At 46.4% G+C, this 141,348-nt stretch overlaps 5 protein-coding genes and 2 long non-coding RNA genes across 10 annotated transcripts; 3 read left to right on the top strand and 4 right to left on the bottom strand.

The window, feature by feature from the left end:
- Positions 1 to 341: 341 nt before the first annotated feature.
- On the bottom strand, positions 342 to 3,400 carry LOC139562445 (golgin subfamily A member 6-like protein 26). The gene is made up of 3 exons (XM_071380162.1): positions 3,298 to 3,400; positions 2,842 to 3,072; positions 342 to 2,364 (listed from the first exon to the last, which is right to left on the bottom strand). The coding sequence occupies exons 2-3, from the start codon at positions 2,977 to 2,979 to the stop codon at positions 373 to 375; spliced, it is 2,130 nt and encodes a 709-aa protein (XP_071236263.1). The 5' UTR covers positions 2,980 to 3,072; positions 3,298 to 3,400; the 3' UTR covers positions 342 to 372.
- A 20,530-nt stretch (positions 3,401 to 23,930) lies between these two features.
- On the top strand, positions 23,931 to 29,298 carry LOC139562585 (myb/SANT-like DNA-binding domain-containing protein 4). The gene is made up of 4 exons (XM_071380379.1): positions 23,931 to 25,575; positions 25,867 to 25,937; positions 26,025 to 26,201; positions 26,292 to 29,298. The coding sequence occupies exons 1-4, from the start codon at positions 25,418 to 25,420 to the stop codon at positions 26,384 to 26,386; spliced, it is 501 nt and encodes a 166-aa protein (XP_071236480.1). The 5' UTR covers positions 23,931 to 25,417; the 3' UTR covers positions 26,387 to 29,298.
- Positions 29,299 to 29,390: 92 nt separating this feature from the next.
- Positions 29,391 to 39,450, top strand: LOC139562584 (low choriolytic enzyme-like). The gene is made up of 11 exons (XM_071380378.1): positions 29,391 to 29,538; positions 29,719 to 29,784; positions 29,943 to 29,999; positions 30,146 to 30,214; positions 30,350 to 30,399; positions 33,572 to 33,653; positions 33,763 to 33,877; positions 34,064 to 34,236; positions 38,582 to 38,663; positions 38,952 to 39,073; positions 39,183 to 39,450. The coding sequence occupies exons 1-11, from the start codon at positions 29,502 to 29,504 to the stop codon at positions 39,185 to 39,187; spliced, it is 858 nt and encodes a 285-aa protein (XP_071236479.1). The 5' UTR covers positions 29,391 to 29,501; the 3' UTR covers positions 39,188 to 39,450.
- A 3,342-nt stretch (positions 39,451 to 42,792) lies between these two features.
- LOC139562156 (golgin subfamily A member 6-like protein 24) lies at positions 42,793 to 64,045 on the bottom strand. The gene is made up of 3 exons (XM_071379556.1): positions 61,381 to 64,045; positions 61,122 to 61,218; positions 42,793 to 42,981 (listed from the first exon to the last, which is right to left on the bottom strand). The coding sequence occupies exon 1, from the start codon at positions 64,043 to 64,045 to the stop codon at positions 62,000 to 62,002; it is 2,046 nt and encodes a 681-aa protein (XP_071235657.1). The 3' UTR covers positions 42,793 to 42,981; positions 61,122 to 61,218; positions 61,381 to 61,999.
- LOC139562539 (uncharacterized) lies at positions 45,900 to 47,010 on the bottom strand. The gene is made up of 3 exons (XR_011672400.1): positions 46,799 to 47,010; positions 46,531 to 46,638; positions 45,900 to 46,305 (listed from the first exon to the last, which is right to left on the bottom strand). It is a non-coding gene; the product is annotated as an uncharacterized lncRNA (long non-coding RNA).
- Positions 64,046 to 66,809: 2,764 nt separating the features above from the next.
- Positions 66,810 to 112,548, top strand: LOC139562583 (high choriolytic enzyme 1-like). Of its 3 annotated transcripts, XM_071380374.1 has the most exons (12): positions 67,022 to 67,269; positions 67,389 to 67,454; positions 67,615 to 67,671; positions 67,818 to 67,886; positions 68,022 to 68,071; positions 110,021 to 110,102; positions 110,212 to 110,326; positions 110,506 to 110,678; positions 111,430 to 111,519; positions 111,694 to 111,775; positions 112,048 to 112,169; positions 112,281 to 112,548. In XM_071380374.1, the coding sequence occupies exons 1-12, from the start codon at positions 67,233 to 67,235 to the stop codon at positions 112,283 to 112,285; spliced, it is 948 nt and encodes a 315-aa protein (XP_071236475.1). In that variant the 5' UTR covers positions 67,022 to 67,232; the 3' UTR covers positions 112,286 to 112,548. The 3 variants fall into 3 exon arrangements, with proteins under 3 accessions (XP_071236476.1, XP_071236475.1, XP_071236477.1); XM_071380375.1 differs by lacking the exon at positions 67,389 to 67,454 and having other exon boundaries at positions 66,810 to 67,269; XM_071380376.1 differs by lacking the exon at positions 111,430 to 111,519 and having other exon boundaries at positions 67,026 to 67,269.
- Positions 112,549 to 131,988: 19,440 nt separating this feature from the next.
- LOC139562482 (uncharacterized) lies at positions 131,989 to 135,473 on the bottom strand. Of its 2 annotated transcripts, XR_011672368.1 has the most exons (4): positions 135,247 to 135,473; positions 132,937 to 132,997; positions 132,664 to 132,771; positions 131,989 to 132,438 (listed from the first exon to the last, which is right to left on the bottom strand). It is a non-coding gene; the product is annotated as an uncharacterized lncRNA (long non-coding RNA). The 2 variants fall into 2 exon arrangements; XR_011672367.1 differs by having other exon boundaries at positions 131,989 to 132,771.
- Between the last annotated feature and the right edge of the window lie 5,875 nt (positions 135,474 to 141,348).

Here is a 141,348-nt window from a genome sequence, read left to right as displayed (position 1 = left end):
GCTCAAGATGCAAAGAAACCTTCACCAGAGTCTGATGACTCAGGGAAATCATGACTAACTCTCTGTGGGTGTGTGTGCGCGCATACATGCATTTGTCGATGGACTGATCACAACAAGGACACCATTCTCTATGAGGGAGAAATAGCTATTACTAAGTAAATGCAACACTTCTTTTGATATTTCTATTTCCATATTGTTTTCATAAGATGTTGATCATTTCTTATCACACTATTTTATACCAACTGAACACTACTGCCAGAATATTCATTGGGTTTACACCAATCTTATTACTACTGCACTGATCACAATCAAACAGAAAAGGCTGATGCTTGCAATTCATTTTTATTGTAAATATTTTCTTTTGTCATCTACTCAAAAGTTGTCAATACCTCGTCCGCCGCTTTCTTCTGCTTCTTCCTTGTTCTCCTCTTCGCAGACTGCGTGAGCGGTCTCTGGACGCTGCTCCCTCTCTTCCCTCCGCACAGAGGCGTCAGATGTAGACGCTGTGACCTCGTATGCCACCACCTGTTTTGCTCTCTGTGTCTGCCCTTTTTTCTGACACAGCGCACGCCTCTTTTCTCTTTCAATCTGTGCATTCCTCTCTTCTCTCTCATACAGTTTCTCCATCTCCATCTTGAACCTGGCCTCGTGATCTTTTATTCTTTGAAGCTCTGCTCTCTTCTTATCCTCGTCCCGTATCCTTGTCTGCCTTTTCTGTTCCTCCTTCTCTTGTTCCTGCTGTATCTTCAATCTCCTTTTCTGTTCCTCTTTCCTCCTCTTCTCTTCTTTCTCTCGTGCCTGATGCTGCATCTCCAACACCTTCATTCTCTCCTTTTCCCTGTTCCTCTCCTCCTCCATCCTCTGTTTCTCAATCTTTTTCAACATCTCTGCCCTCTTTTTCTCCATCTTTTTCTCTTCCTCTGCCCTCTTTTTCTCTTCTTTTGCACGGGCCTTCTGTTGCATCTCCTGCTTGTTTCTTTCTTTTTTCTCTCTTTTTTTCTCTTGCTCTTGTCTCTTTTTCTCATGTTCGATCTTTAGTTTCATCTCTGCCTTCTCCCTTTTCCTCTGCTCCTCTAACTTGTTTTTTTCCATATTTTCTGTCCTTTTCCTTTCCTCCTCATTCAATTTCTTCAATTTCTTCTGTCTCTTTTCCCACTTTTTGAGCTCTTCGTCCCTGGCTTTTTCCTTCCTCCTTTCAATCTTCATCATCTCTTCATTTCTCTTAGCCTCGTCCTTGAAATATTTGATCCTGTCTGCGTAGCTCATGGCATTAAGTTCTTCTTTCCCTCGGCTTGCCATCATAGACAATGCATTGGCGGTTGCATATCTGCCTTCCATTTTACCACTATCAATCTCCTTCCTGTCCCTCTCACCATAAGGTTCCCCGTGTAAACATCTCTGCTGTTGTCCACTCATGCTCTCCTCACTTTCACTACTCCCCTCCTGACTTGTGACCTCACTCACACTCTGAGACACATCATCCTCAGACGAGCACGAGGGAGTCACAGCCTTCTCAGTGATGACGCGGAGCGCCTTGATGTAGTCAGCTTCTGTGTTCACCCTGTGAGCGAGCGGGCACAGCTCCTCGTAAATGGACTTCCATGTGAGTGACTCCTCACAAACGTCGTCAGGCAGGTATAGATCAGATGATTGCCTCTTGAGCACATTCACAACGTCTGCCAGGTCCTGCTGGGTTTCCCCCTGAGTGTCCTCTCGGGCGGCCACTGGCGTATCGTCTGGGCTGGCCGGGCGCTCGGGGGCTGTGGCAGGGGTATTGGATTGTTCTACTGCAGAGGAGCAGGAGGCCTCAGTGTCATCGTTCTTGTCATCGTTGTTTACCCTTTTCTTCAGAATCTCTTCCTTTCTCTTTTGGGCCATCCTCTCTTTCAGCTGTGCTTTATACATATTCGCAATTTCTGCGCCTCTCCGTTGAACTTCCTCAGACATTTCCTCAGACGATGTAATTTCTGGCCTATAGACCTCTTCCTTGACCTTTGCCTGGCCAGTCAATGAGGATCTGGGGTGGACATGCGGATGGGTCTGTCTCATCCGGGCAGGAGGGCCGGAAGCCAGGGGGTGGGATGGGACAGCAAATCGGTGTGAAGCGTGTGGGTGTGACTTCTTGGACTGAGAATGAGGCCATTTATCAGGGGAGGTGCAGCTCTGTGTGTCCAGAGGTGGAAAGATTGAGTGTTTCTTAGATGGGTCCTTCTGGGTGCCGGCAGCATGCTGGTCAGGCTCCGATTGGCTGTTGGCGAGGTACCTGTGGAGGTTGTACCAGGGGAAAGCTGGCAGTGTCGGGGAGACGGGACAAAGAATGGAGGAGGTGGAGCGCTGCTTGATCACCCCTTTATCCACCCCAATCTGTATGATGACAGACACATTTTTATTACTTAATAGCTTGATGGTCATTGATATTACTATCTAAAAACATTTACATGTGTATGGGTAATAAATATCATAGAGAAAACATGTTTTATTACTGTATATTAGCCTATTAGGAAAATGAACTTTTGGAATCATTCCAATTCAGAAATTCTTCCATTCTTTTTCAACTTTTGTCTAAGAATGCAGACCTTCCTAAGAACACTACCATTGCAGAATGCAGACCTTCTTAAGAATACTACCAGTGCAGAATGCAGACCTTCCTGAGAATACTACCAGTGCAGAATGCAGACCTTCCTCTGAATACTTCCAGTGTTCAGTTTTTAACTTGCCTTCTTATTCAACTATTCTATCTATTTAGATCTCATTTCTGTGTATCAGGATTGGGAACATCTAAAGCAACTACAGTATATCTACTTATATGAAAGTCTGATTAAAGAAAACTGCTCTTGTTACCTCCTCCAAGAGTTGGTGCAGCCTAAATATTTCTCCATACAGCGCCTTAATCTCCCTTATGTTTCCTCGCTCAGTTCTCCATGTCTCTCTAGCCAATCTCCAATGGGCGAGGTCAAGGTTATGGATATCCTCCCGCATGCCTAGTTCAACCTGGGTTCCCTTCTCATTTAGCCTCTTCTTTTTCCTCTTCTTCTGGGTTGAATCGGTGTTCTCCTTGCCCTGCCTACACACCTTTAGGGCAGTAGGGATATTGAGAATAGAACATGGTATATTTTATTATACTCATTGGATTATTATGTGCCTTCCATTGTATTTCATTGATATACAATATCAATAAGGTATAATGTTGACACTAGATCAAGCCGTAGTTAGTACAAAGTTTACACTGATTGGCCATACATGATTAGTCTGGACCACTTTAGTGGGTCGTAGATTTAGCCTGCAGATGGGCCTTACATTAAGGCTGGGGAGTTGTGAGGAGTTGTGAGGCTGGTGTGTTCTGGGCCTGTGGAGTTCAGTAGTTTCTGTGCAGAAATCGTCCTGTGCAGTCCGATTTGCCCATGGCTAGAAATGAAAATGATGACAAACATGCAGTCAGTAATGAGGTTATCGTGATACAAGTTTGTTATTTTCAATCCTAGAAAAGCTCATAGGCCTATATGTCAAAGTGATGATTTTAAATCACTGGAGTTTTGACTATGAGGGTGGTGAGAGAAAAGAGATTCTAACCATTCTTATGATGATCCTTGGGAAGGAGAACTTTCCCATAGTTCCTTCAATTACAGTAATCCTGAAAAAGATACAATATGGCTTCAAAATATTATTATTTAAATCATCTAAATTAAATTGTGTCACAAAGTAGGCCTTTTCACACTAAATCACAAGTGGTCACAGCTACTTACCACCAATCACTTCAAAAATAACCATCCAAAATATAGAAATGATTTTGACCCTGAATTGAACTTGTAAGTGTTGCCGTAATATGAGAGTAACGCTATGTCAAACCATTTAGGCTGTCATCATATCAGAATACAATCATTTATGACATCACAATTGTGATGTAATGTGGTGCCATGGGAGACCACACCCACCCTGACAGACAGCAAACACCAGAGCCACATAGGCCTATAAACCAATTTATCCATTTCTATGTTTGAAATACAGTATATTTAGTACTAGTCAGCTCATAAACATAGTAAAAACCACACTGTAGCAATGTGTATCACTTCACAGCTACTGTACATGATGCATCATGAGTGGTTGTCCTCTGATGGGACCCTATTCCCTACATAGTGTACTACTTTTGACCATGGCCGATAATGTACTTTATAGGGTTGATTTGGGATGCACATAGGACTATGTAAAAAGTACCTTTGTTCGTCCTCACAATCAATTTTGCGTTGACATTAAGTCATTTTTGCTAAGTGAAAATTATGGGACAACAACAAAGAAATGTATTCATAAGAAAAACTGTACATGTTGTAAATTCAATGTAGATTCCAGTAGTAAATGGTAGACATTGTACAACAAGGTAACTCTTCAGGATGTGGCAGAGTATGAAAACCTTTGCACTGTCTCTGATGCAGGTGTTTTTTCTCCACTCATTATGACATCACTGTGACGTCATATGGGGGGCACTTTGCCCGAGTTTGGCATCTCCGGGGATAATGTGCAGACCACTTTCACGCATATGCACTAGCGCAATCATTGCATTTCCTCCTGCATGAATGCATAATTGCAACATTACAGAATTTTTACAATTGTCACCCAATGGGACTCCCAATCACAGCCGAATGTGATACAGCCTGGAATCAAACCAGGGACTGTAGTGACGCCTCTTGCACTGGGATGCAGTGCTTTAGACCGCTGCGCCAATCGGAAGGCCAATATGAACGCAACTTCAAAGAATTTACTGAGTTACAGTCCATATAAGGAGGTCAATTGAAATGAATTCATTAGTCCCTAATCTATGGATTTCACATGACTGTACAGGGGTGCAGCCATTGGGTGGGCCTTGGAGGGCTCACCCACTTGCAGCCAGGCCCAGCCAAGGTAGCCTAGCGGTTAAGAGCGTTGGGCCAGTAATAGAAAGGTTTCTGGTTAGAATCAGCCGACTAGGTGAAAAATCTGTCTGTGCCCTTTGAGCAAGGCACTTTACCCTAATTGCTCATGTAAGTCACTCTGGATGAGAACGTCTGCTAAATTACTAAAATATAAATACAATCGCAATGGAGGCAATGACTATGTATCCAAATTAGTGACTCTGGCTGCGTTTAGACAGGCAGCCCAGTTCTTTTGACCAATCAGATCAGTTCTGAAAAAGATCTGATGTGAAAAGATCAATTAGTAAACACAGCCTTGTTGGTGGTGAAAGGAGTCTCTGGAAAGACTCCAGGCTCTGGTCTGATGACAATATTTTCAGTGGCTTTCTGCTCTTCCCATGTAAGGATAACGTACCACAAAGCTGTTATGAATTTTCATTTTTCTTGAATCCGTGGAAAACTCTGCATGTGCGTTCCTGAATTGTATAATAAAGGCTTGTCAAGTCTCTTTCTATCATGCACAGAAACAGGCACTGACACACAATCATCCAAACTGAAAGCTACAGACTGGGATTTTGGAAACTATTCAATTGTCATTTCAATTCTTGATATTTACTCATTGATTCTAGAAGAATATAACGTATCAATGCCTCATGTGCTCAGCACAACTGTCGGTTTATCCTTACCCAACATATTCACTTGCTTGATTTTGGGCATCAGGAGACTGAAAGCAATATATACTGAAAGCATGAATGTTGACATGCAGAATGTTTTGGGACTATATCAAAAAGTAGACTAATGAAACAATAGTCAGTAAAATGCCCCTTTAAACAAGTGTTTCAAAGAGGGTGCATACAAACTGTTCATAAATTGCATTGAAAACATACAGCTACCACCACAAGCCCCAATGGCCTTATCTCAGAAGACAATCCAAATATCTGATGAATAGGTGGGAATGATGGAGTGCAGCACAGCCTTCTCACCAGCAGGTTGACCAGGTCTATGTTGCTGTAGTGTTCCTCTGCGATGACCTGAGCCATGACGGCATGGATGGTTTTCTCTGTGGGGAAGAAGCGCCTCAGCGGCGGCGGGGTCGTGTCTCGGAACAGCTCCGTCCACACGTACTGGACCATCTGGTTCTTTACCTCCTTCACCTTCCTCACCCCCTGCTGCACCAACGCTCGGATGTAACCTTTGACCCTGTCGTCCATCTGATCTGCACCCTGAGGGAACGAGGAGAGAGTGGCTTTTGTTAAGTAGGGAGAAAATACCCCTAACCACTGTTACAGGGTCAGATACTTGTATTCCACAGGGAATTTTAAGAGATCAAGGTTTTATTACATCTGTCTACCGAACAGACATACAGACACTAGTTATGTAGCCTAAAGAGAGTCCAATGCAATAGATCCCATGGTCATAGTATAGTAATAACATAGCAATACCTTTCCAATAGGATGGCCCTTGTGGTCAGTGACACTGGGTATTTTGAGGAAATACTGTATCTTCCACTGCACCGAGGCTGGGTCTGTCTGGAGAGCTTGTTTGATGGAAATAGACATAACCCTCCTCAACCGTGTGTGCAAGGGTACGAGGTTATTGAGGTAGATATGTACATATAGGTAGGGGTAAAGTGACTAGGCAACAGGATAGATAATAAACAGTAGCGGCAGCGTATGTGATGAGTCAAAAGAGTTAGTGCAAAAAGGGTCAATGCAGATAGTCTGGGTAGCTATTTGATTAACTATTTAGCAGTTTTAAGGCTTGGGGGTAGACGCGGTTCAAAGTCCTGTTGGTTCAAGACTTGTTGCATTGGTACCGCTTGCCGTGCTGTAGCATAGAGAACAGTCTATGGCATGGGTGGCTGGAGTCTGATCATTTTAGGGGCTTCTTTTGACACCGCCTGGTATATCAAATCAAGTTTATTTTATATAGCCCTTCGTACATCAGCTAATATCTCGAAGTGCTGTACAGAAACCCAGCCTAAAACCCCAAACAGCAAGCAATGCAGGTGTAGAAGCACGGTGGCTAGGAAAAACTCCCTAGAAAGGCCAAAACCTAGGAAGAAAGTCGCTCTGGATAAGAGCGTCTGCTAAATGACTTAAATGTAAATGTAAAGAAACCTAGAGAGGAACCAGGCTATGAGGGGTGGCCAGTCCTCTTCTGGCTGTGCCGGGTGGAGATTATAACAGAACATGGCCAAGATGTTCAAAATGTTCATAAGTGACAAGCATGGTCAAATAATAATCAGGAATAAATGTCAGTTAGCTTTTCATAGCCGATTATTAAGAGTTGAAAACAGCAGGTCTGGGACAGGTTCCATAACCGCAGGCAGAACAGTTGAAACTGGAATAGCAGCAAGGCCAGGTGGACTGGGGACAGCAAGGAGTCATCATGCCCGGTAGTCCTGACGTATGGTCCTAGGGCTCAGGTCCTCCGAGAGAGAGAAAGAAAGAGAGAAGGAGAGAATTAGAGAGAGCCAAGATTTTCAAAATGTTCATAAATGACAAGCATGGTCAAATAATAATCAGGAATAAATGTCAGTTGGCTTTTCATAGCCGATCATTAAGAGTTGAAAGCAGCAGGTCTGGGACAGGTAGGGGTTCCATAACCGCAGGCAGAACAGTTGAAACTGGAACAGCAGCAAGGCCAGGTGGACTGGGGACAGCAAGGAGTCATCATGCCCGGTAGTCCTGACGTATGGTCCTAGGGCTCAGGTTCTCCGAGAGAGAGAAAGAAAGAGAGAAGGAGAGAATTAGAGAGAGCATACTTAAATTCACACAGAACACTGGATAAGACAGGAGAAGTACTCCAGATATAACCAACTGACCCTAGCCCCCCGACACATAATCTACTGCAGCATAAATACTGGAGGCTGAGACAGGAGGGGTCAGGAGACACTGTGGCCCCATCCGATGATACCCCCGGACAGGGCCAAACAGGAAGGATATAACCCCACCCACTTTGCCAAAGCACAGCCCCCACACCACTAGAGGGATATCTTCAACCACCAACTTACAATCCTGAGACAAGGCCGAGTATAGCCCACAAAGATCTCCACCACAGCACAAACCAAGGGGGGGCGCCAACCCGGACAGGAAGATCACGTCAGTAACTCAACCCACTCAAGTGACGCACCCCTCCTAGGGACGGCATGAAAGAGCACCAGTAAGCCAGTGACTCAGCCCCTGTAATAGGGTTAGAGGCAGAGAATCCCAGTGGAGAGAGGGGATATAGTATAGAAGTCCTGGATGGCAGGTAGCACTGCTCCAGTGATGTACTGGGCCGTACGCACTACCCTCTGTAGCGCCTTGCGGATACAAAGCTGATGCCATACCAAGCTGTGATGCAGCCAGTCAGGATGCTCTCAATGGTGCAGCTGTAGAACTTTTTGAGGATTTTGGAGAAAATTAGTGGTAGGTAAGAATGGAATTGTTGAGATTGGTTGTGGTTGTTGAGATTGGTCAACCACCTAGAAGCATTGATGGAACCAGGGTCGTATTCATTAGGCACCATATGGAAGAACATGTAATGAAATAGGGAGGGACAACCTCTACTCCAATAACAAAAGCTCCTTTACGTTTTCAGTTGCACAATGCTTTTTAACGCTTTTCCATAGTGTGCCCTAATGAATTCGATTCAGGTTTAGATGCAAAATACATCCTAGCTACAGATTGTTACACCTGATAATGTGATCTAACCAAAGACTTAAGGATGAAGACAGCATTGCCAATATAAGGTTGGTGGAAAATTCTCTGTGCTACACCAAACGGTATCTAACCTGTAACTCCCAGTAATGGATACCAAAAATATTTTGTTAGATCACATTATCTGGTGTAACAATCTGTAGCTACATGGAACACTTAAAAGCCATTTCAGAATATCATAAATAGTAGCACCCTTTGATCCTCAAGTTCCTGCCTCTTCTTGAATCCACACTTTGCCTGGCCCCTGTGGCATCCCATCAGTTTGTGTCCGATAAACATGAAGGGTACGCTGTCAAAGGGGATAGAGGGAGTACCCTTGCCGTACTTCCATTCCCAGAATAACAGGTTCTTGTCGTCCTGTGGTGTCCAACCTGTTTAGCAGAACACATTGAAAGAGCCATTAGTCCAGAGGTGTATTCATTAGTCTGATTTGCAGCAAAATATTTTCTGTTGCAAACGTTTTGTCAACGGAAGCCGTTTACTTTCTAGGAACCAAACGGAACTAAAACGGGGAGGGACTTACCTGAATGTGTCCTTGCAAAGCGTTTTATGTTTGGAGTAAACTGTTTCCGTTGCAAACTGCAACACAAAAACGTTTGCAACGGAATCCGACTAATGAATACACCAGTAGTTTGTGGAGGTTACATCACTACATAAGAATATTAATCAATCAATGTAGGTAGCTAAATAGTATTGTAGCGACCTGCACAGACAGCGGTATGTTATGTGGTAGGCTATTAGTGGGTTGTGTTGTACTTGCCAGTGTTCGCGGGGTCCGACATGCCAATCAACCTGCTATCTGCCAATCACGGGGATGCTTGGAATGTTCTGATGCCGGGCATCCTGGTGGTTGGCGGAGTGGCGTGGAGGGGGGTTGGGCAGGGGGATGGAGCATTGGAAGTTAAGACCAGGTTTAGCCATTGTTCTCTCTCTTACGTCTGGGCTTCACAAGAGAAGGTCACGGTTGGCTTGTGGGGTATCTTTCGTTTATTTGGCGTGGGCTACGGCCAAACAGTAGCCTGTGTAAAGTTGGGTTGATAACCCGTCAATTCGTAAACTCAACCCTCTGTCTGGACAATTGTTCCTTTATGATCTAGTCAGGTCATTACATTGGTGTCAGAAGTAAAAACGTTGATAAAAGTTAGCCAGCTAGCTAGCGGACTTCTATGGCTAGCTACCGTAGGTGAGAACGGGGGTTGAAAATGCTTTGAGGAAACCCGAAAGTGAAGGTGGAGGTAGGGGACAATTATGGCCAAGGAGGTGCGTATGCATGGACGTCGGAGGAGCTGGCTGAGGAGATCGCCAGGGCATCGGAGCCCAGAGGCCGCTTGAGGGAGGACGTTAGAGTGATGGCGGCTGAAGCCGGCATGAGTCCTTCGTCAACTGTGCTTCGCGTGGATTCTGGTTGGCGGACCGAAGGGGTGACGTCAACCCGGCGGGACGAGGAATCTGGGGCTCAGGATGTAAACAAACATGGCGGCGCCCAGTTCCCGGCTGCGTCCGTATCTGTTAAGACCCCGAAGTATTCCGGTAAGGCGGATTGGGAAGCTTTTCATGCTCAGTTTGAACTGTTAGCTCATTTTAGGGGGTGGTCGAATGAAGATAGGGCACTGCAGTTGGCTTTATGCCTCACTAATGAAGCTCTGGCCTGTTTGATATTGATTAGCCCCGAGGACAGACGTGATTATGGTGCTTTAGTGGGAGCACTGAGGAGGCGCTATGGACAGTGTGTACAGCCCGGGCTACTGTGCTCCGAAACTGAGTAATAGATGCAGGCAGCCTGGAGAGCCTCTACGGGTGCTAGCTAATGACATTGAGAGCCTCTCTCGGCGGGCACATGCCCCCCTCCGTGCAGAGCGAGCTAGCACGGGACCAGTTCATACAGGCGCTCTCTCCTACGGAGCGGCGCATACAGACCCAGCTGGCTCATCTTGAGTCATTGCAGATAGCCTTGGAGATGGCTTTGGAGAGGGAGCTGGTGTGGGCTGGGGCTTCAGCTGGGGCTTCAGCTGGGGGTGCAGGGAGACTGACCCTCTGTGCGAGCTGGGGGGCAGAGCAGCCCGGAGCCGGAAAAGCCTGCATGGGTGGCTGAAATGACAGAACTCATTCGTGCTGTGTCGCTACAGGCGGCACGAAACACACGCCCTGGTCCCAGGGTCTGCTGGGGTTGTGGCCAGCCAGGCCATCTGCGCCGGGATTGCCCCATGTCCCCCAGAGCTCAGGGAAACGGCTCGGGGTCCACATAGACCGGGTAGTGCGGACCCCTGGCTTTCTATCCCAGCCACCATCTTCTTCAGGAGGAGCCCACCGGCACAGACGGTGGAAGCAAGGCTCCACTTCCCCCAGAAGCAGACGAGGGCAAGCGGATGGAGCCTGTTGTTGTGGTGGGCCGGACCTGTGTTGTTGACTTTTGTCATGTCCCTGTCATTGTGGAGGGGGTGCCCTGCTCTGCCCTGGTGGACACTGGGTCCACAGTAACCCTGGTGAGGCCAGATATTGTGCCAGGTTGGACTCAGTGTGAGCCCACAACTGTGCAGCTCCGCACAGTCACAGGTGAGCTGGCACCCATGAAAGGGAAGGGAATAATGACTCTGACAATAGGGGGCAGGTCTGTGCGTCCTCCTGTGTGGGTGGCGGCTGTGCAGGACCCTTGCATACTGGGGTTGGACTTTCTTAGGAGCACAGGCTGCCAGTTAGACCTAAATGGGGGCACACTGAGCTTCCAGGGAGGGCCGGCAGTCACCATGCCCCCCCCTAATGTCACATTCACTCAACCCAACATACCCTTTACTCCAACAGTTAAAGCAGCAGAGACTCATGGCTGAGGCTGTGCGGACTACAGGCGGCTGAATGAGGTAACCAAGAAGGACTCATACCCCATACCACGTATCGATGAGTCGCTGGACCTGGTTAGGGGGTCCTCCTGGTTCTCTTCACTAGACCTCAGCAGTTGCTACTGGCAGGTGCCCCTCTCCCCAGAGGCCAGAGCCAAAACTGGGTTCTCCACTAACAGAGGACACTGGCAGTTCAAGGTCCTGTGCTTCGGCCTGTGCAACGCTCCAGCTACTTTTGAGCGTTTGATTGACAGGGTGCTGGATGGCATCCCCCGACAGCAGTGTGTGGTGTACCTTGATGACATCCTGGCCCATGGCAGCTCCTTCCAGTCAGCCCTGGTGGCGCAACGGCGTGTGCTGGAGCGGGTGGCTGCCGCAGGTCTGAAGCTCCACCCCGACAAGTGCCACTTCATGAGGAGAGCGGTGTCCTTCTTGGGCCACCGAGTGGGGAAGGAGGGGATCAGCACCATGGAGGACAATGTGGGGGCTGTCCGAGACTGGCCCACCCCCACCGACCAGCGTCAGCTGAAGAGCTTCCTGGGCCTGGCCTCGTACTACAGGAGGTTTGTACAGGGCTTCTCAGGCGTCGCTGCTCCCCTGAACCGCCTGCTGCCGAAGGACAAGGCTTTCACTTGGACAGTGGAGTGTGAGGAGGCCTTCAACACCCTCAAACGTGCACTGATCGAGGCCCCCGTGCTCGCCCCCCCTGACCTCACCTTGCCCTTTATCCTGGACACAGACACGAGCAATGTGGGCATGGGTGGGTGTTATGGGATTTTTATGAATAAATGACTAAAATATGTATACATTTGACTTAGATGTTACTGTATGAATGTTACTGTTAGAAAGAATGGGTTTATCTTCAGACAGGCTTGAATGATGTATCTACCCAGGGAGGGGAAAGACCTTGGGTTGGTTGCAGATAGTTTAACAGGTGGCAGACAGTAATGAGAACGCTAACTATACTGCCATTGTATCCGAGAGGAGGATGGACATTAAAACCTATGACATCATCTTTATTATATAACCTGATGTTAAATGTATTATGATCAGTACTCTCGAGAATAAACGCTATTGATTGATTGATTTTAAGACTGGTTTCTGTCCATTTTATGCTGATAAGTATCTTACAAATTCTTATGTATGGGCAAAGTGTTTTAATTGAATTGGTTGATAAACATAGGAATTAAATTCCTTTAACAGTGGGGTGCTGGCCCAGGTGGGGCCAGAGGGGGAGAGAGTGGTGGCGTACTTCAGCAAAACATTTGACAAACATGAGCGCCGCTACTGTGTCACCCGGCGGGAGCTCTTGGCTGTTGCGGCTTCCGTAAAACACTTCAAGTACTACCTGGGTGGCCTGCCCTTTACTGTAAGGACTGACCACTCTGCTCTCCAGTGGCTCATGTCTTTCAGAGAGCCAGAGGGGCAGGTGGCACGCTGGTTGGAGGAGCTTCAGCCGTATGACTTTACAGCGGTGCACAGGGCAGGGGCACGCCACTCCAACGCCCTGTACTGTAGACGGCTGCCGCCACTGTGAGCGGAGAGAGGGACGGGAGAGAGAGCTGTGTGCAGAGGAGGGGGTCTGTGCCACACAGTGGCGTGGAGGGGGGTTGGGCAGGGGGATGGAGCATTGGAAGAGCATTGGAAGTTAAGACCAGGTTTAGCCATTGTTCTCTCTCTTATGTCTGGCCTTCACAAGAGAAGGTCACGGTTGGCTTGTGGGGTATCTTTCGTTTATTTGGCGTGGGCTACGGCCAAACAGTAGCCGCCTGTGTAAAGTTGGGTTAATAAACCGTCAATTCGTAAACTCAACCCTCTGTCTGAACAATTGTTCCTTTATGATCTAGTCAGGTCATTATAGTATGGAACTGCTGAAAGATAGCCATGTTACTCTGGTGATTGTTTGCACTGTCTGCAGCTTGATCAATGCACGTTTCCTACAGGCAGCACACTCTTTGGCTAACGTCCATAGCTAGTTTACCTTGGTCATTGAATCGCTTGTCCACACGGTAAGACATATATTTCACACAGGTTGACTCTTCGACGTGTGAGATATGCTTATTGACCTCTTCGATTGTTTCAAAGACAGCTTCGTCGCTCTTTTTTGTTTATAATCTGCTACCAATGCATATAAACAGTCATATAAACATTCAAAGATGTCGGTAGCTAAACTAAAGCGGTAATGTTTGCGATTATTTAATTGGTTCACGTGACCCGCCTTCTTCAAATTGTGGTTTCTCATTGATGTAACGCGAGATCCGTCACTAAAATGGAAACAAACGATTGGCTTCTATTCGAAACTAATCAACAATTTTCTTACACGTTATTAGATTGCGACTCAACCACGTTGAGGACAACAGACGCTTGACGGTACCGAATTTTAAAAAAAAATTGTAGCAATTTTCATCAATGTTTCAACAGAATACAATTCGGGTTACAAATCGTATATTTTGCCACTGGCATAGAAGTTATACTTTGTCGAGATCATGGACTCAGTTATCAAGGACAAGACTACTGCACGTACAACCGCTTGCATCAGGGACCAGTCAATGGTCCTCTTCACAGTCAAGACACAGCAGTGGTCCGATTTAGCCAGTTGCTTTCAGGCAGTATCGAAGAGATGTACCTCTAGATCAACAATTCTCTACCACAAATCACGTCTGCAGCGATTCCATTGGGAAGATTCAGTCAAAGCATTACCACTTGGTTTACACATGCAAGGTAATGGATGAGATTTTAAATGGAAGATCAGTTCTTTTTCACATCATGTATCTACAGTGACAGTCATAGCATGATTTGGCAATCAAGATTTGGTTGGTGAGGTGATCAAAACACTGGTACTCAGGGCCCGTATCCACAAAACATCTCAGAGTAGGAGTGTGATGGATTTTTATTTGTATTTAACTTTTATTTAACTAGGCAAGTCAGTTAAGAACAAATTCTTATTTACAATGACAGCCTAGGGTCAGTGGCCAAAGCCCGGGAACAGGAATATTCCAAGTTTAGACAGAAGGGGGGAGTCAGATCGCTATGATCGACAGGAACTTTACTTTTGGTGTCTATTTTTAATTGTTGCGCTACTGGTGCTGCCTGTTGATGTTAGGTAGGCAGCTACAGTAGCTGAATGATGTTAACATCTTCGGGTTTTGTTTCATTACATGTATTTTATTTCATCTGGGTGCTTGTGTCACCTACTAACACCCTGGTACTACCCGTAGCTCCCGTTCTCCTCAGTCCGAGAAAACAGTGAGACAAAGGTATGTGTTGCTGATTACTCCTTTGTAGAAGTCCATAACGTGAAATAAATAAAACATCCCAAGGTTAATGCTGTATATATTGTTATAAGGGAGTGTGAGACTATTGAAACATGTAACTTTCAGAGTGTTATTGTTGTTATTAATATAGTTGACAGAGTGCTAAAAGTGCTGCTGTTGCTAGCTAGCATGCCTTTCTGTGATGCAGACGGTTAGATGAGCTGGTGCTGGCATTGCATTATGGGAGATGTAGTTTGATCCTTTACGGTATGAATGGAATAGAGGCGATTTCACACGTTTTAACTTGTTTATGTTGCAGTGTTTTTGTACATGAGTTGTTGTATTTTGGTACTGTCAACACTGAAAGCACCAAGCAATGTATTGGGGATGTGAGACAGGATATGTGTTTTACCTTTCTTCATGCTCCTGTGTAGAACAACTTGTCAGATGGTGCATTGGAGACTGATGTGTTCCTGTCCTGTCTTTTCACAATACTATTGCAGGTATGGTTCTATTGTCTAAGAATTAAGATGATACATTCTTTGTATTAAGGACTGGTTATTATTTTATAGTATACATTATGGCTTTATGTATGAGTGTGATTGTGTGAGTCTGAGAAAACACAGAGAGAAAGAACAACTTGTCAGATGGTGCATTGGAGACTGATGTGTTCCTGTCCTGTCTTTTCACAATACTATTGCAGATCAACATAAAAGCCTAAAAGAGAGCCGTGGTGTCGCTCTTCATTTCTTGGTTCTCCTGTGGTACATAAGAGACCCGCTACATATATATATGTACATGTATGGTTGTCGTTATTGTGATGTGTGTTTTGTCCTATATTTATATATATATTGTAATGAAACAGGCAGGGAGCAGGTCTCGAACCCTCGACCTTCTAACCCGAAGTGCAGCACGCTATCGTCCAGCACGCTCGTCCGGCAGAGTCGATTTCCGCGCCTATAAACCCAGGGTCGTTACAATATATATATATATAAATAAATATAGGACAAAACACACATCACAATAACAATACATCACGCAAAGCTGCCACGACTGTCAGTAAGAGTGTCCATGATTGAATCTTTGAATGAAGAGATTGAGATAAAACTGTCCAGGTTGAGTGTTTATTTGCAGCTTGTTTCTGTCTCCTGCTGCAGCAAACTGAAAAGATCAGTTTAGCCTTTTAGATAATAATGAATACGATTATATGGATAGTTTATAAAGTTCAGATTCACCCTGACTCTTCTAATAAACTGTATCATTATTTGACTGTAAATGATCTGTATGCAGGTGTGCTCAACCAGGTCAACGAAGAGGATATCTAAGGTAGCCTATCATAAAGGTGTCCTAGTGACCTGCCCAGGATGTGAAAAACACCACATTATTGCTGACAACTTGGGTTGGTTCTCTGATCTGAAGGGAAAGAGGTTGGTGGCCAAGTTAATGTTGGTCTGAACATTTTACATTTATCGGATCATCAAGAACTTCAAGGATAGCGGTTCAATTGTTGTGAAGAAGGCTTCAGGGCGCCCAAGAAAGTCCAGCAAGCGCCAGGACCGTCTCCTAAAGTTGATTCAGCTGCGGGATCGGGGCACCACCAGTGCAGAGCTTGCTCAGGAATGGCAGCAGGCAGGTGTGAGTGCATCTGCACGAACAGTGAGGCGAAGACTTTTGGAGGATGGCCTGGTGTCAAGAAGGGCAGCAAAGAAGCCACTTCTCTCCAGGAAAAACATCAGGGACAGACTAATATTCTGCAAAAGGTACAGGGATTGGACTGCTGAGGACTGGGGTAAAGTCATTTTCTCTGATGAATCCCCTTTCCGATTGTTTGGGGAATACGGAAAAAAGCTTGTCCGGAGAAGACAAGGTGAGCGCTACCATCAGTCCTGTGTCATGCCAACACTAAAGCATCCTGAGACCATTCATGTGTGGGGTTGCTTCTCAGCCAAGGGAGTGGGCTCACTCACAATTTTGCCTAAGAGCACAGCCATGAATAAAGAATGGTACCAACACATCCTTCGAGAGCAACTTCTCCCAACCATCCAGGAACAGTTTGCTGACGAACAATACCTTTTCCAGCATAATGGACCACCTTGCCATAAGGCAAAAGTGATAACTAAGTGGCTCGGGGAACAAAACATCGATATTTTGGGTCCATGGCCAGGAAACTCCCCAGACCTTAATCCCATTGAGAACTTGTGGTCAATCCTCAAGAGGCGGGTGGACAAACAAAACCCCACAAATTCTGACAAACTCCAAGCATTGATTATGAGAGAATGGGCTGCCATCAGCCAGGATGTGGCCCAGAAGTTAATTGACAGCATGCCAGGGCAGATTGCAGAGGTCTTGAAAAGAAGGGTCAACACTGCCACTATTGACTCTTTGCATCAACTTCATGTAATTGTCAATAAAAGTCTTTGACACTTATGAAATGCTTGTAATTATACTGCAGTATTCCATAGTAACATCTGACAAAAATATCTAAAGACACTGAAGCAGCAAACTTTGTGGAAATTAATATTTGTGTCATTCTCAGAACTTTTGGCCACAAGGATATGTATTATCCCTATTGATAGTGATTTGCACAGAAGAGAAATGGAACTGCAGTCATAAGTGAATCCCGTATTAATAGGCTGTAACGTTTGTGTGGACTAAATGGCCCTACACACTTCATGCAAATGCAGCATCATTTTCTCACACAGTTGTAGGTACTTGAGTTTTGGAACAAACTATATACGATGCTCCTTCGCTCTGTTTGCATGAAGTGTGTAGCCTCCTTAAGACGAGTATTATTCCTGAATATTTTTTTTTAATGAGTCATGTTGTTTTTTCCCCTTACAGGAACATTGAGGAAATCCTTGCAACGAAAGGGGAGAAAGTGAAGAGGGTAGAAGAAGAGGCGGCCGAGATTGTTATAGATGAGTCCGGCAAGGATACAACACAGACTGCTCAAGATGCAAAGAAACCTTCACCAGAGTCTGATGACTCAGGGAAATCCTGACTAACTCTCTGTGGGTGTGTGTGCGCGCATACATGCATTTGACGATGGACTGATCACAACAAGGACACCATTCTCTATGAGGGAGAAATAGCTATTACTAAGTAAATGCAACACTTCTTTTGATATTTCTATCTCCATATTGTTTTCATAAGATATTGATCATTTCTTATCACACTACTGCCAGAATATTCCTTGGGTTTACAGCAATCTTACTACTACTGCACTGATCACAATCAAACAGAAAAGGCTGATGCGTGCAATTCATTTTTATTGTAAAGTTGTATGATATAAAGCAGGAAGAATTAACATCCAAAAGCCCATTTAGGGCCATGGCAAACTGCCTATCATAAACCCTCTCCCTCTTCCTCCATGGTGTCCTCCAGGAGCTCATGAAAGCAATGCTGTCAATCCACATGGAAGCAGAACATAGAGTGCTCCTGTAAAACAATTATATCCCGTCAGGAATGAATCAAACAGTCATTGAACGAATGGGATTCACAGTAATACATTTGTCTGAGAATTGTCAATCATGAACCCCAGTTCTGGAGCCCCTATCCTCTCATCACAAGCCCAAGCACTTACCTCATCTGCTCTTCTGTGTTTTCCTCTTCCTGCCTCCCTCCCTTTCATCCTTTCCTATTGATGCTTCAACAGATAAAGTGACCTAATATGCCACAATCTGTTTCAGGAAAAAAACATCCGAAAGCCCAATCACATGAGGTGAATAATCACATGAGATCAGGAATTGTAGTGTTTGAGTTGAAAGACATTGCATAAATGCACGTCTATCAAAACTAATACAGTTGTCTACAGAGAACAGGCGTTGATAGTAAACACTTACCTAATGTAGTCATCCAGCTGTGCTCCTCCTCCAACCCTCCCATCCTTTCCAATTGATGCTTCAACAGATCTGTTTCTTTGGCTGCTCTTTTCATCTATCTCACACTTGAGCAGGCTTGGAAAGAGGACAAAAGGAAACCAAAGCAACTTTAAAAGAGAAGTAGAAGAGGCAGACTTCAGATCTTTTTGACATGTCTGTTGGCTCTTTTTCCTGTGCTCTTGGTCTTCTCCTTTTCTGCTCATCCTTAGTTATTTAGATAGTTATTTTGGCCATATGTCCATCGGAATTCTAGTTCAATCTCCTCTCTTTTACTCTTATAAAATGTTTTCACCTCTTTTTTCTGGGTCTCTGTTTATCTTGCCTCCCCCCTTGTGTTTTCCATTACTTTCTTTTGATCCACTCAGCTCTTTACTGCTAATCTCATTTACCTTTTATCCCATGGTCCTTCCTGATTCTGTCCATCAGAACTTGAATTCTGTATCTTCTACTGACCTCCTGATAAACCACTCTGGTCTCCCTTCCTCCTCTCTCATGTTTCCTCCTCTTCACCCTCATGCCTGGCTTCCTTATAATATTTTCCTCCTTTTGCTTATTTTCTCATTTTTTTTGTTCGTATTTTCTTTTGTCATCTACTCAAAAGTTGTCAATGCCTCGTCCGCCGCTTTCTTCTGCTTCTTCCTTGTTCTCCTCTTCGCAGACTGTGTGTGAGCGGTCTCTGGACGCTGCTCCCTCTCTTCCCTCCGCACAGAGGCGTCAGATGTAGACGCTGTGACCTCGTATGCCACCACCTGTTTTGCTCTCTGTGTCTGCCCTTTTTTCTGACACAGCGCACGCCTCTTTTCTCTTTCAATCTGTGCATTCCTCTCTTCTCTCTCATACAGTTTCTCCATCTCCATCTTGAACCTGGCCTCGTGATCTTTTATTCTTTGAAGCTCTGCTCTCTTCTTATCCTCGTCCCGTATCCTTGTCTGCCTTTTCTGTTCCTCCTTCTCTTGTTCCTGCTGTATCTTCAATCTCCTTTTCTGTTCCTCTTTCCTCCTCTTCTCTTCTTTCTCTCGTGCCTTTTGCTGCATCTCCAACACCCTCATTCTCTCCTTTTCCCTGTTCCTCTCCTCCTCCATCCTCTGTTTCTCAATCTTTTTCAACATCTCTGCCCTCTTTTTCTCCATCTTTTTCTCTTCCTCTGCCCTCTTTTTCTCTTCTTTTGCACGGGCCTTCTGTTGCATCTCCTGCTTGTTTCTTTCTTTTTTCTCTCTTTTTTTCTCTTGCTCTTGTCTCTTTTTCTCATGTTCGATCTTTAGTTTCATCTCTGCCTTCTCCCTTTTCCTCTGCTCCTCTAACTTGTTTTTTTCCATATTTTCTGTCCTTTTCCTTTCCTCCTCATTCAATTTCTTCAATTTCTTCTGTCTCTTTTCCCACTTTTTGAGCTCTTCGTCCCTGGCTTTTTCCTTCCTCCTTTCAATCTTCATCATCTCTTCATTTCTCTTAGCCTCGTCCTTGAAATATTTGATCCTGTCTGCGTAGCTCATGGCATTAAGTTCTTCTTTCCCTCGGCTTGCCATCATAGACAATGCATTGGCGGTTGCATATCTCCCTTCCATTTTACCACTATCAATCTCCTTCCTGTCCCTCTCACCATAAGGTTCCCGGTGTAGACATCTCTGCTGTTGTCCACTCATGCTCTCCTCACTTTCACTACTCCCCTCCTGACTTGTGACCTCACTCACACTCTGAGACACATCATCCTGAGGCGAGCACGAGGGAGTCACAGCCTTCTCAGTGATGACGCGGAGCGCCTTGATGTAGTCAGCTTCTGTGTTCACCCTGTGAGCGAGCGGGCACAGCTCCTCGTAAATGTACTGCCATGTGAGTGACTCCTCACAAACGTCGTCAGGCAGGTATAGATCAGATGATTGCCTCTTGAGCACATTCACAACGTCTGCCAGGTCCTGCTGGGTGTCCCCCTGAGTGTCCTCTCGGGCGGCCACTGGCGTGGAGTCTGGGCTGGCCGGGCACTCGGGGGCTGTGGCAGAGGTTTTGGATTGTTTTACTGCAGAGGAGCAGGAGACCTCAGTGTCATCGTTCTTGTCATCGTTGTTTACCCTTTTCTTCAGAATCTCTTCCTTTCTCTTTTGGGCCATCCTCTCTTTCAGCTGTGCTTTATACATATTCGCAATTTCTGCGCCTCTCCGTTGAACTTCCTCAGACAATTCCTCAGGCGATGCAATCTCTGGCCTGTTGACCTCATCCTTAACCTTTTCCTGGCCAGTCAATGAGGACCTGGGGTGGACGTGCGGATGGGTCTGTCTCATCCGGGCAGGAGGGCCGGAAGCCAGGAGGTGGGATGGGACAGCAAATCGGTGTGAAGCGTGTGGGTGTGACGTCTTGAACTGAGAAGGAGGCCATTTATCAGGGGAGGTGCAGCTCTGTGTGTCCAGAGGGGGAAAGATTGAGTGTTTCTTAGATGGGTCCTTCTGGGTGCCGGCAGCATGCTGGTCAGGCTCCGATTGGCTGTTGGCGAGGTACCTGTGGAGGTTGTACCAGGGGAAAGCTGGCAGCGTCGGGGAGACGGGACAAAGAATGGAGGAGGTGGAGCGCTGCTTGATCACCCCTTTATCCACCCCAATCTGTATGATGACAGACACATTTGTATTCCTTAAAAGCTTGATGGTGATTGTTATTACCATCTTAAAACAATTACATGTGTATGGGTAATAAATATCATAGAGAAAACATGTTTTATTACTGTAAATTAGCCTATTAGGAAAATGAACTTTTGGAATCATTCCAATTCAGAAATTCTTCCATTCTTTTTCAACTTTTGTCTAAGAATGCAGACCTTCCTAAGAATACTACCATTGCAGAATGCAGACCTTCTTAAGAATACTACCAGTGCAGAATGCAGACCTTCCTGAGAATACTACCAGTGCAGAATGCAGACCTTCCTCTGAATACTTCCAGTGTTCAGTTTTTAACTTGCCTTCTTATTCAACTATTCTATCTATTTAGATCTAATTTCTGTGTATCAGGATTGGGAACATCTAAAGCAACTACAGTATATCTACTTATATGAAAGTCTGATTAAAGAAAACTGCTCTTGTTACCTCCTCCAAGAGTTGGTGCAGCCTAAATATTTCTCCATACAGCGCCTTAATCTCCCTTATGTTTCCTCGCTCAGTTCTCCATGTCTCTCTAGCCAATCTCCAATGGGCGAGGTCAAGGTCATGGATATCCTCCCGCATGCCTAGTTCAACCTGGGTTCCCTTCTCATTTAGCCTCTTCTTTTTCCTCTTCTTCTGGGTTGAATCGGTGTTCTCCTTGCCCTGCCTACACACCTTTAGGGCAGTAGGGATATTGAGAATAGAACATGGTATATTTTATTTTACTCATTGGATTATTATGTGCCTTCCATTGTATTTCATTGATATACAATATCAATAAGGTATAATGTTGACACTAGATCAAGCCGTAGTTAGTACAAAGTTTACACTGATTGGCCATACATGATTAGTCTGGACCACTTTAGTGGGTCGTAGATTTAGCCTGCAGATGGGACTTACATTAAGGCTGGGGAGTTGTGAGGAGTTGTGAGGCTGGTGTGTTCTGGGCCTGTGGAGTTCAGTAGTTTCTGTGCAGAAATCGTCCTGTGCAGTCCGCTTTGCCCATGGCTAGAAATGAAAATGATGACAAACATGCAGTCAGTAATGAGGTTATCGTGATACAAGTTTGTTATTTTCAATCCTAGAAAAGCTCATAGGTCTATATTTACATTTACATTTAAGTCATTTAGCAGACGCTCTTATCCAGAGCGACTTACAAATTGGTGCATTCACCTTATGATATCCAGTGGAACAACCACTTTACAATAGTGCATCTAACTCTTTTAAGGGGGGGGGTTAGAAGGATTACTTTATCCTATCCTAGGTATTCCTTAAAGAGGTGGGGTTTCAGGTGTCTCCGGAAGGTGGTGATTGACTCCGCTGACCTGGCGTCGTGAGGGAGTTTGTTCCACCATTGGGGTGCCAGAGCAGCGAACAGTTTTGACTGGGCTGAGCGGGAACTGTACTTCCTCAGAGGTAGGGAGGCGAGCAGGCCAGAGGTGGATGAACGCAGTGCCCTTGTTTGGGTGTAGGGCCTGATCAGAGCCTGAAGGTACGGAGGTGCCGTTCCCCTCACAGCTCCGTAGGCAAGCACCATGGTCTTGTAGCGGATGCGAGCTTCAACTGGAAGCCAGTGGAGAGAGCGGAGGAGCGGGGTGACGTGAGAGAACTTGGGAAAGTTGAACACCAGACGGGCTGCGGCGTTCTGGATGAGTTGTAGGGGTTTAATGGCACAGGCAGGGAGCCCAGCCAACAGCGAGTTGCAGTAATCCAGACGGGAGATGACAAGTGCCTGGATTAGGACCTGCGCCGCTTCCTGCGTGAGGCAGGGTCGTACTCTGCGAATGTTGTAGAGCATGAACCTACAGGAACGGGTCACCGCCTTGATGTTAGTTGAGAACGACAGGGTGTTGTCCAGGATCACGCCAAGGTTCTTAGCACTCTGGGAGGAGGACACAATGGAGTTGTCAACCGTGATGGCGAGATCATGGAACGGGCAGTCCTTCCCCGGGAGGAAGAGCAGCTCCGTCTTGCCGAGGTTCAGCTTGAGGTGGTGATCCGTCATCCACACTGATATGTCTGCCAGACATGCAGAGATGCGATTCACCACCTGGTTATCAGAGGGGGGAAAGGAGAAGATTAATTGTGTGTCGTCTGCATAGCAATGATAGGAGAGACCATGTGAGGATATGACAGAGCCAAGTGACTTGGTGTATAGCGAGAATAGGAGAGGGCCTAGAACAGAGCCCTGGGGGACACCAGTGGTGAGAGCACGTGGTGCGGAGACAGATTCTCGCCACGCCACCTGGTAGGAGCGACCTGTCAGGTAGGACGCAATCCAAGCGTGGGCCGCGCCGGAGATGCCCAGCTCGGAGAGGGTGGAGAGGAGGATCTGATGGTTCACAGTATCAAAGGCAGCCGATAGGTCTAGAAGGATGAGAGCAGAGGAGAGAGAGTTAGCTTTAGCAGTGCGGAGCGCCTCCGTGACACAGAGAAGAGCAGTCTCAGTTGAATGACTAGTCTTGAAACCTGACTGATTTGGATCAAGAAGGTCATTCTGAGAGAGATAGCAGGAGAGCTGGCCAAGGACGGCACGTTCAAGAGTTTAGGAGAGAAAAGAAAGAAGGGATACTGGTCTGTAGTTGTTGACATCGGAGGGATCGAGTGTAGGTTTTTTCAGAAGGGGTGCAACTCTCGCTCTCTTGAAGACGGAAGGGACGTAGCCAGCGGTCAAGGATGAGTTGATGAGCGAGGTGAGGTAAGGGAGAAGGTCTCCGGAAATGGTCTGGAGAAGAGAGGAGGGGATAGGGTCAAGCGGGCAGGTTGTTGGGCGGCCGGCCGTCACAAGACGCGAGATTTCATCTGGAGAATATATATGTCAAAGTGCTGATTTTAAATCACTGGAGTTTTGACTATGAGGGTGGTGAGAGAAAAGAGATTCTAACCATTCTTATGATGAGCCTTGGGAAGGAGAACTTTCCCATAGTTCCTTCAATTACAGTAATCCTGAAAAAGATACAATATGGCTTCAAAATATTATTATATTATTTAAATCATCTAAATTAAATTGTGTCACAAAGTAGGCCTTTTCACACTAAATCACAAGTGGTCACAACTACTTACCAATCACTTCAAAAATATAGAAATGATTTTGACCCTGAATTGAACTTGTAAGTGTTGCTGTAATGTGACAGTAACGCTATGTCAAACCATTTAGGCTGTCATCATAACAGTAAATACAATCATTTATGACATCACAATTGTGATGTAATGTGGTGCCATGGGAGACCACCCCCACCCTGACAGACAGCAAACACCAGAGCCACATAGGCCTGTTAACCAATTTATCCACTTCTATGTTTGAAATACAGTATATTTAGTACTAGTAAGCTCATAAACATAGTAAAAACCACACTGTAGCAATGTGTATCACTTCACAGCTACTGTCCATGATGCATCATGAGTGGTTGTCCTCTGATGGGACACTATTCCCTACATAGTGTACTACTTTTGACCATGGTTGATAATGTACTTTATAGGGTTGATTTGGGATGCACCTAGAACTATGTAAAAAGTACCTTTGTTCGTCCTCACAATCAATTTTGCGTTGACATTAAATAATTTTTACTAAGTGAAATTTATGGGACAACAAGAAAGAAATGTATTCATAAGAAAAACTGTACATCATTTTTTACGTTTTTGCAGAGGAGGTCTTAGTCGCACAATTACACATCAGTTTAGTGCAGTACTTCTCAAGGGAATGATAGCAAACACTTCATTGAAGAATCCCGTCTATAGTTCCCACCCCTACTGTGAACCAATCACTGATGAAGGGGTGTAGACTTCGACTACCAAACTTTGACTTGCCTCAAAAAAAAAATTGGTGCACGCGAACATCTGAAAAAAACCTACCGAACACCAAAATGAACAAAAACTTCACAAAATGTATAAGCTTAAACGGTTTCGACTGGGAAGCATGTGACAGCCTTTTAGGAAGGTGGACGAGCAAAATCCACCATCGTAGTACGGATGAAGCCTGAGCTGGAATGTGAAGCTAACTGAAGCTGTCACGTTCCTGACCTGGGGCCTGTTGCACAAAAGTAGAATTAAGACATCCGGGATAAATGACTCAGCTGAGCTCAATGAAGCCAAAACATGTGCGTCCAGGCTTAATTGGTTGCACAAAGACCAAGCCAGGATGAGCAGACACGGATTCATTAAGCCAGGTGAAACCAATCCTGGATAGGTGCGCGCTCACGGCTCACTCAAATAGACCCCGCCACAGATTAACTGATTTACCATGGCAACTAGAGCCGCGTACTTTTCCCCGTCGGAAGCACAAATCCTCATGGAGGCATACGAGGAGGTAAAAGATATAATTAAGAAGAAAGGCAACACCGCCACAGTGATAAAGCAAAGAGAAAAAGCGTGGCAAAGTATTGCAGACCGCCTGAATGCGTAAGTAGTGCACAATTACACACTCACCGCTCCGCTGAAACATCACAATTACAATTCAAATATTTAATTCACATCTCCAAAAATGCAGTTGTACTGTAATTATGAAACGGTTAAATTTTTAATTGAAATGCACTGCAGATATGAGTGAAATTGTGTAAAGTAACTCCATCACACTGTATAAAGCTATGATAAATTTTTTGATATTTTTACTGAAAACAAGACAAAAATACCAAGTAATTTTTTGCAGTGTGACTCCATTAAATGTGTGTGTGTGTGTGTGTGTGTGTGTAGATTAAACATGAACGGGCCAAAACGGACATGGCAGCAGGTCAAAATCAAATACAAGAACATTCTGCAGAATGGTATGGTCCCTGACTAATATTTAACAAAGCACAAGCATATATTGTACCCAGAAGGTGCCTGCTCACACATTGTCTGTACTGTTTTAGCAGTGAAAAAGAATACCCACAGACAAGGCACGGGTGGTGGGTCACCAAAGGCTGACCTTACCCCAGCAGAGGACATGGCCTTGGAGCTAAATAAAGGCAGGCCCGTCTTAGAGGGGATCCCTGGGGGGAAAGAGACGAGCATAGGTTCCTCCCAAGATGCCACCCGCTTCATTCAAGGTATGTCCTTCCATCTCTACATGGGATACAACCACATTCATATTGAATCAATTTGGACTGTCTGACTTTGGTTTACCTATTGCCTTGCAGTGTCTGGCAGCACTGTGTTCCTGTTAGAGCCACCAGCACAAGCACCAGACGATGCTGATCCAGTGAGTACTCCATCAAAGGCATACTGTGTGTAATACAAGGCTGCAGGGAGGCTACTGCATCCATTAATTTGTCTGTTCAGTTGATGTGTATGGATTTGTCCTGCATTTATTTTAGTGTGCAGACATGCAGGGTGTGTTATATACAGACCTTTGAATGTGTATGTATCATTTTGTATAATATGCTTGGATTCTGTGCTTTCCATCTTGTAGAGTCACTGTGACTTCAGTTTCGAAAGGAGCTGATGGTTTACCTGCTTTGTTTTGTCCTTATTCAATAAAGGAACATAATGTTACACATTGTGTTTTTATATTCATATGGAATGTGTATTTGTTTATATGACAGAGTACTAGGGCCACACTGAAGAAAAAGGATAAAGTCATAAATTTATGAGGCTGGTTCTTTCTGCAGAAAAGCTACATATTGTTTTTACAGTTTTGATACTTATGACAATGTGATACTTAATATTCTGGCACATCAGCATGTCTTTGTTTATGAAACCATACTGAAGTACAATTTCACGAAATGCCCCACATCTGTCATTTTAACAACTGTCCTCCTTTAAAACAACTGGTTACAATATTATGACTTGTGTTTTTTTCCCCTCTGTGGCCCTAATATTCTATCATTTTATATATAGCCTTATAGTCTATGGGAAACTGTAAATTATCTAATGATAGCAACATCATCTAAAAATCATTTTTTATCCAAAATCATTGAAATTAATGATCACAAACGTTTAAATAATAACAGTGGGTCTAGTTATATGTGATAACAATGTATAGTGAGCAGTGAAATAACTATTGGTTTCCATTTGTGGTGACTGCTGACTGACATTAGGGATGAGATTAAATAGATCCTGGAATTTAGCCTGGTCTGGAGCAGGCTAGCTCCACAGAATAAATCTCCATGGTAATTTATACCATAACATATCCTCCTGCCCCCTATCCATCTTTAGTGCAACCGGATTACGGATCAATTGAGCCAGGATCACCAAGATATCCTGGCTTAATCCCTTATCCTAGTTTTGTGCAACAGGCCCCTGTTTTCCCTTGTTTTGTATTTATTTAGTATGGTCAGGGCGTGAGTTGGGTGGGTTGTCTATGTGTGATTTTCTATGTTAGGTTTTTTGTGTTCGGCCTGGTATGATTCTCAATCAGAGGCAGCTGTCAATCGTTGTCCCTGATTGAGAATCATACTTAAGCAGCCGGGGTTTCACGTGTTGTTTGTGGGTGTTTGTCTACCGTGTTAGTGTTTTCACCACACGGTACTGTTTTTCTGCACTTCGTTTATTGTTTTGTATTTCAGTGTTCAGTTTCGGTTTTAATAAATCATCATGAGCACGAACCACTCTGCATATTGGTCCGATCCTTCTCGCCTCTCCTCGTCCGATGAGGAGGACGAAATAGACAATCGTTACAGAAGCTGGCTAGATTTAATAGACCCTGAGTAGATCTAGCTTGCTTCTTGGTATACCACTCTGGGAACACCCTGGACTTACGACATGGGCTCTATGCTACATTATGGACAGTACTGTTCACTACTCTATACTATGGATGCACATGACCACTGTCTATACTGCACTATACATGAACACTAACACTGTCTACATGGTTTCCCACAGCAGATATTTATTTTCTGTCATTGGGGAGCCCACCATCATAGCCAAGATCCACAACAAGATATCAGAGATGGGCCAGAGAACACATAGGACTGAACTAAACATCCAGAAAGTCTGACCGCTCTACAACTGTGGCTGTATGACATGCCATACTCTTTTTGACCAGACGGCATCAGATACATGGCCTACACATACTAAGACAGAGGAGCGCTGTTTTGCTGTCTCAGATGCTTTGTCTGAGGTTGATGTGTCTTTCTGTCAATAATGTACAACTGCAGCCCACAGTTCGGGGTGTTCCTGCATGAGGGCATTCCTGCATCTGCTACATTATGCACAGTACTGTTCACTATATACTATGGATGCACATGAACACTGTCCATACTGCACAATCTGTTGTTGAGGTTGATGACCTAAAAACAAGTGGTCACACCTGCATCTGTTCTGGTGACACAGGAGTTTGAAGTGGAGGGAGTACAGGGCTTAGCATGTCCCTCAAGGAGGCTAAAAAAAGATTTTGACTTGGAAAAGTTGAATATTTTCAGGAGTCGGGTAATTGGTTAAGGGAGGAGGATTGGAGGGAAAGAGAGAGGAGGTTGAATAGACTGAGGGAGGCAGAGTATGGGTTTGTATCTGTTGAAGATAGCAATGACAAGGGAGAGGGTATGACGAGGAAGATTGGTATCAAGTTCAAACAGAGTGGGCCGGACACCAGTTTGAGTTCTGGAGGTGAAATGGAAGGGGTAGAAGGTGTTGTGGAAGTTGGGTGGAAAAGATGGTGGGTGCTGTTGAGTCGGTGAAGGTAACCCTGAGTGGAGGTGTCTGGTGCGAGAGAGGCAGGTTTAGGTGGCCAGGGTCATTGTAGTGGAGAAGATGTTGTATGCAGAGGAAGTGGAGGGTGGATGAAGGGTGAGGGATTCTGAGAGGATCCCTGTGAATAGTAGATCTTTGCCAGAACAGAGGGATAGGCCAATGAGTGATATATGTTTCAGTGAGGTTGGCTTAGCATTCATAGCAATTGTTATCAGCTGTACCGCAGAGATGACACGTAAGTCATAGAAAATAGATGTTGTGGTGGCAGCTGCAGAGAAGTACTTGGGGGTACGAGATTCAATTTCAGAAGAGTTACAGGGTGTGTTGAGTAGTAGTGTCTCGCCCTCTCGGGTCATTGGCCTGGGGTAGGATAAGACAGGGTTAAAGTAGTGGAATAAGGTGATGGGTTTTAATGAGTGTAGGGTTAGTTAGTAGGGTCATTAAATATATATTTGTATGGATTTTTTCACGTTTCCCCTTATACCATTTTGTATAACAGAGTGTAATGGAGTCATACAATAGTTCAGTAGAGGGCGATAATGCAACATATTGGATGCCAACCGTCTTTAAACCTCACCGAAGAAGGAGAATGCACCTGTTATTTTGTGATTGCTGCCCTGCCCACTATTTGACTGGAAGGAGAGCTATTGCACACATTTGTTTGTGCTGTTTCTTTGGTTGTTTTCTCCCAAATCTTGGGGGACAATCGTTGTTGCAACATGGTTTGGTTTCTGATTCTCATCTGGTTTTTCCAAGGTAGGACCAGTCATTTTGATTTTGTGACATCCTGCTTTTGAGTGTTTTCCATTTGATGTAGGGCAGGCGAATCGGTTCTTCATGTTATGTAACATGTATTATGTTACATTTACATTTAAGTCATTTAGCAGACGCTCTTATCCAGAGCGACTTACAAATTGTTACCTTTGTGTATTTCAGTGGGCAGTGTTCCGATAACCAATTTCACAAATGTTACTACTTCAAATGCTACTATCCCTGCCACAGGTAGGCAGGCCTGCATTTGGGACCAGTCATTTTGTTAGGTGATAGGCTGAAAGCTAGGCCTGTTATCTGTTTTCCATGTTTTTATTTAATGTAGACTAGCTGTACTGCAAAACTGTTATTGTACTGTTCCACTTTGTAATATTTTATTTCTGTGTTTGTGGACAATTCTAAAAACCCCATCAACAATTCTACAAATGTGACTTTCTCTGCCACAGGTAGGCCTATACTGTGATTTTCAAGTCAGTCTCTTGGGATGATGGGGCCCAAAGAAACAATTCAATCTGTTGTCTTCAAGTTTATGGCTTGTCTATCAATAAACATAATGATATTACAAAGTTAGTTTGTTCACAATTCCTTTTAGGTTCTACTGCCTCAATGGGGACACGCCACAGACAAAATGATTGGGTTAAAACGCCTGAAACTAGAGAAGGTAACGCATTCATTAGATGAAGCGCACAATCCTGGACCTCTACCATGAGGTCTGGACTTTAATGGCACTGGAGGTAGTGACTTGTAACTAGTACATGTCAGTGTGGTTGTTTCAGACCCTCTCTCTCTGTTACAGAGGACTTACAGTTTGACCTTGCTATCACGGAGGGAGACATTCTGGTTTCGGTGAGTCTATTATCCTTGCTTTCTGTCCTGTTACTGCATCTTTTAGGCTGATGAATCAGATTGATACCACCTTCTGGTATACACAGTCTGAAGCTAATGACTGCAAAATCATTCAAGCCAGATTGTTGAACAGAATTACATTTGAACTTGCTCTACCGGTTGTCCATGGTGTTGGTCCTTCAGATGGTTGAAATTTGAGCCAATATATCCACAGGAAAATTTACAATGCATGCATACTAACTGAAGTGCCAGGTGATAGAAATTTCAACTTCAGTACCGCCACTCTAAAAAGTTGTGTTAACAGTACTTTCCTGTGGATATTTTTAACCATCTGAAGGATCAACACCACGGACCACCAGTAGAGTAAGTTTCAATGTCATTTCATTCAACATTCTGTCTTGTAAAGAAACCTTAAACGATTTTGCAGTCATTAGTTTCAGTCTGTGTATACCAGAAGCTGGTACAGTGCCTTCCGAAAGCATCATACCCCTTGACTTATTTCACATTTTGTTACAGCCTGAATTCAAAATGGATAAAATACAAATTCAAACCCATCTACACAAAATACCCCATAATGACAGTGAAAATGTTTTAGAAATGTTTGCTAGTTTATTGAAAATGAAATGCAGAAATATCTCAACTATTCGCATCCCAGAGTGAATACTTTGTAGAAGCACCTTTGGCAGCGATTACAGCTGTGAGTCTCTCTGGGTAAGTCTAAGAGCTTTCCACATCTGGATTGTGTAACTTCTCAAAATCTAATCAAAATTATTCAAGCTGTCAAATTGGTTGTTGATCACTACTAAACAACCATGTTCAGGTCTTGCCGTAGATTTGTCAATACTGTAACTCGGCCACTCGGGAACATTCTGTCTTCATGGTAAGCAACTCCAGTGCAGATTTGCCCTTGTGTTTTAGGTTATTGTCCTGCAGAAAGGTGAATTATGCTCCCAGTGTCTGGTAGAAAGCAGACTAAACCAGGATTTCCTCTAGGATCTTGCTTAGCTCATTCCGTTTCTTTTTTTGTCCTGAAACTCCCCAGTCCACAACGATTACAAGCATACCCATAACATGATGCATCCACCACTATGCTTGAAAATATGAAGTGGTACTCAGTAATCTTTTGGATTTGCCTGTCATTACACTTTGTATTCAGGACAAAAAGATAATTTCTTTGCCACATTTTCTGCAGTATTACTTTAGTGCCTTGACGCCATCAGGATGCATGTTTTGGAATAATTTTATTCTGTACAGGCTTCCTTTTCACTGTCAATCAGGTTAGTATTGTAGAGTAACTAAAATGTTGTTCCATTCTCAGTTTTCTCCTATCACAGCCATTAAAGGCTAACTGTTTTAAAGTCACCATTGGGCTCATGGTGAAATCCCTGAGCGGTTTCCTTCTTCTCTGGCAACTGACTTCGGAAAGACGCCTGTATCTTTGTATGGACTGGTTGTATTGAAACACCATCCAAAGTGTAATTATTAACTTCACCACGCTCGAAGGGATATTCAATGTCTGCTTTTTTACCCATCTACCAATAGGTGCCTTATGCAAGTTATTTGAACACCAATAGGTTGCTGTAGTTAAATCTGTTTGAAATTCACTGCTTGTTCGAGACCTTACAGATAATTGTATGTGTGGGTTACAGAGATGAGGTAGCCATTCAAAATTCATGTATAACACTATTGCACAGTGAGTCATGCAAATAATAGATTTATTGTGTGACGACAATCTCAATTTAAATGGTAGTGGGCGTTGCCAATGGCACGGTTTTAGTTTATTTTTGGTGATTTTATTTATTTTTCTTCTAAAGGATCTTAAAATATATATAGTTTACAAAACATTAGGAACACCTAATATTGAGTTGCACCCCCCTTTGCCCCCAGAAGCCTCAATTTCAGGGCATGGACTCTACAAGGTGTCAAGCATTCCACAGGAATGCTGGCCCCATGATTTCCTCAATGCTTGCCACCATTGTGCCCAGTTGGCTGGTAGTGGATCTCTAATCCGAAATAGCTCGTTCCATCTCATCCCACAGATGCTTCATTGGATTGAGACTGGTGACTGGGCAGGCCACTGCACTAAGCTGAATTCACTGTAATCTTCGTGGAACCATTCCTGGACAATCCTAGCCTTGTGGCATGGGGCATTATCCTGCTGAAAAAATCAATTCACAGATGGATACACTGCTGCCATGAAGGGATGCACCTGATTTTCAATTATGTTCAGACATTCAAACGTTGCTCAACTTTTATCATGGGGCCCAACGTGTGCCATGAAAAGGCACCCCACAGCATCACACCACCACTACCACTCACCAGCCTGCAATGTTGACAAACATCATGATGGATGCATGTGGTTTTCTTCATACCCTAGTCCTCCCATCAGCGTGAAATTGCAAATAAAACGGGATTCATCAGACCAGACGTTTTTCCAATTCTCCTGTGTCCAGTGTTTCATTAGTCCACTGCAAAAAAAAATTTTGCTGAAAGAAGTGGAACTCTGTAATGTTGTCGGCTGCCATACCCCATTTGTGTCAAGGTTCTACGAGTTGAGCATTTTTTGGGTCTTTGGGCACAAATGTTTTACTGGACTGTCAATTGACTATAACTGTAGCCCGTCTGTTGCTCTGCACAATTCGTGTCACCCATTTTCGACCACTGGACTGCCATTGGCTGGATGTCCTTTGGGTGGTGGACCATTCTTCACACACGGGAAACTGAGTGTGAAATACCCAGCAACGTTGCAGTTCTTGACACACTCAAACTGGTGAGCCTGGTACCTACCATACCCTGATCAAAGGTACTTAAATATTTTGTCCTGCCCATTCACCCTCTGAATGGCATATATACATGATCCATGTCGCAAGGCTTAACAATCCTCCTTTAACCGGTCTCTTCATATACACTGATTGAACAGGTGACCTCAATAAGGATCATAGCATTCACCTGGTCAGTCTGTCATGGAAAGTACACTGTATATTGCTCCAATCTTTTTTTTCTTCTACATACTTAGTCTGGTTTTAGTCATTTAAGTTAATACTGAAATAGTTTTACCATTTTAGAATTTAAAAACATTCATAGGGGAAATGCAGAAATAACAATTTAATTAATCTGAGGCCTATACTCTCTAGCGACAGCTGGATTTAAGACTAGGTGTTTTGTCCTACAGGAAGACCGATTAGCTGTGAAGTCACTTTGGCCTGAGAATGAAGGCGTCACTTCTATCCCCTACAAGATCAACGATTATCTGGGTGAGTGTCGAATACAGTAGGAGAGATGAACACTGTAACACTAGATGTTTTCTAATATAGTGAGAATGATATGCACCGTCTAATGGTAGATTGTCTCTGATCCACACAGTGGACAGAAAGGAAACTATACTAGCAGCGTTCAAGATGATTTCAGACCAGACGTGTATCCTCTTCCACGAATACACCAATGAGATTAACTACATCGAGTTCATCTCTGGGACAGGGTGAGTCCAAAGTGGGCACATTAACACATTCTCTCCTTCCCAGCAGTTTACAGTTAACTCACAACCTCTCCTTCCTTTTCCTGTGTTCAACCCTTTATTTTTCTCTCTTCCTGTCATATCCCCTCTTTCTCCTCCATTTCTCTCCTCCCGCTTCTCTCACCTTTATCTTTCTTCACTTAACTCTAGCTGTGCGTCGTATGTAGGTTTTCAGGGCGGGGCCCAGTCTCTGTACTTCGGTAGAGCCTGTAACGTGGGGAACCTGTGTCATGAGCTGATGCATGCACTGGGCCTGCACCACGAGCACACACGGCCAGACCGTGACCAATACGTCACCATACAGTGGGACAATGTGGTCCCAGGTAACTCACAACATACTAAACCACCTCACGGGCATTGCATGTGGATCAGGGGCAGGGCTGGTCAATTTGTCCCATGGAAGAGCTGCAGTGTGCAGGCTTTTGTACCAGCCCAACACTAACATACCAGATTCAGCTTTTTGTGGTCTGGAGTGAAGACCGTATAGAATAACTATTGACATTTAGTCTTTTATTAGGTACTGCCTAAGCAGCAGCTACTCTTCCTGGGGTCCACACAACATGAAACGCTATATAACATTTAATAGACAGTACAGCACAAGGACAGAACAACATTAGTTTAAAATAAGTATAGTCTTTCACAGGGGCGAAAATCTGATATCAACCTTGGAGGGGACAATTACATTACATTTTCTCAAGAGCAATTCCTGAGGGGGACACCAAAAGTAGTGCTGTAACACATAGCATACGTTGTTATATGTTAAATGTATATTGAGGAACCATAATTCCTACAACTGGATAATTGATAGGTACAGTAGTTAACTGAAGGGTTTTCCCAACTTGTTCAAATGTTTAAATCATTATAATTCTACTACTAATAATAGTTATAGCAGTGCTCCTTACCAGTCCAGTATGTATGCAGGTATTCGTACTTACAACCAGCAATATCAAGAAAGGTCAGTAGGTGACAATGGTACTGTACACTGTATGGGTGTAATTTTCATAAATACAATGAACATGGTGTGATCACATCTAAAAGAATCTCCATTGAGAACAATGACAAAGTTGGTCTCCGTATTGAATTGACCTTTTAATTTGACTTTTTCTGATACATTTATATAGTCATTAAATATGTGCACCTGGCCTGAGTCTAATACAATATCTTTGCAAGAACAAAAAGCTTAAAATAAGTACAGTTCTAAAAGCAAAATAACTACTTCAATGAAAAACCCAAATAAATCAAACAAAATATCCTTCAGTCAGTCTCAACTCTTCAAACAGCAGCTATGGACAAGTATGTCGCACAAAGTATGCAATTTTAAATAAAATAACATGAAATAAATAATTTGTAAGTGTACTGAAAACTACTAAACAAAAGAACAAATATCAATTACACCAGGGGTTCTCAAACAGGGGTCCATGGACTAATTGCAAGGGGTCTGTGAAATAAAAAAGTGTAATGAATGTAGTCAGTACCACAAGATTTCCAGTAAGTTTACATATAATATAGAGGGGGTGGAGGTCCCTGAGGACCGCTCAAAACCTTGCCTGCCTTGCCTCAAAATATGCAGGGGTTCCAGTACCCCAAAAAGGTTGAGAACCACTGCTATACACACTACTGAACAAAAGAACCGAGCATATGTTTGCGGGTTTCCTCAACACATCAGTTGCCACTTTCGCAATGCCCTCGCCTGTTGTCTCCGACACCCTGTATAGCCCAATAAACTCCTTGTGAGGGACATGGTCATGGTCAACATAACGCAGACAGACATTCTCCTGTTCAGCACCAGAGACATCTTGAGTACCATCAACAATTAATGAAAATTGTACAATCGGAAGAGACCTAATCTCAGCTGCAATGCCTCGAATGACTATTGGCCATGATGTTCAGAATTTCATTCTGTGCTTTGGGGCCTGTGTACATTGTGGTACGCTCTGTTAACCACTTCAGTAAAATGGGATCATCCTCTGCTGCCCTAAGTTTCAAAATCTGGTATAAATTCCCACTGTCATCCGTGTGGCCTCTAAAGGCTTGTCCCTGTCTTACTACATGCCGCACCGAACTAACAATTTTCATCAAGCAATGCCTTGCGTCATCCTGCTGTTTACCCCACGCGCTGGATAACTGGACACTGATTGGATTTAGCTGGTGTGCTGTTACAATTACAAAGTGGCGGTGGGTTTGGCAGTTTTGATGTGCTGTGAATTTTTCAATGGCTTTTCTCCAGTTCCTAAATCCTGCACTAATGAAGGCAGCATCTGCTCTTTGGCCAAAAGATGGCTGGCTTGAAAACCCTTGGCTACAGTGAAAACAAAACACTCCTTTTATTGATGGATTATAATGTAGCCAGGGGAAATCGCGAAACCATCTCTCTTGAAACGTCAACACTCTGTTGGCAAGAGTTTGCGGTTCTATAAATTGTGGGTGTGGCTGATATGGTTTTGTGCCATCACTGTGGTAACTGGACAATGCTGTGCCACTGTCCCCTATACTGGTGCTGCTGGCAACAAGGGTGACACTTGGTCCTGCCGTGGCTGTGACACTGTCCTCTGAAGTCTCTCTCCCTGGCTCTTTCCCTTTCACCACCCTAACTGACTCACAGTCTGTCTCCTAGAAAATAAATAAGGTGTTTGCCGTACTCCTAACTACCGGTACCCAAAACTACACAATTAATCACAACAGCAATACCATTGCCGTAAACAAATCTTAGTTTAGTCACCAGTTTAAGTTGAGAGTGGGGGTATCCATGGCATTTTCCAATTATGTCCCTATTTTACAAGTCAAAAAAATTGAGAACCTTTCATAATGTTGCCAAACAAAGTCTCAACAAACTTACCTGAGACTCCCTGTCTCTGCCAATCTGTCCCTGCATATCTGTCCCCAGCTCTGCTGTCTGTGTGCCATCTGTTGCCTGCTCTGCCTAATGACATCATTGTGAAACATTTCCATTAGCATTTCACTTCTTTCTTATGAACATTTTATCAACTAGTCTTTGAGATTAGGCTACTAGAGTTCTTACTATGCGTTTTGGTGTACTGACAAATACTCTGATGTCCGTCTTCTTACTTTTTTCTGCCATTTTTCTACCTGGCTGGCTGGCCTAGCTGCACACACACACATTTACACAACACATGCTGCAACCTTTTGTACTTTTAATAGTTTGTTTCATATTGGTTGGCTTCCAACAATAGCTGAATTTGTAAAGCTAACGAGCACCAATTCCGTTTCTGTGTGTTTGCTATAATCTTTGCTACCTGGTTAAATAAAGGTGAAATAAAAAAAATAAAAAAAAGTTCACTAGCGACAATTTATCTTTTGCAACGAGACCATCATATATATTTAAGACAATGGTAGAAGAGAGTGTAATTCTGTTCTGTTCAGTTTGGACTTCAGTTTATCGCTAACCTTATCACAGGGACGTCGAAGCACTACAGCTGCATGCTGATCTTGGAATGAACTGACGATAGCAAAGATTCCATCTTTGACGACGCCACATAAATGGAATAGGTACTAGCTAGCTTGATAGTTAATGTTTGCTTTAGTTTGCACGCTAGCTCTGCAAATTCAGCTAGTGTGTGAACCCTGCCAACATAAAAATAAATAAATAACATTGCTATGGACCTGCTATGGATTGACTGGATTAACCTCACGTCAGTTATGTACATGTCCCTTTCGGACAGTAGGTACGTACCCTCTATTACCTTGCCAGCTAAAGAACTGGCAGTGGATCAAACCATTGTGAGGCAAAGGGCGGGGGGGGGTCGCAATCTTTTGAAACTTAAAAACGCGCTATTAAGTGTCTATAATCAGCACAAGTGCTTTCATTGCGTATTATTAATATTATTGAAATTACATAGTTATGTTTACAGTGATATATTGGGGGGGACAAATCATATTTTTCCCAAGATGGGGGGGGTCGTGTCCCCCCCGTCCCCCCTGGGATTTCCGCCTATGGTCTTTCATACATTTACGCCTTAACGTTCCATTTATCATGTACTTATTAAAACGGAAATACTGCAGCCATTCATTTCCCCATCCATTGCAGCCCTTTTCTCTACTGTTGAAATTGCTTTGTCTAAGCAGGTCCTGATAGCCTAATATCATAGCAGCCTTGAATCCTGATATCCTAATCTCACAGCACCAGTTCTGTAAACACCAGAGAGAATCTTACACCAGTAACCATCAGTGTTCTTCAGTTTGAGACCAATACTATGCATAACTATGTATTTTATAGACTCATTTCCAATTATGTAGAATTTAACTGAATTTGTTAACTCCTGCGAATTTCCCCTGGCGTGACTGCAGCAACCTTGTTCACTAAATTTACCTGACGCGAATAACTCTACATTGTCATCTACAGTTACCACCTGTAATGGGTATCCTGGTGTAAAATATACCTTTTACAGTTGCCACCCGTAATGGGTATCCTGGGATAACATGTAAGCTCGTTTTGAGGGCAGTTTTGTTACATTACCACCCGCAATGGGTTTCATTAGGTAAGATTAAATATTCATGCCTTGAATCCTGTAGTTTCCTCCTGCTAGAGGTTCAACTTAATGGTTTCCATCTCAACTTGTCTACATTTCCATTTTCATTCCCTTATATCACATTCACACCCAGCAGTGTCCACCAGTCACATCTGCCTCTTGTAACTCTTTTAACTTCCAGGAAAAGAAGGTAACTTTAAGGTGAAGAAAGGAGACACTCAGGACCTGCCCTATGACTACGACTCCATAATGCACTACGGAACGTCAGTCACACTCCTCTCCTCCTTATTCCCACTAAAGTCCTAATTTTACTCACCTTGTTTTTAAACTGCTGGCAATAAGTAAATATTAGTTTTACTGGGCCTGTGTACAGTATCCAGCTCCAGTAACATTTCCCGGTGCGTACCAAATGGTTCCCTATTTAGGTCACTTTTTTACCTGGGCTCTGGTCAAACTATGTGCACTATTGGGAATAGGGTGGCATTGTGACGCAGTCCTTGTGTTAAAGTAGCAAGTCCTCTAATCCCCCATTGTTGGGTTTCTCCTGGCAGATACTACTTCTCATCAAACCGGAACCCCACTATTGGCTCCAAGAAGAGTGGAGTCCAGATTGGACAGAGAAATCACCTGAGCCCCCTGGACATAACACGCCTTAACAAACTCTATCAATGTGGTAAAGACATGCACACAGAGACAGGAAAAATATCAGAGTTGGGTTGCCGTTTTAAATGCAGTCATTCTCGTGCTGTATTCTAACCATGTTCATGTCCTGTCTTTCACAGAATAACAATGCACAGTTTAGCATTTATTACACCATCGAAGATTTCAACACCGCTGCTGTCGACTGAAGATTCCAACACAAATGGCACTGACATTTTAACTTCTCAACAATGAATAAGTTGAACTAGTCCCTTAACGCTTTCTGATGTATTATACGTGTGTTCAGCAGCAGGCAGTAGTTTAATTTGTCCTGTGTGCTCTTGCTGCCTTGAATTAGGCCTATTCCACTGCACTTGTCTTGGAAATAAATAAAGTGACCTAGACTGAAAAGAATCCAGTCAGTGTGATGTTTCATTCTATAATGGACCTTCTCAGCTATGCTCATCATACATCCCAAGGTGGGATCAGAGATGAAGTAGATCTAGCATAGCAGGAGAGACAACTTAAATTAATGGTGATTAAGGTATAAAACTTGGCTGACTAGCTAGGCAACAAATTATTTTAAAACGATGACGCCGTAACACAGGACTTAGACAGCAGGGATCATAGACTCACCAAAATCAGAATGTCGCCCTCTGGAAGGGTGTACTACAAAACAGGTTTGAGTTGACGAGAACTTTGGTAAACTCTTGAGCTCAATTCAGGATAACCGGTACCATGAACGTGGCCCACCTTTTAGCATGGAATACTTAACAAATATACATAAAGATGTATACACACACTACCGTTCAAAAGTTTGCGGTCACTTAGAAATATCCTTGTTTTTGACAGCCTTTGTTGTCCATTAAAATTAATTGATCAGAAATAGTGTAGACAATGTTGTAAAAACTATTTGAGTTGGAAAGGGCAGGTTTTTAGTGGAATATATACAGTTGAAGTCGGAGGTTTACATACGCCTTAGCCAAATACATTTAAACTCTGTTTTAAACAATTCCTGACATTTAATCCTAGTAAAAATTCCTTGTCTTAGGTTAGTTAGGATCACCACTATATTTTAAGAATGTGAGCTGTCAAATCTTGATTATTCTATTTCAGTTATATTTCTTTCACGTTCCCAGGGGGTCAGAAGTTTACATACACTCAATTAGTATTTGGTAGCATTGCCTTGAAATTGTTTAACTTGGGTCAAACATTTCGGGTAGCCTTCCACAAGCTTCCCACTAAGTTGGGTGAATTTTGGCCCATTCCTCCTGACAGAATTGTTGTAACTGAGTTAGGTTTGTAGGCCTACTTGCTCGCACATGCTTTCTCAGTTCTGCCCACAAATGTTCTATAGGATTGAAGTCAGGGCTTTGTGATGGCCAGTCCAATACCTTGACTTAGTCATTATGCCATTTTGCCACAACTTTGGAAGTATGCTTGGGGTCATTGTCCATTTGGAAGACCCATTTGCGACCAAGTTTTAACATCCTGACTGATGTCTTGATGTTTCTTCAATATATCCACATACTTTGCCTTACTCATGCAGCCATCTAATTTGTGAAGTTCACCAGTCCCTCCTGCAGCAAAGCACCCCCACAACATGATGCTGCAACCCCGGTGCTGCACGGTTGGGATGGTGTTCTTTGGCTTGCAAGCCTCCCCCTTTCTCCGAACAGTTTTATTTTTGTTTCATCAGAGCAGAAGACATTTCTTTAAAAAGTGCAGTCTTTGTCCCCATGTGCAGTTGCAAACCGTAGTCTGGCTTTTTTATGGCGGTTTTGGAGCAGTGGCTTCTTCCTTGCTGAGCGGCCTTTCAGGTTATGTTGATATAGGACTCGTTTTACTGTGGATATAGATACTTTGTAAATGTTTCCTCCAGCATTTTCACATGGTCCTTTGCTGTTGTTCTGGGATTGATTTGCACTTTTCACACAAAAGTACACTTATCTCTAGGAGACAGAACACTAATCCTTCCTGAGCAGTATTTTATGTTTATCTGTTATTTTACCAGTTAAGTTCACTGTGAACACATTCTCATTTACAACAACAACCTGGGGAATAGTTACAGGAGGATAAATGAGTTAATTGTGAACTGGGGATTATTAGGTGTCTGTGGTGGTTTGAGGGCCAGATTGGGAATTTAGCCAGGACACTGGGGTTATCACCCCTATTCTTAGGATAAGTGCCATGCGATCTTTAATGACCTCAGAGTCAGGACACCCGTTTAACGCCCCATCCGAAAGACAGCACCCTACACAGGGAAGTGCCCTGGGGTATTGGGATATTTTTTTTTTTTAGACCAGAGGAAGGAGTGCCTCCTACTGGCCTTCCAACACCACTTCCAGCAGCATCTGGTCTCCCATCCAGGGACTGACCAGGACCAACCCTGCTTAGCTTCAGAAGCAAGCCAGCAGTGGTATGCAGGGTGGTATGCTGCTGGCTATAAGTAGGCCTTGGTATGAAGGCTGTGTGGTGCCATGGTGTTTGTACTTGCATACTATTGCTTGTACAGATGAACGTGGTACCTTCAGGCATTTGGAAATTGCTCCCAAGGATGAACCAGACTTGTGGAGGCCTACAATTTCTTTTCTGAGGTCTTGGGTGATTTATTTTGATTTTCCCATGATGTCAAGCCAAGAAGCACTGAGTTTGAAGGTAGGCCTTGAAATATATCCACAGGTACACCTCCAATTGACTAAAAGTATGTCAATTAGCCTATCAGAAGCTTCTAAAGCCATGACATTATTTTCTGGAATTTTACAAGCTGTTTAAAGGCACAGTCAACTTAGTGTATGTAAACTTCTGACCCACTGGAATTGTGATACAGTGAATTATAAGTGAAATAATCTGTAAACAATTGTTGGAAAAATTACTTGTGTCATGCACACAGAAGATGTCCTAACCGACTTGCCAAAACTATAGTTTGTTAACAAGAAATTTGTGGAGTGGTTGAAAAACGAGTTTAATTGACTCCAACCTAATTATATATAAACTTCCGACTTCAACTATACATAGTTGTACAGAGGCCCATTATCAGCAACCATAACTCCTGCTTTCCAATGGCACGTTGTTAGCTAATCCAAATGTATCATTTTAAAAGGCAAATTGATCATTAGAAAACCCTTTTGCAATTACGTTAGCACAGCTGAAAACTGTTCTGATTAAAGAAGCAATAAAACTGGCCTTGAGACTAGTTGGGTATCTGGAGCATCAGCATTTGTGGGTTCGATTACAGGCTCAAAATGGCCAGAAACAAAGAACTTTATTCTGAAACTCGTCAGCCTATTCTTGTTATGAGAAATTAAGGCTATTCCGTGCGAGAAATTGCTAAGAAACTGAAGATCTCGTACAACGCTGTGTACTACTCCACAGAACAGTGCAAACTGGCAATAACCAGAATAGAAAGAGTGGGAGGCCCCGGTGCACAACTGAGCAAGAGTACATTAGAGTGTCTAGTTTTAGAAATAGATGCCTCAACTGGCAGCTTCATTAAATAGTACCCGCAAAACACCAGTCTCGACGTCAACAGTGAAGAGGTGACTCCGGGATGCTGGCATTCTAGGCAGAGTTGCAAAAAAAAAGCCATATCTGAATGGCCAATAAAAAGATTAAGATGGGCAAAAGAACACTGACACTTGGCAAAATAACACAGACACTGGACAGAGGAACTCTGCCTAGAAGGCCAGAATATTAATTGGGTTTACACTATTCTTACTACTACTGCACTGATCACAATCAAACAGAAAAGGCTGATGCTTGCAATTCATTTTTATTGTAAAGTTGTATGATATAAAGCAGGAAGAATTAACATCCAAAAGCCCATTTAGGGCCATGGCAAACTGCCTATCATAGACCCTCTCCCTCTTCCTCCATGGTGTCCTCCAGGAGCTCATGAAAGCAATGCTGTCAATCCACATGGAAGCAGAACATAGAGTGCTCCTGTAAAACAATTATCCCATCAGGAATGAATCAAACAGTCATTGAACGAATGGGATTCACAGTAATACATTTGTCTGAGAATTTTCAATCATGAACCCCAGTTCTGGAGCCCCTATCCTCTCATCACAAGCCCAAGCACTTACTTCATCTGCTCTTCTGTGTTTTCCTCTTCCTGCCTCCCTCCCTTTCATCCTTTCCTATTGATGCTTCAACAGATAAAGTGACCTAATATGCCACAATCTGTTTCAGGAAAAAACATCCGAAAGCCCATGAGGTGAATAATCACATGAGATCAGGAATTGTAGTGTTTGAGTTGAAAGACATTGCATAAATGCACGTCTATCAACACTAATATAGTTGTCTACAGAGAACAGGCGTTGATAGTAAACACTTACCTAATGTAGTCATCCAGCTGTGCTCCTCCTCCAACCTTCCCATCCTTTCCAATTGATGCTTCAACAGATCTGTTTCTTTGGCTGCTCTTTTCATCTATCTCAGACTTGAACAGGCTTGGACAGGCCGTTCTGTACCATTACTCATTAATATATTTGTATGGAACGGCATAGGCAAGATGCAGTAGATGGTATCGAGTACAGTATATACATATGAGATGAGTAATGTAGGGTATGTAAACATATAAAAGTGGCATTGTTTAAAGTGGCTAGTGATACATGTATTACATAAAGATGGCAAGATACAGTAGATGGTATAGAGTACAGTATATATATATATGAGATGAGTAATGTGGGGTATGTAAATATTATATTAAGTGGCATTGTTTCCTCCTCCTCCAACCCTCCCATCCTTTCCAATTGATGCTTCAACAGATCTGTTTCTTTGGCTGCTCTTTTCATCTATCTCTCTATCTCTATCTATCTGCTCTCTTCTTATCCTCGTCCCGTATCCTTGTCTGCCTTTTCTGTTCCTCCTTCTCTTGTTCCTGCTGTATCTTCAATCTCCTTTTCTGTTCCTATTTCCTCCTCTTCTCTTCTTTCTCTCGTGCCTTTTGCTGCATCTCCAACACCTTCATTCTCTCCTTTTCCCTGTTCCTCTCCTCCTCCATCCTCTGTTTCTCAATCTTTTTCAACATCTCTGCCCTCTTTTTCTCCATCTTTTTCTCTTCTTTTGCACGGGCCTTCTGTTGCATCTCCTGCTTGTTTCTTTCTTTTTTCTCTCTTTTTTTCTCTTGCTCTTGTCTCTTTTTCTCATGTTCGATCTTTAGTTTCATCTCTGCCTTCTCCCTTTTCCTCTGCTCCTCTAACTTGTTTTTTTCCATATTTTCTGTCCTTTTCCTTTCCTCCTCATTCAATTTCTTCAATTTCTTCTGTCTCTTTTCCCACTTTTTGAGCTCTTCGTCCCTGGCTTTTTCCTTCCTCCTTTCAATCTTCATCATCTCTTAATTTCTCTTAGCCTCGTCCTTGAAATATTTGATCCTGTCTGCGTAGCTCATGGCATTGAGTTCTTCTTTCCCTCGGCTTGCCATCATAGACAATGCATTGGCGGTTGCATATCTCCCTTCCATTTTACCACTATCAATCTCCTTCCTGTCCCTCTCACCATAAGGTTCCCTGTGTAGACATCTCTGCTGTTGTCCACTCATGCTCTCCTCACTTTCACTACTCCCCTCCTGACTTGTGACCTCACTCACACTCTGAGACACATCATCCTCAGACGAGCACGAGGGAGTCACAGCCTTCTCAGTGATGACGCGGAGCGCCTTGATGTAGTCAGCTTCTGTGTTCACCCTGTGAGCGAGCGGGCACAGCTCCTCGTAAATGGACTTCCATGTGAGTGACTCCTCACAAACGTCGTCAGGCAGGTATAGATCAGATGATTGCCTCTTGAGCACATTCACAACCTCTGCCAGGTCCTGCTGGGTGTCCCCCTGAGTGTCCTCTCGGGCGGCCACTGGCGTGGCGTCTGGGCTGGCAGGGCGCTCGGGGGCTGTGGCAGGGGTATTGGATTGTTCTACTGCAGAGGAGCAGGAGGCCTCAGTGTCATCGTTCTTGTCATCGTTGTTTACCCTTTTCTTCAGAATCTCTTCCTTTCTCTTTTGGGCCATCCTCTCTTTCAGCTGTGCTTTATACATATTCGCAATTTCTGCGCCTCTCCGTTGAACTTCCTCAGACATTTCCTTAGACGATGTCATTTCTGGCCTATAGACCTCTTCCTTGACCTTTGCCTGGCCAGTCAATGAGGATCTGGGGTGGACATGCGGATGGGTCTGTCTCATCCGGGCAGGAGGGCCGGAAGCCAGGGGGTGGGATGGGACAGCAAATCGGTGTGAAGCGTGTGGGTGTGACGTCTTGAACTGAGAAGGAGGCCATTTATCAGGGGAGGTGCAGCTCTGTGTGTCCAGAGGGGGAAAGATTGAGTGTTTCTTAGATGGGTCCTTCTGGGTGCCGGCAGCATGCTGGTCAGGCTCCGATTGGCTGTTGGCGATGTACCTATGGAGGTTGTACCAGGGGAAAGCTGGCAGTGTCGGGGAGACGGGACAAAGAATGGAGGAGGTGGAGCGCTGCTTGATCACCCCTTTATCCACCCCAATCTGTATGATGACAGACACATTTGTATTACTTAAAAGCTTGATGGTGATTGTTATTACCATCTTAAGACAATTACATGTGTATGGGTAATAAATATCATAGAGAAAACATGTTTTATTACTGTAAATTAGCCTATTAGGATAATTAACTTTTGGAATCATTCCAATTCAGAAATTCTTCCATTCTTTTTCAACTTTTGTCTAAGAATGCAGACCTTCCTAAGAATACTACCATTGCAGAATGCAGACCTTCTTAAGAATACTACCAGTGCAGAACGCAGGCCATCCTCAGAATACTACCAGTGCAGAATGTAGACCTTCTTAAGAATACTACCAGTGCAGAATGCAGACCTTCTTGAGAATACTACCAGTGCAGAATGCAGACCTTCCTCTGAATACTTCCAGTGTTCAGTTTTTAACTTGCCTTCTTATTCAACTATTCTATCTATTTAGATCTCATTTCTGTGTATCAGGATTGGGAACATCTAAAGCAACTACAGTATATCTACTTATATGAAAGTCTGATTAAAGAAAACTGCTCTTGTTACCTCCTCCAAGAGTTGGTGCAGCCTAAATATTTCTTCATACAGCGCCTTAATCTCCCTTATGTTTCCTCGCTCAGTTCTCCATGTCTCTCTAGCCAATCTCCAATGGGCGAGGTCAAGGTTATGGATATCCTCCCGCATGCCTAGTTCAACCTGGGTTCCCTTCTCATTTAGTCTCTTCTTTTTCCTCTTCTTCTGGGTTGAATCGGTGTTCTCCTTGCCCTGCCTACACACCTTTAGGGCAGTAGGGATATTGAGAATAGAACATGGTATATTTTATTTTACTCATTGGATTATTATGTGCCTTCCATTGTATTTCATTGATATACAATATCCATAAGGTATAATGTTGACACTAGATCAAGCCGTAGTTAGTACAAAGTTTACACTGATTGGCCATACATGATTAGTCTGGACCACTTTAGTGGGTCGTAGATTTAGCCTGCAGATGGGACTTACATTAAGGCTGGGGAGTTGTGAGGAGTTGTGAGGCTGGTGTGTTCTGGGCCTGTGGAGTTCAGTAGTTTCTGTGCAGAAATCGTCCTGTGCAGTCCGCTTTGCCCATGGCTAGAAATGAAAATGATGACAAACATGCAGTCAGTAATGAGGTTATCGTGATACAAGTTTGCTATTTTCAATCCTAGAAAAGCTCACAGACCTATATGTAAAAGTGATGATTTTAAATCAGTTTTGACTATGAGGGTGGTGAGAGAAAAGAGATTCTAACCATTCTTATGATGAGCCTTGGGAAGGAGAACTTTCCCATAGTTCCTTCAATTACAGTAATCCTGAAAAAGATACAATATGGCTTCAAAATATTATTATATTATTTAAATCATATAAATTAAATTGTGTCACAAAGTAGGCCTTTTCACACTAAATCACAAGTGGTCACAACTACTTACCAATCACTTCAAAAATAACCATCAAAAATATAGAAATGATTTTGACCCTGAATTGAACTTGTAAGTGTTGCTGTAATGTGACAGTAACGCTATGTCAAACCATTTAGGTTGTCATCATATCAGAATACAATAATTTATGACATCACAATTGTGATGTAATGTGGTGCCATGGGAGACCACACCCACCCTGACAGACAACAAACACCAGAGCCACATAGGCCTGTTAACCAATTTATCCATTTCTATGTTTGAAATACAGTATATTTAGTACTAGTAAGCTCATAAACATAGTAAAAACCACACTGTAGCAATGTGTATCACTTCACAGCTACTGTCCATGATGCATCATGAGTGGTTGTCCTCTGATGGGACACTATTCCCTACATAGTGTACTACTTTTGACCATGGTTGATAATGTACTTTATAGGGTTGATTTGGGATGCACCTAGAACTATGTAAAAAGTACCTTTGTTCGTCCTCACAATCAATTTTGCGTTGACATTAAATAATTTTTGCTAAGTGAAATTTATGGGACAACAAGAAAGAAATGTATTCATAAGAAAAACTGTACATGTTGTAAATTCAATGTAGATTCCAGTAGTAAATGGTAGACATTGTACAACAAGGTAACTCTTCAGGATGTGGCAGAGTATGAAAACCTTTGCACTGTCTCTGATGCAGGTTTTTTTCTCCACTCATTATGACGTCATATGGGGGACACTTTGCCCGAGTTTGGCATCTCCGGGGATAATGTGCAGACCACTTTCACGCATATGCACTAGCGCAATCATTGCATTTCCTCCTGCATGAATGCATAATTGCAACATTACAGAATTTTTACAATTGTCACCCTATGGGACTCCCAATCACAGCCGAATGTGATACAGCCTGGAATCAAACCAGGGACTGTAGTGACGCTTCTTGCACTGAGATGCAGTGCTTTAGACCGCTGCGCCAATCGGAAGGCCAATATGCACGCAACTTCAAAGAATTTACTCAGTTACAGTCCATATAAGGAGGTCAATTGAAATGAATTCATTAGTCCCTAATCTATGGATTTCACATGACTGTACAGGGGTGCAGCCATTGGGTGGGCCTTGGAGGGCTCATCCACTTGCAGCCAGGCCCAGCCAAGGTAGCCTAGCGGTTAAGAGCGTTGGGCCAGTAATAGAAAGGTTTCTGGTTAGAATCAGCCGACTAGGTGAAAAATCTGTCTGTGCCCTTTGAGCAAGGCACTTTACCCTAATTGCTGAGGTAAGTCACTCTGGATGAGAACGTCTGCTAAATTACTAAAATATAAATACAATCGCAATGGAGGCAATGACTATGTATCCAAATTAGTGACTCTGGCTGCGTTTAGACAGGATCAATTAGTAAACACAGCCTTGTTGGTGGTGAAAGGAGTCTCTGGAAAGACTCTAGGCTCTGGTCTGATGACAACATTTTCAGTGGCTTTCTGCTCTTCCCATGTAAGGATAACGTACCACAAAGCTGTTATGAATTTTCATTTTTCTTGAATCCGTGGAAAACTCACGCATGTGCGTTCCTGAATTGTATAATAAAGGCTAGTCAAGTCTCTTTCTATCGTGCACAGAAACAGGCACTGACACACAATCATCCAAACTGAAAGCTACAGACTGGGATTTTGGAAACTATTCAATTGTCATTTAAATTCTTGATATTTACTCATTGATTCTAGAAGAATATAACGTATCAATGCCTCATGTGCTCAGCACAACTGTCGGTTTATCCTTACCCAACATATTCACTTGCTTGATTTTGGGCATCAGGAGACTGAAAGCAATATATACTGAAAGCATGAATGTTGACATGCAGAATGTTTTGGGACTATATCAAAAAGTAGACTAATGAAACAATAGTCAGTAAAATGCCCCTTTAAACAAGTGTTTCAAAGAGGGTGCATACAAACTGCATACAAACTGTTCATAAATTGCATTGAAAACATACAGCTAACACCACAAGCCCCAATGGCCTTATCTCAGAAGACAATCCAAATATCTGATGAATAGGTGGGAATGATGGAGTGCAGCACAGCCTTCTCACCAGCAGGTTGACCAGGTCTATGTTGCTGTAGTGTTCTTCTGCGATGACCTGAGCCATGACGGCATGGATGGTTTTCTCTGTGGGGAAGAAGCGCCTCAGCGGCAGCGGGGTCGTGTCTCGGAACAGCTCCGTCCACACGTACTGGACCATCTGGTTCTTTACCTCCTTCACCTTCCTCACCCCCTGCTGCACCAACGCTGGGATGTAACCTTTGACCCTGTCGTCCATCTGATCTGCACCCTGAGGGAACGAGGAGAGAGTGGCTTTTGTTAAGTAGGGAGAAAATACCCCTAACCACTGTTACAGGGTCAGATACTTGTATTCCACAGGCAATTTTAAGAGATCAAGGTTTTATTACATCTGTCTACCGAACAGACATACAGACACTAGTTATGTAGCCTAAAGAGAGTCCAATGCAATAGATGCCATGGTCATAGTATAGTAATAACATAGTAATACCTTTCCAATAGGATGGCCCTTGTGGTCAGTGACACTGGTTATTTTGAGGAAATACTGTATCTTCCACTGCACCGAGGCTGGGTCTGTCTGGAGAGCTTGTTTGATGGAAATAGACATAACCCTCCTCAACCGTGTGTGCAAGGGTACGAGGTTATTGAGGTAGATATGTACATATAGGTAGGGGTAAAGTGACTAGGCAACAGGATAGATAATAAACAGTAGCGGCAGCGTATGTGATGAGTCAAAAGAGTTAGTGCAAAAAGGGTCAATGCAGATAGTCTGGGTAGCTATTTGATTAACTATTAAGCAGTCTTAAGGCTTGGGGGTTCAAAGTCCTGTTGGTTCAAGACTTGTTGCATTGGTACCGCTTGCCGTGCTGTAGCAGAGAGAACAGTCTATGGCATGGGTTGCTGGAGTCTGATCATTTTAGGGGCTTCTTTTGACACCGCCTGGTATAGAAGTCCTGGATGGCAGGTAGCACTGCTCCAGTGATGTACTGGGCCGTACGCACTACCCTCTGTAGCGCCTTGCGGATACAAAGCTGATGCCATACCAAGCTGTGCTCTCAATGGTGCAGCTGTAGAACTTTTTGAGGATTTTGGAGAAAATTAGTGGTAGGTAAGAATGGAATTGTTGAGATTGGTTGTGGTTGTTGAGATTGGTCAACCACCTAGAAGCATTGATGGAACCAGGGTCGTATTCATTAGGCACCATATGGAAGAACATGTAATGAAATAGGGAGGGACAACCTCTACTCCAATAAGAAAAGCTCCTTTACGTTTTCAGTTGCACAATGCTTTTTAACGCTTTTCCATAGTGTGCCCTAATGAATTCGATTCAGGTTTAGATGCAAAATACATCCTAGCTACAGATTGTTACACCTGATTATGTGATCTAACCAAAGACTTAAGGATGAAGACAGCATTGCCAATATAAGGTTGGTGGAAAATTCTCTGTGCTACACCAAACGGTATCTAACCTGTAACTCCCAGTAATGGATACCAAAAATATTTTGTTAGATCACATTATCTGGTGTAACAATCTGTAGCTACATGGAACACTTAAAAGCCATTTCAGAATATCATAAATAGTAGCACCCTTTGATCCTCAAGTTCCTGCCTCTTCTTGAATCCACACTTTGCCTGGCCCCTGTGGCATCCCATCAGTTTGTGTCCGATAAACATGAAGGGTACGCTGTCAAAGGGGATAGAGGGAGTACCCTTGCCGTACTTCCATTCCCAGAATAACAGGTTCTTGTCGTCGTGTGGTGTCCAACCTGTTTAGCAGAACACATTGAAAGAGCCATTAGTCCAGAGGTGTATTCATTAGTCTGATTTGCAGCAAAACATTTTCTGTTGCAAACGTTTTGTCAACGGAAGCCGTTTACTTTCTAGGAACGAAACGGAACTAAAACGGGGAGGGACTTACCTGAATGTGTCCTTGCAAAGCGTTTTATGTTTGGAGTAAACTGTTTCCGTTGCAAACTGCAACACAAAAACGTTTGCAACGGAATCCGACTAATGAATACACCAATAGTTTGTGGAGGTTACATCACTACATAAGAATATTAATCAATCAATGTAGGTAGCTAAATAGTATTGTAGCGACCCGCACAGACAGCGGTATGTCATGTGGTAGGCTATTAGTGGGTTGTGTTGTACTTGCCAGTGTTCGCGGTGTCCGACATGCCAATCACGGTTGGCTTGTGGGGTATCTTTCGTTTATTTGGCGTGGGCTACGGCCAAACAGTAGCCTGTGTAAAGTTGGGTTAATAAACCGTCAATTCGTAAACTCAACCCTCTGTCTGGACAATTGTTCCTTTATGATCTAGTCAGGTCATTACATTGGTGTCAGAAGTAAAAACGTTGATAAAAGTTAGCCAGCTAGCTAGCGGACTTCTATGGCTAGCTACCGTAGGTGAGAACGGGGGTTGAAAATGCTTTGAGGAAACCCGAAAGTGAAGGTGGAGGTAGGAGACAATTATGGCCAAGGAGGTACGTGTGCATGGACGTCGGAGGAGCTGGCTGAGGAGATCGCCAGGGCATTGGAGCCCAGAGGCCGCTTGAGGGAGGACGTTAGAGTGATGGCGGCTGAAGCCGGCATGAGTCCCTCGTCAACTGTGCTTCGCGTGGATTCTGGTTGGCGGACAGAAGGGGTGACGTCAACCCGGCGGGACGAGGAATCTGGGGCTCAGGATGTAAACAAACATGGCGGCGCCCTGTTCCCGGCTGCGTCCGTATCTGTTAAGACCCCGAAGTATTCCGGTAAGGCGGATTGGGAAGCTTTTCATGCTCAGTTTGAACTGTTAGCTCATTTTAGGGGGTGATCGAATGAAGATAGGGCACTGCAGTTGGCTTTATGCCTCACTGATGAAGCTCTGGCCTGTTTGATATTGATTAGCCCCGAGGACAGACGTGATTATGGTGCTGTAGTGGGAGCACTGAGGAGGCGCAATGGACAGTGTGTACAGCCCGGGCTACTGTGCTCCGAAACTGAGTAATAGATGCAGGCACCCTGGAGAGCCTCTACGGGTGCTAGCTAATGACATTGAGAGCCTCTCTCGGCGGGCACATGCTCACATGCCCCCCCTCCGTGCAGAGCGAGCTAGCACGGGACCAGTTCATACAGGCGCTCTCTCCTACGGAGCGGCGCATACAGACCCAGCTGGCTCATCTTGAGTCATTGCAGATAGCCTTGGAGATGGCTTTGGAGAGGGAGCTGGTGTGGGCTGGGGCTTCAGCTGGGGCTTTGGTGGGGGTGCAGGGAGACAGACCCTCTGTGCGAGCTGGGGGGCAGAGCAGCCCGGAGCCGGAAAAGCCTGCATGGGTGGCTGAAATGACAGAACTCATTCGTGCTGTGTCGCTACAGGCGGCACGAAACACACGCCCTGGTCCCAGGGTCTGCTGGGGTTGTGGCCAGCCAGGCCATCTGCGCCGGGATTGCCCCATGTCCCCCAGAGCTCAGGGAAACGGCTCGGGGTCCACATAGACCGGGTAGTGCGGACTATCCCAACCTTTCTATCCCAACCACCATCTTCTTCAGGAGGAGCCCACCGGCACAGACGGTGGAAGCAAGGCTCCACTTCCCCCAGAAGCAGACGAGGGCAAGCGGATGGAGCCTGTTGTTGTGGTGGGCCGGACCTGTGTTGTGGACTTTTGTCATGTCCCTGTCACTGTGGAGGGGGTGCCCTGCTCTGCCCTGGTGGACACTGGGTCCACAGTAACCCTGGTGAGGCCAGATATTGTGCCAGGTTGGACTCAGTGTGAGCCCACAACTGTGCAGCTCCGCACAGTCACAGGTGAGCTGGCACCCATGAAAGGGAAGGGAATAATGACTCTGACAGTAGGGGGCAGGTCTGTGCGTCATCCTGTGTGGGTGGCGGCTGTGCAGGACCCTTGCATACTGGGGTTGGACTTTCTTAGGAGCACAGGCTGCCAGTTAAATGGGGGCACACTGAGCTTCCAGGGAGGGCCGGCAGTAACCATGGCCCCCCCTAATGTTACATTCACTCAACCCAACATACCCTTTACTCCAACAGTTAAAGCAGCAGAGACTCATGGCTGAGACTCATGATGATGAGCAGAGACTCACGCAGAGACTCATGATGTAACGCGAGATCCGTCACTAAAATGGAAACAAACGATTGGCTTCTATTCGAAACTAATCAACCATTTTCTTACACGTTATTAGATTGCGACTCAACCACGTTGAGGACAACAGACACTTGACGGTACCGAATTTAAAATCTTTTTGTAGCAATTTTCGTCAATGTTTCAACAGAATACAATTCGGGTTACAAATCGTATATTTTGCCACTGGCATAGAAGTAAGTTATACTTTGTCGAGATCATGGACTCACTTATCAAGGACAAGACTACTGCACGTACAACCGCTTGCATCAGGGACCAGTCAATGGTCCTCTTCACAGTCAAGACACAGCAGTGGTCCGATTTAGCCAGTTGCTTTCAGGCAGTATCGAAGAGATGTACCTCTAGATAAACAATTCTCTACCACAAATCACGTCTGCAGCGATTCCATTGGGAAGATTCAGTCAAAGCATTACCACTTGGTTTACACATGCAAGGTAATGGATGAGATTTTAAATGGAAGATCAGTTCTTTTTCACATCATGTATCTACAGCAGTGGTTCTTAACCTGGGTTCGATCGAACCCCAGGGGTTCGGTGAGTCAGTCTCAGGGGTTCGGCGGAGGTCAAGACACACATCCGACTCATATGATTCGTGATGACACGCCCCGCTTGGCCATCATTGGCTGCAGGTGATCACGCTACATCGCTTGACCTATCTGTGCTGCAGGGAATTTGGTGCGCTCAGTAGTCGACTTGTGACTGTCGTGATGGTACGTCTTGTGATTTCTTTCTTAATATTTTAATCCCTTCATACTTACTATGTCGAGCAAAAAAAGAAAGTGGTCGGACGAATATGTACAATATGGATTCACATGTATAACGGAACGTGATGGGAGTCAGCGTCCTAACTGCATGATTTGCAATGCCAAGTTGAGCAATTCTCGTCTAGCACCGGCAAAACTAAGAGAACACTTCCTTAAGCTGCATGGAGATGGAAAATACAAGAACACAACGCTCGCTGAATTCAAGGTGAAGAGAGCTAGATTCGATGAAAAGGCTACTCTGCCTATTCTCGGCTTTGTACCCATCAACAAACCGATCCTCAGAGCATCGTACGAAGTTGCTTACCTGATCGCAAAGCAGGGCAAACCACACACCATTGGTGAAACACTCATAAAACCAGCTGTGTTGAAGATGGCGAATATCATGCTGGGAAAAGAGGCTGAAGTTAAGTTATCCCAAATTCCTCTTTCAAATGACACCATCAGCGACAGAATAGAGGACATGAGCAAAGACATCTTGGCTCAAGTAGTTGCAGATCTGATTTCAAGCCCGGCAAAATTTAGCCTTCAACTCGACGAGACCACAGACGTTTACAATCTAAGCCAGCTTGCTGTATTCGTGCGCTATGTGAAAGACGACGTGATAAAGGAAGATTTTTTATTTTGTAAGCCTCTTACAACAACAACTAAGGCAGCCATTGTGAAGAAACTTGTGGATGACTTCTTCAAAGACAACAATCTTTCGTGGGATATGGTTTCTGCAGTTTGTTCGGACAGAGCTCCAGTCATGCTGGGAAGAAAGTCTGGTTTTGGTGCGCTAGTGAAAGCCGATGCACCACACATCATTGTTACACATTGTATTCTGCACAGGCATGCGTTGGCAACAAAAACCTTGCCTCCAAAACTGGCAGAAGTATTAAAAATTGTAGTGGAATGCGTGAACTATGTGCGAACTAGTGCTCTGAGGCACCGCATCTTCAGTGAGCTGTGTAAAGAAATGGGCTCTGAATTCGAGGTACTTCTGTACCATTCTAACGTTCGGTGGTTATCCCGGGGACAAGTGCTGAATCATGTTTTTGCCGTGCGTGTGGAATTAGCCCTGTTTTTGCAAGAGCACCAACATTGTCATGCAGATTGCTTCAAAAATTCTGAGTTCATTCTCATTTTAGCGTACATGGCTGATATCTTCGCAGCTCTCAATCATCTCAATCAAAAGATGCAGGGCGGTGGAGTCAACATCATCGAAGCGGAGGAAAACCTGAAGGCTTCTCAAGAAAAGCTACCGTTATGGAAACGACGAACAGAGAACGATAACTTCGCAAACTTTCCCCTGCTGGACGACTGTGTAAGTAAGATCGAAGATGTATCTGGAATCGGAGACATTTCTGTACCCGCGGAACTGAAGCAAGCAATTGCCACGCACTTAGTAGAGCTTGCAAAGTCTCTCGACGGATACTTCCCTACAAGAGAGTCATATCCAGCATGGGTGAGACAGCCGTTCACGTTTAGTGTTGAGACAACACATGTCAATGATGAATACCTCGATGAAATCATTGAAATTCAGCAGAGCCAGGTTCGACAGCAACTCTTCAGAACAACAACGCTTTCAACGTTTTGGTGTCAACAAATGGTAACGTACCCTGTTATTGCTAAGAAAGCTCTGGAGATTTTCATACCGTTTGTTACAACATATCTTTGCGAGCAATCCTTTTCGAGGATGCTGGACATAAAAACGAAGAAAAGGAACAGACTTGTTTGAGAAAATGACATGAGAGTGGCACTTGCCAAGGTGAAGCCGCGCATTTCTGAACTGGTCTCTGAAAGGCAACAGCAGAAGTCACACTGATTTGCAGTAAATATTCATTATTATGTTTTTGTTTTTGTGTGAAAATCATGTTTTGATGATTTTGTTCTTTGAACACACGGTGTTGATGTTGATGCACGGTTCATTTTGTGCACCAGTAAAATATATACCTATGTTTTGAATTTGAAAAAATCATATTTTATTTTTCCAATTAAGAAGGGTTCGGTGAATGCGCATATGAAACTGGTGGGGTTCAGTACCTCCAACAAGGTTAAGAACCACTGATCTACAGTGACAGTCATAGCATGATTTGCCAATCAAGATTTGGTTGGTGAGGTGATCAAAACACTGGTACTGTGGGGTTTTGCTAGGCTTAGCGTGCTAAAATAACTATAAACTAGAAGGATTTTACATTAATTAAAGTTTGAGCTACTGACACATGTAGGCCTGACAATTTGTCTTTGTTCTCAGGAGTAAGGGGGGTGAATCAGGAGACTGCTGACTATGGTGTACAATAGACAATAATAGATAAACTATACACACGAAGATCATCTGTGAGGTTCTGAATTATGCACTATAACCCAATACTATAACACATGTGATTGAATATTGTTGCAACTGTTGGCCTGGGAGCCTGGGTGTCTGTGTGTGTGTGTGCTGGAAGTAACAGTTAGCCCCAGATAAGTGTGCTGGGAAGCTGTGGTTAGCCTTGAGCGAGAACAGTGGGCTTTGTATACAGGTGCAAATAGCTCAGACAATATTGCAGAGCTGTCTGACCTCAGTCTTTGGGGTGAGGGAGCGTAATCTACACAGCAACAGCGTCGGGACATCACATGCGCTAAGGGGCTAGGACTAGCTTAAGCGCCAACACCAACGATAGGCTGGGTGAGTCTAAACCACGCCCAGTCTCTACTCTGACAGGCCGGCTCGGAAGCGGGAACTATCTCTGTCATGAGTATATATTATAATATCTTTGTCAGGAACAAGTGTCTTCTCTGTTTTCATCCTGCGTGATGTTACAGTGAACCCGTATATACGGAAATTGCATTTGCCATTTATTACTTAGTTAATAAAAAGTACATAGCATACAATTAGTGACTCATTGTCATACTTGTCCTTATACCAGATTGAATTGACGCAACCCTAACAGTACTCAGGGCCCGTATCCACAAAACATCTCAGAGTAGGAGTGTGATGGATTTTTATTTGTATTTAACTTTTATTTAACTAGGCAAGTCAGTTAAGAACAAATTCTTATTTACAATGACAGCCTAGGGTCAGTGGCCAAAGCCCGCGAACAGGAATATTCCAAGTTTAGACAGAAGGGGGGAGTCAGATCGCTATGATCGCCAGGAACTTTACTTTTGGTGTCTATTTGTAATTGTTGCGCTACTGGTGCTGCCTGTTGATGTTAGGTAGGCAGCTACAGTAGCTGAATGATGTTAACATCTTCGGGTTTTGTTTCATTACATGTATTTTATTTCATCTGGGTGCTTGTGTCACCTACTAACACCCTGGTACTACCCGTAGCTCCCGTTCTCCTCAGTCCGAGAAAACAGTGAGACAAAGGTATGTGTTGCTGATTACTCCTTTGTAGAAGTCCATAACGTGAAATAAATAAAACATCCCAAGGTTAATGCTGTATATATTGTTATAAGGGAGTGTGAGACTATTGAAACATGTAACTTTCAGAGTTTTATTGTTGTTATTAATATAGTTGACAGAGTGCTAAAAGTGCTGCTGTTGCTAGCTAGCATGCCTTTCTGTGATGCAGACGGTTAGATGAGCTGCCGGCTGGTGCTGGCGTTGCATTATGGGAGATGTAGTTTGGTCCTTTACGGTATGAATGGTATAGAGGCGATTTCACACGTTGTAACTTGTTTATGTTGCAGTGTTTTTGTACATGAGTTGTTGTATTTTGGTACTGTCAACACTGAAAGCACCAAGCAATGTATTGGGGATGTGAGACAGGATATGTGTTTTACCTTTCTTCATGCTCCTGTGTAGAACAACTTGTCAGATGGTGCATTGGAGACTGATGTGTTCCTGTCCTGTCTTTTCACAATACTATTGCAGGTATGGTTCTATTGTCTAAGAATTAAGATGATACATTCTTTGTATTAAGGACTGGTTATTATTTTATAGTATACATTATGGCTTTATGTATGAGTGTGATTGTGTGAGTCCGAGAAAACACAGAGAGAAAGAACAACTTGTCAGATGGTGCATTGGAGACTGATGTGTTCCTGTCCTGTCTTTTCACAATACTATTGCAGATCAACATAAAAGCCTAAAAGAGAGCCGTGGTGTCGCTCTTCATTTCTTGGTTCTCCTGTGGTACATAAGAGACCCGCTACATATATATATGTACATGTATGGTTGTCGTTATTGTGATGTGTGTTTTGTCCTATATTTATATATATATTGTAATGAAACAGGCAGGGAGCAGGTCTCGAACCCTCGACCTTCTAACCCGAAGTGCAGCACGCTATCGTCCAGCACGCTCGTCCGGCAGAGTCGATTTCCGCGCTTATAAACCCAGGGTCGTTACAATATATATATATATATAAATAAATATAGGACAAAACACACATCACAATAACAATACATCACGCAAAGCAGCCACGACTGTCAGTAAGAGTGTCCATGATTGAATCTTTGAATGAAGAGATTGCGATAAAACTGTCCAGGTTGAGTGTTTATTTGCAGCTTGTTTCTGTCTCCTGCTGCAGCAAACTGAAAAGATCAGTTTAGCCTTTTAGATAATAATGAATACGATTATATGGATAGTGTATAAAGTTCAGATTCACCCTGACTCTTCTAATAAACTGTATCATTATTTGACTGTAAATGATCTGTATGCAGGTGTGCTCAACCAGGTCAACGAAGAGGATATCTAAGGTAGCCTATCATAAAGGTGTCCTAGTGACCTGCCCAGGATGTGAAAAACACCACATTATTGCTGACAACTTGGGTTGGTTCTCTGATCTGAAGGGAAAGAGGTTGGTGGCCAAGTTAATGTTGGTCTGAACATTTTACATGCATGCATTCTACAGTCGTGGCCAAAGGTTTTGAGAATGACACAAATATTAATTTTCACAAAGTCTGCTGCCTCAGTTTGTATGATGGCAATTTGCATATACTCCAGAATGTTATGAAGAGTGATCAGATGAATTGCAAAGTCCCTCTTTGCCATGCAAATGAACTGAATCCCCCAAAAACATTTCCACTGCATTTCAGCCCTGCCACAAAAGGACCAGCTGACATGTCAGTGATTTTCACGTTAACACAGGTGTGAGTGTTGACGAGGACAAGGCTGGAGATCACTCTGTTGTGCTGATTGAGTTCGAATAACAGACTGGAAGCTTCAAAAGGAGGGTGGTGCTTGGAATCATTGTTCTTCCTCTGTCGACCATGGTTACCTGCAAGGAAACACGTGCCGTCATCATTGCTTTGCACAAAAAGGGCTTCACAGGCAAGGATATTGCTGCCAGTAAGATTGCACCTAAATCAACCATTTATCGGATCATCAAGAACTTCAAGGAGAGCGGTTCAATTGTTGTGAAGAAGGCTTCAGGGCGCCCAAGAAAGTCCAGCAAGCGCCAGGACCGTCTCCTAAAGTTGATTCAGCTGCGGGATCGGGGCACCACCAGTGCAGAGCTTGCTCAGGAATGGCAGCAGGCAGGTGTGAGTGCATCTGCACGAACAGTGAGGCGAAGACTTTTGGAGGATGGCCTGGTGTCAAGAAGGGCAGCAAAGAAGCCACTTCTCTCCAGGAAAAACATCAGGGACAGACTAATAATCTGCAAAAGGTACAGGGATTGGACTGCTGAGGACTGGGGTAAAGTCATTTTCTCTGATGAATCCCCTTTCCGATTGTTTGGGGAATACGGAAAAAAGCTTGTCCGGAGAAGAGAAGGTGAGCGCTACCATCAGTCCTGTGTCATGCCAACACTAAAGCATCCTGAGACCATTCATGTGTGGGGTTGCTTCTCAGCCAAGGGAGTGGGCTCACTCACAATTTTGCCTAAGAGCACAGCCATGAATAAAGAATGGTACCAACACGTCCTTCGAGAGCAACTTCTCCCAACCATCCAGGAACAGTTTGCTGACGAACAATACCTTTTCCAGCATAATGGACCACCTTGCCATAAGGCAAAAGTGATAACTAAGTGGCTCGGGGAACAAAACATCGATATTTTGGGTCCATGGCCAGGAAACTCCCCAGACCTTAATCCCATTGAGAACTTGTGGTCAATCCTCAAGAGGCGGGTGGACAAACAAAAACCCACAAATTCTGACAAACTCCAAGCATTGATTATGCAAGAATGGGCTGCCATCAGTCAGGATGTGGCCCAGAAGTTAATTGACAGCATGCCAGGGCAGATTGCAGAGGTCTTGAAAAGAAGGGTCAACACTGCCACTATTGACTCTTTGCATCAACTTCATGTAATTGTCAATAAAAGTCTTTGACACTTATGAAATGCTTGTAATTATACTTCAGTATTCCATAGTAACATCTGACAAAAATATCTAAAGACACTGAAGCAGCAAACTTTGTGGAAATTAATATTTGTGTCATTCTCAGAACTTTTGGCCACAAGGATATGTATTATCCCTATTGATAGTGATTTGCACAGAAGAGAAATGGAACTGCAGTCATAAGTGAATCCCGTATTAATAGGCTGTAACGTTTGTGTGGACTAAAGGGCCCTACACACTTCACGCAAATGCAGCATCATTTTCTCACACAGTTGTAGGTACTTGAGTTTTGGAACAAACTATATAAGATGCTCCTTCGCTCTGTTTGCATGAAGTGTGTAGCCTCCTTAAGACGAGTATTATTCCTGACTATTTTTATTTATTATTCATGTTTTTTCCCCTAAAGGAACATTGAGGAAATCCTTGCAGCGAAAGGGGAGAAAGTGAAGAGGGTAGAAGAAGAGGCGGCCTTCGAGATTGTTATAGATGAGTCCGGCAAGGATACAACACAGACTGCTCAAGATGCAAAGAAACCTTCACCAGAGTCTAATGACTCCACTGAACACTACTGCCAGAATATTCATTGGGTTTACACCAATCTTATTACTACTGCACTAATCACAATCAAACAGAAAAGGCTGATGCTTGCAATTCATTTTTATTGTAAAGTTGTATGATATAAAGCAGGAAGAATTAACATCCAAAAGCCCATTTAGGGCCATGGCAAACTGCCTATCATAGACCCTCTTCCTCCATGGTGTCTTCCAGGAGCTCATGAAAGCAATGCTGTCAATCCACATGGAAGCAGAACATAGAGTGCTCCTGTAAAACAATTATCCCATCAGGAATGAATCAAACAGTCATTGAACAAATGGGATTCACAGTAATACATTTGTCTGAGAATTTTCAATCATGAAACCCAGTTCTGGAGCCCCTATCCTCTCATCACAAGCCCAAGCACTTACCTCATCTGCTCTTCTGTGTTTTCCTCTTCCTGCCTCCCTCCCTTTCATCCTTTCCTATTGATGCTTCAACAGATAAAGTGACCTAATATGCCACAATCTGTTTCAGGAAAAAAACATCCGAAAGCCCAATCACATGAGGTGAATAATCACATGAGATCAGGAATTGTAGTGTTTGAGTTGAAAGACATTGCATAAATGCACGTCTATCAACACTAATACAGTTGTCTACAGAGAACAGGCGTTGATAGTAAACACTTACCTAATGTAGTCATCCAGCTGTGCTCCTCCTCCAACCCTCCCATCCTTTCCAATTGATGCTTCAACAGATCTGTTTCTTTGGCTGCTCTTTTCATCTATCTCAGACTTGAGCAGGCTTGGAAAGAGGACAAAAGGAAACCAAAGCAACTTTAAAAGAGAAGTAGAAGAGGCAGACTTCAGTTCTTTTTGACATGTCTGTTGGCTCTTTTTCCTGTGCTCTTGGTCTTCTCCTTTTCTGCTCATCCTTAGTTATTTAGGTAGTTATTTTGGCCATATGTCCATCGGAATTCTAGTTCAATCTCCTCTCTTTTACTCTTATAAAATGTTTTTTCTGGGTCTCTGTTTATCTTGCCTCCCCCCTTGTGTTTTCCATTACTTTCTTTTGATCCACTCAGCTCTTTACTGCTAATCTCATTTACCTTTTATCCCATGGTCCTTCCTGATTCTGTCCATCAGAACTTGAATTCTGTATCTTCTACTGACCTCCTGATAAACCACTCTGGTCTCCCTTCCTCCTCTCTCATGTTTCCTCCTCTTCACCCTCATGCCTGGCTTCCTTATAATATTTTCCTCCTTTTGCTTATTTTCTCATTTTTTTTGTTAGTATTTTCTTTTGTCATCTACTCAATAGTTGTCAATGCCTCGTCCGCCGCTTTCTTCTGCTTCTTCCTTGTTCTCCTCTTCGCAGACTGTGCGTGAGCGGTCTCTGGACGCTGCTCCCTCTCTTCCCTCCGCACAGAGGCGTCAGATGTAGACGCTGTGACCTCGTATGCCACCACCTGTTTTGCTCTCTGTGTCTGCCCTTTTTTCTGACACAGCGCACGCCTCTTTTCTCTTTCAATCTGTGCATTCCTCTCTTCTCTCTCATACAGTTTCTCCATCTCCATCTTGAACCTGGCCTCGTGATCTTTTATTCTTTGAAGCTCTGCTCTCTTCTTATCCTCGTCCCGTATCCTTGTCCGCCTTTTCTGTTCCTCCTTCTCTTGTTCCTGCTGTATCTTCAATCTCCTTTTCTGTTCCTCTTTCCTCCTCTTCTCTTCTTTCTCTCGTGTCTTTTGCTGCATCTCCAACACCTTCATTCTCTCCTTTTCCCTGTTCCTCTCCTCCTCCATCCTCTGTTTCTCAATCTTTTTCAACATCTCTGCCCTCTTTTTCTCCATCTTTTTCTCTTCCTCTGCCCTCTTTTTCTCTTCTTTTGCACGGGCCTTCTGTTGCATCTCCTGCTTCTTTCTTTCTTCTTTCTCTCTCTTTTTCTCTTGCTCTTGTCTCTTTTTCTCATGTTCTATCTTTAGTTTCATCTCTGCCTTCTCCCTTTTCCTCTGCTCCTCTAACTTGTTTTTTTCCATATTTTCTGTCCTTTTCCTTTCCTCCTCATTCAATTTCTTCAATTTCTTCTGTCTCTTTTCCCACTTTTTGAGCTCTTCGTCCCTGGCTTTTTCCTTCCTCCTTTCAATCTTCATCATCTCTTCATTTCTCTTAGCCTCGTCCTTGAAATATTTGATCCTGTCTGCGTAGCTCATGGCATTAAGTTCTTCTTTCCCTCGGCTTGCCATCATAGACAATGCATTGGCGGTTGCATATCTCCCTTCCATTTTACCACTATCAATCTCCTTCCTGTCCCTCTCACCATAAGGTTCCCTGTGTAGACATCTCTGCTGTTGTCCACTCGTGCTCTCCTCACTTTCACTACTCCCCTCCTGACTTGTGACCTCACTCACACTCTGAGACACATCATCCTCAGACGAGCACGAGGGAGTCACAGCCTTCTCAGTGATGACGCGGAGCGCCTTGATGTAGTCAGCTTCTGTGTTCACCCTGTGAGCGAGCGGGCACAGCTCCTCGTAAATGGACTTCCATGTGAGTGACTCCTCACAAACGTCGTCAGGCAGGTATAGATCAGATGATTGCCTCTTGAGCACATTCACAACCTCTGCCAGGTCCTGCTGGGTGTCCCCCTGAGTTTCCTCTCGGGCGGCCACTGGCGTGGCGTCTGGGCTGGCCGGGCGCTCGTGGGCTGTGGCAGGGGTATTGGATTGTTTTACTGCAGAGGAGCAGGAGGCCTCAGTGTCATCGTTATTTACCCTTTTCTTCAGAATCTCTTCCTTTCTCTTTTGGGCCATCCTCTCTTTCAGCTGTGCTTTATACATATTTGCAATTTCTGCGCCTCTCCGTTGAACTTCCTCAGACAATTCCTCAGGTGATGCAATCTCTGGCCTGTTGACCTCATCCTTAACCTTTTCCTGGCCAGTCAATGAGGACCTGGGGTGGACGTGCGGATGGGTCTGTCTCATCCGGGCAGGAGGGCCGGAAGCCAGGGGGTGGGATGGGACAGCAAATCGGTGTGAAGCGTGCGGGTGTGACTTCTTGAACTGAGAAGGAGGCCATTTATCAGGGGAGGTGCAGCTCTGTGTGTCCAGAGGGGGAAAGATTGAGTGTTTCTTAGATTGGTCCTTCTGGGTGCCGGCAGCATGCTGGTCAGGCTCCGATTGGCTGTTGGCGAGGTACCTATGGAGGTTGTACCAGGGGAAAGTTGGCATTGTCGGGGAGACGGGACAAAGAATGGAGGAGGTGGAGCGCTGCTTGATCACCCCTTTATCCACCCCAATCTGTATGATGACAGACACATTTTTATTACTTAAAAGCTTGATGGTGATTGTTACTACCATCTTAAAACAATTACATGTGTATGGGTAATAAATATCATAGAGAAAACATGTTTTATTACTGTATATTAGCCTATTAGGAAAATGAACTTTAGGAATCATTCCAATTCAGAAATTCTTCCATTCTTTTTCAACTTTTGTCTAAAAATGCAGACCTTCCTAAGAATACTACCATTGCAGAATGCAGACCTTCTTAAGAATTCTACCAGTGCAGAATGCAGACCTTCCTGAGAATACTACCATTGCAGAATGCAGACCTTCCTGAGAATACTACCAGTGCAGAATACTGACCTTCCTCTGAATACTTCCAGTGTTCAGTTTTTAACTTGCCTTCTTATTCAACTATTCTATCTATTTAGATATCATTTCTGTGTATCAGGATTGGGAACATCTAAAGCAACTACAGTATATCTACTTATATGAAAGTCTGATTAAAGAAAACTGCTCTTGTTACCTCCTCCAAGAGTTGGTGCAGCCTAAATATTTCTCCATACAGCGCCTTAATCTCCCTTATGTTTCCTCGCTCAGTTCTCCATGTCTCTCTAGCCAATCTCCAATGGGCGAGGTCAAGGTTATGGATATCCTCCCGCATGCCTAGTTCAACCTGGGTTCCCTTCTCATTTAGTCTCTTCTTTTTCCTCTTCTTCTGGGTTGAATCGGTGTTCTCCTTGCCCTGCCTACACACCTTTAGGGCAGTAGGGATATTGAGAATAGAACATGGTATATTTTATTTTACTCATTGGATTATTATGTGCCTTCCATTGTATTTCATTGATATACAATATCAATAGGGTATAATGTTGACACTAGATCAAGCCGTAGTTAGTACAAAGTTTACACTGATTGGCCATACATGATTAGTCTGGACCACTTTAGTGGGTCGTAGATTTAGCCTGCAGATGGGACTTACATTAAGGCTGGGGAGTTGTGAGGAGTTGTGAGGCTGGTGTGTTCTGGGCCTGTGGAGTTCAGTAGTTTCTGTGCAGAAATCGTCCTGTGCAGTCCGCTTTGCCCATGGCTAGAAATGAAAATGATGACAAACATGCAGTCAGTAATGAGGTTATCGTGATACAAGTTTGTTATTTTCAATCCTAGAAAAGCTCACAGACCTATATGTCAAAGTGATGATTTTAAATCACTGGAGTTTTGACTATGAGGGTGGTGAGAGAAAAGAGATTCTAACCATTCTTATGATGAGCCTTGGGAAGGAGAACTTTCCCATAGTTCCTTCAATTACAGTAATCCTGAAAAAGATACAATATGGCTTCAAAATATTATTATATTATTTAAATCATCTAAATTAAATTGTGTCACAAAGTAGGCCTTTTCACACTAAATCACAAGTGGTCACAACTACTTACCAATCACTTCAAAAATAACCATCAAAAATATAGAAATGATTTTGACCCTGAATTGAACTTGTAAGTGTTGCTGTAATGTGACAGTAACGCTATGTCAAACCATTTAGGCTGTCATCATAACAGTAAATACAATCATTTATGACATCACAATTGTGATGTAATGTGGTGCCATGGGAGACCACCCCCACCCTGACAGACAGCAAACACCAGAGCCACATAGGCCTGTTAACCAATTTATCCACTTCTATGTTTGAAATACAGTATATTTAGTAGTAGTAAGCTCATAAACATAGTAAAAACCACACTGTAGCAATGTGTATCACTTCACAGCTACTGTCCATGATGCATCATGAGTGGTTGTCCTCTGATGGGACACTATTCCCTACATAGTGTACTACTTTTGACCATGGTTGATAATGTACTTTATAGGGTTGATTTGGGATGCACCTAGAACTATGTAAAAAGTACCATTGTTCGTCCTCACAATCAATTTTGCGTTGACATTAAATAATTTTTGCTAAGTGACATTTATGGGACAACAAGAAAGAAATGTATTCATAATAAAAACTGTACATCATTTTTTACGTTTTTGCAGAGGAGGTCTTAGTCGCACAATTACACATCAGTTTAGTGCAGTACTTCTCAAGTGAATAATCGCAAACACTTCATTGAAGAATCCCGTCCATAGTTCCCACCCCTACTGTGAACCAATCACTGATGAAGGGGTGTAGACTTCGACTACCAAACTTTGACTTGCCTCAACAAAAAAATTGGTGCACGCGAACAGCTGAAAAAAACCTACCGAACACCAAAATGAACAAAAACTTCACAAAATGTATAAGCTTAAACTGTTTCGACTGGGAAGCATGTGACAGCCTTTTAGGAAGGTGGACGAGCAAAATCCACCATCGTAGTACGGATGAAGCCTGAGCTGGAATGTGAAGCTACCTGAAGCTGGCTAGATTTAATAGACCCTGAGTAGATCTAGCTTGCTTCTTGCTATACCACTCTGGGAACACCCTGGACTTACGACATGGGCTCTATGCTACATTATGGACAGTACTGTTCACTACTCTATACTATGGATGCACATGACCACTGTCTATACTGCACTATACATGAACACTAACACTGTCTACATGGTTTCCCACAGCAGATATTTATTTTCTGTCAATGGGGAGCCCACCATCATAGCCAAGATCCACAACAAGATATCAGAGATGGGCCAGAGAACACATAGGACTGAACTAAACATCCAGAAAGTCTGACCGCTCTACAACTGTGGCTGTATGACATGCCATACTCTTTTTGACCAGACGGCATCAGATACATGGCCTACATAGAAAATAGATGTTGTGGTGGCAGCTGCAGAGAAGTACTTGGGGGTACGAGATTCAATTTCAGAAGAGTTACAGGGTGTGTTGAGTAGTAGTGTCTCGCCCTCTCGGGTCGTTGGCCTGGGGTAGGATAAGACAGGGTTAAAGTAGTGGAATAAGGTGATGGGTTTTAATGAGTGTAGGGTTAGTTAGTAGGGTCATTAAATATATATTTGTATGGATTTTTTCACGTTTCCCCTTATACCATTTTGTATAACAGAGTGTAATGGATTCATACAATAGTTCAGTAGAGGGCGATAATGCAACATATTGGATGCCAACCTTCTTTAAACCTCACCGAAGAAGAAGGAGAAGAAGGAGAATGCACCTGTTCTTTAGTGATTGCTGCCCTGCCCACTATTTGACTGGAAGGAGAGCTATTGCACAAATTTGTTTGTGCTGTTTCTTTGATTGTTTTTTTTCCAAATCTTGGGGGACAATTGTTGCTGCAACATGGTTTGGTTTCTGATTCTCATCTGGTTTGTCCAAGGTAGGACCAGTCATTTTGTTTTTGTGACATCCTGATTTTGAGTGTTTTCCATTTGTAGGGCAGGCGAATCGGTTCTTCATGTTATGTAACATGTATTATGTTACCTTTGTGTATTTCAGTGGGCAGTGTTCCGATCACCAATTTCACAAATGCTACTACTTCAAATGCTACTATCCCTGCCACAGGTAGGCAGGCCTGCATTTGGGACCAGTCATTTTGTTAGGTGATAGGCTGAAAGCTAGGCCTGTTATCTGTTTTCCATGTTTTTATTTAATGTAGGCCAGCTGTACTGCAAAACTGTTATTGTACTGTTCCACTTTGTAATATTTTATTTCTGTGTTTCAGTGGACAATTCTAAAAACCCCATCAACAATTCTACAAATGTGACTTTCTCTGCCACAGGTAGGCCGATACTGTGATTTTCAAGTCAGTCTCTTGGGATGATGGGGCCCAAAGAAACAATTCAATCTGTTGTCTTCAAGTTTATGGCTTGTCTATCAATAAACATAATGATATTACAAAATGAGTTTGTTCACAATTCCTTTTAGGTTCTACTGCCTCAATGGGGACACGCCACAGACAAAATGATTGGGTTAAAACGCCTGAAACTAGAGAAGGTAACGCATTCATTAGATGAAGCGCACAATCCTGGACCTCTACCATGAGGTCTGGACTTTAATGGCACTGGAGGTAGTGACTTGTAACTAGTACATGTCAGTGTGGTTGTTTCAGACCCTCTCTCTCTGTTACAGAGGACTTACAGTTTGACCTTGCTATCACGGAGGGAGACATTCTGGTTTCGGTGAGTCTATTATCCTTGCTTTCTGTCCTGTTACTGCATCTTTTAGGCTGATGAATCAGATTGATACCACCTGGTATACACAGTCTGAAGCTAATGACTGCAAAATCATTCAAGCCAGATTGTTGAACAGAATTACATTTGAACTTGCTCTACCAGTTGTCCATGGTGTTGGTCCTTCAGATGGTTGAAATTTGAGCCAATATATCCACAGGAAAATATACAATGCATGCATACTAACTGAAGTGCCAGGTGATAGAAATTTCAACTTCAGTACCGCCACTCTAAAAAGTTGTGTTAACAGTACTTTCCTGTGGATATTTTTAACCATCTGAAGGATCAACACCACGGACCACCAGTAGAGTAAGTTTCAATGTCATTTCATTCAACATTCTGTCTTGTAAAGAAACCTTAAACGATTTTGCAGTCATTAGTTTCAGTCTGTGTATACCAGAAGCTGGTACAGTGCCTTCCGAAAGCATCATACCCCTTGACTTATTTCACATTTTGTTACAGCCTGAATTCAAAATGGATAAAATACAAATTCAAACCCATCTACACAAAATTTCCAATAATGACAGTGAAAATGTTTTAGAAATGTTTGCTAGTTTATTGAAAATGAAATGCAGAAATCTCAACTATTCGCATCCCAGAGTGAATACTTTGTAGAAGCACCTTTGGCAGCGATTACAGCTGTGAGTTTCTCTGGGTAAGTCCAAGAGCTTTCCACATCTGGATTGTGTAACTTCTCAAAATCTAATCAAAATTATTCAAGCTGTCAAATTGGTTGTTGATCACTACTAAACAACCATGTTCAGGTCTTGCCGTAGATTTGTCAATACTGTAACTCGGCCACTCGGGAACATTCTGTCTTCATGGTAAGCAACTCCAGTGCAGATTTGCCCTTGTGTTTTAGGTTATTGTCCTGCAGAAAGGTGAATTATGCTCCCAGTGTCTGGTAGAAAGCAGACTAAACCAGGATTTCCTCTAGGATCTTGCTTGTGCTTAGCTCATTCCGTTTCTTTTTTTATCCTGAAACTCCCCAGTCCACAACGATTACAAGCATACCCATAACATGATGCATCCACCACTATGCTTGAAAATATGAAGTGGTACTCAGTAATCTTTTGGATTTGCCTGTCATTACACTTTGTATTCAGGACAAAAAGATAATTTCTTTGCCACATTTTCTGCAGTATTACTTTAGTGCCTTGACGCCATCAGGATGCATGTTTTGGAATAATTTTATTCTGTACAGGCTTCCTTTTCACTGTCAATCAGGTTAGTATTGTAGAGTAACTAAAATGTTGTTCCATTCTCAGTTTTCTCCTATCACAGCCATTAAAGGCTAACTGCTTTAAAGTCACCATTGGGCTCATGGTGAAATCCCTGAGCGGTTTCCTTCTTCTCTGGCAACTGACTTCGGAAAGACACCTGTATCTTTGTATGGACTGGGTGTATTGAAACACCATCCAAAGTGTAATTATTAACTTCACCACGCTCGAAGGGATATTCAATGTCTGCTTTTTTACCCATCTACCAATAGGTGCCTTATGCAAGTTATTTGAAAACCAATAGGTTGCTGTAGTTAAATCTGTTTGAAATTCACTGCTTGTTCGAGACCTTACAGATAATTGTATGTGTGGGTTACAGAGATGAGGTAGTCATTCAAAATTCATGTTAAACACTATTGCACAGTGAGTCATGCAAATAATAGATTTATTGTGTGACGACAATCTCAATTTAAATCGTAGTGGGTGTTGCCAATGGCACGGTTTTAGTTTATTTTTGGTGATTTTATTTATTTTTCTTCTAAAGGATCTTAAAATATATATAGTTTACAAAACATTAGGAACACCTAATATTGAGTTGCACCCCCCTTTGCCCTCAGAGAAGCCTCAATTTCAGGGCATGGACTCTACAAGGTGTCAAGCATTCCACAGGAATGCTGGCCCCATGATTTCCTCAATGCTTGCCACCATTGTGCCCAGTTGGCTGGTAGTGGATCTCTAATCCGAAATAGCTCGTTCCATCTCATCCCACAGATGCTTCATTGGATTGAGATCTGGTGACTGGGCATGCCACTGCACTAAGCTGAATTCACTGTAATCTTCGTGGAACCATTCCTGGACAATCCTAGCCTTGTGTTATGGGGCATTATCCTGCTGAAAAAATCAATTCACAGATGGATACACTGCTGCCATGAAGGGATGCACCTGATTTTCAATTATGTTCAGACATTCAAACGTTGCTCAACTTTTATCATGGGATCCAACGTGTGCCATGAAAAGGCATCACACCACCACTACCACTCACCAGCCTGCAATGTTGACAAACATCATGATGGATGCATGTGGTTTTCTTCATACCCTAGTCCTCCCATCAGCGTGAAATTGCAAAAAAAACGGGATTCATCAGACCAGACGTTTTTCCAATTCTCCTGTGTCCAGTGTTTCATTAGTCCACTGCAACAATTTTTTTTGCTGAAAGAAGTGGAACTCTGTAAGGTTGTCGGCTGCCATACCCCATTTGTGTCAAGGTTCTACGAGTTGAGCATTTTTTGGGTCTTTGGGCACAAATGTTTTACTGGACTGTCAATTGACTATAACTGTAGCCCGTCTGTTGCTCTGCACAATTCGTGTCACCCATTTTCGACCACTGGACTGCCATTGGCTGGATGTCCTTTGGGTGGTGGACCATTCTTCACACACGGGAAACTGAGTGTGAAATACCCAGCAACGTTGCAGTTCTTGACACACTCAAACTGGTGAGCCTGGTACCTACCATACCCTGATCAAAGGTACTTAAATATTTTGTCCTGCCCATTCACCCTCTGAATGGCATATATACATGATCCATGTCGCAAGGCTTAACAATCCTCCTTTAACCGATCTCTTCATATACACTGATTGAACATTGAGCTGCCTTGTAGCTGGTGGGCCGTAGCAAGCGGCCTTGTAGGTGGTGGGCCGTAGCAAGCGGCCTTGTAGGTGGTGGGCCGTAGCAAGCGGCCTTGTAGGTGGTGGGGCCGTAGCAAGCTGCCTTGTAGCTGGTGGGGCCGTAGCAAGCTGCCTTGTAGCTGGTGGGGCCGTAGCAAGCTGCCTTGTAGCTGGTGGGCCGTAGCGAGCTGCCTTGTAGCTGGTGGGCCGTAGCGAGCTGCCTTGTAGCTGGTGGGCCGTAGCGCGCTGCCTTGTAGGCGGTGGGCCGTAGCGAGCTGCCTTGTAGGCGGTGGGCCGTAGCGAGCTGCCTTGTAGGCGGTGGGCCGTAGCGAGCTGCCTTGTAGGTGGTGGGCCGTAGCGAGCTGCCTTGTAGCTGGTGGGCCGTAGCAAGCTGCCTTGTAGGTGGTGGGCCGTAGCAAGCTGCCTTGTGGGCCGTAGCAAGCTGCCTTGTAGGAGGTGGGCCGTAGCAAGCTGCCTTGTAGGCGGTGGGCCGTAGCAAGCTGCCTTGTAGGCGGTGGGCCGTAGCAAGCTGCCTTGTAGCTGGTGGGCCGTAGCAAGCGGCCTTGTAGGTGGTGGGCCGTAGCAAGCGGCCTTGTAGGTGGTGGGGCCGTAGCAAGCGGCCTTGTAGGTGGTGGGCCGTAGCAAGCGGCCTTGTAGGTGGTGGGGCCGTAGCAAGCTGCCTTGTAGCTGGTGGGCCGTAGCAAGCTGCCTTGTAGCTGGTGGGCCGTAGCGCGCTGCCTTGTAGGTGGTGGGCCGTAGCGAGCTGCCTTGTAGCTGGTGGGCCGTAGCGCGCTGCCTTGTAGGCGGTGGGCCGTAGCAAGCTGCCTTGTAGGCGGTGGGCCGTAGCAAGCTGCCTTGTAGGTGGTGGGCCGTAGCAAGCTGCCTTGTAGCTGGTGGGCCGTAGCAAGCTGCCTTGTAGCTGGTGGGCCGTAGCAAGCTGCCTTGTGGGCCGTAGCAAGCTGCCTTGTAGGAGGTGGGCCGTAGCAAGCTGCCTTGTAGGCGGTGGGCCGTAGCAAGCTGCCTTGTAGGCGGTGGGGCCGTAGCAAGCGGCCTTGTAGGTGGTGGGCCGTAGCAAGCGGCCTTGTAGCTGGCGGGCCGTAGCAAGCTGCCTTGTAGCTGGCGGGCCGTAGCAAGCTGCCTTGTAGCTGGCGGGCCGTAGCAAGCTGCCTTGTAGGTGGTGGGCCGTAGCAAGCTGCCTTGCCTTGTAGGGGGTGGGCCGTAGCAAGCTGCCTTGTAGCTGGCGGGCCGTAGCAAGCTGCCTTGTAGGTGGTGGGCCGTAGCAAGTGGCCTTGTAGGCGGTGGGGCCGTAGCAAGCTGCCTTGTAGGCGGTGGGGCCGTAGCAAGCGGCCTTGTAGGTGGTGGGCCGTAGCAAGCGGCCTTGTAGCTGGTGGGCCGTAGCAAGCTGCCTTGTAGCTGGCGGGCCGTAGCAAGCTGCCTTGTAGGTGGTGGGCCGTAGCAAGCTGCCTTGCCTTGTAGGGGGTGGGCCGTAGCAAGCTGCCTTGTAGCTGGCGGGCCGTAGCAAGCTGCCTTGTAGCTGGCGGGCCGTAGCAAGCTGCCTTGTAGCTGGCGGGCCGTAGCAAGCTGCCTTGTAGCTGGTGGGCCGTAGCAAGCTGCCTTGCCTTGTAGCTGGCGGGCCGTAGCAAGCTGCCTTGTAGCTGGCGGGCCGTAGCAAGCTGCCTTGTAGGTGGTGGGCCGTAGCAAGCTGCCTTGCCTTGTAGGGGGTGGGCCGTAGCAAGCTGCCTTGTAGCTGGTGGGCCGTAGCAAGCTGCCTTGTAGGTGGCGGGCCGTAGCAAGCTGCCTTGTAGGTGGTGGGCCGTAGCAAGCTGCCTTGCCTTGTAGGGGGTGGGCCGTAGCAAGCTGCCTTGTAGCTGGTGGGCCGTAGCAAGCTGCCTTGTAGCTGGCGGGCCGTAGCAAGCTGCCTTGTAGCTGGCGGGCCGTAGCAAGCTGCCTTGTAGCTGGCGGGCCGTAGCAAGCTGCCTTGTAGCTGGCGGGCCGTAGCAAGCTGCCTTGTAGCTGGCGGGCCGTAGCAAGCTGCCTTGTAGCTGGCGGGCCGTAGCAAGCTGCCTTGTAGCTGGCGGGCCGTAGCAAGCTGCCTTGTAGCTGGCGGGCCGTAGCAAGCTGCCTTGTAGCTGGCGGGCCGTAGCAAGCTGCCTTGTAGCTGGCGGGCCGTAGCAAGCTGCCTTGTAGCTGGCGGGCCGTAGCAAGCTGCCTTGTAGCTGGCGGGCCGTAGCAAGCTGCCTTGTAGCTGGCGGGCCGTAGCAAGCTGCCTTGTAGCTGGCGGGCCGTAGCAAGCTGCCTTGCCTTGTAGCTGGCGGGCCGTAGCAAGCTGCCTTGCCTTGTAGCTGGCGGGCCGTAGCAAGCTGCCTTGTAGCTGGCGGGCCGTAGCAAGCTGCCTTGTAGCTGGCGGGCCGTAGCAAGCTGCCTTGTAGCTGGCGGGCCGTAGCAAGCTGCCTTGTAGCTGGCGGGCCGTAGCAAGCTGCCTTGTAGCTGGCGGGCCGTAGCAAGCTGCCTTGTAGCTGGCGGGCCGTAGCAAGCTGCCTTGTAGGTGGTGGGCCGTAGCAAGCTGCCTTGCCTTGTAGGGGGTGGGCCGTAGCAAGCTGCCTTGTAGCTGGCGGGCCGTAGCAAGCTGCCTTGTAGGCGGTGGGCCGTAGCAAGTGGCCTTGTAGGCGGTGGGGCCGTAGCATGCTGCCTTGTAGGCGGTGGGGCCGTAGCAAGCGGCCTTGTAGGCGGTGGGGCCGTAGCAAGCGGCCTTGTAGGTGGTGGGCCGTAGCAAGCGGCCTTGTAGCTGGCGGGCCGTAGCAAGCTGCCTTGTAGCTGGCGGGCCGTAGCAAGCTGCCTTGTAGGTGGTGGGCCGTAGCAAGCTGCCTTGCCTTGTAGGGGGTGGGCCGTAGCAAGCTGCCTTGTAGCTGGCTGGCCGTAGCAAGCTGCCTTGTAGCTGGCGGGCCGTAGCAAGCTGCCTTGTAGCTGGCGGGCCGTAGCAAGCTGCCTTGTAGCTGGCGGGCCGTAGCAAGCTGCCTTGCCTTGTAGCTGGCGGGCCGTAGCAAGCTGCCTTGTAGCTGGCGGGCCGTAGCAAGCGGCCTTGTAGCTGGCGGGCCGTAGCAAGCTGCCTTGTAGCTGGCGGGCCGTAGCAAGCTGCCTTGTAGGTGGTGGGCCGTAGCAAGCTGCCTTGCCTTGTAGGGGGTGGGCCGTAGCAAGCTGCCTTGTAGCTGGCGGGCCGTAGCAAGCTGCCTTGTAGCTGGCGGGCCGTAGCAAGCTGCCTTGTAGCTGGCGGGCCGTAGCAAGCTGCCTTGTAGCTGGCGGGCCGTAGCAAGCTGCCTTGTAGCTGGCGGGCCGTAGCAAGCTGCCTTGTAGCTGGCGGGCCGTAGCAAGCTGCCTTGTAGCTGGCGGGCCGTAGCAAGCTGCCTTGCCTTGTAGCTGGCGGGCCGTAGCAAGCTGCCTTGCCTTGTAGCTGGCGGGCCGTAGCAAGCTGCCTTGCCTTGTAGCTGGCGGGCCGTAGCAAGCTGCCTTGTAGCTGGCGGGCCGTAGCAAGCTGCCTTGTAGCTGGCGGGCCGTAGCAAGCTGCCTTGTAGCTGGCGGGCCGTAGCAAGCTGCCTTGTAGCTGGCGGGCCGTAGCAAGCTGCCTTGCCTTGTAGCTGGCGGGCCGTAGCAAGCTGCCTTGTAGCTGGCGGGCCGTAGCAAGCTGCCTTGTAGCTGGCGGGCCGTAGCAAGCGGCCATGTAGGTGGTGGGCCGTAGCAAGCGGCCTTGTAGGTGGTGGGGCCGTAGCAAGCGGCCTTGTAGGTGGTGGGCCGTAGCGAGCGGCCTTGTAGGTGGTGGGGCCGTAGCAAGCTGCCTTGTAGCTGGTGGGCCGTAGCGCGCTGCCTTGTAGGTGGTGGGCCGTAGCGAGCTGCCTTGTAGCTGGTGGGCCGTAGCGCGCTGCCTTGTAGGCGGTGGGCCGTAGCAAGCTGCCTTGTAGGCGGTGGGCCGTAGCAAGCTGCCTTGTAGGCGGTGGGCCGTAGCAAGCTGCCTTGTAGCTGGTGGGCCGTAGCAAGCTGCCTTGTAGGTGGTGGGCCGTAGCAAGCTGCCTTGTGGGCCGTAGCAAGCTGCCTTGTAGGAGGTGGGCCGTAGCAAGCTGCCTTGTAGGCGGTGGGCCGTAGCAAGCTGCCTTGTAGGCGGTGGGGCCGTAGCAAGCGGCCTTGTAGGTGGTGGGCCGTAGCAAGCGGCCTTGTAGCTGGCGGGCCGTAGCAAGCGGCCTTGTAGCTGGCGGGCCGTAGCAAGCTGCCTTGTAGGTGGTGGGCCGTAGCAAGCTGCCTTGCCTTGTAGGGGGTGGGCCGTAGCAAGCTGCCTTGTAGCTGGCGGGCCGTAGCAAGCTGCCTTGTAGGTGGTGGGCCGTAGCAAGTGGCCTTGTAGGCGGTGGGGCCGTAGCAAGCTGCCTTGTAGGCGGTGGGGCCGTAGCAAGCGGCCTTGTAGGTGGTGGGCCGTAGCAAGCGGCCTTGTAGCTGGTGGGCCGTAGCAAGCTGCCTTGTAGCTGGCGGGCCGTAGCAAGCTGCCTTGTAGGTGGTGGGCCGTAGCAAGCTGCCTTGCCTTGTAGGGGGTGGGCCGTAGCAAGCTGCCTTGTAGCTGGCGGGCCGTAGCAAGCTGCCTTGTAGCTGGCGGGCCGTAGCAAGCTGCCTTGTAGCTGGCGGGCCGTAGCAAGCTGCCTTGTAGCTGGTGTGCCGTAGCAAGCTGCCTTGCCTTGTAGCTGGCGGGCCGTAGCAAGCTGCCTTGTAGCTGGCGGGCTGTAGCAAGCTGCCTTGTAGGTGGTGGGCCGTAGCAAGCTGCCTTGCCTTGTAGGGGGTGGGCCGTAGCAAGCTGCCTTGTAGCTGGTGGGCCGTAGCAAGCTGCCTTGTAGGTGGCGGGCCGTAGCAAGCTGCCTTGTAGGTGGTGGGCCGTAGCAAGCTGCCTTGCCTTGTAGGGGGTGGGCCGTAGCAAGCTGCCTTGTAGCTGGTGGGCCGTAGCAAGCTGCCTTGTAGCTGGCGGGCCGTAGCAAGCTGCCTTGTAGCTGGCGGGCCGTAGCAAGCTGCCTTGTAGCTGGCGGGCCGTAGCAAGCTGCCTTGTAGCTGGCGGGCCGTAGCAAGCTGCCTTGTAGCTGGCGGGCCGTAGCAAGCTGCCTTGTAGCTGGCGGGCCGTAGCAAGCTGCCTTGTAGCTGGCGGGCCGTAGCAAGCTGCCTTGTAGCTGGCGGGCCGTAGCAAGCTGCCTTGTAGCTGGCGGGCCGTAGCAAGCTGCCTTGTAGCTGGCGGGCCGTAGCAAGCTGCCTTGTAGCTGGCGGGCCGTAGCAAGCTGCCTTGTAGCTGGCGGGCCGTAGCAAGCTGCCTTGCCTTGTAGCTGGCGGGCCGTAGCAAGCTGCCTTGCCTTGTAGCTGGCGGGCCGTAGCAAGCTGCCTTGTAGCTGGCGGGCCGTAGCAAGCTGCCTTGTAGCTGGCGGGCCGTAGCAAGCTGCCTTGTAGCTGGCGGGCCGTAGCAAGCTGCCTTGTAGCTGGCGGGCCGTAGCAAGCTGCCTTGTAGCTGGCGGGCCGTAGCAAGCTGCCTTGTAGCTGGCGGGCCGTAGCAAGCTGCCTTGTAGCTGGCGGGCCGTAGCAAGCTGCCTTGTAGCTGGCGGGCCGTAGCAAGCTGCCTTGTAGCTGGCGGGCCGTAGCAAGCTGCCTTGTAGGTGGTGGGCCGTAGCAAGCTGCCTTGCCTTGTAGGGGGTGGGCCGTAGCAAGCTGCCTTGTAGCTGGCGGGCCGTAGCAAGCTGCCTTGTAGGCGGTGGGGCCGTAGCAAGCTGCCTTGTAGGCGGTGGGGCCGTAGCAAGCGGCCTTGTAGGCGGTGGGGCCGTAGCAAGCGGCCTTGTAGGTGGTGGGGCCGTAGCAAGCGGCCTTGTAGCTGGTGGGCCGTAGCAAGCTGCCTTGTAGCTGGCGGGCCGTAGCAAGCTGCCTTGTAGGTGGTGGGCCGTAGCAAGCTGCCTTGCCTTGTAGGGGGTGGGCCGTAGCAAGCTGCCTTGTAGCTGGCGGGCCGTAGCAAGCTGCCTTGTAGCTGGCGGGCCGTAGCAAGCTGCCTTGTAGCTGGCGGGCCGTAGCAAGCTGCCTTGCCTTGTAGCTGGCGGGCCGTAGCAAGCTGCCTTGCCTTGTAGTTGGCGGGCCGTAGCAAGCTGCCTTGTAGCTGGCGGGCCGTAGCAAGCGGCCTTGTAGCTGGCGGGCCGTAGCAAGCTGCCTTGTAGCTGGCGGGCCGTAGCAAGCTGCCTTGTAGGTGGTGGGCCGTAGCAAGCTGCCTTGCCTTGTAGGGGGCGGGCCGTAGCAAGCTGCCTTGTAGCTGGCGGGCCGTAGCAAGCTGCCTTGTAGCTGGCGGGCCGTAGCAAGCTGCCTTGTAGCTGGCGGGCCGTAGCAAGCTGCCTTGTAGCTGGCGGGCCGTAGCAAGCTGCCTTGTAGCTGGCGGGCCGTAGCAAGCTGCCTTGCCTTGTAGCTGGCGGGCCGTAGCAAGCTGCCTTGCCTTGTAGCTGGCGGGCCGTAGCAAGCTGCCTTGTAGCTGGCGGGCCGTAGCAAGCTGCCTTGTAGCTGGCGGGCCGTAGCAAGCTGCCTTGTAGCTGGCGGGCCGTAGCAAGCTGCCTTGTAGCTGGCGGGCCGTAGCAAGCTGCCTTGTAGCTGGCGGGCCGTAGCAAGCTGCCTTGCCTTGTAGCTGGCGGGCCGTAGCAAGCTGCCTTGTAGCTGGCGGGCCGTAGCAAGCTGCCTTGTAGCTGGCGGGCCGTAGCAAGCTGCCTTGCCTTGTAGCTGGCGGGCCGTAGCAAGCTGCCTTGTAGCTGGCGGGCCGTAGCAAGCGGCCTTGTAGCTGGCGGGCCGTAGCAAGCTGCCTTGTAGCTGGCGGGCCGTAGCAAGCTGCCTTGTAGGTGGTGGGCCGTAGCAAGCTGCCTTGCCTTGTAGGGGGTGGGCCGTAGCAAGCTGCCTTGTAGCTGGCGGGCCGTAGCAAGCTGCCTTGTAGCTGGCGGGCCGTAGCAAGCTGCCTTGTAGCTGGCGGGCCGTAGCAAGCTGCCTTGTAGCTGGCGGGCCGTAGCAAGCTGCCTTGTAGCTGGCGGGCCGTAGCAAGCTGCCTTGTAGCTGGCGGGCCGTAGCAAGCTGCCTTGTAGCTGGCGGGCCGTAGCAAGCTGCCTTGTAGCTGGCGGGCCGTAGCAAGCTGCCTTGCCTTGTAGCTGGCGGGCCGTAGCAAGCTGCCTTGCCTTGTAGCTGGCGGGCCGTAGCAAGCTGCCTTGCCTTGTAGCTGGCGGGCCGTAGCAAGCTGCCTTGCCTTGTAGCTGGCGGGCCGTAGCAAGCTGCCTTGTAGCTGGCGGGCCGTAGCAAGCTGCCTTGTAGCTGGCGGGCCGTAGCAAGCTGCCTTGTAGCTGGCGGGCCGTAGCAAGCTGCCTTGTAGCTGGCGGGCCGTAGCAAGCTGCCTTGCCTTGTAGCTGGCGGGCCGTAGCAAGCTGCCTTGTAGCTGGCGGGCCGTAGCAAGCTGCCTTGTAGCTGGCGGGCCGTAGCAAGCGGCCATGTAGGTGGTGGGCCGTAGCAAGCGGCCTTGTAGGTGGTGGGGCCGTAGCAAGCGGCCTTGTAGGTGGTGGGCCGTAGCAAGCGGCCTTGTAGGTGGTGGGGCCGTAGCAAGCTGCCTTGTAGCTGGTGGGCCGTAGCGCGCTGCCTTGTAGGTGGTGGGCCGTAGCGAGCTGCCTTGTAGCTGGTGGGCCGTAGCGCGCTGCCTTGTAGGCGGTGGGCCGTAGCAAGCTGCCTTGTAGGCGGTGGGCCGTAGCAAGCTGCCTTGTAGGCGGTGGGCCGTAGCAAGCTGCCTTGTAGCTGGTGGGCCGTAGCAAGCTGCCTTGTAGGTGGTGGGCCGTAGCAAGCTGCCTTGTGGGCCGTAGCAAGCTGCCTTGTAGGAGGTGGGCCGTAGCAAGCTGCCTTGTAGGAGGTGGGCCGTAGCAAGCTGCCTTGTAGGCGGTGGGCCGTAGCAAGCTGCCTTGTAGGCGGTGGGGCCGTAGCAAGCGGCCTTGTAGGTGGTGGGCCGTAGCAAGCGGCCTTGTAGCTGGCGGGCCGTAGCAAGCTGCCTTGTAGCTGGCGGGCCGTAGCAAGCTGCCTTGTAGGTGGTGGGCCGTAGCAAGCTGCCTTGCCTTGTAGGGGGTGGGCCGTAGCAAGCTGCCTTGTAGCTGGCGGGCCGTAGCAAGCTGCCTTGTAGGTGGTGGGCCGTAGCAAGTGGCCTTGTAGGCGGTGGGGCCGTAGCAAGCTGCCTTGTAGGCGGTGGGGCCGTAGCAAGCTGCCTTGTAGGCGGTGGGGCCGTAGCAAGCGGCCTTGTAGGTGGTGGGCCGTAGCAAGCGGCCTTGTAGCTGGTGGGCCGTAGCAAGCTGCCTTGTAGCTGGCGGGCCGTAGCAAGCTGCCTTGTAGGTGGTGGGCCGTAGCAAGCTGCCTTGCCTTGTAGGGGGTGGGCCGTAGCAAGCTGCCTTGTAGCTGGCGGGCCGTAGCAAGCTGCCTTGTAGCTGGCGGGCCGTAGCAAGCTGCCTTGTAGCTGGCGGGCCGTAGCAAGCTGCCTTGTAGCAAGTGGGCCGTAGCAAGCTGCCTTGCCTTGTAGCTGGCGGGCCGTAGCAAGCTGCCTTGTAGCTGGCGGGCTGTAGCAAGCTGCCTTGTAGGTGGTGGGCCGTAGCAAGCTGCCTTGCCTTGTAGGGGGTGGGCCGTAGCAAGCTGCCTTGTAGCTGGTGGGCCGTAGCAAGCTGCCTTGTAGGTGGCGGGCCGTAGCAAGCTGCCTTGTAGGTGGTGGGCCGTAGCAAGCTGCCTTGCCTTGTAGGGGGTGGGCCGTAGCAAGCTGCCTTGTAGCTGGCGGGCCGTAGCAAGCTGCCTTGTAGGTGGTGGGCCGTAGCAAGCTGCCTTGTGGGCCGTAGCAAGCTGCCTTGTAGGAGGTGGGCCGTAGCAAGCTGCCTTGTAGGCGGTGGGCCGTAGCAAGCTGCCTTGTAGGCGGTGGGGCCGTAGCAAGCGGCCTTGTAGGTGGTGGGCCGTAGCAAGCGGCCTTGTAGCTGGCGGGCCGTAGCAAGCTGCCTTGTAGCTGGCGGGCCGTAGCAAGCTGCCTTGTAGGTGGTGGGCCGTAGCAAGCTGCCTTGCCTTGTAGGGGGTGGGCCGTAGCAAGCTGCCTTGTAGCTGGCGGGCCGTAGCAAGCTGCCTTGTAGGTGGTGGGCCGTAGCAAGTGGCCTTGTAGGCGGTGGGGCCGTAGCAAGCTGCCTTGTAGGCGGTGGGGCCGTAGCAAGCTGCCTTGTAGGCGGTGGGGCCGTAGCAAGCGGCCTTGTAGGTGGTGGGCCGTAGCAAGCGGCCTTGTAGCTGGTGGGCCGTAGCAAGCTGCCTTGTAGCTGGCGGGCCGTAGCAAGCTGCCTTGTAGGTGGTGGGCCGTAGCAAGCTGCCTTGCCTTGTAGGGGGTGGGCCGTAGCAAGCTGCCTTGTAGCTGGCGGGCCGTAGCAAGCTGCCTTGTAGCTGGCGGGCCGTAGCAAGCTGCCTTGTAGCTGGCGGGCCGTAGCAAGCTGCCTTGTAGCTGGTGGGCCGTAGCAAGCTGCCTTGCCTTGTAGCTGGCGGGCCGTAGCAAGCTGCCTTGTAGCTGGCGGGCTGTAGCAAGCTGCCTTGTAGGTGGTGGGCCGTAGCAAGCTGCCTTGCCTTGTAGGGGGTGGGCCGTAGCAAGCTGCCTTGTAGCTGGTGGGCCGTAGCAAGCTGCCTTGTAGGTGGCGGGCCGTAGCAAGCTGCCTTGTAGGTGGTGGGCCGTAGCAAGCTGCCTTGCCTTGTAGGGGGTGGGCCGTAGCAAGCTGCCTTGTAGCTGGTGGGCCGTAGCAAGCTGCCTTGTAGCTGGCGGGCCGTAGCAAGCTGCCTTGTAGCTGGCGGGCCGTAGCAAGCTGCCTTGTAGCTGGCGGGCCGTAGCAAGCTGCCTTGTAGCTGGCGGGCCGTAGCAAGCTGCCTTGTAGCTGGCGGGCCGTAGCAAGCTGCCTTGTAGCTGGCGGGCCGTAGCAAGCTGCCTTGTAGCTGGCGGGCCGTAGCAAGCTGCCTTGTAGCTGGCGGGCCGTAGCAAGCTGCCTTGTAGCTGGCGGGCCGTAGCAAGCTGCCTTGTAGCTGGCGGGCCGTAGCAAGCTGCCTTGTAGCTGGCGGGCCGTAGCAAGCTGCCTTGTAGCTGGCGGGCCGTAGCAAGCTGCCTTGTAGCTGGCGGGCCGTAGCAAGCTGCCTTGTAGCTGGCGGGCCGTAGCAAGCTGCCTTGTAGCTGGCGGGCCGTAGCAAGCTGCCTTGTAGCTGGCGGGCCGTAGCAAGCTGCCTTGTAGCTGGCGGGCCGTAGCAAGCTGCCTTGTAGCTGGCGGGCCGTAGCAAGCTGCCTTGTAGCTGGCGGGCCGTAGCAAGCTGCCTTGTAGCTGGCGGGCCGTAGCAAGCTGCCTTGTAGCTGGCGGGCCGTAGCAAGCTGCCTTGTAGCTGGCGGGCCGTAGCAAGCTGCCTTGTAGCTGGCGGGCCGTAGCAAGCTGCCTTGTAGCTGGCGGGCCGTAGCAAGCTGCCTTGTAGGTGGTGGGCCGTAGCAAGCTGCCTTGCCTTGTAGGGGGTGGGCCGTAGCAAGCTGCCTTGCCTTGTAGGGGGTGGGCCGTAGCAAGCTGCCTTGCCTTGTAGGGGGTGGGCCGTAGCAAGCTGCCTTGTAGCTGGCGGGCCGTAGCAAGCTGCCTTGTAGGCGGTGGGGCCGTAGCAAGCTGCCTTGTAGGCGGTGGGGCCGTAGCAAGCGGCCTTGTAGGCGGTGGGGCCGTAGCAAGCGGCCTTGTAGGTGGTGGGGCCGTAGCAAGCGGCCTTGTAGCTGGCGGGCCGTAGCAAGCTGCCTTGTAGCTGGCGGGCCGTAGCAAGCTGCCTTGTAGGTGGTGGGCCGTAGCAAGCTGCCTTGCCTTGTAGGGGGTGGGCCGTAGCAAGCTGCCTTGTAGCTGGCGGGCCGTAGCAAGCTGCCTTGTAGCTGGCGGGCCGTAGCAAGCTGCCTTGTAGCTGGCGGGCCGTAGCAAGCTGCCTTGTAGCTGGCGGGCCGTAGCAAGCTGCCTTGCCTTGTAGCTGGCGGGCCGTAGCAAGCTGCCTTGCCTTGTAGCTGGCGGGCCGTAGCAAGCTGCCTTGTAGCTGGCGGGCCGTAGCAAGCGGCCTTGTAGCTGGCGGGCCGTAGCAAGCGGCCTTGTAGCTGGCGGGCCGTAGCAAGCTGCCTTGTAGGTGGTGGGCCGTAGCAAGCTGCCTTGCCTTGTAGGGGGCGGGCCGTAGCAAGCTGCCTTGTAGCTGGCGGGCCGTAGCAAGCTGCCTTGTAGCTGGCGGGCCGTAGCAAGCTGCCTTGTAGCTGGCGGGCCGTAGCAAGCTGCCTTGTAGCTGGCGGGCCGTAGCAAGCTGCCTTGTAGCTGGCGGGCCGTAGCAAGCTGCCTTGTAGCTGGCGGGCCGTAGCAAGCTGCCTTGCCTTGTAGCTGGCGGGCCGTAGCAAGCTGCCTTGCCTTGTAGCTGGCGGGCCGTAGCAAGCTGCCTTGTAGCTGGCGGGCCGTAGCAAGCTGCCTTGTAGCTGGCGGGCCGTAGCAAGCTGCCTTGTAGCTGGCGGGCCGTAGCAAGCTGCCTTGTAGCTGGCGGGCCGTAGCAAGCTGCCTTGTAGCTGGCGGGCCGTAGCAAGCTGCCTTGTAGCTGGCGGGCCGTAGCAAGCTGCCTTGTAGCTGGCGGGCCGTAGCAAGCTGCCTTGTAGCTGGCGGGCCGTAGCAAGCTGCCTTGTAGCTGGCGGGCCGTAGCGAGCTGCCTTGTAGCTGGTGGGCCGTAGCGCGCTGCCTAGTAGCGCCTTGTAGGGGGTGGGCCGTAGCAAGCGGCCTTGTAGCTGGCGGGCCGTAGCAAGCTGCCTTGTAGCTGGCGGGCCGTAGCAAGCTGCCTTGTAGCTGGCGGGCCGTAGCAAGCTGCCTTGTAGCTGGCGGGCCGTAGCAAGCTGCCTTGTAGGTGGTGGGCCGTAGCAAGCTGCCTTGCCTTGTAGGGGGTGGGCCGTAGCAAGCTGCCTTGTAGCTGGCGGGCCGTAGCAAGCTGCCTTGTAGGTGGTGGGCCGTAGCAAGTGGCCTTGTAGGCGGTGGGGCCGTAGCAAGCTGCCTTGTAGGCGGTGGGGCCGTAGCAAGCGGCCTTGTAGGTGGTGGGCCGTAGCAAGCGGCCTTGTAGCTGGTGGGCCGTAGCAAGCTGCCTTGTAGCTGGCGGGCCGTAGCAAGCTGCCTTGTAGGTGGTGGGCCGTAGCAAGCTGCCTTGCCTTGTAGGGGGTGGGCCGTAGCAAGCTGCCTTGTAGCTGGCGGGCCGTAGCAAGCTGCCTTGTAGCTGGCGGGCCGTAGCAAGCTGCCTTGTAGCTGGCGGGCCGTAGCAAGCTGCCTTGTAGCTGGTGGGCCGTAGCAAGCTGCCTTGCCTTGTAGCTGGCGGGCCGTAGCAAGCTGCCTTGTAGCTGGCGGGCCGTAGCAAGCTGCCTTGTAGGTGGTGGGCCGTAGCAAGCTGCCTTGCCTTGTAGGGGGTGGGCCGTAGCAAGCTGCCTTGTAGCTGGCGGGCCGTAGCAAGCTGCCTTGTAGGGGCGGGCCGTAGCAAGCTGCCTTGTAGCTGGCGGGCCGTAGCAAGCTGCCTTGTAGCTGGCGGGCCGTAGCAAGCTGCCTTGTAGCTGGCGGGCCGTAGCAAGCTGCCTTGTAGCTGGCGGGCCGTAGCAAGCTGCCTTGTAGCTGGCGGGCCGTAGCAAGCTGCCTTGTAGCTGGCGGGCCGTAGCAAGCTGCCTTGTAGCTGGCGGGCCGTAGCAAGCTGCCTTGTAGCTGGCGGGCCGTAGCAAGCTGCCTTGTAGCTGGCGGGCCGTAGCAAGCTGCCTTGCCTTGTAGCTGGCGGGCCGTAGCAAGCTGCCTTGCCTTGTAGCTGGCGGGCCGTAGCAAGCTGCCTTGTCTTGTAGCTGGCGGGCCGTAGCAAGCTGCCTTGTAGCTGGCGGGCCGTAGCAAGCTGCCTTGTAGCTGGCGGGCCGTAGCAAGCTGCCTTGTAGCTGGCGGGCCGTAGCAAGCTGCCTTGCCTTGTAGCTGGCGGGCCGTAGCAAGCTGCCTTGTAGCTGGCGGGCCGTAGCAAGCTGCCTTGTAGGTGGTGGGCCGTAGCAAGCTGCCTTGCCTTGTAGGGGGTGGGCCGTAGCAAGCTGCCTTGTAGCTGGCGGGCCGTAGCAAGCTGCCTTGTAGGTGGTGGGCCGTAGCAAGTGGCCTTGTAGGCGGTGGGGCCGTAGCATGCTGCCTTGTAGGCGGTGGGGCCGTAGCAAGCGGCCTTGTAGGTGGTGGGCCGTAGCAAGCGGCCTTGTAGCTGGCGGGCCGTAGCAAGCTGCCTTGTAGCTGGCGGGCCGTAGCAAGCTGCCTTGTAGGTGGTGGGCCGTAGCAAGCTGCCTTGCCTTGTAGGGGGTGGGCCGTAGCAAGCTGCCTTGTAGCTGGCGGGCCGTAGCAAGCTGCCTTGTAGCTGGCGGGCCGTAGCAAGCTGCCTTGTAGCTGGCGGGCCGTAGCAAGCTGCCTTGTAGCTGGCGGGCCGTAGCAAGCTGCCTTGCCTTGTAGCTGGCGGGCCGTAGCAAGCTGCCTTGTAGCTGGCGGGCCGTAGCAAGCGGCCTTGTAGCTGGCGGGCCGTAGCAAGCTGCCTTGTAGCTGGCGGGCCGTAGCAAGCTGCCTTGTAGGTGGTGGGCCGTAGCAAGCTGCCTTGCCTTGTAGGGGGTGGGCCGTAGCAAGCTGCCTTGTAGCTGGCGGGCCGTAGCAAGCTGCCTTGTAGCTGGCGGGCCGTAGCAAGCTGCCTTGTAGCTGGCGGGCCGTAGCAAGCTGCCTTGTAGCTGGCGGGCCGTAGCAAGCTGCCTTGTAGCTGGCGGGCCGTAGCAAGCTGCCTTGTAGCTGGCGGGCCGTAGCAAGCTGCCTTGTAGCTGGCGGGCCGTAGCAAGCTGCCTTGCCTTGTAGCTGGCGGGCCGTAGCAAGCTGCCTTGCCTTGTAGCTGGCGGGCCGTAGCAAGCTGCCTTGCCTTGTAGCTGGCGGGCCGTAGCAAGCTGCCTGCAAGCTGCCTTGTAGCTGGCGGGCCGTAGCAAGCGGCCATGTAGGTGGTGGGCCGTAGCAAGCGGCCTTGTAGGTGGTGGGGCCGTAGCAAGCGGCCTTGTAGGTGGTGGGCCGTAGCAAGCGGCCTTGTAGGTGGTGGGGCCGTAGCAAGCTGCCTTGTAGCTGGTGGGCCGTAGCGCGCTGCCTTGTAGGTGGTGGGCCGTAGCGAGCTGCCTTGTAGCTGGTGGGCCGTAGCGCGCTGCCTTGTAGGCTGGTGGGCCGTAGCAAGCTGCCTTGTAGGCGGTGGGCCGTAGCGAGCTGCCTTGTAGGCGGTGGGCCGTAGCGAGCTGCCTTGTAGGTGGTGGGCCGTAGCGAGCTGCCTTGTAGCTGGTGGGCCGTAGCGAGCTGCCTTGTAGGTGGTGGGCCGTAGCGAGCTGCCTTGTGGGCCGTAGCAAGCTGCCTTGTAGGCGGTGGGCCGTAGCAAGCTGCCTTGTAGGCGGTGGGCCGTAGCAAGCTGCCTTGTGCCTTGTAGCTGGCGGGCCGTAGCAAGCTGCCTTGTAGGTGGTGGGCCGTGACAAGCTGCCTTGCCTTGTAGGGGGTGGGCCGTAGCAAGCTGCCTTGTAGCTGGTGGGCCGTAGCAAGCTGCCTTGTAGCTGGGCTGGTCTTCAGCAAGCTGCCTTGTAGCTGGCGGGCCGTAGCAAGCTGCCTTGTAGCTGGCGGGCCGTAGCAAGCTGCCTTGTAGCTGGCGGGCCGTAGCAAGCTGCCTTGTAGCTGGCTGGCTCCGGTAGCAAGCGGCCTTGTAGGTGGTGGGGCCGTAGCAAGCTGCCCTGTAGCTGGTGGGCCGTAGCGCGCTGCCTTGTAGGTGGTGGGCCGTAGCGAGCTGCCTTGTAGCTGGTGGGCCGTAGCGCGCTGCCTTGTAGGCGGTGGGCCGTAGCGAGCTGCCTTGTAGGCGGTGGGCCGTAGCGAGCTGCCTTGTAGGTGGTGGGCCGTAGCAAGCTGCCTTGTAGCTGGTGGGCCGTAGCGAGCTGCCTTGTAGGTGGTGGGCCGTAGCGAGCTGCCTTGTGGGCCGTAGCAAGCTGCCTTGTAGGCGGTGGGCCGTAGCAAGCTGCCTTGTAGGCGGTGGGCCGTAGCAAGCTGCCTTGTAGGCGGTGGGGCCGTAGCAAGCGGCCTTGTAGGTGGTGGGCCGTAGCAAGCGGCCTTGTAGCTGGCGGGCCGTAGCAAGCTGCCTTGTAGCTGGCGGGCCGTAGCAAGCTGCCTTGTAGGTGGTGGGCCGTAGGAAGCTGCCTTGCCTTGTAGGGGGTGGGCCGTAGCAAGCTGCCTTGTAGGGGGCGGGCCGTAGCAAGCTGCCTTGTAGCTGGCGGGCCGTAGCAAGCTGCCTTGTAGGCTGGTGGGGCCGTAGCAAGCTGCCTTGCCTTGTAGCTGTGCGGGCCGTAGCAAGCTGCCTTGCCTTGTAGCTGGCGGGCCGTAGCAAGCTGCCTTGTCTTGTAGCTGGCGGGCCGTAGCAAGCTGCCTTGTAGCTGGCGGGCCGTAGCAAGCTGCCTTGTAGGTGGTGGGCCGTAGCAAGCTGCCTTGCCTTGTAGGGGGTGGGCCGTAGCAAGCTGCCTTGTAGCTGGTGGGCCGTAGCAAGCTGCCTTGTAGCTGGCGGGCCGTAGCAAGCTGCCTTGTAGCTGGCGGGCCGTAGCAAGCTGCCTTGTAGCTGGCGGGCCGTAGCAAGCTGCCTTGTAGCTGGCGGGCCGTAGCAAGCTGCCTTGTAGCTGGCGGGCCGTAGCAAGCTGCCTTGTAGCTGGCGGGCCGTAGCAAGCTGCCTTGTAGCTGGCGGGCCGTAGCAAGCTGCCTTGTAGCTGGCGGGCCGTAGCAAGCTGCCTTGTAGCTGGCGGGCCGTAGCAAGCTGCCTTGTAGCTGGCGGGCCGTAGCAAGCTGCCTTGCCTTGTAGCTGGCGGGCCGTAGCAAGCTGCCTTGCCTTGTAGCTGGCGGGCCGTAGCAAGCTGCCTTGTCTTGTAGCTGGCGGGCCGTAGCAAGCTGCCTTGTAGCTGGCGGGCCGTAGCAAGCTGCCTTGTAGCTGGCGGGCCGTAGCAAGCTGCCTTGTAGCTGGCGGGCCGTAGCAAGCTGCCTTGCCTTGTAGCTGGCGGGCCGTAGCAAGCTGCCTTGTAGCTGGCGGGCCGTAGCAAGCTGCCTTGTAGGTGGTGGGCCGTAGCAAGCTGCCTTGCCTTGTAGGGGGTGGGCCGTAGCAAGCTGCCTTGTAGCTGGCGGGCCGTAGCAAGCTGTCTTGTAGGTGGCGGGCCGTAGCAAGCTGCCTTGTAGGTGGTGGGCCGTAGCAAGCTGCCTTGCCTTGTAGGGGGTGGGCCGTAGCAAGCTGCCTTGTAGCTGGCGGGCCGTAGCAAGCTGCCTTGTAGCTGGCGGGCCGTAGCAAGCTGCCTTGTAGCTGGCGGGCCGTAGCAAGCTGCCTTGTAGCTGGCGGGCCGTAGCAAGCTGCCTTGTAGCTGGCGGGCCGTAGCAAGCTGCCTTGTAGCTGGCGGGCCGTAGCAAGCTGCCTTGTAGCTGGCGAGCCGTAGCAAGCTGCCTTGTAGCTGGCGGGCCGTAGCAAGCTGCCTTGTAGCTGGCGGGCCGTAGCAAGCTGCCTTGTAGCTGGCGGGCCGTAGCAAGCTGCCTTGTAGCTGGCGGGCCGTAGCAAGCTGCCTTGTAGCTGGCGGGCCGTAGCAAGCTGCCTTGTAGCTGGCGGGCCGTAGCAAGCTGCCTTGTAGCTGGCGGGCCGTAGCAGGCTGCCTTGTAGGCGGTGGGCCGTGGCGGGCTGCCCTGTAGGTGGTGGGCCGTAGGCAGCTTGCTGCGGCCCACCGTAGCAAGCTGCCTTGTAGGCGGTGGGCCGTAGCAAGCTGCCTTGTAGGCGGTGGGCCGTAGCAAGCTGCCTTGTAGCTGGTGGGCCGTAGCAAGCGGCCTTGTAGGTGGTGGGCCGTAGCAAGCGGCCTTGTAGGTGGTGGGCCGTAGCAAGCGGCCTTGTAGGTGGTGGGCCGTAGCAAGCGGCCTTGTAGGTGGTGGGGCCGTAGCAAGCGGCCTTGTAGGTGGTGGGCCGTAGCAAGCGGCCTTGTAGGTGGTGGGGCCGTAGCAAGCTGCCTTGTAGCTGGTGGGGCCGTAGCAAGCTGCCTTGTAGCTGGTGGGCCGTAGCAAGCTGCCTTGTAGCTGGTGGGCCGTAGCAAGCTGCCTTGTAGCTGGTGGGCCGTAGCGAGCTGCCTTGTAGCTGGTGGGCCGTAGCGAGCTGCCTTGTAGCTGGTGGGCCGTAGCGAGCTGCCTTGTAGCTGGTGGGCCGTAGCGAGCTGCCTTGTAGCTGGTGGGCCGTAGCGCGCTGCCTTGTAGGCGGTGGGCCGTAGCGAGCTGCCTTGTAGGCGGTGGGCCGTAGCGAGCTGCCTTGTAGGCGGTGGGCCGTAGCGAGCTGCCTTGTAGGTGGTGGGCCGTAGCGAGCTGCCTTGTAGGTGGTGGGCCGTAGCGAGCTGCCTTGTAGCTGGTGGGCCGTAGCGAGCTGCCTTGTAGGTGGTGGGCCGTAGCGAGCTGCCTTGTGGGCCGTAGCAAGCTGCCTTGTAGGAGGTGGGCCGTAGCAAGCTGCCTTGTAGGCGGTGGGCCGTAGCAAGCTGCCTTGTAGGTGGTGGGCCGTAGCAAGCTGCCTTGTAGGCGGTGGGGCCGTAGCAAGCGGCCTTGTAGGTGGCGGGCCGTAGCAAGCGGCCTTGTAGCTGGCGGGCCGTAGCAAGCTGCCTTGTAGCTGGCGGGCCGTAGCAAGCTGCCTTGTAGGTGGTGGGCCGTAGCAAGCTGCCTTGCCTTGTAGGGGGTGGGCCGTAGCAAGCTGCCTTGTAGCTGGCGGGCCGTAGCAAGCTGCCTTGTAGGTGGTGGGCCGTAGCAAGTGGCCTTGTAGGCGGTGGGGCCGTAGCAAGCTGCCTTGTAGGCGGTGGGGCCGTAGCAAGCGGCCTTGTAGGCGGTGGGGCCGTAGCAAGCGGCCTTGTAGGTGGTGGGCCGTAGCAAGCTGCCTTGTAGCTGGCGGGCCGTAGCAAGCTGCCTTGTAGCTGGCGGGCCGTAGCAAGCTGCCTTGTAGCTGGCGGGCCGTAGCAAGCTGCCTTGTAGCTGGCGGGCCGTAGCAAGCTTGCCTTGTAGCTGGCGGGCCGTAGCAAGCTGCCTTGCCTTGTAGCTGGCGGGCCGTAGCAAGCTGCCTTGTAGCTGGCGGGCCGTAGCAAGCTGCCTTGTAGCTGGCGGGCCGTAGCAAGCTGCCTTGTAGCTGGCGGGCCGTAGCAAGCTGCCTTGTAGCTGGCGGGCCGTAGCAAGCTGCCTTGTAGCTGGCGGGCCGTAGCAAGCTGCCTTGCCTTGTAGCTGGCGGGCCGTAGCAAGCTGCCTTGTAGCTGGCGGGCCGTAGCAAGCTGCCTTGTAGCTGGCGGGCCGTAGCAAGCGGCCATGTAGGTGGCGGGCCGTAGCAAGCGGCCTTGTAGGTGGTGGGGCCGTAGCAAGCGGCCTTGTAGGTGGTGGGGCCGTAGCAAGCGGCCTTGTAGGTGGTGGGGCCGTAGCAAGCTGCCTTGTAGTTGGTGGGCCGTAGCGCGCTGCCTTGTAGGTGGTGGGCCGTAGCGAGCTGCCTTGTAGCTGGTGGGCCGTAGCGCGCTGCCTTGTAGGCGGTGGGCCGTAGCAAGCTGCCTTGTAGGCGGTGGGCCGTAGCAAGCTGCCTTGTAGGCGGTGGGCCGTAGCAAGCTGCCTTGTAGCTGGTGGGCCGTAGCAAGCTGCCTTGTAGGTGGTGGGCCGTAGCAAGCTGCCTTGTGGGCCGTAGCAAGCTGCCTTGTAGGAGGTGGGCCGTAGCAAGCTGCCTTGTAGGCGGTGGGCCGTAGCAAGCTGCCTTGTAGGCGGTGGGCCGTAGCAAGCTGCCTTGTAGGCGGTGGGGCCGTAGCAAGCGGCCTTGTAGGTGGTGGGCCGTAGCAAGCGGCCTTGTAGCTGGCGGGCCATAGCAAGCTGCCTTGTAGCTGGCGGGCCGTAGCGAGCTGCCTTGTAGGTGGTGGGCCGTAGCGAGCTGCCTTGTAGGTGGTGGGCCGTAGCAAGCTGCCTTGTAGCTGGTGGGCCGTAGCAAGCTGCCTTGTAGGTGGTGGGCCGTAGCAAGTGGCCTTGTAGGCGGTGGGGCCGTAGCAAGCTGCCTTGTAGGCGGTGGGGCCGTAGCAAGCGGCCTTGTAGGCGGTGGGGCCGTAGCAAGCGGCCTTGTAGGTGGTGGGCCGTAGCAAGCGGCCTTGTAGCTGGTGGGCCGTAGCAAGCTGCCTTGTAGCTGGCGGGCCGTAGCAAGCTGCCTTGTAGGTGGTGGGCCGTAGCAAGCTGCCTTGCCTTGTAGGGGGTGGGCCGTAGCAAGCTGCCTTGTAGCTGGCGGGCCGTAGCAAGCTGCCTTGTAGCTGGCGGGCCGTAGCAAGCTGCCTTGTAGCTGGCGGGCCGTAGCAAGCTGCCTTGTAGCTGGTGGGCCGTAGCAAGCTGCCTTGCCTTGTAGCTGGCGGGCCGTAGCAAGCTGCCTTGTAGCTGGCGGGCTGTAGCAAGCTGCCTTGTAGGTGGTGGGCCGTAGCAAGCTGCCTTGCCTTTTAGGGGGTGGGCCGTAGCAAGCTGCCTTGTAGCTGGTGGGCCGTAGCAAGCTGCCTTGCAGGTGGCGGGCCGTAGCAAGCTTCCTTGTAGGTGGTGGGCCGTAGCAAGCTCCTTGCCTTGTAGGGGGTGGGCCGTAGCAAGCTGCCTTGTAGCTGGTGGGCCGTAGCAAGCTGCCTTGTAGCTGGCGGGCCGTAGCAAGCTGCCTTGTAGCTGGCGGGCCGTAGCAAGCTGCCTTGTAGCTGGCGGGCCGTAGCAAGCTGCCTTGTAGCTGGCGGGCCGTAGCAAGCTGCCTTGTAGCTGGCGGGCCGTAGCAAGCTGCCTTGTAGCTGGCGGGCCGTAGCAAGCTGCCTTGTAGCTGGCGGGCCGTAGCAAGCTGCCTTGTAGCTGGCGGGCCGTAGCAAGCTGCCTTGTAGCTGGCGGGCCGTAGCAAGCTGCCTTGTAGCTGGCGGGCCGTAGCAAGCTGCCTTGTAGCTGGCGGGCCGTAGCAAGCTGCCTTGTAGCTGGCGGGCCGTAGCAAGCTGCCTTGTAGCTGGCGGGCCGTAGCAAGCTGCCTTGCCTTGTAGCTGGCGGGCCGTAGCAAGCTGCCTTGCCTTGTAGCTGGCGGGCCGTAGCAAGCTGCCTTGTAGCTGGCGGGCCGTAGCAAGCTGCCTTGTAGCTGGCGGGCCGTAGCAAGCTGCCTTGTAGCTGGCGGGCCGTAGCAAGCTGCCTTGTAGCTGGCGGGCCGTAGCAAGCTGCCTTGTAGCTGGCGGGCCGTAGCAAGCTGCCTTGTAGCTGGCGGGCCGTAGCAAGCTGCCTTGTAGCTGGCGGGCCGTAGCAAGCTGCCTTGTAGCTGGCGGGCCGTAGCAAGCTGCCTTGTAGCTGGCGGGCCGTAGCAAGCTGCCTTGTAGGTGGCGGGCCGTAGCAAGCTGCCTTGCCTTGTAGGGGGTGGGCCGTAGCAAGCTGCCTTGTAGCTGGCGGGCCGTAGCAAGCTGCCTTGTAGGCGGTGGGGCCGTAGCAAGCGGCCTTGTAGGCGGTGGGGCCGTAGCAAGCGGCCTTGTAGGTGGTGGGCCGTAGCAAGCGGCCTTGTAGCTGGCGGGCCGTAGCAAGCGGCCTTGTAGCTGGCGGGCCGTAGCAAGCTGCCTTGTAGGTGGTGGGCCGTAGCAAGCTGCCTTGCCTTGTAGGGGGTGGGCCGTAGCAAGCTGCCTTGTAGCTGGCGGGCCGTAGCAAGCTGCCTTGTAGGTGGTGGGCCGTAGCAAGTGGCCTTGTAGGCGGTGGGGCCGTAGCAGGCGGCCTTGTAGGTGGTGGGCAGTAGCAAGCGGCCTTGTAGCTGGTGGGCCGTAGCAAGCTGCCTTGTAGCTGGCGGGCCGTAGCAAGCTGCCTTGTAGGTGGTGGGCCGTAGCAAGCTGCCTTGCCTTGTAGGGGGTGGGCCGTAGCAAGCTGCCTTGTAGCTGGCGGGCCGTAGCAAGCTGCCTTGTAGCTGGCGGGCCGTAGCAAGCTGCCTTGTAGCTGGCGGGCCGTAGCAAGCTGCCTTGTAGCTGGCGGGCCGTAGCAAGCTGCCTTGTAGCTGGTGGGCCGTAGCAAGCTGCCTTGCCTTGTAGCTGGCGGGCCGTAGCAAGCTGCCTTGTAGCTGGTGGGCCGTAGCAAGCTGCCTTGTAGCTGGCGGGCCGTAGCAAGCTGCCTTGTAGGTGGTGGGCCGTAGCAAGCTGCCTTGCCTTGTAGGGGGTGGGCCGTAGCAAGCTGCCTTGTAGCTGGTGGGCCGTAGCAAGCTGTCTTGTAGGTGGCGGGCCGTAGCAAGCTGCCTTGTAGGTGGTGGGCCGTAGCAAGCTGCCTTGCCTTGTAGGGGGTGGGCCGTAGCAAGCTGCCTTGTAGCTGGCGGGCCGTAGCAAGCTGCCTTGTAGCTGGCGGGCCGTAGCAAGCTGCCTTGTAGCTGGCGGGCCGTAGCAAGCTGCCTTGTAGCTGGCGGGCCGTAGCAAGCTGCCTTGTAGCTGGCGGGCCGTAGCAAGCTGCCTTGTAGCTGGCGGGCCGTAGCAAGCTGCCTTGTAGCTGGCGGGCCGTAGCAAGCTGCCTTGTAGCTGGCGGGCCGTAGCAAGCTGCCTTGTAGCTGGCGGGCCGTAGCAAGCTGCCTTGTAGCTGGCGGGCCGTAGCAAGCTGCCTTGCCTTGTAGCTGGCGGGCCGTAGCAAGCTGCCTTGCCTTGTAGCTGGCGGGCCGTAGCAAGCTGCCTTGTAGCTGGCGGGCCGTAGCAAGCTGCCTTGCCTTGTAGCTGGCGGGCCGTAGCAAGCTGCCTTGTAGCTGGCGGGCCGTAGCAAGCTGCCTTGTAGCTGGCGGGCCGTAGCAAGCTGCCTTGTAGCTGGCGGGCCGTAGCAAGCTGCCTTGTAGCTGGCGGGCCGTAGCAAGCTGCCTTGTAGCTGGCGGGCCGTAGCAAGCTGCCTTGTAGCTTGCGGGCCGTAGCAAGCTGCCTTGTAGCTGGCGGGCCGTAGCAAGCTGCCTTGTAGCTGGCGGGCCGTAGCAAGCTGCCTTGTAGCTGGCGGGCCGTAGCAAGCTGCCTTGTAGCTGGCGGGCCGTAGCAAGCTGCCTTGTAGCTGGCGGGCCGTAGCAAGCTGCCTTGTAGCTGGCGGGCCGTAGCAAGCTGCCTTGTAGCTGGCGGGCCGTAGCAAGCTGCCTTGTAGCTGGCGGGCCGTAGCAAGCTGCCTTGTAGCTGGCGGGCCGTAGCAAGCTGCCTTGCCTTGTAGCTGGCGGGCCGTAGCAAGCTGCCTTGCCTTGTAGCTGGCGGGCCGTAGCAAGCTGCCTTGCCTTGTAGCTGGCGGGCCGTAGCAAGCTGCCTTGCCTTGTAGCTGGCGGGCCGTAGCAAGCTGCCCTGTAGCTGGCGGTCCGTAGCAAGCTGCCTTGTAGCTGGCGGGCCGTAGCAGGCTGCCTTGTAGGCGGTGGGCCAAGCTATCTGCTTTAGTTTGTGAGATAATATAACTCTGCCAAGTCGTGCTGAGCGATTTGGTGCTATTGGAGGGCGGTTCAGATATTTACATGAAATACAGTATGAAATAATGGCGTTACAATTACTTCAGAGCTCTTTAATAAATTCCAAAGCTAAAAATATTGAACATTCAATTGCCAAAACATTAAAAACAGTCCATTGTCTCTAAGTTCCACATTGGGTAGACAACAATGAAATTATAAATATTTCAGTTTTGTATATTACTTGGGTTTAATTTGGTGACTTATTTTTCATTCCTTAAAGTAACCTAATCATCTCTTCTCTGTTCGGGCAGTAGCAGCCGGCCAGGCTGTCTAACTTCATGTCCTGCCCGTACTGTACTGTCTTCAGTCAACTCTCTAGAGACCGCAGGAGCGGTAGAGATACTCTTAATGATCGGCTATGAAAAGCCAACTGACATTTACTCCTGATTATAATTTGACCATGCTGGTCATTTATGAACGTTTGAACATCTTGGCCATGTTCTGTTATAATCTGGCACAGCCAGAAGAGGACTGGCCACCCTTCATAGCCTGGTTCCTCTCTAGGTTTCTTCCTAGATTTTGGCCTTTGTAGGGTGTTTTTCCTAGCCGCCGTGCTTCTACACCTGCATTGCTTGCTGTTTGGGGTTTTAGGCTGGGTTTCTGTACAGCACTTCGAGATATAAGCTGATGTACGAAGGGCTATATAAAATAAACTTGATTTGATCCTATTTAGCTAGCCTGCCTATGTATGGCTGCAGAGCTGTCTGACAATCATTTTACTACTTCTTCATAGTAGATGAGGTATACTTTCACAAACTGTCTCTGTCTCTCTTGTCGTTGTGTAAGTTTCTCTCTCATGTGGTCTGAGTGTATCTCACCCAACGTAGCAGGTGTAAAAAGTGTATCCGTCCAAAGATCTGTAAACAATGATGAGATGCTCATGTCTCCGACCCTAACAATGGCAGTCATTGTCCCAAAGGCAGGAAGGCAGGTGACAAGCTTAGGTCCAAAATAAGCCCATAGAAAGTCATTGTGCTTATTTTTGCCAAGAGTAAAACCTCTCGCTTTGCCTCTTCCTCTCTGATCACTTTTTGAGCCGAAAAAAAAATGGCGCAATGAATTATGGTCATTGTAGGTCATTACCGTGTTTCTGCACTGAACTAGGTTGAATATTTGCTTAATGGAAACTACCACTTCCAGCATCCTACATTATTCCGAAATTGGTTTCTCAGATTTCTCTCAAATTATTTGATTTCTCTCTAGAGAAACTGTTGGGCTCACAAACACCAGAACGAAATGGAAGACAGCAGTAGGATACAGTATGTTTAGTATTGACTGAGACAACAGTATGTTTAGTGTTGACTGAGACAGCAGTAGGATACAGTATGTTTAGTGTTGACGGAGAAAAAGCTGTAGGATACAGTATGTTTAGTATTGACTGAGACAGCACCAGCAGTAGGTTGCAGTATGTTTAGTATTGACTGAGACAGCAGTAGGATACAGTATGTTTTTAGTATTGACGGAGACAGCAGTATGTTTAGTATTGACTGAGACAGCAGTAGGATACAGTATGTTTAGTATTGACGGAGACAGCAGTAGGATACAGTAGGTTTAGTATTGACTGAGACAGCAGTAGGATACAGTAGGTTTAGTATTGACAGACAGCAGTAGGATACAGTATGTTTAGTATTGACGGAGACGGCAGTAGGATACAGTATGTTTAGTATTGACGGAGACGGCAGTAGGATACAGTATGTTTAGTATTGACGGAGACGGCAGTAGGATACAGTATGTTTAGTATTGACGGAGACAGCAGTAGGATACAGTATGTTTAGTGTTGACAGACAGCGCCAGCAGTAGGATACAGTATGTTTAGTATTGACGGAGACAGCAGGAGGATACAGTATGTTTAGTATTGACGGAGACAGCAGGAGGATACAGTATGTTTAGTATTGACGGAGACAGCAGGAGGATACAGTATGTTTAGTATTGACTGAGACGGCAGTAGGATACACTGTTTAGTATTGACTGAGACAGCAGTATGTTTAGTATTGACTGAGACAGCAGTAGGATACAGTAGGTTTAGTATTGACTGAGACAGCAGTAGGATACAGTAGGTTTAGTGTTGACTGAGACAGCAGTAGGATACAGTATGTTTAGTATTGACGGAGACGGCAGTAGGATACAGTATGTTTAGTATTGACGGAGACGGTGTAGGAGTAGGTGACATATGTGGGTAGATATCACACTGTTGGACATTAGACAGGAGTATACTGGAAGGTAGTATAAGAGAGCAGATGTGAGTGCATTTGCCATTCTGGTAAATACAGGAAACCAAAGATTAGCAGATGGTGTAGTAGTGTAGTGGTAACATAAGATACATGGATAAAATATAAATATAAAAGATAGCTGAACATTAAAGTAACGAACCACATGTTAACATGGGTCATGGGACCGTGGTGATGGAGGTCTACTAAGGGACATTCTGACCCTTGTAGATTCTCCATTGTGCTGACATACATGTCAGACAGAGTGGCGCCTAAAAGCAATTGGACACTAGACATATGGTCTGACAATTCTATTACAAACATACATGTCAGACAGAGTGACGCCTAGAGGTAATTGGACACGCTGGGATAGAGGGTCCAGCCACTATTATAAACAAATTGAAAGCAGATGGTGGTGAATGACTTCATAGGGGACGGACAATACTGTGTGTATAAATAGAGTAGCTGGAGTTCTGAGAAAGAGTGTGTTCCGCGGGGTGTGTTCCGCGGGGACATGCCAGTGGGCTGTACAGTTGTAATAAAGAGCATGTTTGATTTTAAAAGTTCTGGTAAGCGTTGTATTTGAAAATGATTTTCCACGACATAATTGGCGAGCTTGCCAGGAGTGACAGGGACGGAGACGTTCTTGGCTGACGGGTTCTTTGGACAATCTAAACAAACAGAGGTGGCCACCCAACTATATACGGTAAGCAAGTTCTTACAATAGTTGAAATGTTTGTGTAGATTGCTTCAGAGTCCTGTCTCAGCGGGAGGAATGTCATGTAGGTCTCTCTCTCAAATTTCCTAAAAACGATAAAAACGAAAGAACTTTTGAATTCAAATAAATGTGCATGCATGTGTGAGTTTGGGTTTTGTATGAATGCGCATGTCTAGAGATTGAGTGAACTGGAACTGTGAACTTTGATTGTGTCGGGTGTTTGGCTGGGGGGAGCGGGCATTTGTTCTGGTTGGACTGCTCGAGACAGGTTCATGTGTCTGGTTTGATTGGGGGAGTTGTTCCGTCTGATTCTGCTTGGCCGGGTTCGACCGTATCAGGATCTGTTTTGGGATGTGCGTAAACACACCTCAGTCAACCTGAGCGGGCGACTCGTGTCGGGTGTGTGTGATTCGGACTGCCCCTCTCGTCGGACCATTCATTTTGAGCAGCCTTGTGTGGGCTGATCGGCGCAACTGTTTGTACTCTCTAGTTGAGCGGCTGGGCTCAGGCGCAGGGCTACAACAAGTAGCTTATACAGTCAAAGCATAAAACAGTAGGTTGTAGGAAAACGTTAGCCCGATTGTGCGGCGTTCAACTGCAAAAGTAGCTTATACAGTCAAAGCATAAAACAGTAGGTTGTAGGAAAACGTTAGCCCGATTGTGCGGCGTTCAACTGCAAAAGTAGCTTATACAGTCAAAGCATAAAACAGTAGGTTGTAGGAAAACGTTAGCCCGATTGTGCGGCGTTCAACTGCAAAAGTAACTTATACGGTCAAAGCATAAATCGGTAGGTTGTAGGAAAACGTTGGCCCGATTGTGCGGCGTTCAACTGCAAAAGTAACTTATACGGTCAAAACATAAATCAGTAGTTAAATAAATATTCATAGTTTCCGCTCTGAAAGGAGGATTGTATGGGTGAAGTAGTAGGTGCAGGAAAAACGTTGGCCCGATTGTGCGGCGTTCAAATGCAAAAGAAATCCTGCGAATAAAAAACCGCTCTGTCTAGCTACCAGGGTTTGGTAATTCAGTAGGTCACGCCACAATACTACTCTAAGAATAGAAGAAAAGATAAGTATTGGGGGTTGAATAGGATATGAAGACAAGCTGATCCGATTAGACAGTAGTCTCGTCATATTGTAGAAGTCTAGGCTTATGTAGAAGGAAGTGAATTAAGTCAATAAAGAAAGACTGAGTTGTTTTGAGGTAAAAACAAAGGGATTGAATGAACGGATGAAACATAAAAGGATGAATGATAATGTTGTAAGAAATGAGTAGATCTGTGTAAAAATAGAAGATTAGGAAGGAAAGACGAGTTGTGTGTGTATGTAGGCAGAACGTCCAGGAGAGGGAGCGCGCAGCTCTCCTGTGACAGAGTAGAGTTGATGCTGTAGTATTCAGAAATAATGTATGTACTGTATAGAGTAGGCTTCGATAAAAGAAATTAAGTGATGTGACAAATGAATTATTAATTGGAAAGGAGATTGGCTCTAACTCGGAAAAATAGTAAATAAAAGGTGTAGAAATACATGGGAGTATTTAGGAAAAATAAATAAATAAATAGTCGCATGGGACCAAAATGTGAAGCTCGATTTGTAGGCGTTCTGATGTCAACATTCTATCATCAGAAAATACATTGCGATGAGGTTGTGTGTGTGGTTCCTCTAGTCCTCGCAGACGTGCGGGTGATTGGCAGAACTATTGACAAGATCTAAGAACCAATAAGAAAATAGCTCTCTGTTCTGGATATAGGTATATCGGGTAGTGTAATGTGACATTAGAACTTAGTGCGGTAGTAGGAAATGCCACTATACAAGAGTTTATTTCCTTGTCAAAATAACAAACAACTAATTGGTTTGAGGTTAGTGAGAATGGAATTTTTTACTTGTCGGTGTATAGTCTCTGAGCGAACAATGAGTGTTTCATAGAGATTACAGTTTATATGTGGTCAAGAAGAAGTATTGGATCACGTTTGACATCTAGTAAAATAACGATGGAATTTTAATTGTTAGACATTCTATACCACAATTCTCTGGAACTGTTAAAGACGCTTTAGAATAAAATCTATGGATAAGTAAAATTATTGGTTTGCTGACTAAAAGGTAACGTTGTGAATATTAACAATATGTACACTTTCTTTTCCAGAAAGAATAAGGGAAAAAAAGGGTTTTTTAATCTTCTCTGGTCAACAATGTCATTGGAGACTGCATTACTGTGGAAAGCAGTTAATTAAAGTCAGCCGCTTTAAAAATAAAAATATCTGGATAAGGCTAAAACATGGAGTTCTGGATGAGTGAGTCCAGTCCCTTTGCGATTATTGGCTTATGATTTACTACTAAGTGCACCATGTACTGGGAATGAATATACATTAGTAGGTTTATTGGAAGGGTTTTTTCCAATTCAGTTTCAAATTGGGTATGCAAAAGGATGAACATGTTTTTGAAAAATGTATTTAAGTTGCTCCTAAAGAAAGGGGGAGTGGAAACATATTAATGGTCTCAAAATGCCCTGAATCCTAGGAATTTCTTGTAAAAGACTGATCACCTTTTACTGGAAATTGTTGGAACAGGTGGGATATACTTATAAAATGTTTAAGACACCAGACTCTATTCAAACTGTATAATTACTTTGAAAATCTATTATGTCCCTGGGAAAATTATGAAGAGTTGTACCCTTAAATTGAATAAGTTATTCGAATAGGTTTATTTTAATTTTTATTTTCGATATAACATGGGTTCATAGGTAAAACTATCAGTTCTTTGGGGTTATGGTCTTTGGGGGAATACACAAATGTGTTTTGTTCATTATGCATATAAAAAGTGTTGAAAGTTTTTCTAAAGGGTTTATTGGAGTGTGGGTTTCTGTAAGGGTTTTGTTGATAACTACATCATCTGTAATTCATCTGAGAGATCACCAGTAGAATAAGGGAGTTGTCATGAAAGGTGACGTCAGAATGCTTTAGGGCATGGGAGAGAATATCACCACTAGTGGGTGTGGAGCTCATACCCGCCCTAATCGACTGAATAGTGAGGGACAACTGTGTCTGATGACCTGTGAACTGTATCTAAAAAAAAAAAAAGACATGCTGAAATTATGTTATATTTGTTGGGAGAATAATGACTTAAGGTTATTGGGGTACTGATTTTTTTATTATCAGGCCACTCATGAGAGAAACTGAGACAAAAGGGCTATTGGGAAAATAGATAGTACTGGTAATAAAAGTGTTTAGTATAAATGTTAATTATTAAAGGGATGTTGTGTATTGAATAGATAAGGTCAAATTTGAGTTAAAGTAAACACTAAGGACTGTTATCCTGAATATTGGATTGGGAAAAGTATTTCAAAAAGAACTGTTTAGTTATTTGGATATAGAACTGTTTAACGTTAATAGGCCTAGGGAAGCTCTGGAAACTAATCCTGAGACAAGGTGGTTGACAAAACTTACAGAATTTTAGATTAAAGGTTTTTTGTTTCTTTCGTTTTATAATGTCATTGGAATTGGAATGATAAAATGTAATGTTTAATTGAATAAAAAGGTAGTCTGTTGTGCGAAGATACCCATGAATGAAGAAGAAAGAGACCAACAATAACTTGGGCATAGAATGACACGGATGGATGTTTTCTCCAGGTTTCATTTCTTTACAAATAGTGATAATATTGCACATGTGCAATAATTATTATAATTTTTTTTTAATTTTTTTTTCTCTTTTTCTCGTTTGGTCAATTTATTTTTGTTTTGAGGAACATAAGGTTGTGTATATGTTCCTGAGGAGGGACTGATATAAATGATATATAAATTGACTTAAGGATGTTTTAAGTATGTATCAAACAATGGCAGTTATGGGTTAGGGGACTTATAAATGAAGGTAATGGTAGTAAAGGGGTGTTATTTCTAGAAATATGTATAAAAATAGAGATAATTCACAGAAAAGGAAAGACAGCTGGCTGTGTAAAATATAGGGACAATTCTAAAAGTAAATAGAACAATTCACATATCTAAAGATATGGTAAAAAGAATAAGTGGTGGCATTTTGAACATTAGAGCAAAAGTTTAAGAAACTTATGACATAGTTTTGTTAGGATTGGATATTCTTCCAACTGGAAGACGCTTGACTGATTACATGTTATTTTACAGCAGTTGATGTAGGGAACATCATTTGATTATCATTGAATATTTCTGTGGCAGGAGGCCAGGTATTTGAGGCAGAATGGTTACATAGGGCTGTTATTAAAAATTAAGATTTAGTGATCTTGCTAATGTTGTCAGGAAATAACCCATGTGTTAGTGTGTATGTCCTCAGGAAAAAACAGCCAGAAATGGAAGGGCTTGGGCTGCATTCTGGAGACTGAGTGTACATCAAGATACACCAGGCTGGTGGTATACTTCTTACAACACTGCAGTGGTAAAGTTCTTTATGTCTCTCTTTGGTGGGTGCATAAGTCTCACGAGAAGTAAGGTCCAGCTGAATAATGGGTGAGCTTGAAAACACCATGACAGAGGATGTGGAATCAGAGAGAGAAAGAGAGAGAGATTAGATTCCACTATAGACATACTGGGTTGAGTTTGGAGGCTACTTGTTTTATTTTTAATACATCATGTGAAAGAGAATGGATAATAGGATATTATACTCTAAACAAACATGTTAAAGGGATTGATATGAAAGCATATACAGTGTTGAATTAATTCAAGAAGAGAGAATGTTAATTGTAGGTTATGCACATGATTATCAGTTGAAATGGAGTAGATGGGAAACTAAGTAAAAATGACATGATTTGGGAACACCTCTCAGAACCTGTGGCCGAAAGGGGAAGACTGGGTGGAAGCATGAGGAAGCTTTTTAGGGCTTTTATTTTTGTGGAGTCCAGCAGAAAAGTATCCTGGAGGCATAGAGTCAGGTAAAGAGAGAGTGGGAATTGTCATGGTCTCAGATTTCAGTTTGCATGAATATATTTATGCATAACACATAACATTGTCAATGCTGTTATGTTTTGTCTGTTGTTTTCCAAGTCTTATGTTTAGGAAACCAGAAGGAGAGGGGTTCGCCAGCTTCAGCTGGAATGTCTGTTTGTTGTGTGATGAGTGATGGAAGTAAGAGGATGTATGGTGCAATCTTAGAACAGAGGCCATAAGTCTCTAAGTATGAATGCTTCACAGAAAGTAGGCAGAAACCTGAACCAGGATGAGAGGTTCTGCGTCTGATGATCCAAGGGGACCAGAAGGACCTCTCTCAGTGGTACCAGGAGATCTAGTCCACGTTGGAGGGATCCGGAGGAAGTGGGATCAACCGAGGAGAGATGGACCCTATGAGGTGGCCAAAGCAACAAGAACGGCCGTCCAAGTGAAAAAGAAGCCAGACGTGGTACCATCTGACCCACTGCAGCTGAGTCCCAACAGAGAGAAGGATACAACCACATAGAGATGAGGACACTGAGGATGCTGATTCACCAGGAGGGAGCCTGGAGGGAGCAGGAGCAGCGGAAACGATTGAGATGCCAGGGAGGAGCCAAGAAAACAGTAAATCAAGTGAAAGCCAAAATATGACACGTGCACCGACTAATGCACCCAGAAGAGGAGGTGAGGCCTCACAAGGAACAGAATAAGAACGTTTCTTTCCTAAAATTGAAACCCTACCAGATGGAAGCTAAGTCCGGCCTGAGGAGGGAGCTTCAGGTGAAGAAAGAGGAGGAAAAGTCCCGCAAGCTGAAGAAAATGGGGATTACCCCACAATTGACTTTTAAACTTTTGAATGGCCTCCTTTACAGACAATTGATGTTAGAACAACAAAAGAATAATGACATTGACATACTAGAAGCAACAGTGAATGCTAGTATAGAAACAACAGACTAATGCACAATCAAGATGTATGGTGGGAGCAGGAAGAGAAGAATGGAATCAGCCGAACAATCCAAAAAGACTGACAAGGTTAGAATCTATGTTCCACCTCAATGTATAACAGAAGCAGGAGAACTGAAGTCTATCTCAATCATAAGGATCAAACCCTTATCGGAGATTGCACTCTGTGGATGGACACATCACCAAACAAAGGGAGAAGTCGTTTGGGACCCGAAAGGATGTGACCTGACATGAATCAAAGAAAAAGACGAGTAGGTGCTCATCATGAACAAGATTGAACCAGTGGAAGGTGAAGACCTACCCCTGCACCTGAACAGGAAGAACCTGTGACAACAACAAGGGTGGCGGCTGCTGTGACGACCACAGTAGCTACCACTAGATGACATCGACTGCCCTTACCAAGCAGACCACCGTGCCAACAAAGCAACCTGAGACATCAGTCAGGAGAGTTTTTACTGATATTTGAAACTTTCTGATAAACTCTAATGATCTACCTCAAGATAAGAACATTGAAAAAGCAACAGAATTAGATATATCAGAATCAGAACCACTCAGGGACACTACATGAGAAGAAGTAGTGAAGAAGGAGTGATACGAATGGGCTAAGTATATGGCAAACAGACACAGAATGGACAATTGTATTTTGTGAAGAAAATCACCTTTGTCTGATCTTTTAATAGTCTCTGAACCAGCATCATGTAAAAACTGTGTAAGTTGTAAAAATGACTATTGTACCAATAGAAAGTATTCTATTCCCTTGTGTGACATAAAATGTAGGATTGTTCTGGGTAAGTACTAGGGGTAAAACTATGTTGAATGAGACCATGTTGGGAGACAATGATTGTGTTGCCTATAATATTAGAACTGAATTAAATGTACCTCAATTAGACAGAGGTACCGTGGTTAAAGGAAAATATGAATGTTTTTACAGCCATGACACCGAAGGAATTGATGTAGGAAACACCACTGTAGAATGTGATACTATTGGGGTGTTAAGAGAATGTGGGAGTTCGTAAAAATAATGATAAAGGGTTGTGTGGTCACATAACTCAGGTTGCGCCATCTCTTAATATGTTGAAAAATCAAGACAGAGGTATTGCTGATAGTTTCTGGATGTGTGGAAAAAACTAACTGTTGAATGTATTGCCTGATGGATGGATTGGTCTTTGTGCCTTAGTTAGAGCAATTAAATAGGTTACTATTATTGAATCACTCCATGATGACTATGTTAAAACCTAGAGTTAAAAGGGTTTATGATAAGGATCCTGAGGTATACCTTAATGCAATTGGACTGCTTAGAGGTCTACTTAGGGATTTCAAGGCCAGAGAGGAGGTTAAATCAGGATTTGAATCTATATTTCTGTGGATAACACCAAATATGAACTTAGAATGGATTAATTATATATGATATAATCAACAGGGATTCATTAACTATACTTAATTGGCTCTTAGTGGAGAAGGGTGGAGTTTGTGTCATGTTTGCTAGGATGACCATCATGTTGGGAGGAGGGTTGTTGGCTTTGGGTATTGCATTTTGTTGTGTTATACCCTGGTAAAGTCAATTGTGGTTCAGACAGCAGTTAACTAGATGTCTGTAAGGAGAGATGACCCTCCTGTGGTGATTGATCCTGTACCGAGTAGCCCAGGCAAGTATACTAATAAGTATGGAAAGCCTTGTAATGCGGTCGGTGGACCTTTGGACTGCCCCTTTGGGAATCCAAACTGTCTATATAGAGTAGTTCCTGGAGGTGGTTATGCTTGCCATGATTTTTGTAAGGATGGTCTACCTGTATATGCTGTATTTCCAAATTCATGTCTGCAAGGAGGATCATGTTGAAATGCTTAAATTTAGAATGATGTTGTGTCAATTTTCTTTTGTAACTGCATGTAGGTCTTTGATTTTCTCATATTCAATTTCTTATTATTTTCATTGTATTATTTTTATTTTTTATACTGTTTCTGATTGGATCTTTTACTCCTATTTCACATTTGAGATGTTTGGTACAAGTGATTTGTAAGCTTTATTTTGATAATGTTTTAGTCAATTGTTGGTATTGATATCTACTCTCTATATGTCATTTTTAGTATGGTTTTTGAGGTTAATACCCTCAAGAGGAGGGATTATGTAGGAGTAGGTGACATATGTGGGTAGATATCACACTGTTGGACATTAGACAGGAGTATACTGGAAGGTAGTATAAGAGAGCAGATGTGAGTGCATTTGCCATTCTGGTAAATACAGGAAACCAAAGATTAGCAGATGGTGTAGTAGTGTAGTGGTAACATAAGATACATGGATAAAATATAAATATAAAAGATAGCTGAACATTAAAGTAACGAACCACATGTTAACATGGGTCATGGGACCGTGGTGATGGAGGTCTACTAAGGGACATTCTGACCCTTGTAGATTCTCCATTGTGCTGACATACATGTCAGACAGAGTGGCGCCTAAAAGCAATTGGACACTAGACATATGGTCTGACAATTCTATTACAAACATACATGTCAGACAGAGTGACGCCTAGAGGTAATTGGACACGCTGGGATAGAGGGTCCAGCCACTATTATAAACAAATTGAAAGCAGATGGTGGTGAATGACTTCATAGGGGACGGACAATACTGTGTGTATAAATAGAGTAGCTGGAGTTCTGAGAAAGAGTGTGTTCCGCGGGGTGTGTTCCGCGGGGACATGCCAGTGGGCTGTACAGTTGTAATAAAGAGCATGTTTGATTTTAAAAGTTCTGGTAAGCGTTGTATTTGAAAATGATTTTCCACGACAACGGCAGTAGGATACAGTATGTTTAGTATTGACGGAGACAGCAGTAGGATACAGTATGTTTAGTATTGACGGAGACAGCAGTAGGATACAGTATGTTTAGTGTTGACGGAGACAGCAGTAGGATACAGTATGTTTAGTGTTGACGGAGACAGCAGTAGGATACAGTATGTTTAGTATTGACTGAGACAGAAGTAGGAAACAGTATGTTTTTAGTATTGACTGAGACAGCAGTAGGATACAGTATGTTTAGTGTTGACGGAGACAGCAGTAGGATACAGTATGTTTAGTGTTGACGGAGACAGCAGTAGGATACAGTATGTTTAGTATTGACTGAGACAGAAGTAGGAAACAGTATGTTTTTAGTATTGACGGAGACAGCAGTAGGATACAGTATGTTTAGTGTTGACGGAGAAAAAGCTGTAGGATACAGTATGTTTAGTATTGACTGAGACAACAGTATGTTTAGTGTTGACTGAGACAGCAGTAGGATACAGTATGTTTAGTGTTGACGGAGAAAAAGCTGTAGGATACAGTATGTTTAGTATTGACTGAGACAGCACCAGCAGTAGGTTGCAGTATGTTTAGTATTGACTGAGACAGCAGTAGGATACAGTATGTTTTTAGTATTGACGGAGACAGCAGTATGTTTAGTATTGACTGAGACAGCAGTAGGATACAGTATGTTTAGTATTGACGGAGACAGCAGTAGGATACAGTAGGTTAAGTATTGACTGAGACAGCAGTAGGATACAGTAGGTTTAGTATTGACAGACAGCAGTAGGATACAGTATGTTTAGTATTGACGGAGACGGCAGTAGGATACAGTATGTTTAGTATTGACGGAGACGGCAGTAGGATACAGTATGTTTAGTATTGACGGAGACGGCAGTAGGATACAGTATGTTTAGTATTGACGGAGACAGCAGTAGGATACAGTATGTTTAGTGTTGACAGACAGCGCCAGCAGTAGGATACAGTATGTTTAGTATTGACGGAGACAGCAGGAGGATACAGTATGTTTAGTATTGACGGAGACAGCAGGAGGATACAGTATGTTTAGTATTGACTGAGACAGCAGTATGTTTAGTATTGACTGAGACAGCAGTAGGATACAGTAGGTTTAGTATTGACTGAGACAGCAGTAGGATACAGTAGGTTTAGTGTTGACTGAGACAGCAGTAGGATACAGTATGTTTAGTATTGACGGAGACGGCAGTAGGATACAGTATGTTTAGTATTGACGGAGACGGCAGTAGGATACAGTATGTTTAGTATTGACGGAGACAGCAGTAGGATACAGTATGTTTAGTATTGACGGAGACAGCAGTAGGATACAGTATGTTTAGTGTTGACGGAGACAGCAGTAGGATACAGTATGTTTAGTGTTGACGGAGACAGCAGTAGGATACAGTATGTTTAGTATTGACTGAGACAGAAGTAGGAAACAGTATGTTTTTAGTATTGACTGAGACAGCAGTAGGATACAGTATGTTTAGTGTTGACGGAGACAGCAGTAGGATACAGTATGTTTAGTGTTGACGGAGACAGCAGTAGGATACAGTATGTTTAGTATTGACTGAGACAGAAGTAGGAAACAGTATGTTTTTAGTATTGACGGAGACAGCAGTAGGATACAGTATGTTTAGTGCAGTCAGTGACTGGTTAGTCAGCTTTGCTTCTGAAAACAGTTAGCAGGCTATATAGTGGAATGCTTTTCCAGGGAATCATCTGACACCTAAGAACGTAACGCCACGAAACGCCACAGCGGTTTCCTCATGTCAACGTGTTGTTCACGTTGCTTACACGCACCCATACCGGGGATCAACCGGGCTAGAGGTCATTAAGGGCCCTAGCAATGGGACAACATCTGCCGTCATATCAGCCTATACTGCCCTGATGGGAGACATGGATTACCCAGAGAACACTGCACCTCCCAGCTGCTGTTTCGTCATCTACGTTTCCTCTCGTAGTCTGAGAGCGTCTGGATGTCGCGGTGGTGGACTACTCCTTTCTCCGAAGTGGAGATTTTCTCTTCGCTCTCTCTCACCTGTCCATCTCATTTAAATTCCATGCAGTCAGTCACTTGTCCACTCAAGCGTAACATTATCTGTCACCCACCTGAGGGGTGTCCCATGAAGCAAATATAAATCAGAAAATGACTGTTAGAACTTAAGTCTACATGGATTGATGAGGAATTGAAAAACTGTATGGTTGAAAGAGACGGGGCAAAAGGAAGTGGCTAATAAGTCTGGCTACACATCTGACTTACTGCAAATTGAGAAATGATGTGACTAAACTCAACACAAAGAAGAAGAAACTGTATTATGAAGCCAAGATCAATGACATAAAGAATGATGGGAAAACACTTAGAACTACTTTAAATGAAATGATGAGCAGAATGACCAAATTCAACTCCATCTTTCAGCCAATCAGATGGCTTACCCCATCTTTCATCTAATCAGATGGCTTAATTATTTAAATTATTATTTGATGTTGCCAATTATTTTAATGATTATTTCATTGGCGACGTGGGGAAACGTAGGCAGGAAATGCCCCTCGACAAACAGTGAACAATTCATGCAAAAGAAAACTTATAATGAAAGAAAAGCAGTGCAAGTTTGAATTTTGTAAAGTTAGTCTGGTCGAGGTGGGAAAATAATTGTTATCGATCAATAATGACAAACCTCCTGGCATTGACAACTTAGATGGAAAGCTACTGAGGATGGTAGCTGACTCTATAGCCACTCCTATCTGTCATATCTTTCATCTGAGCCTAGAGGAAAGTCTGTGTCCTCAGGCCTGGAGGGAAGCCAAAGTAATTCCACTACCCAAGTGTTAAAGCAGCCTTAACTGGTTCTAACAGCAGACCTATCAGCTTGCTGCCAGCTCTTAGCAAACTTTGAAAAAAAAATTGACCAAATATAATGCTATTTTTTGTAAACAAACTAACAAGACTTTCAGCATGCTTATAGAGAAGGGCACTCAACATGTACTGCACTGACACAAATGACTGATTGGTTGAAAGAAATTGAAAATATGAAGATTGTAGGGGCTGTACTGTTAGATTTCAGTGCAGCCTTTGATATTATTGACCAGAACCTGTTGTTGAAAACACCTATGTGTTATGGCTTTTCAACCTCTGCCATATTGTGGATTCAGAACTATCTATCTAATAGAACTCAGAGGGTTTTCTTTAATGGAAGCTTCTCTGTCAAACATGTAAAGTGTGGTGTACCGCAGGGCAGCTCTCTTGGCCCTCTTTTCTATTTTTACCAATGACCTGGCATTAAACAAAGCATGTGTGTCCGTGTATGCTGATGATTCAACCATATACGGTGGTTGTCCCACCGAGCTATCTGGAGATGAATGTACTGACTATGACTGTGATATGTGGTTGTCCCACCGAGCTATCTGTAGATGAATGTACTGACTATGACTGTGATATGTGGTTGTCCCACCTAGCTATCTGAAGATGAATGTACTGACTGTGATGTGGTTGTCCCACCTAGCTATCTGAAGATGAATGTACTGACTGTGATATGTGGTTGTCCCACCTAGCTATCTCAAGATGAATGTACTGACTATGACTGTGATATGTGGTTGTCCCACCTAGCTATCTCAAGATGAATGTACTGACTATGACTGTGATATGTGGTTGTCCCACCTAGCTATCTGAAGATGAATGTACTGACTATGACTGTGATATGTGGTTGTCCCACCTAGATATCTGTAGATGAATGTACCGACTATGACTGTGATATGTGGTTGTCCCACCTAGCTATCTGAAGATGAATGTACTGACTATGACTGTGATATGTGGTTGTCCCACCTAGATATCTGTAGATGAATGTACTGACTATGACTGTGATATGTGGTTGTCCCACCTAGCTATCTGAAGATGAATGTACTGACTATGACTGTGATATGTGGTTGTCCCACCTAGCTATCTGAAGATGAATGTACTGACTGTGACTGTGATATGTGGTTGTCCCACCTAGCTATCTGTAGATGAATGTACTGACTATGACTGTGATATGTGGTTGTCCCACCTAGCTATCTGTAGATGAATGTACTGACTATGACTGTGATATGTGGTTGTCCCACCTAGCTATCTGAAGATGAATGTACTGACTATGACTGTGATATGTGGTTGTCCCACCTAGATATCTGTAGATGAATGTACTGACTATGACTGTGATATGTGGTTGTCCCACCTAGCTATCTGAAGATGAATGTACTGACTGTGACTGTGATATGTGGTTGTCCCACCTAGCTATCTGTAGATGAATGTACTGACTATGACTGTGATATGTGGTTGTCCCACCTAGCTATCTGAAGATGAATGTACTGACTATGACTGTGATATGTGGTTGTCCCACCTAGCTATCTGAAGATGAATGTACTGACTATGACTGTGATATGTGGTTGTCCCACCTAGATATCTGTAGATGAATGTACTGACTATGACTGTGATATGTGGTTGTCCCACCTAGCTATCTGTAGATGAATGTACTGACTATGACTGTGATATGTGGTTGTCCCACCTAGCTATCTGAAGATGAATGTACTGACTGTAAGTCGCTCTGGATAAGAGCGTCTGCTAAATGACTGAAATGTAAATGTAAATGTAATGAACAGGTGACCTCAATGAGGATCATAGCATTCACCTGGTCAGTCTGTCATGGAAAGTACACTGTATATTGCTCCAATCTTTTTTTTTCTTCTACATACTTAGTCTGGTTTTAGTCATTTAAGTTAATACTGAAATAGTTTTACCATTTTAGAATTGAAAAACATTCATAGGGGAAATGCAGAAATAACAATTTAATTAATCTGAGGCCTATACTCTCTAGCGACAGCTGGATTTAAGACTAGGTGTTTTGTCCTACAGGAAGACCGATTAGCTGTGAAGTCACTTTGGCCTGAGAATGAAGGCGTCACTTCTATCCCCTACAAGATCAACGATTATCTGGGTGAGTGTGGAATACAGTAGGAGAGATGAACACTGTAACACTAGATGTTTTCTAATATAGTGAGAATGATATGCACCGTCTAATGGTAGATTGTCTCTGATCCACACAGTGGACAGAAAGGAAACTATACTAGCAGCGTTCAAGATGATTTCAGGCCAGACGTGTATCCTCTTCCACGAATACACCAATGAGATTAACTACATCGAGTTCATCTCTGGGACAGGGTGAGTCCAAAGTGTGCACATTAACACATTCTCTCCTTCCCAGCAGTTAACTCACAACCTCTCCTTCCTTTTCCTGTGTTCAATCCTTTATTTTTCTCTCTTCCTGTCATATCCCCTCTTTCTCCTCCATTTCTCTCCTCCCGCTTCTCTCACCTTTATCTTTCTTCACTTAACTCTAGCTGTGCGTCGTATGTAGGTTTTCAGGGCGGGGCCCAGTCTCTGTACTTCGGTAGAGCCTGTAACGTGGGGAACCTGTGTCATGAGCTGATGCATGCACTGGGCCTGCACCACGAGCACACACGGCCAGACCGTGACCAATACGTCACCATACAGTGGGACAATGTGGTCCCAGGTAACTCACAACATACTAAACCACCTCACGGGCATTGCATGTGGATCAGGGGCAGGGCTGGTCAATTTGTCCCATGGAAGAGCTGCAGTGTGCAGGCTTTTGTACCAGCCCAACACTAACATACCAGATTCAGCTTTTTGTGGTCTGGAGTGAAGACCGTATAGAATAACTATTGACATTTAGTATTTTATTAGGTACTGCCTAAGCAGCAGCTACTCTTCCTGGGGTCCACACAACATGAAACGCTATATAACATTTAATAGACAGTACAGCACAAGGACAGAACAACATTAGTTTAAAATAAGTATAGTCTTTCATACATTTATGCCTTAACGTTCCATTTATCATGTACTTATTAAAACGGAAATACTGCAGCCATTCATTTCCCCATCCATTGCAACCCTTTTCTCTACTGTTGAAATTGCTTTGTCTAAGCAGGTCCTGATAGCCTAATATCATAGCAGCCTTGAATCCTGATATCCTAATCTCACAGCACCAGTTCTGTAAACACCAGAGAGAATCTTACACCAGTAACCATCAGTGTTCTTCAGTTTGAGACCAATACTATGTATTTTATAGACTCATTTCCAATTATGTAGAATTTAACTGAATTTGTTAACTCCTGCGAATTTCCCCTGGCGTGACTGCAGCAACCTTGTTCACTAAATTTACCTGACGCGAATAACTCTACATTGTCATCTACAGTTACCACCTGTAATGGGTATCCTGGTGTAAAATATACCTTTTACAGTTGCCACCCGTAATGGGTATCCTGGGATAACATGTAAGCTCGTTTTGAGGGCAGTTTTGTTACATTACCACCCGCAATGGGTTTCATTAGGTAAGATTAAATATTCATGCCTTGAATCCTGTAGAGTTTCCTCCTGCTAGAGGTTCAACTTAATGGTTTCCATCTCAACTTGTCTACATTTCCATTTTCATTCCCTTGTATCACATTCACACCCAGCAGTGTCCACCAGTCACATCTGCCTCTTGTAACTCTTTTAACTTCCAGGAAAAGAAGATAACTTTAAGGTGAAGAAAGGAGACACTCAGGACCTGCCCTATGACTACGACTCCATAATGCACTACGGAACGTCAGTCACACTCCTCTCCTCCTTATTCCCACTAAAGTCCTAATTTTACTCACCTTGTTTTTAAACTGCTGGCAATAAGTAAATATTAGTTTTACTGGGCCTGTGTACAGTTTCCCGGTGCGTACCAAATGGTTCCCTATTTAGGTCACTTTTTTACATGGGCTCTGGTCAAACTATGTGCACTATATTGGGAATAGGGTGGCATTGTGACGCAGTCCTTGTGTTAAAGTAGCAAGTCCTCTAATCCCCCATTGTTGGGTTTCTCCTGGCAGATACTACTTCTCATCAAACCGGAACCCTACTATTGGCTCCAAGAAGAGTGGAGTCCAGATTGGACTGAGAAATCACCTGAGCCCCCTGGACATAACACGCCTTAACAAACTCTATCAATGTGGTAAAGACATGCACACACAGAGACAGGAAAAATATCAGAGTTGGGCTGCCTTTTTAAATGCAGTCATTCTCGTGCTGTATTCTAACCATGTTCATGTCCTGTCTTTCACAGAATAACAATACACAGTTTAGCATTTATTACACCATCGAAGATTTCAACACCGCTGCTGTCGACTGAAGATTCCAACACAAATGGCACTGACATTTTAACTTCTCAACAATGAATAAGTTGAACTAGTCCCTTAAAGCTTTCTGATGTATGATACGTGTGTTCAGCAGCAGGCAGTAGTTTAATTTGTCCTGTGTGCTCTTGCTGTCTTGAATTAGGCCTATTCCACTGCACTTGTCTTGGAAATAAATAAAATGACCTAGACTGAAAAGAATCCAGTCAGTGTGATGTTTCTTGCAGTGTTCTATTTCATTCTATAATGGACCTTCTCAGCTATGCTCATCATACATCCCAAGGTGGGATCAGAGATGAAGTAGATCTAGCATAGCAGGAGAGATGACTTAAATTAATGGTGATTAAGGTATAAAACTTGGCTGACTAGCTAGGCAACAAATTTTTTTTAAACGATGACGCTGTAACACAGGACTTAGACAGCAGGGATCATAGACTCACCAAAATCAGAATGTCGCCCTCTGGAAGGGTGTACTACGAAACAGGTTTGAGTTGATGAGAACTTTGGTAAACTCTTGAGCTCAATTCAGGATAACCGGTACCATGAACGTGGCTCACCTTTTAGCATGGAATACTTAACAAATATACATAAAGATGTATACACACACTACCGTTCAAAAGTTTGCGGTCACTTAGAAATATCCTTGTTTTTGACAGCCTTTTTTGTCCATTAAAATTAAGTGATCAGAAATAGTGTAGACAATGTTGTAAATAACTATTGTAGTTGGAAAGGGCAGGTTTTTAGTGGAATATCTACAGTTGAAGTCGGAAGTTTACATACGCCTTAGCCAAATACATTTAAACTCTGTTTTAAACAATTCCTGACATTTAATCCTAGTAAAAAATTCCTTGTCTTAGGTTGGTTAGGATCACCACTATAGTTGAAGAATGTGAACTGTCAGAATAATCAAGATTTATTTCAGTTATATTTCTTTCACGTTCCCAGTGGGTCAGAAGTTTCCCACAATAAGTTGGGTGAATTTTGGCCCATTCCTCCTGACAGAACTGTTGTATCTGAGTCAGGTTTGTAGGCCTACTTGCTCGCACATGCTTTCTCAGTTCTGCCCACAAATTTTCTATAGGATTGAAGTCAGGGCTTTGTGATGGCCAGTCCAATACCTTGACTTTGTCATTAAGCCATTTTGCCACAACTTTGGAAGTATGCTTGGGGTCATTGTCCATTTGCGACCAAGTTTTAACATCCTGACTGATGTCTTGATGTTTCTTCAATATATCCACATACTTTTCCTTACTCATGCAGCCATCTAATTTGTGAAGTTCACCAATCTCTCCTGCAGCAAAGCACCCCCACAACATGATGCTGCAACCCCCGTGCTGCACGGTTGGGATGGTGTTCTTTGGCTTGCAAGCCTCCCCCTTTTTCCTCCAAACAGTTTCATTTTTATTTCATCAGCGCAGAAGACAATTCTTTAAAAAGTACAGTCTTTGTCCCCATGTGCAATTGCAAACCGTAGTCTGGCTTTTTTATGGCGGTTTTGGAGCAGTGGCTTCTTCCTTGCTGAGCGGCCTTTCAGGTTATGTTGATATAGGACTCGTTTTACCTTGGATATAGATACTTTGTAAATGTTTCCTCCAGCATTTTCACATGGTCCTTTGCTGCTGTTCTGTGATTGATTTGCACACCAAAGTACACTTATCTCTAGGAGACAGAACACTTCTCCTTCCTGAGCAGTATTTTATGTTTATCCGAGGAAGGAGTACCAGAGGAAGGAGTGCCTCCTACTGGCCCTCCAACACCACTTCCAGCAGCATCTGGTCTCCCATCCAGGGACTGACCAGGACCAACCCTGCTGAGCTTCAGAAGCAAGCCAGCAGTGGTATGCAGGGTGGTATGCTGCTGGCTGTAAGTAGGCCTTGGTATGAAGGCTGTGTGGTCCCATGGTGTTTGTACTTGCATACTATTGCTTGTACAGATGAACGTGGTACCTTCAGGCATTTGGAAATTGCTCCCAAGGATGAACCAGACTTGTGGAGGCCTACAATTTCTTTTCTGAGGTCTTGGCTGATTTATTTTGATTTTCCCATGATGTCAAGCCAAGAAGCACTGAGTTTGAAGGTAGGCCTTGAAATATATCCACAGGTACACCTCCAATTGACTTATTTTCTGGAATTTTACAAGCTGTTTAAAGGCACAGTCAACTTAGTGTATGTAAACTTCTGAACCACTGGAATTGTGATACAGTGAATTATAAGTGAAATTATCTGTAAACAATTGTTGGAAAAATTACTTGTGTCATGCACACAGTAGATGTCCTAACCGACTTGCCAAAACTATAGTTTGTTAACAAGAGATTTGTGGAGTGGTTGAAAAACAAGTTTAATTGACTCCAACCTAAGTGTATATAAACTTCCGACTTCAACTGTACATAGTTGTACAGAGGCCCATTATCAGCAACCATAACTCCTGCTTTCCAATGGCACGTTGTTAGCTAATCCAAATGTATCATTTTAAAAGGCAAATTGATCATTAGAAAACCCTTTTGCAATTACGTTAGCACAGCTGAAAACTGTTCTGATTAAAGAAGCAATAAAACTGGCCTTTAGACTAGTTGGGTATCTGGAGCATCAGCATTTGTGGGTTCGATTACAGGCTCAAAATGGCCAGAAACAAAGAACTTTATTCAGAAACTCGTCAGCCTACTCTTGTTATGAGAAATTAAGGCTATTCCGTGCGAGAAATTGCTAAGAAACTGAAGATCTCGTACAACGCTGTGTACTACTCCACAGAACAGTGCAAACTGGCAATAACCAGAATAGAAAGAGTGGGAGGCCCCGGTGCACAACTGAGCAAGAGTACATTAGAGTGTCTAGTTTTAGAAATAGATGCCTCAACTGGCAGCTTCATTAAATAGTACCCGCAAAACACCAGTCTCGACGTCAACAGTGAAGAGGTGACTCCGGGATGCTGGCATTCTAGGCAGAGTTGCAAAAAAAAAGCCATATCTGAATGGCCAATAAAAAGATTAAGATGGGCAAAAGAACACAGACACTTGGCAAAAGAACACTGACACTGGACAGAGGAACTCTGCCTAGGTCAGAATATTCATTGGGTTTACACCAATCTTACTACTACTGCACTGATCACAATCAAACAGAAAAGGCTGATGCTTGCAATTCATTTTTATTGTAAAGTTGCATGATATAAAGCAGGAAGAATTAACATCCAAAAGCCCATTTAGGGCCATGGCAAACTGCCTATCATAGACCCTCTCCCTCTTCCTCCATGGTGTCCTCCAGGAGCTCATGAAAGCAATGCTGTCAATCCACATGGAAGCAGAACATAGAGTGCTCCTGTAAAACAATTATCCCATCAGGAATGAATCAAACAGTCATTGAACGAATGGGATTCACAGTAATACATTTGTCTGAGAATTTTCAATCATGAACCCCAGTTCTGGAGCCCCTATCCTCTCATCACAAGCCCAAGCACTTACCTCATCTGCTCTTCTGTGTTTTCCTCTTGCTGCCTCCCTCCCTTACATCCTTTCCTATTGATGCTTCAACAGATCTGTTTCTTTGGCTGCTCTTTTCATCTATCTCAGACTTGAACAGGCTTGGAAAGAGGACAAAAGGAAACCAAAGCAACTTTAAAAGAGAAGTAGAAGAGGCAGACTTCAGTTCTTTTTGACATGTCTGTTGGCTCTTTTTCCTGTGCTCTTGGTCTTCTCCTTTTCTGCTTATCCTTAGTTATTTAGATAGTTATTTTGGCCATATGTCCATCGGAATTCTAGTTCAATCTCCTCTCTTTTACTCTTATAAAATGTTTTCACCTCTTTTTTCTGGGTCTCTGTTTATCTTGCCTCCCCCCGTGTGTTTTCCATTACTTTCTTTTGATCCACTCAGCTCTTTACTGCTAATCTCATTTACCTTTTATCCAATGGTCCTTCCTGATTCTGTCCATCAGAACTTGAATTCTGTATCTTCTACTGACCTCCTGATAAACCACTCTGGTCTCCCTTCCTCCTCTCTCATGTTTCCTCCTCTTCACCCTCATGCCTGGCTTCCTTATAATATTTTCCTCCTTTTGCTTATTTTCTCATTTTTTTTGTTAGTATTTTCTTTTGTCATCTACTCAAAAGTTGTCAATCCCTCGTCCGCCGCTTTCTTCTGCTTCTTCCTTGTTCTCCTCTTCGCAGACTGTGCGTGAGCGGTCTCTGGACGCTGCTCCCTCTCTTCCCTCCGCACAGAGGCGTCAGATGTAAACGCTGTGACCTCGTATGCCACCACCTGTTTTGCTCTCTGTGTCTGCCCTTTTTTCTGACACAGCGCACGCCTCTTTTCTCTTTCAATCTGTGCATTCCTCTCTTCTCTCTCATACAGTTTCTCCATCTCCATCTTGAACCTGGCCTCGTGATCTTTTATTCTTTGAAGCTCTGCTCTCTTCATATCCTCGTTCCGTATCCTTGTCTGCCTTTTCTGTTCCTCCTTCTCTTGTTCCTGCTGTATCTTCAATCTCCTTTTCTGTTCCTCTTTCCTCCTCTTCTCTTCTTTCTCTCGTGCCTTTTGCTGCATCTCCAACACCTTCATTCTCTCCTTTTCCCTGTTCCTCTCCTCCTCCATCCTCTGTTTCTCAATCTTTTTCAACATCTCTGCCCTCTTTTTCTCCATCTTTTTCTCTTCCTCTGCCCTCTTTTTCTCTTCTTTTGCACGGGCCTTCTGTTGCATCTCCTGCCTCTTTCTTTCTTTTTTCTCTCTTTTTTTCTCTTCCTCTTGTCTCTTTTTCTCATGTTCGATCTTTAGTTTCATGTCTGCCTTCTCCCTTTTCCTCTGCTCCTCTAACTTGTTTTTTTCCATATTTTCTGTCCTTTTCCTTTCCTCCTCATTCAATTTCTTCAATTTCTTCTGTCTCTTTTCCCACTTTTTGAGCTCTTCGTCCCTGGCTTTTTCCTTCCTCCTTTCAATCTTCATCATCTCTTCATTTCTCTTAGCCTCGTCCTTGAAATATTTGATCCTGTCTGCGTAGGTCATGGCATTAAGTTCTTCTTTCCCTCGGCTTGCCATCATAGACAATGCATTGGCGGTTGCATATCTCCCTTCCATTTTACCACTATCAATCTCCTTCCTGTCCCTCTCACCATAAGGTTCCCTGTGTAGACATCTCTGCTGTTGTCCACTCATGCTCTCCTCACTTTCACTACTCCCCTCCTGACTTGTGACCTCACTCACACTCTGAGACACATCATCCTCAGACGAGCACGAGGGAGTCACAGCCTTCTCAGTGATGACGCGGAGCGCCTTGATGTAGTCAGCTTCTGTGTTCACCCTGTGAGCGAGCGGGCACAGCTCCTCGTAAATGGACTTCCATGTGAGTGACTCCTCACAAACGTCGTCAGGCAGGTATAGATCAGATGATTGCCTCTTGAGCACATTCACAACCTCTGCCAGGTCCTGCTGGGTGTCCCCCTGAGTGTCCTCTCGGGCGGCCACTGGCGTGGCGTCTGGGCTGGCCGGGCGCTCGGGGGCTGTGGCAGGGGTATTGGATTGTTTTACTGCAGAGGAGCAGGAGGCCTCAGTGTCATCGTTCTTGTCATCGTTGTTTGCCCTTTTCTTCAGAATCTCTTCCTTTCTCTTTTGGGCCATTCTCTCTTTCAGCTGTGCTTTATACATATTCGCAATTTCTGCGCCTCTCCGTTGAACTTCCTCAGACATTTCCTCAGACGATGTAATTTCTGGCCTATAGACCTCTTCCTTGACCTTTGCCTGGCCAGTCAATGAGGATCTGGGGTGGACATGCGGATGGGTCTGTCTCATCCGGGCAGGAGGGCCGGAAGCCAGGAGGTGGGATGGGACAGCAAATCGGTGTGAAGCGTGTGGGTGTGACTTCTTGGACTGAGAATGAGGCCATTTATCAGGGGAGGTGCAGCTCTGTGTGTTCAGAGGGGGAAAGATTGAGTGTTTCTTAGATGGGTCCTTCTGGGTGCCGGCAGCATGCTGGTCAGGCTCCGATTGGCTGTTGGCGATGTACCTATGGAGGTTGTACCAGGGGAAAGCTGGCAGTGTCGGGGAGACGGGACAAAGAATGGAGGAGGTGGAGCGCTGCTTGATCACCCCTTTATCCACCCCAATCTGTATGATGACAGACACATTTTTATTACTTAATAGCTTGATGGTCATTGATATCTAAAAACATTTACATGTGTATGTGTAACGGATGTGAAATGGCTAGCTAGTTAGCGGGTACGCGCTAGTAGCGTTTCAATCAGTTACGTCACTTGCACTGAAACCTATTAGTAGTGTTGCCCCTTGCTCTGCAAGGGCCGCGGCTTTTGTGGAGCGATGGGTAACGATGCTTCGTGGGTGATGTCGTGGAAAATCATTTCAAATACAACGCTTATCAGAACTTGTAAATTCAAACATGCTCTTTATTACAACTGTACAGCCCACTGGCATGTCCCCGCGGAACACACCCCGCGGAACCCACACCCAGAGCACTGGTTCGCTCTTTATACCCAAATAGCATATGAGTCCACCCCATATGCAAATAAACATACTTCCCCTAATTCTTCAACCTCATTCTCTTTTTAGTTCAGGCTTCCTGCTTGTTCACACATACTAACGCCCATCATCTGCTTTCAGTTAAATTATAATAGTGGTCAGACCCTCCATCTTAGTGTGTCAACATACTCTGTGTCCCCTCCCTTCACCACTAAATCAATGCACTCTTTGTGCCCCCCTATCCTATCTATGTATCTGGTCTATGTGTCTGGTCAGTTTCACTTAAATGGAATCAGCAGACTATGTGTTTCTTGTTCATTAGTGTCCAGCCACCCCAGGCATATTTCTCTGGTATGTATGCTTTTCTAGTGGAATGGGTAGACTATAAATCTAGTGTGTCAAAGCACCCAGGCGCCGACATGTCTGGTCAATCTGTCAGCACAATGGAGAATCTACAAGGGTCAGAGGGTCAGAACGTCCCTTAGTAGATTTCCATTACCACGGTCTCATGATCTATGTTAACATGTGGTTCGTTACTACTACATTACTACACCATCTGCTAATCTTTGGTTTCCTGTATTTACCAGAATGGCAAATGCACTCACATCTGCCTTCTTATACTATTTTCTAGTATACTCCTGTCTATTGTTTAATAGTGTGATATCTACCTACATATGTCACTTACTCCTACATAATCCCTCCTCTTGAGGGTAATTAACCTCAAAAACTATACTAAAATGACATATAGAGAGTAGATATCAATACCAACAATTGACTAAAACATTATTAAAATAAAGCTTACAAAACACTTGTACCAAACATCTCCAATGTGAAATAGGAGTAAAAGATCCAATCAGAAACATTATAAAAAATAAAAATAATACAATGAATATAATAAGAAATTGAATATGAGAAAATCAAAGACCTACATGCAGTTACAAAAGAAAATTGACACAACATCATTCTAAATTTAAGCATTTCAACATGATCCTCCTTGCAGACATGAATTTGGGAATACAGCATATACAGGTAGACCATCCTTACGAAAATCATGACAAGCATAACCACCTCCAGGAACTACTCTATATAGACAGTTTGGATTCCCAAAGGGGCAGTCCAAAGGTCCACCGACCGCATTACAAGGCTTTCCATACTTATTAGTATACTTGCCTGGGCTACCCGGTACAGGATCAATCACCACAGGAGGGTCATCTCTCCTTACAGACATCTATTTAACTGTTGTCTGAACCACAATTGACTTTACCAGGGGTATAACACAACAAAATGCAATACCCAAAGCCAACAACCCTCCTCCCAACATGATGGTCATCCTAGCAAACATGGCTCCCCACTTTCTTAACGCTAGATCCAACCAAACTCATACATGAGAGTCTAAACATTTTCATTACATTTACATCAGCATTAGCCTTTACTTCTGCTCGTAATCCTTTGAGTTTGGCCATAGCAATATTGTGAATAAAGGTGCAACAGTCATCCCCAAACATGACACAAACTCCACCCTTCTCCACTAAGAGCCAATTAAGTATAGTTAATGAATCCCTGTTGATTATAGCATATATAATTAATCCATTCTAAGTTCATATTTGGTGTTATCCACAAAAATATAGATTCAAATCCTGATTTAACCTCATCTCTGGCCTTGAAATCCCTAGGTAGACCTCTAAGCAGTCCAATTGCATTAAGGTATACCTCAGGATCCTTATCATAAGCCATTTTAACTCTAGGTTTAACATAGTCATCATGGAGTGATTCAATAATAGTAACCTATTTAATTGCTCTAACTAAGGCACAAGGACCAATCCATCCATCAGGCAATACATTCAACAGTTAGTTTTTTTTCCACACATCCAGAAACTATCAGCAATACCTCTGTCTTGATTTTTCAACATAGTAAGAGATGGCGCAACCTGAGTTATGTAACTACACAACCCTTTTCTATTCATAATCAATCCTTTATCATTACTTTTACGAACTCCCGCATTCTCTAGCACCCAAATAGTATCACATTCTACAGTGGTGTTTCCTACATCAATTCCTTCAGTGTGGTGTCTGTAAAAACATTCATATTTTCCTTTAACCACAGTACTTCTGTCTAACTGGGGTCCATTTAATTCAGTTCTAATTTCATAGGCAGCACAATCATTGTCTCCCAACTTAGTCTCGTTTAACATGGCTCTGCCTCTAGTGCTCCCTTGAGCAATCCTACATTCAATGTCACACAAGGAAATAGAATACTTTCTATTGGTACAATGGTCATTTTTCCAACTTACACAGTTTTTAAATGATGCTGGTTCAGAGACTATTAAAAGATCAGACAAAGGTGATTTTCTACACAAAATACAATTGTCCATTCTGTGTTTGTTTGCCATAGACTTAACCCATTTGTACCACTCGTTCTTCACTACTTCTTCTCGTGTGCTGTCCTTGAGTGGTTCTAATATATCTAATTCTGTCGCTTTTTCAATGTTCTTATCTTGAGGTAGATCATTAGAGTTTATCAGAAAGTTCCAAATGTCAGTAAAAAACTCTCCTGACTCTGATGTCTCAGGTTGCTTTGTGGATACGGTGGTCTGCTTGGTAAGGGAGGTCGATGTCATCTTAGTGGTAGCTACTGTGGTCATCACAGCAGCCGCCACCCTTGTTGTTGTCACAGGTTCTTCCTGTTCAGGTGCAGGGGTAGGATCAATCTTAATGACCATGGTGCTACTCCCTTCGGTCACTGTTGTTCTTGTTATTTCAACTATTAATTCTTCACCTTCAACTGGTTCAATCTGATTCATGATGAGCACCCTCTCATCTTTTTCTTTAATTAATGTCAGGTCACATCCTTTCGGATCCCAAACGACTTGTCCCTTTGTTTGGTGATGTGTCCATCCACAGAGTGCCATCTCCGGTAAGGGTTTGATCCTTATGATTGAGATAGACTTCAGTTCTCCAGCTTCTGTTATAAGTTGAGGTGGAACAGAGATTCTAACCTTGTCAGTCTTTTTTTTTTTTTTTGGGATTGTTCGGCTGATTCCTTTCTTCTCTTCCTGCTTCCACCATATATCTTGATTGTGCATTAGTCTGTTGTTTCTATACTAGCATTCACTGTTACTTCTGTTATGTCAATGTCATTATTCTTTTGTGGTTCTAACATCAATTGTCTGTAAAGAAGACCATTCAAGAGTTTAAAAGTCAATTGTGGGGAAATCCCCATTTTCTTCAGCTTGCGGGACTTTTCCTCCTCTTTCTTCACCTGAGGCTCCCTCCTCAGGCCGGACTTAACTTCCATCTGGAAGGTTTCAATTTTTAGGGCAAAAGATGTTCTCATTCTGTGCCTTGTGAGGCCTCTCCTCCTCTTCTGGGTGCATTAGTCGGTGCACTTGTCGTATTTTGGCTTTCACGTGATTTGCTGTTTTCTTGGCTCCTCCCTGGCTCCCTCCTGGTGAATCAGCATCCTCTGTGTCCTCATCTCTATGTGGTTGTATCCTTCTTTCTGTTGGGACTCAGGTGCAGTGGTTCAGATGGTACCACCTCTAGCTTCCTTTCACTTGGACGGCCGTTCTTGTTGCTTTGCCCACCTCATAGGGTCCTTCTCTCCTCGGTTGATCCCACTTCCTCCGGAACACTCGAACGTAGACTAGATCTCCTGGTATCACTGTAAGAGGTCCTTCTGGTCCCCTTGGATCATCAGATGCGGAACCTCTCGTCCTGGTTCAGGTTTCTGCCTTCTTTCTGTGAGGCATTCATACTTAGAGACTTATGGCCTCTGTTCTATGATTGCACCATACATCCTCTTACTTCCATCACTCATCACACAACAAACTGACATTCCAGCTGAAGCTGGCGAACCCCTCTCCTTCTGTTTTCCTAAACATAAGACTTGGAAAACAACAGACAAAACATAACAGCATTGACAATGTTATGTGTTATGCATAAATATATTCATGCAAACTGAAATCTGAGACCATGACAATTCCCACTCTCTCTTTACCTGACTCTATGCCTCCAGGATACTTTTCTGCTGGACTCCACAAAAATAAAAGCCCTAAAAAGCTTCCTCATGCTTCCACCCAGTCTTCCCCTTTCGGCCCCAGGTTCTGAGAGGTGTTCCCAAATCATGTCAATTTTTACTTAGTTTCCCATCTGCTCCATTTCAACTGATAATCATGTGCATAACCTACAATTAACATTATCTCTTCTTGAATTAATTCAACACTGTTTATGCTTTCATATCAATCCCTTTAACATGTTTGTTTAGAGTATAATATCCTATCATCTATTCTTTTTCACATGATGTATTAAAAAATGAAACAAGTAACCCTCAAACTCAACCCAGTATGTCTATAGTGGAATCTAGTCTCTCTCTCTCTCTCTCTGATTCCACGTCCTCTGTCATGGTGTTTTCAAGCTCACCCTTTATTCAGCTGGACCTCACTTCTCGTGAGACTTATGTACCCACCAAAGAGAAACATGAAGAACTTTACCACTGCAGTGTTGTAAGAAGTATACCACCAGCCTGGTGTATCTTGATGTACACTCAGTCTCCAGAATGCAGCCCAAGCCCTTCCATTTCTGGCTGTTTTTTTTCCTGAGAACATACACACTAACACATGGGTTATTCCCTGACAACAGACTTCCTTCTTATAGCAAGATCACTAAATCTTAATTTTTAATAACAGCCCTATGTAACCATTCTGCCTCAAATACCTGGCCTCCTGCCACAGAAATATTCATAATGATAGTCAAATGATTGTCCCTACAGCAACTGCTGTAAAATAACATATAATCATTCAAGCATCTTCCAGTTGGATTAATATCCAATCCTAACAAAACTAAGTCATAAGTTTCTTAAACTTTTGCTCTAATGTTCAAAATGCCACCACTTATTCTTTTTACCATATCTTTAGATATGTGAATTGTTCTATTTACTTTTGAATTGTCCCTATATTTTACACAGCCAGCTGTCTTTCCTTTTCTGTGAATTATCTCTATTTTTATACATAGTTTCTAGAAATAACACCCCTTCACTACCATTACCTTCTTTTATGAGTCCCCTAACCCATAACTGCCATTGTTTGATACATACTTAAAACATCCTTAAGTCAATTTATATATCATTTATATCAGTATCAGTCCCTCCTCAGGAACATATACACAACCATATGTTCCTCAAAACAAAAATAAATTGACCAAACGAGAAAAAGTGAGAAAAAAAAAAAGAAAAAAAAAATTATAATAATTGCACATTTGCAATATTACCACTACTTGTAATGTAATTAAACCTGGAGAAAACGTCCATCTGTTTCATTCTTTGCCCATGTTATTATTGGTCTCTTTCTTCTTCATTCATGGGTATCTTCGCACAACAGACTACCTTTTTATTCAATTAAACATTACATTTTATCATTACAATTCCAATGACATTATAAAACAAAAGAAACAAAAACCTGTAATCTAATATTCTGGAAGTTTTGTCAACCTCCTTGTCCCAGGATTAGATTCCAGAGCGGCCCTAGGCCTATTAAATTTAAACAGTGCTATATCTAAATAACTAAACAGTTATTTTCTTTTTTTTTTAATACATTTTCCAACCCAATATTCAGGATAACAATCCTCAGTGTTTACTTTAACTCAAATTTGACCTTATCAATTCAATACACATCATCCCTTTAATAATTAACATTTATACTAAACACTTTTATTACCAGTATTATCTAATTTCCCAATAGCCCTTTTGTCTCAGTTTTTCTCTCATGAGTGGCCTGGTAATAAAAGTTCAATACCCCAATTCCTTTAAATCATAATTCACCCTGGCCCATATCATTTCAACATATCTATTATTTGATACAGTTCACAGGTCATCAGACACAGTTGTCCCTCACTATTCAGTCGATTAGGGTGGGTATGAGCTCCACACCCACTTGTGGTGATATTCTCTCCCATGCCTTAAAGCATTCTGACGTCACCTTTTATGACAACTCCCTTATTCTACTGGTGATCTCCCAGATGAACCACAGATGATGTATCCATCAACAAAACCCACACAGAAACCCACACTCCAATAAACCCCCCGGAGTAACCTACATCACTTTTTATATGCAGAATGAACAAAGCACATTTGTGTATTTACCCAAAGACCATAACCCCAAGGAACTGATAATTTTACCTATGAACACATGTTATATCAAAAAAACAAAAATAAACCTATTCCGAATAACTTATTCAATTTAAGGGTACAACTCTTCATAATTTTCCCAGGGACATAATAGATTTTCAAAGTAATTATACATTTTGAATAGAGTCTTGTGTCTTTTAATCATTTAAAAATTAAATCCCACCTGTTCCAACAATTTCTAGTAAAAGGTGATCAGTCTTTCACAGGAAATTCTTAGGAATCAGGGCATTTTGACACCATTAAAATGTTTCCACTCCCCTTTCTTTAGGAACAACTTAAATACATTTTTCAAAAAATAATTCCATCATTCTGCATACCCAAATTGAAACTGAAGTGGAAAAAGCCCTTCCAATAAATCTACTAATGTATATTCATTCCCAGTACACGGTGCACTTACTAGTAAACCATAGCCAATAGCACACAGGGACTGGACTCACTTATCCAGAACTCCATTTATTAGCCTTATCCAGATATTTTTATTTTTAAAGCGTCTGACTTTAATTAACTGCTTTCCACAGTAATGCAGACTCCAATGATATTTTGACCAGAGAAGATTAAACCCTTTTTTTCTGGAAAAGAAAGTATACATATCGTTAATTTCACAACGTCAGCTTTTAATCTGCAAATAGTTTTTATTCCATAAACATCTTAACATTTTTCAGAGAATGACGGTATAGAATGTCTAACAATTAAAATTCCATCTGTACTCTACTATATGTCAAGTCAAACGTGATCTAATACTTCGTCTTGACCACATATAAACTGTAATCTCTATGAACCACTCATTGTTCGCTCAGAGACAATACACCGCCAAGTAAAAATTCCATTCACACTAACCTCAAACCGATTAGTTGTTTGTTATTTTGACAAGGAAATAAACTCTCGTATATCGGCATTTCCTGCTACCACACTAAGTTCTAGTGTCACCTTACACTAATTTTCCCCATAACCCGCTATATCCATATTCAAAACAGGGAGCTATTTTCTTATTTGTTTTTAGATATTGTCAATAGTTCTACTAATCACCCGCACGTCTGCGAGGACGAGTGGAACCACATTTGCCTTTTATAGTAATGTATTTTCTGAAGATAGAATGTTACCGGGTAATGGCGTCCCCCATTATCCAGTTTTTTCATATTCAATCCGAAGTCGGTAGAACTAATGTGCGCGTCTTTCAGTGACTCCATGGCTTTTTAAAAACCCTCTATGCTAGGGAGAAACAATCATTTTTGTTTTCATGCCACTATTTATTCATTTATTTTTCCTAAATACTCCCATACACCTTTTATTTATTATTTTTCCGAGGTAGAGCTAATCTCCTTTCCAATTAATAATTCATTTGTCACATCACTTAATTTCTCTTATCAAAGCCTACTCTTTATAGTACAGACATTATTTCTGAATACTACAGAAGACTTAATGTCTTATTCTAGTACAGTACTTCAAATATCACTGTGTTTTTCCCTTTACGGATATCACTATTAATTCATTTTATCCGTTTGGTTTATTCTATTCTTATAGCTCTAATCAATTTTATGATTACATTTACATTACATTTAAGTCATTTAGCAGACTCTCTTATCCAGAGCGACTTACAAATTGGAAAGTTCATACATATTCATCCTGGTCCCCCCGTGGGAATTGAACCCTCAACCCAGGCGTTGCAAGCACCATGCTCTACCAACTGAACCACACAGGTCCACTGCCCGCTCCGTTAAGATCTCTATCTAACGTCTTACTTTTACCTTTATTTATTTATTTTGTCTCTACTTTCTTACCTCTTCTCCATATTCTTATTGTTTGATCCTATGGTCAATTTACTAGTGAGTCAAGCCACCCCTGTTCTCCTTTTTATCCTGGCCACTCGATTTTGCACCGCTGTCTACCCTTCAGGCTATTTTTTAGACCGTAGCTTCTGTAGACACAGAGTGTCTGACGGCCTGTTTTTTCCTCCTTCTTTGTTTCACCGTACGCGAATTCTTAATGTGTCCTGGATTCCACTATTTATCTTAACCAACCTAGATTCATTTTTAACTTTATAGTATAATTTCAATTTATTGGCGCTCCTACTTTCTGTTTTGTTTCACACTTTTCTATCCGTATTTATACTATTCGGTTAACGCCTTTTTAAGTATTTTTATTTATTCTTTGTTTTGACACCTTTTTTAGTAATTCTACTATGGTCGCTTATTACTTTATCACATCAGTGTTTTTATCCTTGATTACAACTTATTTTACTTCGATGTTTCTTAATTTCGTTCCCTCTGCCTAATAGCAGTTAACAGCACCCTTCCTCAACGTTCTACTCTATTCACAGGAAGGCTGCGAGCTCCCTCTTCTGGACGTTCTGCCTACACACACACAACTTGTCTTTCCTAATGTTCTATTTTTACACAGATCCACTCATTTCTTACAACATTCTCATTCATCCTTTTTATTTTTCACCTGTTCATTCAATCCCTTTGTTTTTACCTCAAAACAACTTAGTCTTTCTTTATTGACTTAATTCACTTCCTCCTACATAAGCCTAGACTGCTAAGATTTCTACAATATGACGAGACTACTGTCTAATCGGATCAGCTTGTCTTCATATCCTATTCACCCCCCAATACTGATCTTTTCTTCTATTATTAGAGTAGTATTGTGGCGTGACCTACTGAATTTCAAAACATTGTTAGCTAGACAGAGCGGTTTTTTATTCGCAGGATTTCTTTTGCATTTGAACGCCGCACAATCGGGCCAACGTTTTCCTGCACCTACATACAGTGGGGAGAACAAGTATTTGATACACTGCCGATTTTGCAAGTTTTCCTACTTACAAAGCATGTAGAGGTCTGTAATTTTTATCATAGGTACACTTCAACTGTGAGAGACGGAATCTAAAACAAAAATCCCAAAAATCACATTGTATGATTTTTAAGTAAATAATTTGCATTTTATTGCATGACATAAGTATTTGATACATCAGAAAAGCAGAACTTAATATTTGGTACAGAAACCTTTGTGTGCAATTACAGAGATCATACGTTTCCTGTAGTTCTTGACCAGGTTTGCACACACTGCAGCAGGGATTTTGGCCCACTCCTCCATACAGACCTTCTCCAGATCCTTCAGGTTTCGGGGCTGTCGCTGGGCAATACGGACTTTCAGCTCCCTCCAAAGATTTTCTATTGGGTTCAGGTCTGGAGACTGGCTAGGCCACTCCAGGACCTTGAGATGCTTCTTACGGAGCCACTCCTTAGTTGCCCTGGCTGTGTGTTTCGGGTCGTTGTCATGCTGGAAGAACCAGCCACGACCCATCTTCAATGCTCTTACTGAAGGAAGGAGGTTGTTGGCCAAGATCTCGCGATACATGGCCCCATCCATCCTCCCCTCAATACGGTGCAGTCGTCCTGTCCCCTTTGCAGAAAAGCATCCCCAAAGAATTATGTTTCCACCTCCATGCTTCACGGTTGGGATGGTGTTCTTGGGGTTGTACTCATCCTTCTTCTTCCTCCAAACACGGCGAGTGGAGTTTAGACCAAAAAGCTCTATTTTTGTCTCATCAGACCACATGACCTTCTCCCATTCCTCCTCTGGATCATCCAGATGGTCATTGGCAAACTTCAGACGGGCCTGGACATGCGCTGGCTTGAGCAGGGGGACCTTGCGTGCGCTGCAGGATTTTAATCCATGACGGCATGGTGTGTTACTAATGATTTTCTTTGAGACTGTGGTCCCAGCTCTCTTCAGGTCATTGACCAGGTCCTGCCGTGTAGTTCTGGGCTGATCCCTCACCTTCCTCATGATCATTGATGCCCCACGAGGTGAGATCTTGCATGGAGCCCCAGACCGAGGGTGATTGACCGTCATCTTGAACTTCTTCCATTTTCTAATAATTGCGCCAACAGTTGTTGCCTTCTCACCAAGCTGCTTGCCTATTGTCCTGTAGCCCATCCCAGCCTTGTGCAGGTCTACAATTGTATCCCTGATGTCCTTACACAGCTCTCTGGTCTTGGCCATTGTGGAGAGGTTGGAGTCTGTTTGATTGAGTGTGTGGACAGGTGTCTTTTATACAGGTAACGAGTTCAAACAGGTGCAGTTAATACAGGTAATGAGTGAAGAACAGGAGGGCTTCTTAAAGAAAAACTAACAGGTCTGTGAGAGCCGGAATTCTTACTGGTTGGTAGGTGATCAAATACTTATGTCATGCAATAAAATGCAAATTAATTACTTAAAAATCATACAATGTGATTTTCTGGATTTTTGTTTTAGATTCCGTCTCTCACAGTTGAAGTGTACCTATGATAAAAATTACAGACCTCTACATGCTTTGTAAGTAGGAAAACCTGCAAAATCGGCAGTGTATCAAATACTTGTTCTCCCCACTGTATTTCACCCGTACAGTCCTCCTTTCAGAGCGGAAACTATGAATATTTATTTAACTACTGATTTATGTTTTGACCGTATAAGTTACTTTTGCAGTTGAACGCCGCACAATCGGGCCAACGTTTTCCTACAACCTACTGATTTATGCTTTGACCGTATAAGCTACTTTTGCAGTTGAACGCCGCACAATCGGGCTAACGTTTTCCTACAACCTACTGATTTATGCTTTGACCGTATAAGCTACTTTTGCAGTTGAACGCCGCACAATCGGGCTAACGTTTTCCTACAACCTACTGATTTATGCTTTGACCGTATAAGCTACTTTTGCAGTTGAACGCCGCACAATCGGGCTAACGTTTTCCCTGCCTTCTAAATATTTCACCCGTTCAGTCCTTCTTTCAAAGCGGTAACCATGAAATATTTATTTAACTACTAAATATTCACCAACAGACCCTTCTGCCGCGACGTGAATATCCCACCCAAGCAGACCTTTTTAAAAATGTTCCTTTTTTAAAGAGCGGTATCGTGGCTTCCTAACTACTTATTTATGCAGTTCTCTGTTATCTCTAGAGCCGTTATTCATAAGTAACCTGTCCAAGCATTCCTTCTACTAATTTTATTGAAGAGGTATCACAGGATTTTCTACCTACATTTTCTGTTTTGACCGTATGGGCTGTCCCACATTATAGCCAACCATCTCAGCCAGATGCGCAAACAACCGCATCATTTAAGCTACACATTCGAACGGTCTGATCTGAACGAGCGCATGCATGCCCACTCTACATCTAACACAAGCAAAGTTCACAGCACCTATTCACTCAGTCTCTATACATGCGCATACATTTATATTTAATACAATTCCCCAAATTACACATACATGCAAATTCATTGAATTTAAAAGTTCTTTTGTATTTACTGGTTTCATTTTAGGAAATTTTAAAGAGAGACTTACGTGGCGCTCCTCTCGCTGAGACAGTATCTCTGAAGCAATCTTACACAAACATTTCAACTATTGTAAGAACTTGCTTACCGTCTAGTTGGGCGGCCACCCTTGTTTGCCAGATTGTCCAAAGAAACTATCTCCAGCCCTGAACGCCATTCCTCAGTCCCTGTCCCTCCTGGCTCAGCTCGCCAAATATGTCGTGGAAAATCATTTCAAATACAACGCTTATCAGAACTTGTAAATTCAAACATGCTCTTTATTACAACTGTACAGCCCACTGGCATGTCCCCGCGGAACACACCCCGCGGAACCCACACCCAGAGCACTGGTTCGCTCTTTATACCCAAATAGCATATGAGTCCACCCCATATGCAAATAAACATACTTCCCCTAATTCTTCAACATCATTCTCTTTTTAGTTCAGGCTTCCTGCTTGTTCACACATACTAACGCCCATCATCTGCTTTCAGTTAAATTATAATAGTGGTCAGACCCTCCATCTTAGTGTGTCAACATACTCTGTGTCCCCTCCCTTCACCACTAAATCAATGCACTCTTTGTGCCCCCCTATCCTATCTATGTATCTGGTCTATGTGTCTGGTCAGTTTCACTTAAATGGAATCAGCAGACTATGTGTTTCTTGTTCATTAGTGTCCAGCCACCCCAGGCATATTTCTCTGGTATGTATGCTTTTCTAGTGGAATGGGTAGACTATAAATCTAGTGTGTCAAAGCACCCAGGCGCCGACATGTCTGGTCAATCTGTCAGCACAATGGAGAATCTACAAGGGTCAGAGGGTCAGAACGTCCCTTAGTAGATTTCCATTACCACGGTCTCATGATCTATGTTAACATGTGGTTCGTTACTACTACATTACTACACCATCTGCTAATCTTTGGTTTCGTGTATTTACCAGAATGGCAAATGCACTCACATCTGCCTTCTTATACTATTTTCTAGTATACTCCTGTCTATTGTTTAATAGTGTGATATCTACCTACATATGTCACTTACTCCTACAGTGACTGTTGTTGATGTGTGCAGAGGGTCCCTGGTTCGCGCCCGTGTCGGGGCGAGGGGACGGTTTAAAGTTATACTGTTACATATGGGTAATAAATATCATAGAGAAAACATGTTTTATTACTGTATATTAGCCTATTAGGAAAATTAACTTTTGGAATCATTCCAATTCAGAAATTTTTCCATTCTTTTTCAACTTTATTCTAAGAATGCAGACCTTCCTAAGAATACTACCATTGCAGAATGCAGACCTTCTTAAGAATACTACCAGTGCAGAACGCAGGCCTTCCTCAGAATACTACCAGTGCAGAATGTAGACCTTCTTAATAATACTACCAGTGCAGAATGCAGACCTTCTTAATAATACTACCAGTGCAGAATGCAGACCTTCCTGAGAATACTACCAGTGTAGAATGCAGACCTTCCTGAGAATACTACCAGTGCAGAATGCAGACCTTCCTGAGAATACTACCAGTGCAGAATGCAGACCTTCATGAGAATACTACCAGTGCAGAATGCAGACCTTCTTAATAATACTACCAGTGCAGAATGCAGACCTTCCTGAGAATACTACCAGTGCAGAATGCAGACCTTCCTGAGAATACTACCAGTGCAGAATGCAGACCTTCCTGAGAATACTACCAGTGCAGAATGCAGACCTTCTTAATAATACTACCAGTGCAGAATGCAGACCTTCCTGAGAATACTACCAGTGCAGAATGCAGACCTTCCTCTGAATACTTCCAGTGTTCCATTTTTAACTTGCCTTCTTATTCAACTATTCTATCTATTTAGATCTCATTTCTGTGTATCAGGATTGGGAACATCTAAAGCAACTACAGTATATCTACTTATATGAAAGTCTGATTAAAGAAAACTGCTCTTGTTACCTCCTCCAAGAGTTGGTGCAGCCTAAATATTTCTCCATACAGCGCCTTAATCTCCCTCATGTTTCCTCGCTCAGTTCTCCATGTCTCTCTAGCCAATCTCCAATGGGCGAGGTCAAGGTCATGGATATCCTCCCGCATGCCTAGTTCAACCTGGGTTCCCTTCTCATTTAGTCTCTTCTTTTTCCTCTTCTTCTGGGTTGAATCGGTGTTCTCCTTGCCCTGCCTACACACCTTTAGGGCAGTAGGGATATTGAGAATAGAACATGGTATATTTTATTTTACTCATTGGATTATTATGTGCCTTCCATTGTATTTCATTGATATACAATATCAATAAGGTATAATGTTGACACTAGATCAAGCCGTAGTTAGTACAAAGTTTACACTGATTGGCCATACATGATTAGTCTGGACCACTTTAGTGGGTCGTAGATTTAGCCTGCAGATGGGACTTACATTAAGGCTGGGGAGTTGTGAGGAGTTGTGAGGCTGGTGTGTTCTGGGCCTGTGGAGTTCAGTAGTTTCTGTGCAGAAATCGTCCTGTGCAGTCCGCTTTGCCCATGGCTAGAAATGAAAATGATGACAAACATGCAGTCAGTAATGAGGTTATCGTGATACAAGTTTGTTATTTTCAATCCTAGAAAAGCTGATAGGCCTATATGTCAAAGTGATGATTTTAAATCACTGGAGTTTTGACTATGAGGGTGGTGAGAGAAAAGAGATTCTAACCATTCTTATGATGAGCCTTGGGAAGGAGAACTTTCCCATAGTTCCTTCAATTACAGTAATCCTGAAAAAGATACAATATGGCTTCAAAATATTATTATTTAAATCATCTAAATTAAATTGTGTCACAAAGTAGGCCTTTTCACACTAAATCACAAGTGGTCACAACTACTTACCACCAATCACTTCAAAAATAACCATCCAAAATATAGAAATGATTTTGACCCTGAATTGAACTTGTAAGTGTTGCCGTAATATGAGAGTAACGCTATGTCAAACCATTCAGGCTGTCATCATATCAGAATACAATCATTTATGACATCACAATTGTGATGTAATGTGGTGCCATGGGAGACCACACCCACCCTGACAGACAGCAAACACCAGAGCCACATAGGCCTATAAACCAATTTATCCATTTCTATGTTTGAAATACAGTATATTTAGTACTAGTCAGCTCATAAACATAGTAAAAACCACACTGTAGCAATGTGTATCACTTCACAGATACTGTACATGATGCATCATGAGTGGTTGTCCTCTGATGGGACCCTATTCCCTACATAGTTTACTACTTTTGACCATGGCCGATAATGTACTTTATAGGGTTGATTTGGGATGCACATAGGACTATGTAAAAAATACCTTTGTTCGTCCTCACAATCAATTTTGCGTTGACATTAACTCATTTTTGCTAAGTGAAAATTATGGGACAACAACAAAGAAATGTATTCATAAGAAAAACTGTACATGTTGTAAATTCAATGTAGATTCCAGTAGTAAATGTACAACAAGGTAACTCTTCAGGATGTGGCAGAGTATGAAAACCTTTGCACTGTCTCTGATGCAGGTGTTTTTTCTCCACTCATTATGACATCACTGTGACGTCATATGGGGGACACTTTGCCCTAGTTTGGCATCTCCGGGGATAATGTGCAGACCACTTTCACGCATATGCACTAGCGCAATCATTGCATTTCCTCCTGCATGAATGCATAATTGCAACATTACAGAATTTTTACAATTGTCACCCTATGGGACTCCCAATCACAGCCGAATGTGATACAGCCTGGAATCAAACCAGGGACTGTAGTGACGCCTCTTGCACTGAGATGCAGTGCTTTAGACCGCTGCGCCAATCGGAAGGCCAATATGAACGCAACTTCAAAGAATTTACTGAGTTACAGTCCATATAAGGAGGTCAATTGAAATGAATTCATTAGTCCCTAATCTATGGATTTCACATGACTGTACAGGGGTGCAGCCATTGGGTGGGCCTTGGAGGGCTCACCCACTTGCAGCCAGGCCCAGCCAAGGTAGCCTAGCGGTTAAGAGCGTTGGGCCAGTAATAGAAAGGTTTCTGGTTAGAATCAGCCGACTAGGTGAAAAATCTGTCTGTGCCCTTTGAGCAAGGCACTTTACCCTAATTGCTCATGTAAGTCACTCTGGATGAGAACGTCTGCTAAATTACTAAAATATAAATACAATCGCAATGGAGGCAATGACTATGTATCCAAATTAGTGACTCTGGCTGCGTTTAGACAGGCAGCCCAGTTCTGATCTTTTTTTCACTAATTGGTCTTTTGACCAATCAGATCAGTTCTGAAAAAGATCTGATGTGAAAAGATCAATTAGTAAACACAGCCTTGTTGGTGGTGAAAGGAGTCTCTGGAAAGACTCCAGGCTCTGGTCTGATGACAACATTTTCAGTGGCTTTCTGCTCTTCCCATGTAAGGATAACGTACCACAAAGCTGTTATGAATTTTCATTTTTCTTGAATCCGTGGAAAACTCTGCATGTGCGTTCCTGAATTGTATAATAAAGGCTTGTCAAGTCTCTTTCTATCATGCACAGAAACAGGCACTGACACACAATCATCCAAACTGAAAGCTACAGACTGGGATTTTGGAAACTATTCAATTGTCATTTCAATTCTTGATATTTACTCATTGATTCTAGAAGAATATAACGTATCAATGCCTCATGTGCTCAGCACAACTGTCGGTTTATCCTTACCCAACATATTCACTTGCTTGATTTTGGGCATCAGGAGACTGAAAGCAATATATACTGAAAGCATGAATGTTGACATGCAGAATGTTTTGGGACTATATCAAAAAGTAGACTAATGAAACAATAGTCAGTAAAATGCCCCTTTAAACAAGTGTTTCAAAGAGGGTGCATACAAACTGTTCATAAATTGCATTGAAAACATACAGCTAACACCACAAGCCCCAATGGCCTTATCTCAGAAGACAATCCAAATATCTGATGAATAGGTGGGAATGATGGAGTGCAGCACAGCCTTCTCACCAGCAGGTTGACCAGGTCTATGTTGCTGTAGTGTTCCTCTGCGATGACCTGAGCCATGACGGCATGGATGGTTTTCTCTGTGGGGAAGAAGCGCCTCAGCGGCGGCGGGGTCGTGTCTCGGAACAGCTCCGTCCACACGTACTGGACCATCTGGTTCTTTACCTCCTTCACCTTCCTCACCCCCTGCTGCACCAACGCTCGGATGTAACCTTTGACCCTGTCTTCCATCTGATCTGCACCCTGAGGGAACGAGGAGAGAGTGGCTTTTGTTAAGTAGGGAGAAAATACCCCTAACCACTGTTACAGGGTCAGATACTTGTATTCCACAGGGGATTTTAAGAGATCAAGGTTTTATTACATCTGTCTACCGAACAGACATACAGACACTAGTTATGTAGCCTAAAGAGAGTCCAATGCAATAGATCCCATGGTCATAGTATAGTAATAACATAGTAATACCTTTCCAATAGGATGGCCCTTGTGGTCAGTGACACTGGGTATTTTGAGGAAATACTGTATCTTCCACTGCACCGAGGCTGGGTCTGTCTGGAGAGCTTGTTTGATGGAAATAGACATAACCCTCCTCAACCGTGTGTGCAAGGGTACGAGGTTATTGAGGTAGATATGTACATATAGGTAGGGGTAAAGTGACTAGGCAACAGGATAGATAATAAACAGTAGCGGCAGCGTATGTGATGAGTCAAAAGAGTTAGTGCAAAAAGGGTCAATGCAGATAGTCTGGGTAGCTATTTTATTAACTATTTAGCAGTCTTAAGGCTTGGGGGTAGACGCGGTTCAAAGACCTGTTGGTTCAAGACTTGTTGCATTGGTACCGCTTGCCGTGCTGTAGCAGAGAGAACAGTCTATGGCATGGGTGGCTGGAGTCTGATCATTTTAGGGGCTTCTTTTGACACCGCCTGGTATAGAAGTCCTGGATGGCAGGTAGCACTGCTCCAGTGATGTACTGGGCCGTACGCACTACCCTCTGTAGCGCCTTGCGGATACAAAGCTGATGCCATACCAAGCTGTGATGCAGCCAGTCAGGATGCTCTCAATGGTGCAGCTGTAGAACTTTGAGGATTTTGGAGAAAATTAGTGGTAGGTAAGAATGAAATTGTTGAGATTGGTTGTGGTTGTTGAGATTGGTCAACCACCTAGAAGCATTGATGGAACCAGGGTCGTATTCATTAGGCACCATATGGAAGAACATGTAATGAAATAGGGAGGGACAACCTCTACTCCAATAAGAAAAGCTCCTTTACGTTTTCAGTTGCACAATGCTTTTTAACGCTTTTCCATAGTGTGCCCTAATGAATTCGATTCAGGTTTAGATGCAAAATACATCCTAGCTACAGATTGTTACACCTGATAATGTGATCTAACCAAAGACTTAAGGATGAAGACAGCATTGCCAATATAAGGTTGGTGGAAAATTCTCTGTGCTACACCAAACGGTATCTAACCTGTAACTCCCAGTAATGGATACCAAAAATATTTTGTTAGATCACATTATCTGGTGTAACAATCTGTAGCTACATGGAACACTTAAAAGCCATTTCAGAATATCATAAATAGTAGCACCCTTTGATCCTCAAGTTCCTGCTTCTGTCAGGACCCGGTGTGAGAAACAGTCACTAATAGTTGGCAGAACCCAGAAGATGAGGCAGACACAGCAGTACTAGAGACGGTGGTTTAATAAAGGAAAAAGATCTTCAGGCAAAAAATATAAATCCACAACGTCAAAAGTAATGCCAAGAGAAAAAATGAATATCCTCCAAGATACAATGAAAATCCACAAAGTGGTAAGAACAGCAGGGAAAAACAAACCTCAAAAGAATAATCAAAAATAAACAAGAACAAAACCAGAGTACCTCAGGAAAATCCAACTAGAGAAATAAATGTTCACAGCATGGCTGGGGCTGGGTGCTAACATACAAACACAGAGCAAAGAACTGAGGAACACTAAGGGTTTAAATACCTACAAGGAAATGAGGCACAGGTGCAAAAAATAACTAGAACAAGGGAAAAACAAAAGGTTCAAAAAGGCGCAATGGGGGCATCTAGTGACCAAAACCTGAACAATCCTGGCCAAATCCTGACAGCCTCTTCTTGAATCCACACTTTGCCTGGCCCCTGTGGCATCCCATCAGTTTGTGTCCGATAAACATGAAGGGTACGCTGTCAAAGGGGATAGAGGGAGTACCCTTGCCGTACTTCCATTCCCAGAATAACAGGTTCTTGTCGTCCTGTGGTGTCCAACCTGTTTAGCAGAACACATTGAAAGAGCCATTAGTCCAGAGGTGTATTCATTAGTCTGATTTGCAGCAAAACATTTTCTGTTGCAAATGTTTTGTCAACGGAAGCCATTTACTTTCTAGGAACCAAACGGAACTAAAACGGGGAGGGACTTACCTGAATGTGTCCTTGCAAAGCGTTTTATGTTTGGAGTAAACTGTTTCCGTTGCAAACTGCAACACAAAAACGTTTGCAACGGAATCCGACTAATGAATACACCAGTAGTTTGTGGAGGTTACATCACTACATAAGAATATTAATCAATCAATGTAGGTAGCTAAATAGTATTGTAGCGACCCGCACAGACAGCGGTATGTTATGTGGTAGGCTATTAGTGGGTTGTGTTGTACTTGCCAGTGTTCGCGGGGTCCGACATGCCAATCAACCTGCTATCTGCCAATCACGAGGATGCTTGGAATGTTCTGATGCCGGTCATCCTGGTGGTTGGCGGAGTGGCGTGGAGGGGGGTTGGGCAGGGGGATGGAGCATTGGAAGTTAAGACCAGGCTTAACCATTGTTCTCTCTCTTACGTCTGGGCTTCACAAGAGAAGGTCACGGTTGGCTTGTGGGGTATCTTTCGTTTATTTGGCGTGGGCTACGGCCAAACAGTAGCCTGTGTAAAGTTGGGTTAATAAACCGTCAATTCGTAAACTCAACCCTCTGTCTGGACAATTGTTCCTTTATGATCTAGTCAGGTCATTACATTGGTGTCAGAAGTAAAAACGTTGATAAAAGTTAGCCAGCTAGCTAGCGGACTTCTATGGCTAGCTACCGTAGGTGAGAACGGGGGTTGAAAATGCTTTGAGGAAACCCGAAAGTGAAGGTGGAGGTAGGGGACAATTATGGCCAAGGAGGTGCGTGTGCATGGACGTCGGAGGAGCTGGCTGAGGAGATCGCCAGGGCATCGGAGCCCAGAGGCCGCTTGAGGGAGGACGTTAGAGTGATGGCGGCTGAAGCCGGCATGAGTCCTTCGTCAACTGTGCTTCGCGTGGATTCTGGTTGGCGGACCGAAGGGGTGACGTCAACCCGGCGGGACGAGGAATCTGGGGCTCAGGATGTAAACAAACATGGCGGCGCCCAGTTCCCGGCTGCGTCCGTATCTGTTAAGACCCCGAAGTATTCCGGTAAGGCGGATTGGGAAGCTTTTCATGCTCAGTTTGAACTGTTAGCTCATTTTAGGGGGTGGTCGAATGAAGATAGGGCACTGCAGTTGGCTTTATGCCTCACTGATGAAGCTCTGGCCTGTTTGATATTGATTAGCCCCGAGGACAGACGTGATTATGGTGCTTTAGTGGGAGCACTGAGGAGGCGCTATGGACAGTGTGTACAGCCCGGGCTACTGTGCTCCGAAACTGAGTAATAGATGCAGGCAGCCTGGAGAGCCTCTACGGGTGCTAGCTAATGACATTGAGAGCCTCTCTCGGCGGGCACATGCTCACATGCCCCCCTCCGTGCAGAGCGAGCTAGCACGGGACCAGTTCATACAGGCGCTCTCTCCTACGGAGCGGCGCATACAGACCCAGCTGGCTCATCTTGAGTCATTGCAGATAGCCTTGGAGATGGCTTTGGAGAGGGAGCTGGTGTGGGCTGGGGCTTCAGCTGGGGCTTTGGTGGGGGTGCAGGGAGACAGACCCTCTGTGCGAGCTGGGGGGCAGAGCAGCCCGGAGCCGGAAAAGCCTGCATGGGTGGCTGAAATGACAGAACTCATTCGTGCTGTGTCGCTACAGGCGGCACGAAACACACGCCCTGGTCCCAGGGTCTGCTGGGGTTGTGGCCAGCCAGGCCATCTGCGCCGGGATTGCCCCATGTCCCCCAGAGCTCAGGGAAACGGCTCGGGGTCCACATAGACCGGGTAGTGCGGACCCCTGGCTTTCTATCCCAACCACCATCTTCTTCAGGAGGAGCCCACCGGCACAGACGGTGGAAGCAAGGCTCCACTTCCCCCAGAAGCAGACGAGGGCAAGCGGATGGAGCCTGTTGTTGTGGTGGGCCGGGCCTGTGTTGTGGACTTTTGTCATGTCCCTGTCACTGTGGAGGGGGTGCCCTGCTCTGCCCTGGTGGACACTGGGTCCACAGTAACCCTGGTGAGGCCAGATATTGTGCCAGGTTGGACTCAGTGTGAGCCCACAACTGTGCAGCTCCGCACAGTCACAGGTGAGCTGGCACCCATGAAAGGGAAGGGAATAATGACTCTGACAGTAGGGGGCAGGTCTGTGCGTCATCCTGTGTGGGTGGCGGCTGTGCAGGACCCTTGCATACTGGGGTTGGACTTTCTTAGGAGCACAGGCTGCCAGTTAGACCTAAATGGGGGCACACTGAGCTTCCAGGGAGGGCCGGCAGTCACCATGGCCCCCCCTAATGTCACATTCACTCAACCCAACATACCCTTTACTCCAACAGTTAAAGCAGCAGAGACTCATGGCTGCCCCCCCCCCACATCTGTGTGTGACTTTTCCCCAGCCCCCCTGTCACCTACGGCTGTGTGTTACATTCTCCCAGCTACCTCCACGACAAAGCCCTCTGTGAGCCCGGGCCACACCCCCCCAGCCCAGCTACCCCAGATGGGAGAGGAGAGGACACTGTCTACAGTGAGGGAGATATGGGGGAGGAACTGTGTTGGTCTTGACCCCGAGCAGCAGGAACGGTTGTGGCAGTGGCTGTTTGAATTCAGAGACAGCTTTGCGCTGAGTGAGGAAGAGGTGGGTCAGACTCATCTGCTGCAGCATGAGATCGACACAGGTGATGCTCGACCCATCAAGATGCGTCCCCGCCGTATCCCGCTGGCACGCCAGGAGGCGGCAGACAAGGCTGTGTTGGAGATGCAGCGGGCGGTCTTCATCGAGCCCTCAGACAGCCCCTGGGCGGCACCAGTCATCATGGTTCCGAAGAAGGGGGGCAAGCTGAGGTTGTGCGGACTACAGGCGGCTGAATGAGGTAACCAGGAAGGACTCATACCCCATACCACGTATCGATGAGTCGCTGGACCTGGTTAGGGGGTCCTCCTGGTTCTCCTCACTAGACCTCAGCAGTTGCTACTGGCAGGAGCCCCTCTCCCCAGAGGCCAGAGCCAAAACTGGGTTCTCCACTAACAGAGGACACTGGCAGTTCAAGGTCCTGTGCTTCGGCCTATGCAACGCTCCAGCTACTTTTGAGCGTTTGATTGACAGGGTGCTGGATGGCATCCACCGACAGCAGTGTCTGGTGTACCTTGATGACATCCTGGCCCATGGCAGCTCCTTCCAGTCAGCCCTGGTGGCGCAACGGCGTGTGCTGGAGCGGGTGGCTGCCGCAGGTCTGAAGCTCCACCCCGAGAAGTGCCACTTCATGAGGAGAGCGGTGTCCTTCTTGGGCCACCGAGTGGGGAAGGAGGGGATCAGCACCATGGAGGACAAGGTGGGGGCTGTCCGAGACTGGCCCACCCCCACCGACCAGCGTCAGCTGAAGAGCTTCCTGGGCCTGGCCTCGTACTACAGGAGGTTTGTACAGGGCTTCTCAGGCGTCGCTGCTCCCCTGAACCGCCTGCTGCCGAAGGACAAGGCTTTCACTTGGACAGTGGAGTGTGAGGAGGCCTTCAACACCCTCAAACGTGCACTGATCGAGGCCCCCGTGCTCGCCCCCCCTGACCTCACCTTGCCCTTTATCCTGGACACAGACGCGAGCAATGTGGGCATGGGTGGGTGTTATGGGATTTTTATGAATAAATGACTAAAATATGTATACATTTGACTTAGATGTTACTGTATGAATGAAACTTATTATAATCATAATGCTGAATGTAATATGTTCCTTGTTAGAAAGAATGGGTTT

The sequence above is a fragment of the Salvelinus alpinus genome, chromosome 32, assembly GCF_045679555.1.
Source record: "Salvelinus alpinus chromosome 32, SLU_Salpinus.1, whole genome shotgun sequence".
NCBI classification, from domain to species: Eukaryota; Metazoa; Chordata; class Actinopteri; order Salmoniformes; family Salmonidae; genus Salvelinus; species Salvelinus alpinus.
This window is presented reverse-complemented; position numbering and strand designations above follow the sequence as displayed.

Coding starts and splice junctions, on each gene's coding strand:
- LOC139562156 (XM_071379556.1), bottom strand. CDS start 64,045: ATGGTAGTAACAATCACCATCAAGCTTTTAAGTAATAAAAATGTGTCT.
- LOC139562585 (XM_071380379.1), top strand. CDS start 25,418: ATGGCAACTAGAGCCGCGTACTTTTCCCCGTCGGAAGCACAAATCCTC. Junction 25,938..26,024: donor CAAGAACATTCTGCAGAATG/GTATGGTCCCTG, acceptor GTACTGTTTTAG/CAGTGAAAAAGAATACCCAC. Junction 26,202..26,291: donor TGCCACCCGCTTCATTCAAG/GTATGTCCTTCC, acceptor ATTGCCTTGCAG/TGTCTGGCAGCACTGTGTTC.
- LOC139562445 (XM_071380162.1), bottom strand. CDS start 2,979: ATGCGGGAGGATATCCATAACCTTGACCTCGCCCATTGGAGATTGGCT. Junction 2,365..2,841: donor TGCACCAACTCTTGGAGGAG/GTAACAAGAGCA, acceptor GTCATCATACAG/ATTGGGGTGGATAAAGGGGT.
- LOC139562584 (XM_071380378.1), top strand. CDS start 29,502: ATGGTTTGGTTTCTGATTCTCATCTGGTTTTTCCAAG. Junction 29,785..29,942: donor TGCTACTATCCCTGCCACAG/GTAGGCAGGCCT, acceptor TTTCTGTGTTTG/TGGACAATTCTAAAAACCCC. Junction 30,400..33,571: donor AGGGAGACATTCTGGTTTCG/GTGAGTCTATTA, acceptor TTTGTCCTACAG/GAAGACCGATTAGCTGTGAA.
- LOC139562583 (XM_071380374.1), top strand. CDS start 67,233: ATGGTTTGGTTTCTGATTCTCATCTGGTTTGTCCAAG. Junction 68,072..110,020: donor AGGGAGACATTCTGGTTTCG/GTGAGTCTATTA, acceptor TTTGTCCTACAG/GAAGACCGATTAGCTGTGAA. Junction 111,776..112,047: donor TCCATAATGCACTACGGAAC/GTCAGTCACACT, acceptor TTCTCCTGGCAG/ATACTACTTCTCATCAAACC.